The sequence below is a fragment of the Rhododendron vialii genome, chromosome 4a, assembly GCF_030253575.1.
Source record: "Rhododendron vialii isolate Sample 1 chromosome 4a, ASM3025357v1".
Lineage (NCBI taxonomy): Eukaryota > Viridiplantae > Streptophyta > Magnoliopsida > Ericales > Ericaceae > Rhododendron > Rhododendron vialii.
The window spans coordinates 34,229,463-34,359,463 of record NC_080560.1 but is presented as its reverse complement, the minus strand read 5'-3'; the positions used below and the strand labels follow the sequence as shown (position 1 = coordinate 34,359,463).

The following is a 130,001-nucleotide window of genomic DNA, read 5'->3' as shown; positions in this document are numbered from 1 at the left end:
AAGCAACCAACTGTAATTTTTCGTGGCCAAGAGCCTTGCTATTTACGAAAGAATCATTTTCGGTGATCACGCTTTTAATATTCCGTAGCCATATGCAATTCCAAGTAGCCAAGTGTAATTTGTTGCAACCAACTGTAATTCTGTGCGTCCAAGAGTAAAATACGAAAGAATCGTGCATAGTGATCACGTGTTTAGTAAGTAAGAACAAAACGTGTGTTCCGTAACCACGCCTATTTACTGGTGTTGGGGTTGGGGAAACACAACCGTATTTCTGTTTCTCCACAAAAAGTGTAAAACCAAATCGGCTAGGAGTTGCGGGCGTGCCAGGACTGGATTGCGGTCCAAATTCGTATCAAGGCTTGGATGCCTCAATCTGACTTCTGTAAGACGATTGTGTACGACCTAAGGGGTGAGGCCATATGTGGTTCGTGGTTTGCCTTAATGAAAAGGACTTAAAAATTTCATAATCGTTGTTAGAAAATGGAAAGAAAAAGTAGAACAAGACCTAAAACAGAATTAAAGGGACTTCATTAACGGTTTAACAAAGTCTGGCTATAAGAAAATAAAATCTAGGCTGGGCTAGATTGGACAGAAAAGTAAAGACGTTTGCTGGAATGTAAAGATAATTGACATGTAATTTGAATAAGCCTTGGGCTTGTTTGGTCGTGGACCCAAAGATAAAAATAGTTGAAAGATAATTGAAATGTAATTTAGATAAGCCGTGGGCTTGATGGTCGTGCACCTTTGCCAAGGCCTTCAAATATGTAATTTATAGGGGCTTCAGGCCTTCAGCTGCTTCAAATGCTTCAATGCATGGCTGCCATGTGGCCTTCTAACAGAGGCTTAGGCTTGAGCAACTTCGAAATGCTCCAATGAGGGGCTGCTCCCTGACCAAAACATTCCTTTTACTCCAAGAAAACGGCAAAGGCTTAAGAAATCCTTCTTCCTTGTATAAAACTTTGTAAAATGGTAAAAAGAATTTCAGCTCCTGCAGCATCCAGGCCATTTGAGCTGCTTCAATACTCAAGCTATTACTTGAATGGACTCCTTCTGGGCCCACCACTGCTGAAGACCAATACTTCTCCAGGCCTTCCTACCATTTTATTGGTCTTCTATCTCTTGTGGGCCCTCAATTCCTCTAAACTTGATTCCTTATGAAAGAAGAATCGAGAAACAAAGGATTAACCAGACCTGAGTGAGCTGCTTGTTTGCAGTTTGCTTAGGTCTGCATGAGCCATTCTCCAACAGCTCCAAGGGCTGCATGTACACCACCTATTCTTGGCCTTGCTTCATGTTGAAAGGTGGGGTCCACTCAGACCTTGAGCTGCTAGTGAACAGCTTACCCAGGTCTGTCAAACAAGAACATTCTAAGCCTTTGAGCTGCTTGTGAGCAGCTTGAGGCCTTTGAGCTGCTTGTGAGCATAGATGTTTATAAAAAAGAGATATTTGGGCCCACCAAGGCCAAAACGCAGGCCTGGTTGAGCTGCTTATGAGCAGCTTGTGTGATGTTAAATAGAACCTTCTAGGCCTTTGAGCTGTTTGTGCAGGCCTAAGCTGCTTGTGAGCTGCTTAGGATGTCTTCATGCATGGCTGCCATGTGTCCTAAGCCTTGCTTCGTGCTGAAGGAGAGTATAGACTCAGACTTTGAGCTGCTTGTAAGCAGCTTGCCTAGATTTGCCCAACAAGAACATTCTAGGCCTTTGAGCTGCTTGTGAGCAGCTTGAAGCCTTTTCCCTGCCAACTGAAGGCCATAGGTGACGTTTTCTTTAAGAAGTAGGCCCATATGTTATTTGGACCCGAACTCAATGTGAATCATGGGCCTTCGTCCATTGTAAGCCTTCTGAGCCCAAGCCTGGTGAGAAAACCCAAGCTTTAACTGTTTGGACCTATTTGTAGGCCTTATTACTTCTAAGAACTGGGCTAGGCCTGGATAAAATGCTCAGGTTTAGTGGGTCAATTCAAGTGTATGGCCAAGCTTGGGCTTGGGCTTGTGATAACGAAATTTTAGACATCAATTTGACCCAAGCCTTTGCAAAATTTCATTCAGTCAATGGCTTCCAAACTGGCCCAATTTCGTGGGCCACTAATTGTAAGGCCTTTCAAGGCCAGAGATTGACCTTCAAGGCCACCTTTAAACCCATAAATTCATTTTCTGATTTTTGGCCAAAAATGGGTATAAACAATTTCACAAAATTTTGTGCCAATTTCTCCTTACATCGACTTCACAGCAGCTCAAGGTTCGTCTCTCAATTTCTCCTTACATCGACTTCACAGCAGCTCAAGGTTCGTCTCTCTCTCTCTCTCTCTCTCTCTCTCTCTCTCTCTCTCTCTCACGATTCTTAGGGGGTGTTTGGCAAGTAAATTTTTGGATTCTCATTTTCAGATTTTGAGTGTTTGGCAACTGAAGTTGAGAATGGATTTTAGGAGAATAGGTTTTCGGATTTTGGGTTTAGGAGCCAAAAACCAAAATTTGGGTTTGAGGAGTTTTTTGGATTCTCATTTTCGGATTTTGGGTTTCTATTACCAATATACCCATAATACTCCCTCATTTTACCAGATTTGCCCCTCCCTCCTTATCCACTCCCTTCTCATCTGCTCACCACACAACTGACACCTAGAGAAGAGAGAGAAGGGGGAGAGAGACCAGAGAGAGAAGATCAGAGAGGAGAAACGAGAAGCACAGTCGTCATCGTACACAGTGTGTTGCCGGAGCAGATCTACACCACCTCTCATCAACTTTCTGTACCCAATCTTCAGGTATTCTTCTTGTTCTTCGGCTTAGGATTGTTCTTCGGCTTGAGGTTAGGGTTTCTGTGTGTAGGTTGTTATAGATTTGTAAGATTAGAGCAAGTGAGAGAGAGATTTGACAAGGGTTTTATTTTTCCGACTTACTACAGAGTATTTTTTTCCTCTGTGTGCTCTTTAATGGCGATTGGGACACCAAAGAAGCAGAGGCGAGAAGGGGATGGTGACACATATAGGGAGTAAAGTAGGAGATGTGTCACACTCACACCATGGGTCCTCTCTCTCTCCTGTTCTTTGTCCTAGTAATATAATCCCTCCACAAACACAGGATCCTACACTGCATTTAGCCCTCGGACTACCAATCCCTCGACCACGACCCACCTAATCTTAAACCCCCAATCAAACAGGCCGAAAAAGAAAAAAAATACAAATAGGAATGATCTTTGAGGTTGGGTTATGTCCACTACGACGAATCCTTCCAAACCCACTCTCAATGCCTGCAGTTGGAATTTGATTCCAACTGTTGGAGCAGCAAATTTTATATTTGAGTTCCAGTCTCAGCAGCAAAGTAAATTACAGTTTTAGTTACCAAAGCATCCCCAGTTTCTTCTTCAGGGGAAGAAGAATATCCTACTGTTTTAGTTCTTCATCAACATTTAGGGTTTACGATACTGGTTAATGTTTGTAGATTTTGTTGAAAAAATTCTACCCTGCGTTCAGTTCTTAAAAAAGAAAATCTATAGTAATTATTTTGTACTAATCTGTAGTAATATACCTGTTTGTTAAAGGCAAATGTCATCGAGCAGTAGTTATTATCGAGCGGAGAGTGAGACCAAGAAAGGGGTTACCAACACCCCCAAACTTCTGTATAAGCCAAGAAATTGTTATTGTGGGACAATGGCTGAAATTAAGGTTGTTGAAAAGAATGAGAAGTCGAAAGGAGAATTGTATTTTATATGTCGTAAGGAGAGGGCAGCTCGGTGTGGGTTCTTTGACTGGTGCCTCCCTGTGGAATGGACAAGCAGTAGTCAAATTGGCGGTTGGGGATCGACTGAATATATCAATGTCTGTGCTTCCAATGTCTGTGCTACCAAGGTCATTGATGATGTTGTAGCACTTGAGAAAGAGGTTATGATCATTCGACAACAATTTGAGTATTCAAAGATGTTGACAAAGTTTTTGGCCATATGCCTCATTATCACGATGGGGGTCATCGTGTTGAAATGAAGATGGGAGATGTCGTTAAATTCAGATTCTAGTATGGCTATGTGTTAGCCAAGTACTGATGCCCATGTTATTTTGTAATTTCCCAACTTTTTGTCATTATTATGTTGTATTGAGAATTGGCAAGATGTAGCAGAAACTTATTGTAGTTTTAATTTAATTCGGAGTATAAATGTTGGGTTGTTTAGTCGTACTTATGACCTATGTGTTGAACCTGAGTACCATTTTCCTTACCTGGAATCGTGTTAAGGCAATTATTTGCGATGATAGTATATGAAAGTTGTCTACCAACAATACTATGATGAAATAGTAGAAGATAGAAGTAATACACGTGTATAGATATGTAATATTCGCATAGGTTGCTTCCAATAGAACTTTCTTTTGTCATTAGTGGTCATTGAAGGAATCATTTGGTTGGACGTTTTGATTCGTGGACAGTTGTGCTTTCCTTTTATTCAGAACGTATAATTGTGTTTTTCCACTACTGTAGACATGTCTTCCACTCAAACAACATCTTCAAGAAGGGAAAAAATGGCAACTGCAGCTACTAAAGCAATTTGGCATGCACAGTCCAAAGAGTGCTTCATCCAAGCATGTGTGGAAGAGTTGGGAGGTGCTGGGTACAAAGAAGGAACCCAACTTACCAAGATTGGGTGGGCCAATGTTCTGAAGAAATTTAATGAACGAAGGGGAAAGGATTATACTAGAAGCCAACTGAAGAATCAATGGGGTGTTTTGAAAAAGAAGTGGCAGCTATGGCAACACTTGGTTTTAGGTGAAACCGAACTAGGTAGGGATCCAGACACAGGTGCTATTACAGCATCAGAGGAGTGGTGGGATCTCAAGCTGATGGTATTCCTTCCTCCCAATTTCTTTCAAGCACTGTATTGTGCCTTCTGAATTTGTTTTTCTTTCGCCAAAATACATAGGTTATTTTTAAATCATTTCCCTAAATGATATGTTTATTTGCAGCGCCATCCCGAGTGCATCAAGTTCAAGGAAAAGCCTTTGCCACTTGAGGAGGAAATGCGCATCCTTTTTGGTAGCAACACAGCTACTGGTGAGCATATGCACACACCTAGTTCAGGCTCAATTCCAGCTACCCCGGAAGAGTGTACTATAAATTTGGAGATGGATGACATTGATGCATTGTTGGATAATGATGCTGAGGTTCAAGAATTGGTGCACCCACTGGAAGATGTCTCCAAGAAGAGGCGTGCTGATGGATTGGCCACGAAGAAAGGCAAAGGCAAAAAGGGTACCATGGGCTCAAGACTTGAAGCTTGCATGCAACAAATCTGTGACTCAACTAATAGTGCAAGTTCTCCCTCCTCCGTCCACCGTGCTGCCTCTGACATTCCAACGATAAAAGAATGCAGTGATAAGCTATTGCTACTCCCTGAGTTTGACACAGATCCAACGTTGTGGGCAAAAGTCCATAACCTTTTCAGAGATGCGAGGGCCCGAACGCTTTTCATGACTTGCCCGGACGAAATTAGGAGGTACTACTTCATCACCCAAGAATTGCAAAGGGTGGAAGCAGCTGAGTTGCAGAAAATGGGTGGTGGCAATTGGTTCAACAATCGGTAAGTTTATGGCTGGCGACCTCAGTTCATGTCTTGCCCTCTTTCAAGTGGTGTTTACTAGACTTTCATGTTTTAAATTTGTGTGGTTTTCGATGAGACTTTAACTAGACTTGTATGACTGAGTTTGCAACACCTTTTCCAGTTTTTCTGCACTTTAATTTGGTGGTGAAGTTTCTGTTTCAGTAGTGAATAATTTTGTTGGTGTTACTGATTGTAGTACTTTGAGACTGATGGTTCCTGGTGTCTGGTGGAGTACTGACTAATGATAGTATTTGGAGTTAATGGTAGTATTTGGAGTTATTGATGCTTGTTTTTGGAGTTAAAAGGTTAATTTTTATTGGTCCACGCATAATAGAAAAAATGTTGCCATGAGTTTAAGGGTGTTTAAGCAAGCTTGACAGAAGTTGAATGATTTGTGGCTCAGATAAGTTGCTGGACTGGAAGTCGAATTGATTCGAAGTTTGCTATGCCATATGAACAAAAACAATGGCTTTTTTGTCTGTTTAGGCAGTTTCTTAGAACTTGTATTGTCATTGCCTGTGTTGATTCTTTTTTCATTTACCAAATTTTGCTTTTCTGTGTTGTGTCATATGAATGACTAACTCATATAAATATGTATGTGTAGACTCTGCAAATATTATGTTGTTGAAATCAATGAGAATTGTTTCTGTGTAATTTGGTTATATAACTGGGTGGGTATCTCACTAAAATAATGAAGTCAGCTATTTTTTTCCCAGCTAAAGTCCACAAGTCTAATTTGTTGCACCACTTCATAAACAGAAAAAATTGGTTAAAGCAGGGTCATTGGATGAAATGCGCCCCCATTTATTGTTTTAGTGACCCCTTTCATTTTGTCAACCAAATAAAATTGTTCTCCCTTTGATTACACTCTGATACATATATTGGTAAATATATTCTTCGATGTGAAATTCTGTTTATCCACTACTGTATAGTGCATTTGGTTGTTTAAACATGAGGTTCCTTGTTTTTTCATTCTTTAGAGAGTAAGGTTTATGGGTAGTTCCCTGCCCGAATCTGCATCTATGGGATGTGTTCATACATGATTGGGTTTTTTCAGCAATCAGAGGGAGCACAATAATTCAAAGCTTTCTTGCTTTCAAGAGGCCAATAATGCACTTCACGAGTCCTTGCAGATTCTGAATTCCCAGCTTTCTTGACACTTTGGCTGTATATTTGGTGTTTGGCAAATGGGGGAGGACAATAATGCATGAAGGACAAGTTACATTTATGGAAAAAGTCCAATAATGCATGAAATAGCTCCAAATATGAATAGTGATTTTAACTTCCCAAAAAAATTTGAATAGTGCCAATACTTTTGAAAATCTGTCGGCAACTTGGCTAGGGGGGTTTGCTTTACAAAACAATAACCAAGAATGTGTATAAATACCCATACACTTGGCTGTGTTTTTTAAAACATGAAACAAAGCTCCATTTGCAATAAAATAGCCCATATTCTACCACTGTGCATGTTTACCCCTACAAATCTGTATGGCAAATTATGCAAATCCGGATGATTACGATCATGATCTTTACGATGAAGAAAATTGGAACAATGACGATCCATATGGCGGAGATCCATACGATGGAGATCCGAACGATACCGGGGAAGGGTCGAGTCATCCTACGCCTAGTCGGGCAAATGCAAGAATAAGATGAGCTGCTATTGGGATATGTAACATCCACCATGATACGTACATGTGCAAGGGACCGTGCCGCACCTCCGCCTTAACTGGTTGAGCTTGGGTCACCGAGCTGGAAGAGGGAAACCCAAAGCGTATGTATCAATCATTTCGTATGAGTAAGATGAATTTCTTTTCACTTGTTTACCAACTTGAGCATAATTATGGGTTGCAAGTATCCGAGCGAATCTTAGTTGCTGAGCAAGTAACTATCTTTCTCTGGATAATGGGCCAACGAGCTAATAATAGAAATGCCCAAGAACATTTTCAACATTCAGGGGAGACTATATCAAGGCAGTTCCATAATGTGCTAAACGCCCTCAATGCCATGGCTATCGATTGGGTTAGACCATGGCCTCAACAAGGAGTGCATAGCAAAATAGCTAACAATCCAAGATATTATCCACATTTCAAGGTATTTTTTGTAATTGATTTATTCGTTTTATGAGTATCCAGCCAATTCGTAGCCTTGGGGCTTTTAACCATTCAATTTTCTATATGTAGGAGTGCATTGGGGCTATTGATGGCACTCACATAAAAGCCCACCCACCTACGGACGACCCCATACAGAAATGGATTGGTTGTAAAGGATATCCAACACAAAACATTATGGCCGCATGTGACTTTGATATGTGCTTCACGTTCGTGTTATCGGGATGGGAAGGAAGTGCGCACGACACAAGAATTTTTTATGATTGTATAAGGAATCCTACGTTAAAGTTTCCAACACCACAAGGAGGTTAGTCCTGTGATTTCTCCTTTACTTATATTACACCGTAATTGTACTAAAATTTTTACAACTAACGTATTTCACAATCACTATAGATCAATTTTATTTGGTAGATGCCGGGTACCCAAACACTCGTGGTTATCTAGCACCATACAAAGGTTGTAGATGTCACCCTCCTGAATGGCGTGACGGAGGTGCACCAAGGACCAACTTTGAAAGGTTTAACAAAATACACTCCTCTCTTCCATGCACCATTGAAAGGACATATGGCATTTGGAAAGCTCATTGGCCTCTGATTTGTGACATGCCTGTTGGCTTCACAATGACAACACAAGTAGCTCTTGTGTCCGCAACGATGGCGATTCATAATTTTATAAGAAGGAACAACTTTCCCGACATTCCTTTTGGTTTCTATGATAGGCGACCAAATTTCTTGCCTTCAGATCGAGGAGTAGAAACTACAGCACCTAACTGCAACCATGGAAGTAGGGTCCAACATGATGATCGTAACATGGACACTGTAAGGGCATCTATGCGAGATTTCATTATGGAAAACAATATACGTTAGGTTACCTCGACACTTTGGAGGTTGTGTAATATTGTTGAACCTGTGTGTTTGGTTTTTTTGCTGTGCTTTTTTTTTCATTCTGCTTGTAGGCGTGGTTTGTGTGTGTGTGTGTGTGTGTGTGTTTTTTTGGCTTCGGACTTGTAATATTAATAAAGTGTTTGTGTTTGTTTAATTGTTCTTTATATTTATGTTATGTGTTTGTCGTTAAATTAAAGTGTTACTTGTAACATTGGTCTTATTTTTTTATATCTAAAATACCAAATAAAAATACCGAATGTCTTCCTTAAATTAAAAAAAGGAAAAAAATTACATATCAAAAACAATTATTTTACCACAACAATATAACGGCCAAAGGCAAACAGCAGATCTGGAAAAAAGAAGAAGAAGCAAACACAAAACATTACTTTAAAATAACAGACTTCAATAAACAGCCCATAAAAAATATTCAATAATAAAGTAAAAAAAAAAATTTAACAAAAAAACGGAAGTGACCTGTTATAAGAAGACAAAGGGCAATATGGTAAAAATACAACCCATAATTCATTCTCAACAATCATTTACCAAACACTACTACAATTTCAAAATACATTCTGTACAAATCTTCCCAAACACTCTTCATACCCAAAATACATTCTGGCCATAATCCAAAAAGCCAAAAAACTGAAAATGAAAAGCCAAAAAGTAGGTTCCCAAACACCCCGTTAAGGAGTGAAGAAGTTGGGCAAGAGAAGGTGATGGACATCAGTTTGAAGGAGTTCTCTAGGAAACTTGAGGAATTTGCCAAGGCTAGAGACTGGGAAAAGTACCACAGGCCTAGGAACTTACTTCTTGCTATGGTATGAACTTGAACTCAGTGGTTAGCCACAGCACGAAGAATGTTTGGCACGAAACTAAACAAGCTGGACCGGCACGGCACGACCCGTATTCGACACCTATAGCAAAAACTCTAGCTTTACCTAAACTTCACATGCTTCATGATTTCACTCCAGTAGGTATTAATCTTAATCAATATACAAAATAAATCTTCGGGTAGATGGGTGGAGTATTATACCCAAATGCTCAAGTTTTAATCTCAAGAGACTCTTCCATAGAAAACTTCCTTAATTTCCAGCACACGAATATATTCTCGTACAACTATAGATTGAACTTTGGCATCTTCCACATCCAATGGGTACATTTTGTTGTTCTTGTCCTAATTGCCCATCAAGTACCAGCTATCTCTATTATAAAACAGAAGGGTGTGAGGACAAGTTGTTGGAACGGCTTAGATTTATTTAATCTAAAGGTTGAAGTGCATCCTCTCATTTCCCGGTTAAGTGCCCATGGTTTCCACCTAAATCACACAACTGCCATCCCTTTTCAACCGAGATTCGTAGTGCCGTAGGCACGGGCTAGCACTAGTATATATATATATAATATGACAGGGAGGTTTTTGAATCCCTAAAATTCCTCCTATATTTTTGACCCTACGATCGGTACACATTTTTTCTACGGCTGAGATCTATGGGTAAAAGGGCTAACGATATATATAGAAAGGATGGTACAAATATTTATGGTTCTTTTAATTACCCGAAATCACAGGAGGATTGAAATAATATATTTGGAAAGTATGTTGACATTTATAGTACAAATAAGATCAAACGTTTTTTTTTTTTTAATCAGTAAGATCAATTAGTGCAATCATACCATCTTATACCTTCTATAATACCTTCTCAGGAAGCCGAAAATTTGGAAATTTATATAATATGACCCTAAATTTCCTCCTATATTTTGGACCCTAGGATTGGTATACATTTTTGAATTTCCTATATTTGGTATATCCTTGGATATGTACATATTTTGAGCAGTAGGTCTAAAAATAAATTTGGAAAGAATGAAGGATGAAAGGAAAGAATGAATAATGAAATATACCTTTTATACAGCAACCTAAAATTGTACAAATCTTTGGCTGAGATTGATTATTGATTATCTAAAAGAAATCTTCGGCTGAGAATAAAGTAACCTACCTTATATACCTTTTTTGGGTATGCCTTTTTATATGTAAATGTATACACCAACATATATAAGGCAACCTACCTTTTATTGATTTGTAAGCAAAAACATTCCTTCTTCTTCTATACTTTCTTAGTTAGTTTCACCCTTCCATACGGCCTAAAGGCTAAAGATTCTTGATTTCACTTAAATTCCTTCTTCTCTGTCGAAATCACCTAAATTCTACAACAAATAATAAGGAGGAACGGTTTTTGAATCTTATATTTAACCAACGGTCTAAATTTATCACATAAATTCTACAACTGAATGAGTCCTAGGTTGAAAAATTGCATAAATCTAGACCATAAATCCAGATTTGGAAAACTTTCAAATTTGCCATGAATTGAAGGAAAATGTTTGGAATCAATGCCATCCCAAATTGGTAACATTCAAATATTGTCCATCTCAAACTCAAAATTTTGAAATTCTCATTATTATTTTTTTGTTTGGAATGCATCCCCACTTATCTATTATTAATTGGTTTAATGATTTCCGAAAGGAGAGTTTCCTACCATATGTACTCACAAGCTCTCCTAAAATAAACGTAACACACCCCCAGCCAAAATACTTATAACTATGATATTCTTACACAATTGAGGATACCACCCATTTTCTTCTTCTCCTTTCTCATTTGATGTATAATCAGGATATGTTTTTTTTTTTTTTTTTGGTTTTCTCGGCAAAGGAAAAGCACCAACTATTTATATACCTCTTCCCAAGGATCAATATCAGGTTTGTTATTTGATACTTTGTTAAATTTTACGACATTGATACCATACTCCTACCTTTGTAGAAACTTATGACGGGGGAGAAAACATGAAAATTTTACCTACGAAGATATATGTATAAGTCTCTTTGTCTATTTTCTTTGAGTTCTCCTATTATCAACCAAATCGACATCCACAGCAGCAAAAAAAAAAAAACATCCATGAAAGTAACAGAATTTTTTTTAATAGTGGAACTTGAAGGGGAGTTGAAAATGAAGGGAGAATATCTATGATGCTATTTACCCCTTATGTTAACATATCTAAGTTTATAGTATTAACAACCTTTCAATATTATGAGTTAATGAAATTTTTTTTTTGTCGATTAAAAAGAAAAACAACCTTTCAATATTATTGTAGGAATGATTGTAGCTAGCCAAAAACCACAAGGGTGCAAAGCTTAAGGATTTGTTTGTTGGAGCGAAGTAACAAGTGGAAATGATCGAGACCCGTAGAAGTACTGCAAGGTCATGTTCAGAGGTACTAATTTGTTGCGGGATGGACAGACGTTAGCCACTGCATGGTAAGATTTACTTTTATATTGTTGGTTGAACATCTTTACCTCTTGCAGAAAAAAGTGAAGCTCTTAATTTTGCTATGGTTCGTTCATAAAAATAACAAGACATACCAAATAAGCACATGTAAATAATAATGTTTTGCTATAAAAAAGACAAATGCTTGCGCTCTCTCATTTTTCTTATTTTAGATGTTTTTATCCTTCAAAAAATCTTTCAATCATGCTTTCCAAATACTGCAAATAATGTCCTCGAAATCCTCGAAATGTTGAAATTAATCAGCCGTAAAACCTTGCAGAGTTAGTGAAGTTATGGGGGAAAAAAAGAATTTAAAGGACCAATCAATAGTTTAACCTTGCAGAGCTCATTAAGCTAGAGTAATCTTATAAGTGAACGGAATAAATAATGTGCGACCGAAGTACTATATAATGGGTTTAATAATGCATATCTGATACATGCCATGCTATAATGGATGTGTTGTGCTAAATTCCACACTGTGTACTTTATGTTCATGCCTATAGATATAGTATAACTTCTTTAATAAGTTTACAGAGGTCCAATCTTGCACGTCGAAAAGTGTTTTGAAATGTTTGGATTGAAATAGACAGTTGCAATTGCACGGAGCCCTGAATAATTGTGATTAAGTTTCTCTCCTATAGATATTAGAAAAAAAAATATACGAAAATAAAAATGTAGTTTGACATATATCAAACCGCTCTTCCTTAGGTTAGGTTACTACGGCACCCTTCTAACTAATTTGAACCCATCTTTGAGATGACTTTTGGTATTTTGAATCAATAATTTAATATTTTTGCCCACTTTGGCTGTATTTGTATTGTCTTTAAAACACTCGCATTTGAGAACTATTTACCAACTCAAATTTTCTCTATTGGATTTTCTTTTTACGGATTAGTTTACTGCAGCTTTATGATGGAGAGTCATCACATGTACTTCAGAACTTCATTGAGACAACAATGAGACCATGAAGGTCACCGATTTTGAACCCATCTTGATCTTCTGTTTTGATAGTTTGATTCACTTTTTTACCTATTAATAGTTGTTTCGGGTAATCTAATTTGGCTTCTTTTTTCATTGATAATAGGAATGAGAGCTATGTTTGTGGAAGACCATATTACATTTGACGTTAGTTGTGTTTGTGGACAGACTTTTCTAGGGAGACTCTTAGTGTTCTCTTTTTTATATTCCAGCTTTTTGTGTGTGTTCTTTTTATCCATTTACTAAAAAATATGCATTTTTGGCGTTATGTATGATTTTTTTTTCATTGGTGTTTGTAGGATGTTTTTTGTTTAATCAAAGTTTTGTGGATTTGAGTTTGTGCATGCGAAAGTTTGGGATTGAATTGTTTGTTCTTTATTTGTTGATTCAAGTTAAATAGGTCAATAACTATGCTTGGGTAATTGTTGTTTAGGGGAAATTTTTAAAAATGGTCCCTCTAGTTTGCACGAGTTCTCATTTTCGTCCCTCTACTATTAATTGTATCAATTTTAACCCTGTAGTTTTCATTCCATCTCAATTTCGTCATTCTCCCTGACGCCGTCCATGAAACAAATGGAGTTGAAGGGTAAAATTGTCATTTTCTCTCACAGAGGGACCAAATTGAAATTTTATGCAAACCAGAGGGATTATTTTTAAAATTTTACATTTTACTTTCGTTTTTTGCAAATAAAATAAAAAAGACCATAAGTAATGTATTTGACAACTGAATTATTTTTTATTGGGTAATCAAACTATATTGAAAAATTTATATTTCATTACACATTACAAAAATATTAGAAAATGCACAAATCAACCCCTTAGCTAATGTCTTTGTATCATGTTCTTATAATCTTCTTATTTTTTCACCCAATAAAAAAATGTTTAAAATCCGTGTTTATTTGTTATATGAGTGATCTTATGAGTAAGTCCCAAAATAAATACACTTATACCCATATTTTAATGTATTTGATCTCTTAATATTTAATAGTGTTTCATTGCTTAATTAAACACAATTACAAGATTTCTAAATACTACTGAACAACTTTTTCTTTTTAATCATGTGACAAAAAAATAACGATAGTGAAAATTCAATTGGAAAAAAAAATACAAGACTAAGACAATTATCATAAGGGTTGTTTTTCAAGTTTTCTCATATTTTTTGTGATGTATATAATAAAAACTTTACAAAATTTCAACATATTTTTTATTATTCAATATAAAATGAGATGAGAAATATATTATATATGATGTATTTTAAATTTATTAACAAAAACAAAAGTAAAAAACAAAATTATAGAAATAGTCCCTCTAGTTTACATGAAATCTCAATTTAGTCCATCTGTGAGGAGAAATGACAATTTTGTCCTCCAATTCCGTTTGTTTCATTAACGCCGTAAACGAGAGGGACGAAATTGAGACAGAATGCAAATTATAGGACTAAAAGTAACACAATTGATACTTGAGGGACGAAAATGAAAATTCATGCAAACTAGAGGGACCATTTATAAAAATTTTCCGTCCGCAAAGTTGAATTTATTTGTTGTTAATCGTTCGAGCCATGCCTTTAGGTACGGGCATTCGCTAGTGTATATATATATATAGGGGCGGTTCCGGGGACACTTAAAAAAACCCTCCAAATCTTAATCTCATAGTTCCCGATCAAATTTTGATGATCCAAGCCGCTCAACGTGTTCAGAACGTGATTTTAAGGGTGCCCGCGAGAAACTTGCAAAAAAACTAACTGGGAAGGGCTTGATTTGAGCAGTTTTTTATTGAACCGTTCAATAAAGTTCAATAAAAAACTGTTCGGATGAAGCCCTTCTCGGTCATTTTTTTTGCTGATTTCTCGCGGACCCTCTTAAAATCACGTTCTGATTACATTGAGCGGCTCGGATTATCAAAATTCGATCGGAAACTTGGGAGGGTTTTTTAAGAGTTTTTTTAAGTGTCTTCGGAACCGCTCCGTATATATATATCTTGGTTTCTACCGGCACGGTATGCACCCATGACAATGCCAAGTTATCTTGATAACTAGCTAGTTAACTACTAACGGTTCTGGATTCATTGGATTAGTTGCAACAAAATAGACGATTTAGCTAGAGTAAATCGATTATATATTCTCGTCTTTTTTTCTGCAGGCTACATCTAAATACTCGTAATCTCGAGAGAGACATTTCAATGGAAGGTAGAGGTGGATAAAGGCTTGCCAGATTGGGTGGAATCAGAGAAGGAGCATTTGGGGGAAGAGTTATCAGATGTTTTGTTATAGTATCTCATTAGATAAGCTGATATGTGTGGCGTTGATCTTAGTGATGCCGCTTCCAAGAAAATTGCCAAGAATGGAATCAAATACCCACCCAAAAACCTCCTCTAATTGCTACATGTTGCATCAGCAAATCTTGTTTGCCCGAAAAATGAAATAAGCATTGTTTCCCCAGTTTTTTTTTTGAGCAACCAAGGCTTCTTTTGATTTTGCGTAATTCAATTCTGTCAACAATTTTTCCACCTATATGTGCGGATGCGCATGTGATTTCATAATGTGGTAAATTTGCTGTTTTTATTCATACATCTACGGCTGTGCGTGGATCGTAAATTTACGGGGTGATTCTGAGGAAAAAGGGGAATACAAACATGATAAGGTTAATTTTCTTTTCCTTCGATAAATTTCACTATAAACCCATGATTCAAAGCCAAACTAATTTAAGAATGAAAATCTGTGTAATGAAACTATAAAAGGCGTCTTCTGAATCACTTCATAGTTTATACCCCCTGAATAGAGCTTCGTACTGTTACTAAAAGCAAATTTCTATATTGGCCTCCAAACAAGTAATCTAAGACTGATTCCGGATAGTAAGCAAAAATCACTTTCTCATTTCTAGGTGACCTAATGTCGATTCATAGAAACCTGAAATCACATTTCCATTCTGCCTAAAAAGGTTTTTGCCATCCAAATAGAGAGAGAGAGAGAGAGAGAGAGAGAGACAGATCAGTCCAAGGCATATTTGCATTTGGTCTGCTTTTTCTTTCTTTTTATCTGGAAGAAAGATACAAAATAAGTAGGACTCTATGAAGTACGGGTACTTCGAAAATGTCGCCGTACTCGTACCCGTACCCGTACCGGGTACTGGTACGGCAAGGGTACGGCACGTGTACGTTTTAGCCCAAAATGAAAATTTTTCAAAATTTTTGGGATTTTTTTGTAAATAATTATAAAATGTGGGCTTATTGTGTAATTTATTTGTCATTTATAAACACCCCTATCTCTCTTTGTCCATCTCTCTTCGTCTCTCTCTATATATTTTTTTTATCGATCGGAATAGTCTCTCTCTTTGTATATATGTACAAATGTATGCATGTGTAATGTATATGTATATATGTATCTGAAATTCTGAATACTAATAGATATGCAGTAGATATGCATATTTGTACTGATTTTGCTTTTTGTTGGTAAAATGGGTTTATATTTCATTTTATGCAATAAAAAATAGAAAAACATTTTATATATATATATATATATATATATATATATATATATATATATATATATGCCGTACCCCGCCGTACCCGTACCCTACTTTTTTGGGGTTTTGCCGTTTTCCGTACCCGTACCCGTACCGTACCCGTACCGCGTATCGGTACCCGTGCTCCATAGGTAGGACTACACATACTGCAATATAAATGCAGAGTGTCATCTCAAGTACCAAGGTCCATTAGTTCAACATAATTAGTGCACTATACAACTAAGTAGGGTTACTTGTATGCCCACTGAACAAAACAAATCGTGCTCCATCTCCCTCCCTGCAAAAACTACCACAATAGTCAACTGAACATGTACCCAAATCTTTCTCCTTATACAGAAGGTTCAGATGAAGAAAAGGCCCTCCTCCGTACATGAATTATATGTGCAAAGTGGTGATGAAAATAACAATCACAACAACCTCCTTAGCACCCATGTAAGCATCCAAACTCTAGGGAAACTCAAGACCTCAACAGCCAAGTTATTACAAGAGCAATTGGAATGAACACAAGTATTGAACCGTGTTAAGAGTAGCATGTATCACTAGAGCAATAAACACCAGATTTGAAATATGTGTCTAATATAAGTTCGATAATGCCGTTGGCCCTGGGTCACTGACTGTATCCCATGGTCTCTCCCTTTCCCCAAAATCCGTCACAATTCACTATTTTGTTAAAGCATGGGGTTTATAAGTCCAACTAAACTACTTATCCAACAAAACAATGGATAAGTTGATAACCACAACCACCATCCTCAGGATGAACTGCTTATTCCACAGGACTGTGGTGGATAACTAATAGGCATAGCACCACCCTCCGGAGGAATAAAACCAGCTAGATTATCCGTCTCTCCATATCATTCGTAAATAACCCTCCAAATCTTTTTTCATCCATTATCCCACTCCTAACGACACTTGGTACAACAATCTCATTGTTTACATAAGCCCATGCAATGTCCGATGATGATATGCCAACCCTTTGCCTGTGTCTAAAGTATAATTTTTTCCTTTTACCTCTTCCTTTCAAACAAGCGTGACCTTACAATTTCTGAATCCTCGCCACAAGGATAAATAGAGCAATATCCTGGGGAGATTTGTCAATCAGCTAAGTTCTCATTAAGGGACTTGTCAAATTGTTAGTATGAATATTTTCTATTACTGATGTCTAGAAAACAAAGGAAAGAAAATGCAAGATCATGTTGGAGCTGCTTTGAAACTAATCCCATACAACTACGAAACAGATGGTCGGAAACTATATAGAAATGCTGATTTTGGTGAAATATTCAGCTGATAGTTTTGCCAAACCTGAACTACTGAAGCATGCTTGAAGCTCTTCCAAGCTACCATCGCTGTCCCCTTCTTGGTAACAAAATCAACCACGCAAACGAGCAAACCATGCTGTAAAAGGAGAGTCCATCGATTATTACTTCAGTCACCAAATTTTCTGATTATCGTCTCTTATCATAGCATTCAAGTACCAAGGCTGTATTTGGATCAAGAATATTGGCGGAGCCATGGAGAGCAAGGGAACGAGAAAAGAAAAGATCAAAACATTAAATCCAACCACCAACCCATGATTCACACCCAGCCTAATGGTAGTCGAGTTTGGTATAAATGGTGGAGGCAGTGAGCCCGGAAACTGGCCAAAAAACCAGAGCCGACTCTACTACATATAGCCAAATTAGCACCTTGCCTACGGCCCACCAGAAAAGTACAAAGTACAAACATTTCCAAAGACTCACAGAGAATGGAATCTTTTTTAACATGGTAGGAACCCAAATCTCGATCGTCCTCCAGTAGTTTTCCAGCCAACACAAGACAAATGTCTCTAACTGGAAAGCCTTTCTCATCAGAAATCTTTTTCTTCACATCCAAGACCCTGTCCTCTTTGCACACTTTAAGAACTAGAGTTTTGCCACTCAAGCCCTTCAAGAAAATCTTAAAGTTCAAAGGGAACATCTCCAGAAGGGAGTTCTCCTTGATGTTATAACAAGCTAAAGTCTTGGAATCCTCAAGTAGCTTGCCTGCAAAAGTTAGATCCTCCGCGTCAGCCCAATAACCGACCATACTCTGAACTATTGCCTTGAGGTCCTGAATAGTATGCCAGACCTTAACTTAAGTTTCAAGATCTCTCCGCTTTGCATTTTCACAGAAACTGACACCAAATCTCTTTGGTTGAGAACCAAATAAAGCATTGATTCTGACTGGATACCAAAAGAGGCCAAAGTTCAGTTATTATCCAGCAGCTCTCCACCGTATAAAAGAGTGAATTTTTCTGATAGGATGCCTTCTTTTGTCTGAATCAAAAATTTAACGTTCTCCACAGTATCATGAGTCTTTGCTTCAAGTTCAAGTGTTTTCTTATTTGATGGTATGTAGACAAGAAGCTTTATCCTGTCTATAGCTTGGAGGTAAAGGTGGAGAGTGGAGTTCGTCCGAATACCATAGTCAACCAGCTTGTGGTCATCCTGGAGTTGCTTACCAGTGAAGAAGAGCTCCTAACGATTTTCTGGAGAAATAAGAAGCTGTGGTAAACACACCGACACAACTTCCGTTATGCAAAAATCAGAAGTTGTATTGCAAAAGCTTTCACAAACATGCCCTCATACAAATAAGATCAACAAGAAAACACATTTCTCATATATATCATCCCCATGTTCATTGCTATACGAAGAAGCTACCTATGTTTCTCAAAACAACACAAACATAACTTCTGCATGAAAACAATAATGGAAATGTTGTAATCTTAACAACCTTCCCACGAGCAAAGTAGAATAATTTGTTTCCATCAGGCAGCACATCATCATGAAACACCAACTTGTGCATTGGCAGATCGCTAAAGAAATCACCCAAAAAAAGGTCATTAAATAACCAAATTACATTAACACGCCAAATATGTTGACAAATATACCTGTCGCTTATCCCAATCCCTTCCAACCCGGCCGGTTGGCTAGGGATTGGAAAGAGGCTCGGAGAGTATTGGAACACCCCGAATGTGCTGGGAAGCGCGCCTTCTATCGAGAAGGATGCCGTTTTATGGGGACCGAAGAAGCCGATTAGCCCGCCTACCATTTCCATTACTAGGCCGCCATGCATGGAGCATCTAAGCAGGTCGACAACCAGTCGAATACCATTCACTATCTTACGTTCAAAAATATGCTCATCGGACAAAAGCCACACATTGAAAAGCCAAATGGCGGCGTAACCTTCCTAACGGACACCTTACCGACCACGGCCAACCGATTGTTAAAGTTCAACAGACGAGGGTTTCAAATTGGTTCAGGAAATAAGACGTGCCCAAAGGTTTCTTCCTGTACGTTAAACCAAACAACACTCCCGTTCATCAGGGAATGGCCAATCCAATAGGGTTTGCCAACCACGATGGCTTGGCATGGACCGGCCTTAATAGAGAAAGGGAGGCCGAAAATCCTGATCTCTCGCCACGAATCTTGCGACAAAGAATAGAGCTCCACCGCGGGCGATTTGACGTTGTGATTTTTAAAAATTGAAACACGAAGGATTAGGAAATCGTTCGTGTCTCAGTCATAGTTGTTAAAAATCTACGAGATACACGATATGTATCCTACGATTTGTATCGTCTCCTTCGAAGAACGATACGCATCCTATTATGTATCCTTGTGTGGGCACACGCCCCAAAATTTTAAATTTTGCATTTAAAATCGGGTGCGCCCTTTTGGAAAGCGCGGCGAAACGCTAACAATTTAGAGTCGCCACTCGGGTTTTGCAGAAAACACCCAAGGAACCGAACTTGAAAAACGTTTGCTACGTTGTTTGATTTGAAAAAGGCTTGTAGATTGGACCGTCGTCACCTTCGACATCTGAGGTTTGGGAGCCATGTTACGAGAGGGGAATGATTTTATGGCACCCCTCTCGCCCAATTCGAAGGTCGGTCTCTATTCGGGCATTTTGTAAAATATTTTCATTTTTCTCTCATTGATCATTTTTAGCTAGTCAGGGCAGGGGAACAATTAAAGGGGATTAAAACTATAACAAGTTGCATTTGATATGAGTAAATGATATGGATGATTTATTTAAACAATATAGATTGAGAAAAAGCACCTCTGTGAGCATTTTAAACAGACTGGAACAAGCTGACCTGTAACAACCCTGATTTTCAGTAAATAAAAATTTCGTTAAATATTTGAATTTTATTTTAATTTACTTGGTAATACTTTCAAAAGTCCGTTTTAATTTTTAATAATCCGTCATAATTAGATTTAAGTCCTTAAAAATATTTTTCTTGACTAGAAATCCTACTTGGCAAATAGAGTTAGTTTCCAACCGATTAGTTGGAGGAACCGGACCACCGATTCACCTAGTTATATTACCCTAACCCTAATTGGACCTTTTAGACCATCTTTGAGCCTTATGAACCCCTCCAAACCCTATAGGACCATTAGACCATAGGAGTAATCATTTTTACTCCCATAACAAGTCATTTCAAACCCTAATTATTACCAATATTCCTTTACCCTTTGGTCCATAATTGTTAGGGAAATTTTTGTCCCTTGGTTAATTGACTTTTGACTTGCCAATAAGCATGACAAGACAAGTCATACAAAGAATCCCATCATTTTGCTTCCAAAGGAAGTAAGGCTAGCTTTGTCATGCATGCACACCTATGTTCTAGTCTTAAACCTAATAATCCTAGACTTACTTTCCTAGATTTTCTTAGATGAATATAGACACGAGAGAGAGAGAGAGAGAGAGAGAGAGAGAAAGAGAGAGGCCGAATGGGAGAGGGAGGTGGAGTGTGTGATTGTGTTTTGGACACTTACACAAGCAACCTTAATAGCCCTAAGCCTATTTACTACATGCCAACCCATTCTAGTCTTCCAAAGTACAAAGTTAGCCAATGATTTTATTCTTTCTTGCAAGCAACCTCCCCATAGACTTGACAAGTCAAAAACCCTTCATGATGGCCTAAGATTTGGCCTAGGATGGAAATGACAAGTGAAGGAAGGTTAGGATTTGATTTAAGACTTGAAATGACCACTCAATGGAACAAATCCATATGGAGGGAGAGAGAGCCAAGACTTTTGCCTATAAATAGCAAGCTCACCTCAAGTTTCAACTCACACCTTCACTTCTTGCTCTCACTTCTCTCTAGAAACCATTTCTGTTTTTCCAGGCAGCCTGCTGCCCTTTGAAAATCCTCAGTTTTCTCCCTTTTAGGTTAGTTTTTAGAGCTAACTTCCTTCGGAAAAGTTGTAGAGCACTTCGAGACCTTCAAGTTAGACCCAAGAACCACCCTAATCGGTGAAGAAATGACAAAGATATTGGCATCCGAAGTTCAGTAAAAATCTCGGATTTCCATTTCCAGACAGCATACTGTCTCTTCCTTTATCACCATTTTTCTCCTACATAAAGTAGTTTCTAGGATCAACTTCCTTCAAGAAAGTTGTAGAGCACTTCGAGAGCTTCGATTTCGACCCAAGAACGATCATATTCGGCCAAATATTGACCGAGTTACTGCCATCCAAAGTTTGGTCCAGATTTGCGAGTTTCACCGCCCGTAGAAAACTTCCAACTAGCTTATTCGGCCCCGACTAGTTTTGGATCAAGGTAGATTATTCTTACCCCTAACTCTAAGTTTATCCTTACTCACTTACTTACTTATTCCAAGTAAAACGTATGTTGTTTGATCTTTAAGAAAGAACGGTTTTCGAAAGTTAAAACGTTACCATGTGAATCGAAGTATTCGTATTTTGATATTCCAAGGAGTATGAGCTTGCATACATAAATCGAATGTGTTACTTGTGGTATATTATAGAATTGGATGATCTTGTTAGAATGTTTCATGCTTACTTTTGTCCTACCGCGGAGTCTTTGCATGTAAACGAGACACGAGAACCGAGAAAGTAGAAACATGGCACCTAGGGTGTGATTAATGAAAGAAAATGTTTTCCGAGGAAGGAAATATTTTTGAAACTACATTATGACCGGTTTTGGTGGCATAATGTGAGTTGGGTGTGTGTGTTCCAATGGGAATCCGGAAAAAGCGGAACCATTGTGAAGTTGTGTGTGTTCCAATGAGAATCCGGAAAAAGCGGAACCATTGTGAGGTTGTGTGTGTTCCAATGGAGATCCGGAATAGCGGAACCATTGTGAGGTTGTGTGCGTTTCCGTGGGAACCCAGACCGGCGGAACCATGGTGAGGTATGGCTTGGTTATCCGCGGAGAGGAGCCAATGCAAGATTTTGTGTGCCAATGGGAACCCGGTGCGGCGGAACTATTGTGAGGATACTCGGGAACCCGGAACGGCGGAACCGAGGTTGGGTGTGTTAAACAAATGGTTTTTGAAAGATTGATTTGTAAATGAAAATATTGACACGGTCTACGACGAGTCGCGTAGGAGAAACACAGAAATCTTGGACACCAACGATAGATGATTAACGAGTATGGATGTGTCATTATTAGCTGTATATACATGTATCATGTGAAAATCGATAATTGTATAACTTGTTGTTTGTAAGTTATGGATTAGCGGGTATGGGTTTGTTCTATGAGCTTTTGTAGCTCATGGTGTTACCTTTGGTGACCCTGACGTATTATATCGGTGGCGACGCTGGTATAATGTGTCAGACTTTGTAGATGATCAAGGTGAGCAGTACACCTTGGAGGCCTTTGGAGCTGAAGAGCTGGCTCAGATGGAGGAGCAGGCGGAGCTGTAGTTAGGAACCTTAGTTCCCTTCCCTTGTGTAATAAAAGTACTCTCATGAGAGTTATGTTGTAATAATGAGCCAGACTCACCTTGTTTTTGTAATTAAATGTTTTCTTTAACGTACCCAAAAATTGGGGGCGTTACATGACCCAAGTGGATGTGCGCAGGAAGAAAGCCAGCATGCACTGACTAAGTCACTGCATGCAGGCCTGGCCTCCGCACGCCACACTTGAACTAGCGTACTCCAGTAAGCTCAAACCCACAGCTTTTATTCCAAACCCTCTGGGTTCTGGAAAGGATCAGTGCACACCCAGGACAAACCACGCAGTCAATGTAACAAGCTATACACAGTTACAGACATCATAAATGGCCTTAGGCCCAAAACAGAAACAAAGTGCCCCATAAACAAAGTGGGGAACAAGAAGGAGGCCTAGGCTTTAACTGCCCTACAAGAGCCAGCCACTGGACCCTGACATAACTGTCGTACGCTAATAATCAAGACCGTACGCCAGTTACTTCACTGATCCAGTGCTTGGCTTTGCAGCATTTAGGCTCTAGAATATGACCAGAAGGATCCCAGAGGCCCTCTAAAGCAGAAATAACAAATGATCAGCTACATAGTTCTAAATACAGAAAAGTACAGAAAGCAGTAAACTGGTTGTTAACATGCTATAAGGTGTCAAAATGACAAGGAAAGCAAAAAAAAGGATGATCAATGATCCCCACACCAGTATTGCTCGCACTACCACAACTGGCGTATGGCTTAGTCCACTGGCATGCGCCACTGATTATCACACACGATCCTTGAATCTTTGCCAGCTTTAGGGCCAGGACTGGTATTGCTTACCAGCCTTGACCCTGCAAGCCCCCCTCAGGGGTTAGAACAGAAAGCCTTACAAAGGTGGTATATCTTTGGTTTTGAGGTTGATGGGGTGTTTTGAGCTTGAGCTTGGAGTTTGAGGGATGTATGATGAGTAGATGGGTGTTATGGTCTTTGGAATGGTGTCCTCTTTGCTTACTCTTTCAATGGATGAAAGGAAAGCAAAGAAAATAAGAGAGAGAGAGAGAGAGAGAGAGAGAGAGAGAGAGAGAGAGAGAGAACTTGGGAGCTTTTATGGTGGTAACCTCTTGCATATAAATGCAAAGGGTATATTTATAGGCCAAGAGTGGACTGAAGAGAGGGTCATCAGTTGGGTTGGGGGGTTGGTTAGGTTAAGAGAGAAGTCTCCATGCATTAAATGCATGGGACTTGGGTTGAAAGGTGGTGCAGGAGAGAGGGGGAGCCGGCTACACGATTGTAATTGTCAGGGAACTGTAGATTACGTCGGGGTGGCCACAAAAGTCTCGAGGACGTGGTTGAACAGGGATGATTTGACTGGGTTCGATTGGCGTACGTAAGCTTGTTACCTGCATGCGCCAGTGGGAACTGGGTCAACGGCCGATGACTGACACGTGGCAACTTACCAGCGTACGCTAGCATAGTACCAACGTATGCAAGTAGGGTTTTGTTGAGGCCATTTAGTTCTGGCTTGAACGGTTTGAAAGGGAGTTCGAAAGGGTTTGAATGAGGTTTGGAACGCTCAAAGCTCAAACACGCCAACATTCTCGAGTTCTTGACCATATTCATCATTGGGGAATCAAAGACCGTAAGTAAACTAATCTGGAAAGTTCAAAATAGAGTGTCTACACCTTGTTGTATAGAAATTCTACGATACGACCGTGTATCCTACGATTTATACGCGTATCCTAATCCTGTGCATATCCTACGATTACTTATTCGAAAAAAGTCGGACCTTATTTCAAAAAGCAGAACCCAAATGCATGCATTAATCTAAGCTGTTTGATCTAATTATGTCATCTTTCAAACCATTTGATAGAAATTCAACCTCAATATAAGGTGCCCACGAGATTTCGCTCCCCCGTAAACCTCTGTCCCTTGTCTCTCTCCCATGCCACAAAATTGAGGGACCTAGGAATGCTGCAAAGCAGGTGGAGCATCCTGTAGGTCCTGCAGAGTGCATGCGGACAGTTCATCTCGTTAATCAATGGTTTGAATTGAAAACAAATACTTCCAGGAAAAAACTAACATTTTTTCTAGAAGAGTTCGTTTGTAATTTGGACCGTACGTTGAAAACACTTTTGGAGGATCTAGATGCAACTGCAACGCTCTAGAAGTAGTTGCTTTGCAGCATCCCCGGATTCAAAATGGAGACCGAAGTCTCTATTTTCATCTTCATTTAATCAAAAATGCATAGAGTTTTTCACTATTCAATCCCACTCCAATCACAAATTTCTACATTTTTATCTCTAAAACTTTTCTCCAAAATCTCTCTCCATAATTATAAGTACATCTCCCTCCCAATTTTTTTTCAAGTCTAGGCATAACATTAATAACTTTTACCAAGAATTGAATATGTGAAGTTTAGTGACTATTACTATCACTATTTTGTGACAATATTCAAATATAGTCACAAAATGCAATTATAGTCAATATTAGACTCATTGTGAAGATACGATTGATATCTTTGAAATGGTATCAGTTTTAGACAATTTGGGGAAATAATGTAAAAATTATACTTATTTTTTAAAACATAAACAAAATGTACAAAGGATATGGTTGGTATTACAAATTAACATCGAAAAGATAACAAGGTTAAAATTGGGATTTTAGAAGTGCAAAAAGTGAAAGTACAAATAGAGATGATCCTTTAAAATAGAGAAAAGGTCTCCAAACATAGAGACTCAAAATTGGCTCTCTAAAATAGACCTGAATTTTTTCATGGGCTAGGGGCCACAATAGACATTGGTGATCATTCAAGTAAGTGTGGTGTCAATCCTTCCCTCTTCCTTTTTTTTCTCTTGTTATTCCTTTTTTTCGCCTTTTTTGCGTTGAATCTGTATATATTTGAGAGCACAAAAGTGATATATAAATTATAAGCAAAAAGAAAAGGTGTATATATAGTTGCTGTTTGCAGAATCTCAAGACTTTCCTTCTTTATTTGTTTGAAGATATTGATGATGTTTTTCTCTTAAAATTTTGAGCTAGGGTTATTGCATTGTTTGTTTGTTTATCTTCGTGGTTTTTGGAAAGATTTCTTGAATGGATACACTCGTAACGCCATGCATGAAAGAACACTTTGCGTTGAATGAACTCCATCAGATCAGGACTTTTGCGAATGATATGGTGTTTGGATCATGGATTTGTGCACGAATTTATCGACCGGAAGAACAAGATAAAAGAAGAGGTAATAAGAGAATGAACGGAAACCAAATTAAAACAGAGCTATTAGGTAAATTGCTTCACAACTTTCTGATCCAAAAAGAGCTGTTGTCTTGCTCCTATGTGATTGGAAGTTGTTGTTCACAATGTAGCCTGGATTCATTTTAACTTGGGAAAGGAAAAAATTGACTCATTGTGAAGGTGGGGTTAGTGCTTCATTGTCTAATATGAGTATACACTCTCCTTGGGGTTGCCTCTTTATAAGCTACCTAGCGGGCGCCCCTTCCCCTTCAAAGTAGACTAGAAATTATAAACTCGTGTTTGATGTTTTTACAAAAAAGCGGATATAGAACACAGATCATCAATAGATTACGAAATGATCGCTTTGATCTTGCTTGCTACAATATATCTCATTAGTCATGGAAGGGTTTTAGCCTAGGTATTAAGTTTAGCATATAGTTCAATCACAAATAAGGCAATAACGTATCCATGAAGTTCGTGTTTTGTGTGCTCCATAATACTGCGATTCAATGATTCATTGTTACTGAAAATAGTATTAGAAAAGACACTAACTACAACTAACAATGCTGACTTTCGCTGAGGGAAAAAAAAAACATTACTCCAGAAAAGATAGATTTAGAAGTTTGATTTGTATATTAATTTTTCTACATCTTGTTCTTCATCTTCTTTTCTTTTCTTCTCAAACTCAGGATGCTAAATAACAGCTTATTCCATTTCCCATTCACATAGTTCTTGCTAGAGATAGCCATGGCCATTTAGTAAAATAAGGTTTTCCTTGGTAATTTTTTTTCTGCCATTTGGTAAACCTAATCTATGCTATCCTAAGGGACTTGGGGGAGGGGAATGAGGTTTACAGAAATCAAACCTTGCCCAAATGCATAAGGCCTCACCACTAAGGCAGCCAACCACTTGCTTTCCTTGGTAAATATTTGAAGTGCTAAAATTGCTGGTCTGTCTAATTTTTTTCCACTAGGGTACCAAACTGCTTTAAGTATTGCATGTAAAAAGTTTTGACAATTGTATGTCCTGTTTGGCGTTGGGAAGTGAATCACTAAGAAGGGAGATTAATATTGGACTGCCTTTCCTCAAGTCTCTTGGGGGACTGCAAACTTGGCACTATTTCAGGGCTCTTCTCGAGCACGCAAAGATGATCTGAACCGTTCATTTTTTAATAGATGGTGTCAAATTATGTTGATTGGGTATCGATATATATGATTTTAAGGTCCATTTATCTTCAAACAAATGGAATAAATGGGTTCGGGTTCAGTGAGTCAAAGTGAATTTTTTTCCAAGATAAATGGACCCCGAAATTATATCTACCAATAATCGAACGATATGATTTTTTGTACGACTGTTGTTCTTGACACGGCCAAAAACGTGAAGGATTTCGATCATCTTTGTGTGCTCAAGAATAGCCCGGAAATGGGGCCAACCTAAGGGTGCAAAAATTTTAATTCAAGGACGCGGCATCACCAATCCATGCATCCAGTAATTGTATGGATCCGAGGTCCCTAATAATGTTATGTCACCGCCCTAGAGTGAATTGTTACAAGCAATGCTAGGGATACAGATGTGCCTAGAGTTTTTCAATGCACGTGAATTTCACAAATGCAATATAAGACCGACAGACAGAGAACTGTTCTGGAGACATTTGTGCTCGATTTTGTGCCCGCCCGGATGTCTATATCCGAAGCATTAGTAAATTGCCATTTACTTGTAACTTGGTAATGGTATATCCAGTTTACTTTGGTTCGAACGGTTTCTATAAAAGCTTTTGGTCTTGGCTTTTTAGAGTTTTGGTTTTAATTCTTTGTACTGTCTTATGTGAACTAAAATTTAGAACTAGGGGTAAAACTATAGAAGTACTCCATAAGAAAAGCTTCTCCAACAACTAGGTTCTTCTGCCAATACAGGACTTACCCACGAAAGGAAAACATAAATTGGAAGGAGGTGGCTTTGGGGCTATAATAGTCCAATTGACAAGGATGGCAACACAAGAGAGGTTTGGCAGTTCGAGACAGAATGCTTCAAACTTCAAAGGCAAACGAGGCTATATAAAAAAATAATAATAATAATACAAACTAAAACTAAAACTAAAAATACTGCTTTCCGTTCTAGCAATTCAATTTCATATAATGTATGAATTTATTTCATTGTGTTGAGCCGCAACAATGGCAGAGTTAGAAATTGAAATCGGAGGGGCCCGAACTATGAAAGAACTTTTGTTATGTTGATTTTTATGAGATTAAATCCGGATGTTTGAGTTTTTATGGAACAATTGTGTGTTAACTTAAATAATTAATCTTGAGTATTTCTTTCGCCATATCATTTAACGACACGCGGTATTCTTATCGCATGGTAATTTAGGGTGCATTTCCGCTGTACTTTTTTTGCTACTGGCTAACGATAATAGTCAAGTTGTTTTCACTAAAAAGTATTTTAGTTGATGTACGTGAAGAGAATGACTTACCTAAAAATTCATGAAACATGGATTTTAATCCATTTAGTTTAGTGAAAACATTATTAATCATAACTTAACGTGCTATAAATGAAAAGTGTTCTTATGTGTTTAATTACGGTTGAAATTTCATAATTTTTTACGAATACCAACAAAAAAAATTAATGAAAATTATACTAATATATATAATTAAAACAAATGGCCGGGCCGCTCCGTAATAGCTCTACTTCCAGTAAGTCTAGAACCACAAACTCATCACGCAAACAAACACACAAACACTCACTCACAAAACATGTGAGCCCACACATACTGGAATGTACAATGCGTGCCGAACCCACATGTATTGCAAGTGTTTATGTGTTTGTCTGCGTAAACGTGTTAAGTTGGCTCCGCCTCTGGTCTCAAGACACCTCTACCAACACTAGGAATAATCACTTTGTGAAGTGCTTTACCCGGTACTGGAGGTGAAGAAGACAGAATGATGGACCAAATCCTTACATTTCAGCTGTCTAATGATGGGGAATATCCCCAACCCTATCAACAGTTGGGAAAATTAAAATTACTCACGTTAGCTAGTCTTTTTTTTTTTTCCTTTCCTTGTCATGATAACTGAGTGTTTGGGCTAGTATGTGTGTAATTCGACTAATTTCGGAACCATGAAATTAACGACTGGACAAACCCTCCAGTTTGCCGCAAGTAGAGATGTTTGGCTGAATTGAACGATATTCGATATGTACGTTAGTCTTTTGTCTTCGTTTTATCAGTCTTTCATTTATTACTACAAAGTGCATGGGAATAGAAGTTTCACTTGTTTTTAAATTCAATTCAGACTGTTGAAATTCAAATCAAATCTCGAGTATGTGATCAGCTTGAATACATGGTATGATTCAATGTCTTCTTTCTTTATAAAATCTCAAGGCGTCCGAACCAACTTAATATCGTATCTCAATTAAGTTTTTTAAGGGACCAACTCTATTATTCCACTAGCAGAAATTATACAAGTCAAATGTTTATTTTCCTATAAAATAAACGTGCCCTATAAGTAAATGCCCATTTAGACAAAAATGACAAAGGGCGGAACTGAAAACTTCATGATTTCCTTCGCGTCGATAGAATCATGTAGTATGAATGATGATGAATGAAGAGAAAGATCACGAGATGATGAAGCTAGAACGTACTCGAATGACTATAGGGCATTCTCAGCACTTATATCAAATCAATTTAAATCCCAGGCAAAAAAGGGATTCCAATAAAGACAGGAACAACCTTTTGTGATCTTTACTAGCACGCTAGGCATAACAGGCAATCATTAATTCGAGTGTTGTTTTTCATCGGAGCACTTGACTAGGTACCATTGAAGGTAGTTCGTCAAATAATTACTTATTTCTCTTTAGTGGAACGATTCATGGGCCAGTAGTGAGATAGTGTTAGGCCGAGTTTCCTACGGGGCTGAACTGGCTTATTTCTCTTTATATTTTGTGAAGAAAAAAATGAGTCATTTTAGCCCCCGTAAAGAGACTTGGCCTTAATTTTCTAGGGACTACAATGAATTTGACGAGAAACTTGGAATCGGAGTTCTGGGGATGGAATCAAGATTTTAAATTAGCGGTGGTGGCGAACGTACGCATAAAAACAAAATGGAAAGATGGTCGTGACGAATAGTTATCGGCATAAATAACGCACACTAGAACTTAAGTAATACACATGATTTCTCATGTGCAATGAAGTACCAAAAAGTAGTACACTAGTAATTTAACTAACAAAAATTCTAACAGCAGAGACGATTTGCAAAGAACCACGCAGAGAAAAACGCGTTTGGCCCCATCTTGGGTCCCGAAAAAAATCTAGAAAAATATTCATAAATTTTTGAATATTATTTTATGGGGCCCTGTAAAAAAATCAACTCCAGCGGATATCGGTAAGTATTACTTTTGGATTCTTAGGGGCAAAAGTAATACTTACCGATATCCGCTGGAGCTGATTTTTTTACAAGGCCCCATAAAATAATATTCAAAAATTTATGGTTATTTTTCTAGATTTTTTCGGGACCCGAGATGGAGCTAAACGCATTTTTCTCTGCGTGATTCTCTGCAAATCGTCTCTGCAGATAGCAGGGCTCATTTAACTAAATGCATTTAAAAGTGAGACATTTTGAATTGTATTTAACGCTCTTTTAACGCCATTGCATTTATCTCTCTAGAAACCAAACTAAATCACCGGTTCGGACGCGGGGGCTCTGCTGTGCCTGAGGCACAGCACCCGCTACCCACACCCAAAAAGGCCCAAAAATGGTACCGTTTTCTAAGGAAAAAAATTTTAAGTTTTCTATTTTCAATCCTATGAAGTAGAAACGTGATTATAAGAGTCTTAGAGATAAAATTTAATTATGTCTCTTTAGAATAATTTGATCAGAATAATAAGATCTTCACACTGGTTCAAACGGATTAAAAATTGGAGCAGATAATTTTTTAACTGTATTTTTAATGTATAAACAATCTAAAAAAATTAAGTACTCCAATTTTTAATCCGTTTGAATATGTGCGAAGATCTTATTATTCTGAACATATTATTCTAAAAATACATAATTAACTTTTGTCTTTAAGGCTCTAATAATCATGTTTTTGCTCCACATGATCCTAAATAAAGAGCAAATACTTAATTATGAGAGTCCTAGAGACAAAAGTTAATTATGATCCTTTAGAATAATATGTTCAGAATAATAAGATATTCACAATTATTCAAACAGATTAAAAATTGAAATACGTAATTTTTTAGAATGTTTATATATTAAAAATACAGTTAAAAATTTATCTGCTCCAATTTTCAATCCGTTTGAACCAATGTGAAGATCTTAATATTTTGATCAAATTATTCTAAAGAGACATAATTAAACTTTATCTCTAAGACTCTTATAATCACGTTTCTACTCCATAGGATTGCAAATAGGAAATTTAAAATTTTTTTCCTTAGAAAACGTTACTGTTTTTGGGCCTTTTTGGGCGTAGATAGGAGGTGCTGTGCCTCAGGCACAGCAGAGCTCCGCGTCCCACCGGTTCAATCCGGTTTGGGTTCGATTTACCGGTTTTTATTTCCACCCCTAGCAAAAAAGTGGTAGAAGGTGCGTGTGTTTAGCATACTCGTTTGGCTGAGCTGTCTCGGACTATGGTACTAGTAGAGTCCCACAAAACAAAGGTTGCGTCTCCCAAGGAGAGTGGTCCCCAATATTACCCTGTCAGCCGCGTACATTGCCGGCCCACCTGGCGATGTTACGCCCACGAGATTTCGCTCCCCCGTAAACCTGCGTCGCCTTGTCTCTCTCCCATGCCATAAAATAGAGGGACCCTAATTTCCGTTTGACCGAAAAAAATAAAAAAAATAGAGGGAACCGAATGCTGCAAAGCAGGTAGAGCGTCATGCAGGGTGTATCTGGATCGATTATCTCAATAATTAATGGTTTGAATTGAAAATAAATTCTTTTGGAAAAGAGTTAACATTTTTTTTGGAAGATTTTTTTGTAATTAATTTGGACCGTATGTTGAAAACACTTTTGAAGGATCTGGATGCGACCGCAACGATCTACAAGCAGTTGCTTTGCAGCATCCCCGGATTCAAAATGGAGACCGAAGTCTATATTTTCATCTTTATTTAATCAAAAAAATGCATAGAGTCTTTCACTATTCATTCCCACTACAGTCACAAATTTCTATTTTTATCTCTAAAACTTTCCTCCAAAATCTCTCTCCATAATTATACATACATCTCCCTCCCAATTTTTTTTTCAATTCTACGCATAACATTAATAACTTTTACCAAGAATTGAATATGTGAAGTTTAGTAACTATTACTATCACTATTTTGTGACAATATTCAATATTAGACTCATTGTGAAGATATATGCAAATGGTATCAGTTTTAGACAATTTGGGGAAATAATGTAAAAATCATACTTATTTTTTAAAACATAAACAAAATGTACAAAGGATATGGTTGGTATTACAAATTAACATCAAAAAGATAACAAGGTTAAAATTGGGATTTTAGAAGTGCAAAAAGTGAAAGTACAAATAGAGACCATCCTTTAAAATAGAGAAAAGGTATCCAAATAAAGAGACTCAAAATTGGCTCTCTAAAATAGACCTGAATTTTTTCATGGATTGCGTACTCGATGAGACGAACAAAATGAACGATTCAGATCAAATTTTGGGACCCGGAATGCCTGTACATGCATTGTGCACTGCACACACCATGTTCCTGGATACGAACCCATAGTGTACAAATTACATACAAAAAGGCGTGGGCCCATTAAAAGGTCCCACACAGACAATTCACATTGATCAATAATTTTAAAATATTTTTTTCGTAACCCCATAAAAAAATAAGGTTATTTGGATATCTGTTAGTACTTGATCCAATTTTCCAATTTTCCTTCAAAATTCAGGATTCTAACTTGTGAATGACAATTGAAATGTTGTATGAATAACTTAATCATATTTCATTTTAATTGAGCTAATTTTTTACAAACTATTTGAAAAAAATATTTTAAAATTATTCAACAGTTCGAATCATTTGTGTAAAACCTTTTAATGGCCCCACACACACTTGTACATCCTAAAAGGAGTAACACCCGACCCTACCTTTTTCGAATACTTGATGACCATAATTACTACTTGATGTACAAATATTATTAACTTAAAAAAGGCATACATATAAACTCCTTCTCTTTTGCAAATTGGGAGATTTTGTCAAGTGGGGGTGCTTAGCAGTAGTGCCGAGCGGTCGATCCGTCCATTCATCTCGGCATGGACGGCTCAGACCTAATTCGAGTGCATAAAAATCTGAACCTCCGGTTGTTCGGATTAAGATTTGAGCCGTCAATTGCCGAGATGAACGGCCGAATCAGTCGTACATACTACAGAAATACGCATATATAGTTTTTGGTTTTAAATTTCTTCACACAAATTGGAAATATTAATTAGTTTTCGTAATTGGTCTAAGAAAACGTTGACAATCATGTACGGAAATGTTTTATTTTGTTAGTAAAAAATTACATATCGCTTCAAAATAGACGGATTTTGCGGGACGAAAGGAGTGTATTTTTTCATTTTTCCTGCTAGTATGTTATAAACCTTTTTTCCGGTAGGCCCATATGCCATTGTTGAGCCAGATGTTCAGGTCTGTACTTTCCAAAACAAGGGATTGTGTTGTTTGTCCTCTAAATGTTAGACATCAAAATAAAAAGGAAAAGAGGAAGTATAGATTTCTAAACTTTTGCTAGTAGAAAGACTCACTTTAGACTTTAAACCTTTGCCTTAATTTATGCTAAAGCTAGGACAACTAAGCTTGAATTAAAGGTTATGATGATATCCTTCACCAATTGACTAAGCTAGTTTAGTAAGTCTTTTGGTTTCTAGGGCTTTAGGCCAGGAGAAAGTGTCTTAAGCTATACTATATATCCATAGTATCTTGCAGGGGTGAACAAAAAATCCGTCAAACCGCGAATCCAGTCCAAACCAATCCAAACCGGAAGGTTTGGTTTGGGTTTTTAATAGTATAGTTTGGTCATGGTTTAAAAAAATTAGAAACCACGTTATATGGTTTGGTTTGTGGATTTACATTTACGGTTATGGTTCCAAACCGATCCGAACCGTATAATACATACATACATATATATATATATATATATATATATATATAAATTAATTATGATTCACCCAATAAATATGGGAGCTTTTAGTCAACTACTTTCTTAATTTATTGATCACATTAAATCCACTACAATATTTAATTTTCCTTCACTGCCAAAATAATGATATGAACCTTGATGTAGAGTGATATCACAAGTGGGTTTCTACCATGCTACTACTATTGCTCTTTCGCTACCTCATTTCAATTCAATAGTTTTAGAAATTATTTTTGGTCTTTTATTTGGTTAGACTATATTAAAATGTTTAGTAGTTGGTATTCTTAGTAGGTTCATTTTAGTGACTTACCAGCATTTTATTTTCTTAGTTTAAGACTTGAGGCAATTTTTGGTATCCTACTCTTAATTAGTTGGTTGATATTAGTGTGTTTTAATAATTTGAATGGAATTGGTTTAAATATATGTATTTTTTTAATTTATCTTCATAATGTTAAGTACTTTAAATATTTTTTGAAGGCAATAGCTTAGTTCAAAGCAAACCGTGATTTAAAACCGAAACCGAACCGTATGTAAATGGTTTGGATTGGTTTGGTTTTATGCCTTTTGTAGGTTGGTTTGGTTCACCAAATTTATAATCCGTAAGTATTAGTTTGGTTCTTGGTTTAGTATGAAACCGAACCAATTCGGAGCATGCTCACCCCTAGTATCTTGTACATATACACAAACTAGTCTTGTGCTTTTTACATATCTCACGAAAAACGTTTCACTTTTACATCGACTACTGCAATAATGATAAAAGATACTAGATTTTACCTGTAATCTTGAGATAAAAGTATTATTTTTAGCATTTTTTAATCGATTAATCGGCGGCCATTTTCGAAATCATGTTACTAGAAATTCACGAAATTCTTCGAAAAATCTAAAATATACTCCCTCCATTCCATTTTTATAGTCCATTTTCGTTTTTCGTGCCGTTCTTTCAACACTTATATCTTCCAATATGAATCTCAAAAATTATGCAATATGGATCTTGTTTGATAGTTCTCAATTAGATCTATAATACAAAGTTTTCAAAATTATGAAAAACATTGTAGATTGGGAGATTTAAGCGTTGACAGAACGATTCGAAAAACGAAAATGGACAATAAAAATAGGACGGAGGGAGTACTAAAGTGTCGCAACACAAAACCCAATAACAATGAAAAAATATGTACGTACGGATTAGTTCAAGACCTCAATAGCCGAGAACTAACAGATATTGTCAGCTAAATGTCTCTGAAGTTCTAAACACCATAAAATGTTAGAAAATTTGAAGCAAGAAGATGCTTTATTCGAGAAGGAATAAGATAATAATAACTTTGATAGTGGATTATCTTTTGAACCATTTGATTGTCTCAGACTTAGTACTAGTGCCATGATTAAAGGGATTGCACTGGTAAATTGTCCAATATTTTGTAGGGCTCGAAAGAGATTCTCTGTCATCCTTGCTATAGCAATACCAAGATAAAGTAGGTATTTGATTAAGAATAATCAATATCCAAATACTTTTTCTCCTAGTGCACTAGTCTTTGTCGGGGAACATACTAATTCATTGCCAGTTATTTGTCCTAATAGTAATACTTTTCACATAATTATCTTTTTTTTTCTTTTTCACATGTTGGAAAGATGACTAAAGGATTATGACCGCTTTCGTGTCTTGAGCGCAAGCCGGCTCCGGACATTCGGTTCTAAAAAAAAAAAGAAAAAATGACGGCCCAGGACGTGTTTTGATAATAAGTACCCGCCAAGAATATGCTAAGGACATTTGTTAATACTGAAAATACCCTTGGCAGATATTAATTATCAAAACACGTCATTGGCCGTCATTTTCCAAAAAAAAAAAAAAAAGGGATACGACCCATTTATCTTGTGATTTTGACTTGGAAAATTGGTCCGATTTGTGTAGCGGTATTTTACGCCCTAAGTTCGGATGGATAACCATATCGTCACACTTACAAATTCATACATTGTACGAACATCGTATTTCAGACCGAGAAAGGTCCTAATAGATCTGTTTTCTTTAGCAACCGAAAAATATAATATGTACATACATACATACATTTATTAATTTATACATTTGTGAAATAAAACATAGAAACGTGTATTAGGGCATTGATCAAGTATCACAATTAGTTTTTATATTTGTTTTACAAGTTTACACAACGTTAATTATTAGAGGAAGCTCTTTCAGATCACTAATTGACCAAGCCAAATTCCACAACTTTGAACACGGAGAACGTACGATTTATCATTCTACGATTTCCAGTTGAACTCTTCAGCTTTTCGTTCCATGCTTAGAGTTTGCTCCACCATAAAGTCATTATGGAACTATTTTGTTTCTCAAATACTTGAAGGTTGAAAATGCCGAAAACTTCATCATCATTAAGATAAAAACGAAAACCGGTAATACCTCACCTATCACTACACTTTACCTCACTTTTTTTTTTAAAAAAACATCCAAAGTTGGTAAGACACTAATAAACACCCAAAAAGAGCCCGGCCCAAACAACTGGGCCAAACAGAAAAACCTAGGAAGGAAAAGCCCAAAAAATTGAACAAAAAAAAAAAAAACATACGTTCTACGCTCTCACATACTTCTTTACATTTTTCACACATTTCAACACACGAGTGGAGTGGAGTGCAATTAATGTCTCCATTATATTCTCATGCACATAGACGAAATTCGATTTCCGTAAGCATCTAAATTTAACGAATGAAGAAAAATACTCCGTACATTATATTCTCATGCACATAGACGAAATTCGGTTTCCGTAAGCATCTAAATTTAACGAATGAAGAAAAATACTTCGTACTTTTTAAACCTTAACGACGGCCACCGGACTGGCTTTAGCATTTTCCTAGATATTTTTGATGCGTGAGTCGCTCTTCCTTGCCAGGAAGGATTTAACCTGAGAGAGAGAGAGAGAGAATAAAGCTAACAACGGTCTAGGAAAACAGGAATTTTTGCTCTTTTTGATGGACATGGGCAATCCAAAAAAGTAGGAAAACAAGAGAGCCGTAGTGGTAGGCGCACTACCAGACACGTGGGCCCCCACCACCATCACTCCCTCCACCTTCTACACTTTGTACTCCTAGTAACACCTACTACTCCTCTCCCCTGCCTTCCACTTCTTCACAAACCATCCCCTCTCTCTCTCTCTCTCTCTCTCTCTCGCTCTAACCTCTGAAACTCACCATCTTTTGCCCTCATGGAAGGTCCAAGTTTAGGGTTGTCATCAGGAACCGCTGAAAACGAAGGCGAGCTGGAGCTGGGTCTTGGTCTGAGCCTCGGTGGTGGTTCGGTGAAGGCGGCCGCCAAGGGTTCTCAGTGGGGTGATTATGGGAGGATATTGACGGCCAAAGATTTCCCAAATGGGTTTTGTAATAGAGCTGCTAATACTAACACTGCTGCTGCTGCTGCTGGCGTTGGTACAAAAAGGGCTGCTGCTGACTCTGTTTCTCCTGCTCGGCAGGTTGGATCCCCTGCTGCTGCTGCTACTCCTGGTGTCAGGTTTGTTTTTCCATACTACGTGTGAGTGTTTCTGTATGCTAGAAAAAAAAACATATACCGGCTCTACTTTGCATTGTTTGTCCTGTCCGCAAAACGAGAATTTTACAAAAAAATGTTATTTGTCAAAATAAATTCAAATTATATGCCGTTGGTTACTTGATTTCGATGATTTCTTCTTAATTTATCAAAAGAAGTTGAAATTTTTATTGACAAAGCTGCGTTTTTTAATTTCTCGTTTTGCAGAAGCAATATGGTACGGAGGGAGTAGATGTATGTGTCGTGTGTGTGTGTGTGTCTTGGATTGTTTGTTTGCATCCTCTTAGTTTAGATTGTGCTCTGGTTGTAGTTCTGCTACTCTGGTTTTTCCTGCTTGTAGCTCTGCTTACTTTTTCAACCACTTTCTGAATGGGCTTTGTTGAACTTGGGGGAGGTTTCCATTTTTTGCACAAGGGATATTTCTGTTTTGGGTTTCTTGCTATTTTGTTGTCTTTGTAAGAAGTTCTAAGTTCTAACAATAGAGCATCTCCAAGGAGGTAGCGAATCCAAAACCGAAAACTGTATTCGTAGAGCCAGTAAAAGGCACTCCAATTTGGTGTAACACTCTCTTTTCAAGTTCGAAGAGTTTTTTTTGGAGGAAGAGTAAGAAATTCATTGATAATAAGGATCAAGTACTAGAAACACAAACCTTGTAGGGAGACGGCCAGCGCAAAACAAAAGCAAGAAAAAACCTACTCCCAAGTTTGAAGAGTTAGGAGTGGGTATTCAAACTGATAACTCTTCAACTCTAGTATAATGATTGGTGAATGAAGTAATTTTTTTTGGCAAAGTGAATCCCTTGGAATCAAAGAAGTAGAAATAGATATGCTTGAAATTTTGAAGAATCCCTTGGAGTGCAGTTGCTGCTGCTGCAAGCGGCACTTCAACTTGCCACATGTGTAGCCGAAGCTGAATTTGCTGCCTCCTTCGGAGATGCTCTTGGGGCTATCTTCAAGAAGCACGAAGGATTTCAAATTTCGGAGGGCGAATTAATGTAAAGAAACATGTAAATATAGGACTGGAAGTTTGTAATTTTCAAAATACTTGGAACTAATCTTAGTATGATTAGAAAGGTCACCTCAATCATCCCCGGATAGCCCAGTGGTCATGCCCTATGAGTCTTCTGAAACCATCGCATACTGCTCAGCGTATTGGTATGAGCAGTTTGCATGGTACTTCTATATGTGTTCCAGCTTCCAGGTACACGATACACATTAAAAAAAAATTCCGAGTTTTTGCCGAACTCCAATAGGCCAAACCAAGCTGTATTCCCCCAATAACAGTGATTTATTTTGTGCAGGGAAAAGCTAACTCGATTAGACTTCTTTACTATGCTTAACATGCTTGTAAATTTGAGACTTTGGTCTATAGGTTCTTTAGTGTGGGCATTCAATGATGGCTTGTGCCTTCGGTTGGGCATTAAACTGTGGTTCTTATGTTGGATTCTTAACCACCTAAAGTCGGTCACTATTATATTTGATCCATGTGCAATTATTACAGTTAATACATTCAACTGTCAAGTACTTCAGCCCCGAACTAGATTTGTATCCTTTTTTCTTTTTTTTTTAAGTTTTCCGTATTTGCGTACCTACATCGCACCCATGCCCATACACGTATGACATATCCGCACCGGTACATGTGCTTTGTAGCTTCTCTTTAAGAGTTTAATTGGGTTTTGTTTGACGGAGTACATTTTCTAACTACCTTGCTACTTCGAAGCAGCCAGGTTGTTGGATGGCCACCCATAAAGGCTTATAGGATGAACAGTTTGGTTAACCAAGCAAAGTCTCCAAATCCTGAAGAAGATAAGGGGGTTGGTGGCGATGATTTAATGAAGGATGTTGCCAAGAAGAAAGTTAGCTATGGAAGCAAAAATACCAACTCTGGTGGTAAGGAAATCAAAGGGCATATTGGGTTCGTGAAAGTGAATATGGACGGATTGGCTATCGGAAGGAAGGTGGATTTGAATTCTCATGCTTCATATGACACTCTAGCTCAAGGACTGGAGGAAATGTTCTTCAAGCCAAATATAACCGTCGGTCCTATCCGTAAGTTTTCCTCACTGGTGTTATTTCTGGACAAAACGCCCATCATTGTGGCTCTTGTTTTCGCAAATGTACACAATATTGTGTTCGGATTTTCTGTATCAAATTTTCTGCTTGTGGATCCTTTTAATTGTGTGTTTTTCCCATTCAACTTTAAGACCATATAAGTTGTCAATGTCGCAGCCCAAAGGCCTGTCTTGATGACTTTTTCTCTCTGTTTCTATCCATGAAGGGTTTTGCACAGTGTCTTGAAATCAACCATTTCAGTATGTGTGTCTTTGATCATATGCAAGCTTATATGTCTTGGGTTTCGACTATGATGACCGTTGTCCACTAAATGTGATTGGATAACTAGAAAGCTTGCTCAAGTGACTAACCAAGTTGTTTGATTTTGATCGAGAAAAATGGTCGCTTTTGGGCATGATGCGGGATGCACATGAATATTGAGATACTGGTTGTTTTTACTACTGTTGTGGTTTTCTTTACATCATACTGAATGCGTGGTATTATCATCAGGTGGAGAGAAGGAACAAGCAACGAAGCCGTCTAAGCTTCTGGATGGATCATCTGACTTTGTGCTCACTTATGAAGATAAAGAGGGAGACTGGATGCTTGTGGGAGACGTTCCTTGGGGGTATGCATCTTTGGTTCACTACTAGATAATCATACGGAGGAGACCTTTAGTCAAGCGGCTATTCTTATGTTATCTCCTAATGTAGCCTTTGGTTCACTACTAGATAATCACGTGTCCCTTTTTTCTTTTTCTTTTTTTTTTCATATTTTTGCTGGTCGAACATTCTTGGGGACGAGCTATGACACATTAGGAGTTCGTAATGCAATTTTTTTTTGAAATTACCCAAGTCAAAATTGCCATGGATACTGTTGATCAATATCTCCATCATATCAATATTAGTTCTATTTTTTTCCATATATTAACAGAAACAATGTTTTTTTACTTGAACATGAGTTCATAGACCCCACCTAAGAACATATTATACCCAGTGTTTTTGTATCAAGTTTTTTGGGAAAAAATGACGTGTGTTTTTTCGTGTTGTGTCCATGTCTTGTGTCCGTGCTCCTTAGATTGACAGCAATTAACATCCTGCATAATTGCAAACCTCCGAAGTGACATATGCAACTAAGTGTAAGAAAGAGAAAAACTGCCCCATTACTAGATTTCTCGCTCAAGAATGGAGAAAAGATGAGATGTGGAGAATAACTTCAGAGTCGTCTCCACCGTCCGTTGTTGACAACTTAGCAGTTGATTCTGTTCTATGCTCACATGCCTTGTGTTTCTTATTGTACAGGATGTTTTTGAGCACCGTAAAGAGGCTTCGAATCATGAGGACCTCAGAAGCAAACGGCCTTGGTATAGCACATCAGTTGCATTTCAGTTTATATCTGGCTTTTCATCCTTTCCTTCTTTTTCGCTTAATTTCTTTTCCCTTCTAAAAGTTTCTTGATCTCATTCACAGCTCCAAGATTCCAAGAGAGGAATGACAGACAAAGAAGCAGGCCTGTTTAGCTTCACTGCAGCAGAAAGGAACCACCACAGATTGAAAATGACAATCAAAGAAATTAGAGAAGTTGAATAGTCATCATTTTGCCAAGGTCATTACCTTTTTTTTGACATTTCTACCCTTTTGGTCTCTCTTGTAGGCCTTATCAATCTAGTTTTTGTTTATTTTATTTTACAACCTCATACTTCACTGCCAGTTTATTAATTTTGTAAATATCGAAATGCTTCATTTTGTAGTGTCTTGAGTTTGTTGCAGTGGAGTGGGGTTTTTTTTTGCTGTTATTTTGTTTAGTTTGGAAATGAAATGGTTGTTGTTTCTAATTCAGTTTCATTCATTTATGTAGTAGTTGATCACACGGTTTACTTTCATTATGTACATTCTTTAAAGCTTTCGAAGTTGATATTTAGGTTTGTTCTTGGCATGATTTGTAAAATGGTGCTGCATTCGACAAACATCGTCTATTTTGGGACTTGATAAACAAAGAATTCCAAACTTCAGAGACTAAATTTCTACAATGGCTCATTTAGGGACCAAAATGGACTCACCTTATGTACTGGGGACAACAAAGGTGAATAAAGTCATTCTTGAATGAGTTAGGTATGGTACAATACCCTAAAATGTCATTCATGACGGACAAAGCAAATGGCGGGTTTTGGGACCTATTAAACACAAATACCGAACATCAGGGACTAAATGTTTAAAATTGGTATATTAGTGATCAGAAAAATGCTCGCCCAATACATTGAGGACTAAAAAGGTGAATAAATGATTACTCAGTGATTAGTTGTCTAAACAGGTATCTGACATTGGAAACTTGAACTAGTCACATAATTCGTGTGTGCCCGTGCGGAAGCGTGAGCGTGAAACCGTCTTCGATACACATCCCGAACTATTGTTCTTCTAATTTTGAACCCCATTTCTATTTGTCAGCTTGAAGCCAAAAGTTGGAGAGCTAAATATGCCTATGTTACCCCTAGCAAGTAGTACCAAGTGGTGTTGGTATCTTTTCTAGCCAAGTAGTAGTACCAAGCTAATATGCTGGAGTCGTATTCGGCACGTGAAGATCATTTCGATATCTTTTCTAGGCAGAGGCAGACTGAGTAAGGGGCACGTGAACATGGGGTCGCGTGCCTCCACGCTAGGTATGCTGTTTTTTCTTTGTTTCTAGGTAACATAAATCAAACTTGATCAATTCTAAATGTCGTTAAAGTTTTCGAACGAATCTAATAATGTACAGGTACTCGTTCACTAATTCCAACGAAAATGTATCTAATTCTTGGTAAACTTCCTAAATGTATCTCTAATTCTAGGAACCTTAAATGGTGTGGTAGTTGATGAGTCATGGTTTTGTTTTGATTCATTCTCCTTGAAATCAAAAAGCGGTTTCTCAAAACTTAAGCGAATAACTAAGGGAGTGTTTGGTAACCTTTTTTTTTTTCAATTTTTGGTTTTTATTTTTACTTTTTTGAAAACTAATGAAGAAAACTTGTTTGGTAACATATTTCTAATTTTTTGTTTTTCATAAACATTTTTAGAGTTTTTGTAAATTATGAAAACTACAAAAAAATGTTTTCCCCATATTTTTTTTGAAGGAGCACAAACATATCACTCCCTCCTCCTCTTGTAAGAGCATCCATAGTGGAATAAGCAAAACAAAAAATTGTTAAAATTAGCAATGTTGGATCAAAAAAGTGCTCACATTGAAATAACCCAACCTAGCAACCTCTTAATAACTCATCAAATTTTGGCTTTTCAATAATCAAAGCTAGCAATATTTTGTCAATAACCAAATTTTATCTCTCAATCAAGTACACCAACATTACACAAAAACCTTCTCTCTCTCTCTCTCTCTCTCTCTCTCTCTCTCTCTCTCTCTCTCTCTCTCTCTCTCAACAATGTTTTCAAAAAATAATTTTAAAAAACTGTAACTTTCAGATTTTTTTTTCTGTTTTTTCAGAAACTTTTTTTTTTACAAAAAACAATTTTTTCAAAATTTTTAAAAACTATAAGTAAATAAAGTGTGTTTTTCAAAAATCTGTTAGAACTCTTTTATAGAAAACTTTTTTTTTATACAAAATCTGTTTTTAAAAAACTGTATTTATAGTTTTTAAAATTTTAAAACTATTTGTGTAAATATAATTCTTCCAAAATTTCTCAAAATTGTATTTACAGTTTTTAAGTGAACAAAGTGTGTTTTTTGAAAAACTGTTTTTTGTTTCGAAAAACTTTTTTTTTTAACTGTTTCTAACATAAATTGTTTTTTGTTTCCTTCAAAAACCGCTTTTTCAAAAAATATGCGTGAAATGAAGGGAAAAAGTTTGGAGGGCCTATTGGTTTTGATTATGGGCAAAAAATAACTAATGTAAGATTTGACATTACTAACTTTAGCAACTTCTAAACGGATAATCAAAATCTGATATGACATGTTTTGATTATTTACATTTGCTTATTCCAGTGCTGATGCTCTAACTGATTTTTCTCCCTCCCCTATCAATAATTGTTCTGCCAAAACAAACTTCAAATTCTATCAATTTACGTTAATTCACACTATTCTTTCAATTTCTCGTCTCGAAATCGCACCGATCCAAATAGCCTCAGATATTTGTATATACATGTGCGTAGATAATGCGCAGGGTTCTAAAATTTCACCTTCCAAAACAAGCATCTCGATTATGTCTTCTGTTTGTGATAATCTTATGGCTTAATATACACATTTACCAAATCAATGAATGGCGTAGCTCCTTTTTCATCTTTACAGCTTTTCGCTTCTCTTTTTTCCCCTTACCCTGATTATTCTCCTACTTCAACAACAACAACAAAAAAAAAAAATTACTGTTTAGAAAAAAACATATTACCAAACATGTTTCTTGTTTTCGTTTGGCTGCTGATTTTGCCATTCCCTTTTTTGTTAACGCCACTCCCCTGCAAATATATTTTTGGTACAAAAATATACTTGTAGGATAGTGGTGTTAACAAAAAAGGGAGTGGCAAAATCATTTCTCTTTTGTTTTTATAAAAACACAAACCTGATTCTACTTCTAGTTTTTTAAAAAAACAAAAAACAAAAAATTGAAAAGGTTACCAAATGCACCCTAAAAAACAACTTTTTTAATTTATAAAAAAAATTTATAAAAAAATAATAAAAACTCGAGCTGGACTTGAGATTGACACGAATGACAACCAACCCAATCGAAAACACAATTTTTTAAGCTTGTTAAAATTTCGAAACTTACTACTATAGAAATAATTGCTAGGCAACAAATGAGTTCTCAACATGAGCGATCCTAGCACACCGAATGTTGTTCTGTTATTGGCTCACAGCTCAGCCACAATGATTCCAGCAAGGGTCATAATGTTTCGACAGTAACAATCAAATATAAACCATTAGTTTGGCCAACTAGGCATGAAAAAGCAATTAGCGTTTGCCATCTAAGAAGTCGCAAGTTTTAATCCTTCAAAGGCGAAACATTTCAAATCTCGAAGTGCCACTGGAGGTTTGCTTAGTCGATAACTTCAAGGTCCCGGATTAAGTCGAGATGCGCGTAAACTGACCCAAACATCCAATTATAATAATAAAAAAAGAACATTCAAAGATAACAATCCTCCTCCAACCACCGGAAGGGGCCTTTTCTCATAATACCACAACAAAAAGATTGTAGTACCATCACATCCTGTTTTTCTCCCATGTAACCAACAATTTGCCAACTTAGAAGTTTTCTAGTTCCTAGTTTGAGATCTCTATTCTGTTTATCTCCTTATTTCCACTTGGTTTTCCAACTCCCTTTTCTTTCATCTGTTCTTTCCACTCTTTTTTTTTTTTCTCTTTCGTTGCAAATCACATTTTGTTTTATTTTTTTGTTTTCTCGGAAACATATGGTAATATACAGCTACTTAACAAGCAGATTTATAATCAGATGTAACAACCAACGGCCCACAAAAATTTATTAAATAAGCCTTTTCTCTCAAATATACTACAGCAGAGAGTTGCAGCAGCACGGTATGTTACATACTAGCATCTCTACACAATCACAACATATGGAGACATTTTTATTGTATCAGTACTGAACCTCATAGTTTGCTGCCATTCGGACAGAAGTTCAAACGGTACAAGATCAATCACACGTAATGGACTACTGCAAAAACTCCCTTGGATCAGTGACAAAGCCGGTCAAAGCAGAAGCTGCTGCTGTGTATGGAGAAGCTAGATAGATTTGACCTTCTTTGTGCCCCATTCGACCTGGGAAGTTTCTGTTTGTTGTTGACACACAGACCTACAATGACAAGCCATTGTCCAGAATTATAAAAGGTGTCTATTTGGCTGCAAGTAAATAACGAAGTCGGGGGGAAAAGGGAGGAGAATAGTAAGATAATTAGTTTCTTTAAAAACTGAAGCTTCATAAAACGAAACATAATGGACCAGCCAAAACAGACACCACCAAAAAGATAATACCCATAGATGTTTTGACCCCTTCACAAATGCTTTATTAATACCAACTCTGAGAAATATAAAGAACATGAGTCCTACAAGGATTAACTTGAGTTGCTTCTTGCTCACCGTCGATTCCTCCCCCGTTGTCTTCTCGGATTCCGGTTCACACATCCCCAAGCGAAGGTGAAAGAGAGCAAAAATGACCATGCTTCAATGTGGAGGAAAATCATGTTTCCTTGCCCATTTGCCAAACCAATATCACAACTAAAATGTATTGTCATCAGTCAATACATGAAAGAGATCGACAGCAATACATTTTAGTTGTGATATTGGTTTGCCAAATGGGCAAGGAAACATGATTTTCCCCCACATTGAAGCATGGTCATTTTTGCTCTCTTTCACCTTCGCTTGGGGACATGTGAACTGGAATCGGAGAAGACAACGGAGGAGGAATCGACGGCGAGCAACAAGCAACTCAAGTTAATCCTTATTAGGACTTATGTTCTCTACATTTCTCAGAGTTAGTAATTTACAGTTTTTTTAATTAAACTCAAGTTAATCCTTATTAGGACTAGGAAAAATGGTTTTCTTTCTTTTGCCCCATCCCTGTTCTCTATATTTCTCAGAGTTAGCTTTAAATCCAATTGAAGATTCTGCAACCAAGGAAGTTCTCAATATGAGCGATCCTAGCACACCGAATGGACAAGCCAAAATAGACACCACCAAAAAGATAATACCAATAGATGTTGTTTTGACCCTTTCGCAAATGCTTTATTAATACCAAATTGAGACACTTGCATTTTCCAATATCTTATCAAGTTTTAGTTGATGCTTAGTGAAATTCTTCAAAGCAAACAAAGTAGACAAGATGGTTTAACCCTTATGAGTAAATCATAAACCTCGAGGCAAAAGGCACAAGCCTTTCATTGTTCATTTTAATGAAAATACCTCTTCCTATGAATAAAGAAACCTATTTCCTTTTCTTTCCATTTTTTTCAAATTTTCAACACTTCTTCAAACTCCATTTGATATACCTCATTATTTTAAAAAGGGTTATTTCCAAGGACACCCCTTCAACTATCACGTTTTGTCAACATGGCCCCTTCATGTTTAAAACTCAGCAACCTCACCCCCTCATCTATCAAAACTCATCAACTACACCCCCTCCCCTTATTCCATTAAAAACTTGGACGGAAACACACGAAAAGATCAAGCTACCCTTTTCTTTGGTCTGTGAAAGAAATAGGGTTTGGGACTTCGAAAAAAACACACGCCTCCCTCTCTCCTCTGTCTCTCTTCTCGCCTGACATGGATGAAACCCAGAAAATCGAAACCCAAAAAGCTAACTGAGGACGTCAAACCCATCAAGTTCGAAACCCTAAATCACAGTACAAATTTTTTCAATTTTGGGTTCTTTCACAATCTGGGTTTTGTTTGAAAATTTGGGTTTTTGAATTTCAAATTCAGGGTTTGGGTGGGGTTGGAAAGAAGAATAAGATGGGGATGGGAGAGAGAACTAGAGGTGGCTGGTTTAGAGGGGTTTGGTGGGTTTTCATTTTTCTGGGTGGGGAAATGGGGAGATGGAGATGAAGATGGGAGAGAATAGTAGAGAGAGGGAGAGGGCAATAGAGATGGATGAGAGAGGGAGAGAGCAATATATGTTTTGAGTGTTGAGTGAGTATAAATAACCCAAGGATATATTTCCTGCCCAAGGCAAGGGCATTTTAGGCTCAAAATTTGTTTTTCCATCCAACTTAGGCTAAAAAGTTTACATTTCTTAACAGAATTGGACGGAAGGGGTGTAGTTGATGAGTTTTGATAGATGAGGGGGTGAGGTTGATGAATTTTAAATGTGATGGGGTCATGTTGAAAAAACGTGATAGTTAAAGGGGTGTCCTTGGAAATAAACCTTAAAAAAATGACATTCTAATATGCGTGATTAACTGACATATCAGGAAACAAGGTATAAAGGTCAGTACTTTCACAGGTATGGAGGCAATGTCTGTTAGGGTGAGAACTGCAGGCAAGGCATATATTGTGCACAAAAAACAACAATACTTCCCAGAGAGTCGCTTCTAAACAAAAATAGTAAAACTTGCCTGAGGTTCATTCAAGCGCGCATAAGTGTCTTTGGGACCACCCAAGCAAGCACCACAACTAGGACTTGCAGGTGTATCACAACCAGCTTCTTCAAATATCTGGGAGCAGGTCTTGCCACCAGATCCTGGAACAGGCAGACTATATACGTCCATCCACACCTGAAAATTGATCATATAAGAGAAGATGCATGGTTTTTGGAACAAATTAAATAACCATTCAGCGCCATAAGGCCTAATAAAGCTAATATACCAACCTTCTGGGTAGCTGGAACAAGGAAAGTGGGAACTTTGACCTTCTTTCCCTGCACAAAATACATTTAGTGTTCTCGAACCTGAAAAATAAGAACGCCAAACGCAAGCATGTACTTATGGTGTCTAATTGTGTTTAGGTTACCAGAACACTAGTACCCTAGCAACTTACATATTGGGACGCATGTTCGGGAACATGGTACAGTTATGTATATCACCAGAGAGAAGACGTACAATTATGTTTCCCCAGAGAGTCTTTTCCAAAGACAGATTGTCATCTTATCCAACTTACAGCCGCTTCATTCTAGTTGTTCGTATGATGTTCACATAATTCCCAGTCTCAACGTATTTATACAATCGTACACATAAAACACAGCAGACTTCTCCATATACCCCAAAATGGAAAATGGTACTAAGAAACATAAAAATATATGATATATGCCACCATAGATCACATCAATCCAGGGTGCTGGAGGTTAGGATTCTTTCTAGACAACTCCCGCAAAATAGCACAATGCAACAAGACACCGAAGTTACAAAAAGGGCATATGGTGCATACAAATGCATGTCATACACTGCCACACTGGTTTGCTAGATGTTCTTCCTAAATCCCAATTGGCTTAGAAGAAACTATTCTGCTTAGAATTGTCACACACACACACAGAGTCAGACAAATCAAGACTGTCTGTTGCCTTCTCCAAAACAGTTTTCCAAAATACTTTTCAGACGCTGTTTTGTGAAAATGAAAGGACAAAATCATCTGATTCGTTCACGTTATCAGCAGATATAGTTTTACAAATCCAATCAAAAAAAAGAAAGGGATTGTTTTTTAAGGAGGAAATCAGCAGAAAACAAGCTCCAAAAACTGATCACAAAACAAGTCTCTGTCTCAATAAGAGTACAGTGATTATTGGAGAAGTGAAGAAACATCGAGATGCTTGGTTCAGCATAGAACAAGGAAAACTCTGAAGACAATGACAAAAAGGAACATGTAGATATGTGATGTCTTACTGAAGCCAGGAAAACTTTGGCTGCAGCAAGAAAATCTTCAGTTTTTCCTCCAGTACAGGATCCAATGTAGACTCTATCGATTTTCACATCCTTGCACTCCCTTGCTAAAGCTCGATTATCAGGAGAATGAGGCTGCAAAAGTTTCCAAATGTATTACTTGCCAGATGTGGAACCAATTTTAAACTGCAATTCCATACAATAGAAACCAATCTATATCCCAAGGTTTTGCAGCTTTCGCTTGCTTCAAATAGATGTAAAGGAAAGGCAAAGGGAACGCTTAATGGCTTCTTTCCTTCCTCCCTTATTTTCTCTTAGAAACTAGAGGTCAAATTCTCATTCTTACTCACCTTAGCAACTAGAGGCTCCAGTTTTGAGACGTCAAATCTGTACTGTGAAAGAAATCTAGAAGCCAAAAAAATATTCACCCATCAGTATATGTCACCTTCCAAAGCAAAACAACAAGAAAAGTAACATAACAAAAGTCTTGAAAAGGCAGAGCATAATAGCATGGTTGGCATTTTTTATTTGAATCTTTAGTTAAACACACTTGACAGATGCTTTTACGATCAGACGCATTTTTCTTGGACTGTGTTATTAAGCTAAGGTTTAAGAGCAAGGGAATTTGATGGAGGTTGCTACCGTCAATAAGCTTACTGGGTTGCAAAGAAATTTGGAAAGGAACCACTGTCGTAATCACTGATTCAGAACTAGATGTTCTTCATGGTATGATGAAGCACAAGAAAGTCTCTTGAAGAAGTGGCAATGATACAACAAAACTCATCCAATCGACATTAGTATTAAGAGCCACCTAGCAACTAATAACCAGAATAGAATGAATTCCGTCTAGATTGTCCCCATTCCCCAAATTTGTAAGACATCAGGGTTAAACTGAACTTTGCCACAAGCACAGAGGCAGAACTAAATTGAATGGAAACAGAAATCACTTCAGCAGCCACAACTGATGCGAAACTGGCAGTTGGCTTAGCCAGATCTTCTCCCTATAGGTTTGAGAAAAATTCCATCAATTTGTACTTTTCCAGTTCTTAAAAATTCACCAAGTAACTGTGAATATATATTCTGTATCTAGAATATATATTCTGTAATATGCTATTTTAGGACATGTATCGTAATCAAATCATAGCATAATCATAGGGTAATCATATCGTAATCATATCATAGCGTAATCATAGGGTAATCATATCGTAATCATAGGGTAATCATATCGTAATCAAATCTTGTAATCTTCCTTTCTTAGGCATAGCTTTACTCTATTTAAAGATGTACTCACCTCATTGTAATTCATTCAGAAATAATATCAGTATTTTCCGTCTCTGTTTCTCTGTTTTCTAACATGGTATCAGAGCCGATTCCGAAACCCTAACCTGTTTTCCAATCAGTCTTCTATCCTCAAATCTCTTTCCCTCTGTCAGCTACTATCGTTCCCTATCTCTCTGTTTTTCAGCAACTCAAATCACAAGAAATACCCACAGCAGCCGACACCCATCCCTCTCCAACCGCCGGTGACCTACCCACACTCCGACAACCTCCAGCAGCATTTGCAGGCACTGCAGTAGCTCCGGCAACCTCTGTTACAACTCCGACGAACCAGTCTAAGGCAGATTGGTACTCTGGTATTCTGTTTTCTTTTTTGACTGCGTTTCTCTGTTAGCATCATGTCTGGCGATAAAAATCAGGCTATTAGTGTTCGTTTGACCGGTAACAACTACTCCTATTGGGCTCATGTGATGAAAAATTTTGTTGTTGGTAAAGAAATGTGGGGATATGTAGACGGTTCTACGCTACCTCCTTCTGATCCAAAAGACCCAGGGTATGCCACTGCCTTGGGAAAATGGAACACAGGGAATGCACAGATTTTGACTTGGTTTCACAACTCCGTAGAACCAAGTATTGGCATGAATTTTTCGAAATATAACACAGCAAAGAAAGTTTGGGATTATCTACAAGCTCTGTATCTTGAATCAAATTTTGCTAAACGATATGAGCTTGAAATGTCTATCCGAAACACCACCCAAAACAATAAATCGATTCAAGAATTTTACAACGAAATGACTACTTATTGGGATCAGTTAGCTCTCATGGAACCTTCAGATTTGCAGCTACTTGATAGTTATGTCAGATTTCGTGAGGAACTACGACTTGCTCAGTTTCTCATGGCCCTTCGGCCTCAGTTTGAGCCTCTTCGTGGGGCTATCTTGCATCGGTCTCCATTGCCCTCAGTAGATGGTGCTGTTCATGAGCTTATCGCTGAGGAAACGCGGTTCAAAGTGGCTAATCTTGCACCTCCCTCACAGTCTGTCTTTGCTGCTCCATTTGCTCCATCTGGCCAATATCCGACACATCACTCGCCCACTCCAGCATCTCATCCTGTCCAATTTGCGGCCAAGCCAAGGCCTCAAATTCCTGAAGATGAGTGTAACTATTGCCATCAGAAGGGTCATTGGAAGCATCAATGCCCTAACCGTCCCAAGCCAAAGGGACGAAATGTTACTCAGTCAACTGGTCCTCATGCCCCGCATCAGTCTCAGGCACCACAACAGCATTCTCGCCCTCCTGCAGCCTTGGCAGCACCGGCCTCCAGTAGTGCACCTCCAGAGTTTGATTATGAGCAATTTCAACAGTTTCAGGCTTACATGGAAGCCATTCGAGGGGGTTCCCCCCAAGCTTCTGCCATGACTACCACTCACTCAGGTTTGCGTGGTTCTCCCACCTCAGGTATCCAACCCACCACTTGGATCTTTGATTCTGGCTCTTCTCATCATATGACTCCTGATATGTCTCTTCTTAGTAATTGTGTGCCACCTGCTTTTCCTATTAGTATTGCCACAGCCAATGGTTCTCCCATGCATGTTGCTTCTATTGGCTCCATTCTATCTTCTACTGCACCTTCACTATCTATTCCTAATGTCTTTTATGTTCCTCAGTTGTCTTTGAGCCTACTTTCAATCAGCCAATTATCCGACTCTGGTTTTGATGTTGTTTTCTCTTCCTCTGGTTGTGTTGTGCAGGATCGGGATTCCAAGAAGCAGATTGGGGCAGGCCGTAGAGTTGGTGATCTCTATCTTTTGGAGCACTTGCATCTCCCAATAAAACCTTCTTCCACTGCTGCGTCATCTTTTTGTTTAGATCATAAGTCATCTCCATTTTATCTTTGGCATTCTAGATTAGGACATCTGTCTAGTGAACGTCTAAAACTTTTAGTTAAGTCAGGTCATTTGGGTCATATTTCAGTCAGTAATATTTCAGAATGCAGTGGTTGTAAGTTTGCAAAAATGTCAGCTTTACCTTTTAATAAAAGTACCTCTATTTCTACTTCACCTTTTCAGCTTGTTCACACTGATTTATGGGGCCCTTCTCCGGTTGCTACTAAAGGTGGTTTTGTCTATTATGTCTCTTTTGTGGATGATTTTAGTCGGTATACTTGGGTTTACTTAATGACACACAAATCTGAGTTCTTTACGATTTATAAGAATTTCCATGCCATGGTTCAAAATCAGTTTTCTACATCGGTTAAAATTCTTCGGTCTGACTTGGGTGGGGAATATTCACTTTCAGAGTTTCATAAATTCCTAGATTCGCTTGGGACTATCCACCAATCGTCTTGCACTGACACTCCTGCCCAAAATGGTAGAGCTGAAAGAAAACATCGTCACCTTCTTAATACTGCTCGGTCTCTACTCCTATCTTCCTCCGTCCCGTCCTGTTACTGGGGAGAAGCTGTTCTCACTGCAGCCTATCTCCTGAATCGGATGCCCACCCCTCTTCTTTCTGGTAGCTCTCCTTATGAGCGGCTTTATGGTCAGGTTCCTAATTACTCTCTTCTTCGAGTGTTTGGTTCTACCTGTTTTGTTCTCCTCCCCAAGAAAGACCGCACTAAGCTCAGCACCCGCTGTGTCTTAGGTGTTTTTTTAGGGTATGGCATTAATCAAAAAGGGTATCGGTGTTATGATCCTGTGACCAAAAAGCTTTATGTTTCAAGGCACGTTGTCTTCTTAGAGCGTCTTCCCTATTTTACTCTTCCACCTCGCACTGCTCCAGTAGCCAAAGAAGACTTGATCCATATTGACCCATTTCCTATGGATCTGGATGTGCCTCCCGAAGAGTACACCTCCACTCTTCAGGTATCTGATATTTCTACAGCCCCCTCAGCATCACCTCGTCGTGCTCCGATCACCCAGGTCTACACCCGTCGTCCAACTTCTACAGCTGCTCCCCAATCTGCCTCTGTGGATCCTGATCCGCCTGCCCGCCGGTATCCCGTCCGCGACAATCGTCAACCTCCGGTAAAATATGGCTTTACTAATACTTGTTTCTCATCCTCTTATCAATCATTCCTTTCCCGCATTCACACTTATTTTGAGCCTAGGTCCTATAAAGAAGCTTGCAATGATCCCAATTGGATGGATGCCATGCAAGCTGAACTTACTGCTCTTGCTCACAATCAAACTTGGGAGTTGGTTTCACTTCCGGATGGTAAGAATCTAATCGGTTGCAAATGGGTCTACAAGGTTAAGACTCATTCTGATGGTTCTTTAGAACGGTATAAAGCCCGCTTAGTTGCTAAAGGGTTTTCTCAGGAGTATGGGATTGATTATGAGGAAACTTTTGCCCCCGTTGCCAAAATGACCACTGTTCACACCTTGATCTCAGTGGCCGCAGTGCACCAGTGGCCTCTTTCTCAGTTGGATGTAAAGAATGCTTTTCTCAATGGCAATCTCTCTGAAGAGGTTTATATGCGGCCTCCTCCTGGCTTCTCTCATCCTTCCGGTATGGTTTGTCGCTTGCGTCGTGCTCTCTATGGCTTGAAACAGTCCCCTCGCGCTTGGTATTCACGCTTCCAGGATGTTGTTCTTCAGATTGGCTTCACGCCCAGCATGCATGACTCTGCTCTATTTCTCCGTCGCACCTCTCATGGCCTGGTACTTCTCTTACTTTATGTTGATGACATGATCATCACTGGTTCTGATTCTACTGCTATTGCTGAAGTCAAAAGTCATCTCTTCCGTGAGTTCGAAATGAAAGACTTGGGCCCGCTACGTTATTTCCTTGGTATTGAAGTTGCTTCCTCTCCTCAGGGGTATCTTTTGAGACAGTCCAAGTATGTTACTGATATTCTTCACCGTGCTCGTCTCACGGATACGAGGACTGTTGATACTCCCCTTGAACTCCATGCCAAGTTCTCTGCCTCTGATGGTGTCCCCCTTGAGGATCCTACAGAATATCGCGAATTGGTGGGCTGCTTAGTTTATCTTACTGTTACTCGGTCAGATATTTCTTATGCAGTTCACATTGTTAGTCAGTTTGTCTCTGCCCCCCGGACTAGGCATTGGGCTGCCCTCTTACGTATTCTCCGTTATCTTCGTGGTACCCTTCATCAGTGCCTTCTGATTTCTTCTACATCAAGCTTAACCCTCCATGCTTATGCTGATGCTGACTGGGCAGGTGATGTCAATGACCGCAAATCTACCTCTGGCCTCTGTGTTTTTCTAGGCGATTCTCTTATCTCTTGGAAAAGCAAAAAGCAATCTGTTGTTGCTCGCTCCACCGCGGAAGCTGAATATCGTGCCATGGCCCATGCTACCTCTGAAATCGTCTGGCTTCGCTGGCTTATTTCCGATATGGGGGTCTCTGTTACTACTCCTACGCCTCTTTACTGCGACAATAAGAGTGCTATTCAGCTTGCCCACAACTCGGTCTTCCATGAGCGCACGAAGCACATTGAGATTGATTGTCATTTCATACGTCAGCATCTTCAGTCTGGCACCATTGCTTTACCCTTCGTCTCCTCCACATTGCAGCTGGCTGATTTCTTCACGAAGACCCATACCGCTGCTCGTTTCCGCTTTCTCCTTGACAAACTCTCGATGCTCTCTGCCCTCGCACCTTGAGTTTGAGGGGGGGTGTGAATATATATTCTGTATCTAGAATATATATTCTGTAATATGCTATTTTAGGACATGTATCGTAATCAAATCATAGCATAATCATAGGGTAATCATATCGTAATCATATCATAGTGTAATCATAGGGTAATCATATCGTAATCATAGGGTAATCATATCGTAATCAAATCTTGTAATCTTCCTTTCTTAGGCATAGCTTTACTCTATTTAAAGATGTACTCACCTCATTGTAATTCATTCAGAAATAATATCAGTATTTTCCGTCTCTGTTTCTCTGTTTTCTATCAGTAACAAGCATCCAACTTTCACATGAGCTATATTTCTCTAAAAGGAGGATCAAATCTCACCCTACTAGATTTGTCCCATTATCCTATACATGTACAGCCCCCCACACCAACAACAAAAACCCCCCCCCCCCCCCCCCCCCCCCCCCCCCAACTAAACTGAAGTATTGTTTAGTATCAAATATATATCAAGGAGAAAGGTTACACTAAATGATTAAAAAAGAACAGGTTGCATATGAAGGTTATTTTCATAAAACAAGCACCGGACAACAGGCCATGTACACCTGATTCTCATAAATATTCTGTTTAGTTTGATAAGGTTATAATATCTCATGAGTATTATGATATTAGACATTTCGACCTTCATATTTCATGAGATGTGACCATCAATGGAGCAAGGTCTTGCCAAGAATGGTAGGTCGTTTATTTGCCTTATAATATATGGTATTCCTCCTTCAAAATCAACCATTCAGATGTGTTGAGAATTAACATCGACTTTATCAACATTAATGCTGATGCTTGAGTTCTGAACAGCTTCAAGGCCAAAGACACCCAAATATAAACTGCTTTATATTGTAAGGAGGATCAATGATACAATCAGGCAATGTACTATTGTTGCACAAGTGCAAACATAAAGACAGGAGGCATGGTATTTGGTGAAAAGCACGGTGAGTAGATTTTTAGCACCAGATAAATGGAATAAGGATACTACCTTGCTTGATCATCACTGTAAACTGCTTCATAAGGAGTGCTTGTCTTATCCTGCACAAACCAAAAGACCATAACAATTTAGTCCTGACAATGGAAGCTAGTAAGGTAAAACTATTCCTGCCCAGTAATTAATGCCGACCACCGGAAAAATGCATTTTCCTCATTGGCTTGGAAAATATGAGCCAATATGCAGTCAGTTTTCAATTCTTTTTTCATGAGTGGATATTAAATTACAGTTGCTTGGCCTGCAACTAGACATTTGAATTCTAAAACAAGCCATGCTGAAGTCCGAAATCCAAATACGTGCTCATTGATTTGTGAGAATGCAAAATACCACAACGTTGTACAAAGAAACTTGGTGCCATATTATTGAAAGAACACATACAAAACAAGTTTTTGGAAGACAAGGGAAAGAAACTAAGTTTAGGCAGATATATGTTGTGGCAGAGAGAGAGAGACTCAAAAAATCTGAGGACAGATAATCAACCTCGAGATACTTATATGTAGTACTATCAGCTGGTACAACACCATTCTTTCCCCCAGCTTCAACAACCATGTTGCATAAAGTCATTCGTTCTTCCATCTATGTTGCACAGATCAACGAAGCAGTTGTTACATGATTGAAGTAGTGCGACTGACAAATACTTTCAAGGGAAAATTTAAGTACACTTACAGTTAAACTCTCCACAGTAGAGCCAACAAACTCCATGGCTTTGTAAGTTGCACCAGACACAGAAATCTCACCAATAATCTGCAAAATCAATAACCTTATTTTATCGAAACAAAAATACTAGATGCAGTGGCAATTCATTATGATACAAGATAAACCCAATAAGCCACAAAGCTCATCTCAGAAACACAATGTTTTTAGAACCGGAGAAAATTATGGCCCTGCAAAAGAAACAAACACCATAAGATGCTGCAAAAAGTACCTGCAAAATCAAATCCTTCGCAAGCAGATAATCCGGCATTTCACCATCCATCACAAATCTCAATGTTGGAGGCACCTGAAATATGAAAGATCAGCTGTTGTAAAAGTTATCTGGACTTTCATACAACTGAGGAAAAGGTGGCGAAGGAATTGCAGCAAAATCTGTGTTTATCAGCCCTCTATTTGCTTGCAGATATGATTTCACGGTGGGTTTGTGTGTTAAGACAAAACTGTGGCATCTAAGACAGGCATTTAAGAAACTAGTTTGCAACACACATAATGGAAAAGAAATAATGTGAAGCATGGATTTGACAAGATCTTCAAAATGTGAACAAAGCTGCATTTCAAAATATGACCAGCTTAAGTCCCCACATTGAAAAATCTGCTCGAGGGCATCTCCAATCCACCTCTATTTCTCCAAAATAGAGATGGACACATTGAGGGGAGATTTTGTAATTTATTCCCTTTTTTCTTCACTTTTGTACTTTTTAGGAGAATCTTTGAGGGACCCACTGTCCTTTTTAGAGTTTGGTCCTCCAAAAGTAAATTTGGTTCTCTAAAAATGGAGGACCAAAAGTAAAATTGGAGTACAAAATTCCTCCAAACTCTAAAAAGGACGATGGGTCCCTCAAAGATTCTCCCAAAAAGTACAAAAAGTGAAGAAAAAATGGAATAAATTATAAAATCTCCCATCAATGTGTCACATCCATCCTCTATTTTGGAGGAATAGAGATGGATTGGAGATGCCCTGAGAATTCAATCTCATTTGGAGAACTAACGCCCAAAGAAAGAACTTAAAAATTTTCTATTGTTCCCTACACAAACATAAGGTGAATTAGAAATTAACCAAATGCAACCACCGCATGAAAAGAGAAAGAAATAGTGAAAAGTGTTAAGTTATGGGTTTGTATGTAATTAGTTGTAGTTTACATTTAATCTCAAATGTAAGTAGATTAGGAGATAAGAGTCTAATGTGTAATTACTGTTTTACATTTGTACAAGTATAACGTAATGAGAAAATAACCCTAGTCCTTTGGGTTCCCAATTCTATCTCCAGTTTACATGGTATCAGAGCAATCGATCCCCTTGGGACCCATCTTTCTAACATCATCGGCCCGGTCTACCATCGTCAGCCTCCCATAAAGCTCCAACGAGACCTCTGACTTCTCTTCCTGACATCGCCTGCCTTCAATAAGGCTCCGACGAGTCTCTAACCTTTCTTCTTGGGAAACAGTGTCCTTTTACTCTCCTTCCACTCCATCTCTTCAGGGGGAGCATCGGCAGGAAGAGATGAAAGAGGAAGAGATGTTTACCTCTTTTTATAGTCATGGTGAGGGGGAAAGGAAACAATTTAGAGATGAACCAATATCTGCTGAAAGAGCAACTCATGACATTGGTGACAATATTGAGGAACTACCACAACGGTTGAAAGGGTCTAACTTAAAGACCTACATTAGATAGAAGAAAGGAAAGTCCTCATATGTAATACCACCTTGTCAATTACAATCCCCTGCTCCAGTTCCAGATTTCTCAGCTGACTTATCTGGTAATGAATCTTCTCCTATTGAACCTCTTTTTATTGAGTCTGATAATCTCCCTATTGCTCTTCGGAAAGGTGTTAGGTCATGTACTCAACATCCTATCTCTCAATTTGTCTCTTATGATCGTTTATCTCCTTCGTACCATGCCTTTGTTTCGTCTCTTTCTTCTATATGTATTCCACAGAATTGGCAGGATGCATTCATAACACCTATGTGGAAAGGAGCTATGGTAGAAGAGATGACAACTTTGAAAAAGAATGGTACTTGGGGGCTAGTATCACTTCCAGGAGGAAAGAAATCAGTAGGATGCAAGTGGGTTTTCACTATTAAGCAGAATGCTGATGGTACAGTTGAGAGATACAAGGCAAGACTTGTTGCCAAGGGTTTTACTCAAACCTATGGTATTGACTATGAGGAAGCGTTTGCACAAGTAGCAAAGATGAACACTGTGCGAGCTCTGCTTTCTTGTGCTACCAATTTGAATTGGCCCCTTCACCAGTTTGATGTGAAAAATGCATTCCTCCATGGTGAGTTAGAAGATGAGGTGTATACGGACGTACCACCAGGTTTCTCTTCCTCTGAGGCTGAAGGGAAGGTGTGTAGATTGAAGAAGGCCCTATATGGGCTGAAGCAATCACCTAGAGTGTGGTTTGGCAGATTTTCCAAGGCTATGTTGGGGTTTGGATACAAATAGAGCCATGCAGATCATACTATGTTCATCAAGGGAGGTGCTGGTAAGATTGTTGTCCTTATTGTGTATGTTGATGATATAATAATGACAGACAATGATGTGAATGAAATTCTTAATCTCAAATCAAGTCTAGCTCAAGAATTCGAGATTAAGGATTTAGGATCACTTAGATATTTTCTTGGCATGGAAATGGCAGGATCTGATAGAGGTATTTTTATCTCCCAACGGAAGTATATACTTGATCTTTTGGAAGAAACAGGTATGTTGGGCTGTAGACCTGAAAATTCTCCTATTGAGGCGAATCACCATCTTAGTGGCAATGTGGGGGAGTGCACTGACAAGGAGAGATATCAGCGACTTATGGATCGACTGATATGCTTAGCCCACACTCGACCAAATGTTACTTATGCAGTGAGCGTTGTTAGTTAGTTTATGCATGATCCTCATGCTTCGCATCTGGATGCAGTTTATCGTATCTTGAGGTACCTCAAATCAGCTCCAGGAAAGGGAATTCTGTTCTCTAATCATGATCACCTGCGATTGGAGACATAACCTGATGCTGACTGGGCTGGTTCTGTGGATGATAGATGCTCTACTTCTGGCTATTGTACTTTCATTGGGGGAAATTTGGTTACTTGGCGAAGTAAGAAGCAATCAGTGGTCGCTAGGTCTAGTACAGAAGCTGAGTATAGAGCGATGGCTCATGGCGTTTGTGAGCTCTTGTGGCTCCAAACTATGTTACGTGATTTGGAAATTGCTAATAATGATCCTATGAAACTCTACTGTGACAATAAAGCTGCCATCAACATTGCTCATAATCCTGTTCAATATGACAAAACGAAGCATATAGAAATTGACAGGCACTTCATCAAGGAGAAGCTGAGCGCGGGTTTGATATGTATGCCTTTTGTGAGATCTGACGATCAACTGGCTGACATATTCACAAAAAGGCTTGGTAGCAAAAGTTTCCACCCCACTATGTTCAAGTTGGGCTTGATTGATATCTTCGCACCAACTTGAGGGGGAGTGTTAAGTTATGGGTTTGTATGTAATTAGTTGTAGTTTACATTTAATCTCTTATGTAAGTAGATTAGGAGATAAGGGTCTAATGTGTAATTACTGTTTTACATTTGTATAACGTAATGAGAAAACAACCCTAGTCCTTTGGGTTCCCAATTCTATCTCCAGTTTACAAAATGGTCAAAAGAAATCCCATCAAACAAATGAAATTTTCTGCTTGATTTGAGTTAGCACTTAAGTCTCATTTTAATTCTTGAAGAAAGGGGAGTGAATACCCCCATCCCCAAACCAAATTAGTAAAGAAGCCATATCTCCAACTCCAAGCACCCCCGAGTTCACTCACACGTACATGTGTATGTTCCATCATTGCACGAGTAATAGTTTTATGCACTATTAGTGAATCTATAGAGAACGCTTACATCCAAGTTCCAGATAATAAGGTTCATGTATCACAAAGTACTCACCTACAATTTTTAGCTAAAGAATGTGTAAGACATACACTACTTTACAAGCACCCTAAGAATTACACCATAGGCCATCCGGGAAGAAGTAATAGAGAAATATATGGGAGACAGAGAGAGCAACTGTAAATATTAATCGCAATTTACCTCATCAAGTAGAATTAGCAGAAAAGAAGAGAAATGCCACTCAACTGCTGAAACTTGTTGCACAGAGAAGATCAACTACGTACCTTAAGTAAAAGCTTTCCGGTACCTAACACAAAACCTGCATCAGTATTGCCAATTCCAGTTGCAAACTGGCCAAATGCTCCTGCGGTACATGTGTGAGAGTCTGTTCCTAGCAAGACCTGAAATTGGGGTCCAAAATAAATGTTGACACAAGAATGCCAAACTAGGATTTTTCCAATGATCCAAAATCGAGAGAGAGAGAGAGAGAGAGAGAGAGAGAGAGAGAGAGAGAGAGAGAAGCACCTCTCCAGGCCTGCAATGACCTTCTTGGGCAAGAGCAACATGGCATACACCTTTATAATCAGGGTTAGCCTGTAAAATCATTAAACAAATTTGTTAAATCACTTCTCAAGAAAGAAGCATCATAATATCACAGTAGACCACAAGTTCATCAAGAAAGACCAAAAGTTCAACCTTGAAATTCCCAAGATCCTTGATATCGTAAAAGTACTTAATATTTTGTTCCATGGAAAAATCCCTGCAGATATCAACGTTCCGATTCGCTCGATCATCAGTAGTGAATATATAGTGGTCAGGTATGATCACGATCTTCTCACGGTCCCACACCTTCAATGTTCATAAAGAGGAGCAGCTCCATTAATACAGCCATTATTTGATTTGCTACTATAAATGAAAATGGGGAGAGGAGAAAAAAAAAAGATCCCTCCATAAAATCTAAATTCAAGACAGGGTTGGGATGGATTTAATTAGAAAAGATTTCTACATGAAAATACTATATGTTTTTTCGACCATTAAAATGTCAGTCAGAACTAAAAAAAGGATCACTATAGACCAGAGATGCAACAACACTGTAATTATTCGAGGAACTATTTCCATAAGACTCATAAAATTAATACCAATTTTCAAAGTGACCATAAGTTCAAGACAACACATTGCTTCAATGGATGTCATGAATTCATCTAGTTGTGACTTGTGAGCTCCCATTAAGTACATTCATTGCTTCATCTATATGATAACTTAAGCTCAAACCAATGCGAAAAGTTGAAAACTTTGATTGGCAAGGAATCAGTTTGAAACTAAAGAAAGTATCTCAAACAAATTTATCAACTTCTTCTCTAGACGTACCAATTTATTGACTCCTTACATGGGCACTCTAGGGTTTCACTACCTCAAAATCGTTAAGTTCGGTGATGAACTGTTTCCATACATAACATCTTGGGAATTGATTATACGAATAATACTCGTTCAAATGCCATATAACGGTTGTCAAACAACAAAACAACTAATTGGATCCAAAAATATGGAACTGGAAAGTAATTCATGTTCTGCACCTTAGCATTCTGGCCAAACTCTCTTTTGAAGATTCCAAATGTGCCAGGTCCACAAACATCATGAGTCATCAAGACATCCACATTGACCCAAACATTCTCGCCTGGGCTCAGCATTGGTTTCTCGGAAGCCCTAGCGAAGATCTTCTCGGTCATCGTCATCGCAGTCTTGACCTAATCATTAAGAATAGTCACACCCCTGTGGCAATACAAGACATTTGCAAACCCATACTGAAAATATATTGATTGTACAACAAATCAACAGAACCCAACTGAACCAGAGGTGGCAGGCTTGCGTTCAGTTTGCTGTGGTGCCATGACGCACGTGATTTTCCTGGAATTTCTTTTCTTGGCAGTGTGTAAGGAAAACGAGGGTTGTGAAGAGAAAGTAGAGAGACCCACATCTTTCTGAACCTTAAGATGGGAGGAGAAAAACAAAGGGTGATCAGTTCGGGATTAAAAAAATCCATTCATGACATATTTGGGGCAAAATTAGATAATAGGAGGCAAATTATGTACCTTGTTGATGAAAGGTGAGGAGCTAGATGCAATAGCAGATGAAGCCATTGTGGGTCGTTTTCAGGTCGTGAAATTTGCTGCCAGTATTGTGTGGACCTGAAACAAATTGAGATTCTTATGCTATGGCATCTAGAACATCCTCAACACTAATATACATTTTCCAAGCCAAAAATTCCCCAACCTCAACCCCCCCAAAAAAGTACTCTCTTTAGTTTGCCTAACCATCTTTTCATGTATGTACTCCCATGCTACTCACTATGTTTGATATCCATCCAAACAAACTTTACAGGTTTTAAAAGAAAACTACTTGCTTTGCACACAGTGATGATGTGGCATTAGCCGCATTACTCAACGGTAGTATATCAACCGAAGGTGATAACGGCCCTAAAATCACGATATCTGGTAATTGAGACGTCATTTGCAATAAACCGAGCAAATCATGTTGTCCACAAAACAGTAGGATATTGGGCTAACATCAGCATATGGGCCTGTTTCTAAGGTTCAATTCTATTGTTTTGGCAACAAGGGTAAAATCATACAACACAAGAGTAAGTGTATCTAATCGATTTTCCTGCTTCAATCCAGTTTCAGTTTGTATGAAAGCGTGTGAATACTCATTGTGAGCAAAACGAGGAAAAAATCAATGTTCTAAAAATCGCTAGGTGCTAGTGGGGCGGAAAAAAGGCGCCTAGGGCACTAGGCGAAGACAAGTCGGTTGCCTAATCTAAGCGTTGGACCACCGCCTAGCGTCTAGGCAAGGACTAGTCAGCTTTTAGAACGCTGGAAAGAAATGCCATAGAAAAAGCACAATTATTTTCACCAAAAGGCAGCGTCAATTCCAAACAAAAAATATCATAAACGCGCGAACATTTACATCCTTATGCTGAAAAACTTTTATTGCTGATAATAAAAAAAAAAAAAAAACTCTTTTGCAATTTCAAACGCATCATACACAAGATTTACTATAACCAATTCGCAACTTGTATTTTCGTCGAGCAATTAACGGCCTGTCTGACAATCAAAAATTGGAAACAAAATATATCCTTTTTTCGGTGCTATAATTAAAAGAACGGGAAGGGAAATCAAACGTCCGGGTTGCACAACAGGAAATTGGGGCGGATTGGTAAACATTTTTGTTGGTTAAAAAGCTCATTCAAGATCCAACATTTTTGGAGGCTGGTTAAGCTTTCACACCAAACCAAGCTCGAACCAGCTTGATTAAAATCTCGTTCCAGATTGGTAAACAAGCTAAAACTTTAACAATGTTTTGAAACTCGTTAAGTTTACAAATTAACCATACTTGGACTAGTAACTGTTCGGCTCGTTTATCTAGATGGAAATGGAGGGGAGAAGATGTGGATGCGGCAAGGGTGTGTCGAGGTGTGTTTCGACGGGTGAGATCGGTGAAAGAAGCAATCGGAGAGAGAGAGAGAGAGAGAGAGGTTACCTGGTATAGCTTAGTAAGAATACAGAGCGTGTGTTCAACGATGGGTCTTTGGAGGATGGGGAAAACGGAGGTGATGAGATGGAAATTCCTCCTCCTACACTACTTTTGGAAAGAAGGGCTGTCTGGCGGCTAAGACACTCTCGGAGAAAATTGTCACTTGTCACTCTCGGCTAAACCCTATGATTTTTTTAGAAAGCTCTTATTATTGAAGTGATTTTTTACGTGAACCTTCTAAAAAGTATTTTAGAAGAATAAACGGTTCGGATCATTTTTTTGGATTTGAGATGTGTCCCGCAAAAATATATGTGTGTGATCTGTATGAAATGATTTGTGTTCGGATTACTGCTTTCTTTAACAGAGGTGAAAATCAGTACCAGTGTGTACAAACTATTTTTTGGTCCCATTTTGGAATCTAAAAAAAATGATTGGAACCATTTATTTTATTTAAAATATTTTATTTACGGCTCTTACGGAAAAATAAGCTCAATCCGGTATTGGTTAAGGCGTTTACAAAACGTCCAACTTTGTCACAGGATTCAAGCCTGAATTATGAAACAAAGTTGGATGTTTCATAAATGTTCTTACCGATACCGGATTGAATTTATTTTTTACAAATACAATAAGCAAGGTATTTTAAACAAAATGAGCGACTCCGATTATTTTTTTAGAATCAAAAGGAGCCCAAAAAAAAGTTTGTACACATTGGTACAGGCATAAAATCTGTACCATTAGACTTTCTGTTTCGTTAATGAAAAATTCTAAAATCAGCCCCAATGGGCTGACAATAATAAGTGTGTGAATGTATATTAAAGAATAAAAAAATACACAAAAATACGTGTTTTCCTTATATTCTAAAGTGTTTATCGTCAATTCAATGGGTTGACAATAGCAACACCGTTCTTTAATTAACACATGCCTCGGATCAATCTCCTTTTATGTCCATCTATAGTTTGTTCAATGAAGATTGGGGTGAAGGGAGACTATTTTGAAAAGTTGGCAGGCTACCAAGGTACAAACACTTTTTCAAACCCTAAAAATTACTTAAAATTATGAGATTCTTCCTTTTAGAATATTTGCCCTCAAACGTCTACTTTCAAGGTTTATCTCGAGATCCTCAATCCTACCATTTAGCCTTAGAAACATTTTTCACCATTAGAGAACGATAGAAGCCAAATTGGAGTGTTTTTTTAGATAAATAATTGAGTTCGATCGGTATATATGTGATATGTGATGCTTGTCACTATTCATGTTTGAAGAGCTTAGATATTCTATTTGATCGGTACTTGTGCTTTGTAGTTTACGATTTTATCGAAGATCAAATCAAAGGAGTTTGGAAGGTATAGATCACGAAAATGTTTTGAAGTCTCATGGTCGCCGGAATTCGTTCTAATAGATGGATCGGACATCCAAAATTAAGTCACAAGCTACAAGATTCTTAAGGGCCGGATAGAGGGTTCAATTGCTAGTTCTGGATTGAGCTAGTAGTGCATGTCATCGGCAATTTCCGGTAGCAAAATCTCAATCGTAAATGGAGTGCGATGAAGAGTCGCAAGTCTAGCTGGCAGAGTTTGTTGGTTATTGATCTTCTGGACCTTTGAATGAAGGTAGAAGATGCAAGAAATAGACAAACATTGAGCTACAAGTTTTGTTTGTATTTTGTGAAAGGAAGAAAACTCATTCAGTGATGAAAAAAAGTCATTTTTAGTATTTTTAGTCAATCACAAAAAGCCTCAAGTTTTATTTTTTTTTGTAATATACAATGTCATGTGTTAGTTTGTGCACACTTCGAACTATTCCGTACGTGCAGTGGCGACGCTATGTGGTAAACACTGGCGTCGCATGACCCCACGGCAAAACAAATTTCCCCTATAAATTATCCTGAATTTTTGTCTTAATTAACAAATGAAGCCACTAAAATTTAGTATTGAGCCCACCTTGGAACAACCACACTAGATTATTTCGTCTTAAAAGCTGTAATCCACCACACTAGTTAAAAATTTACCATCCGCTAGCTTTGAATATTGGTTTTTGACCTCAAAACTTTGAATATTGGTTTGTCTTTACTAATTTTGGGCATAATTTGTACAAAAAATTAAGTGTATTTTTAGAGTTTGAAATCTCTAATATAATGTTGTTAGAGTTCGATTACAATATTTAATATATATACACATGGATTATTGGTAAAAAATCCAGATTTTTCAAATTGTATATATTTATGTACCGATAATCCACTTACTAGAGAAGTTACATTACTTTTATTTGTTGCGACCGCAACATTAGAAATGTCTATTTCGGCAATGAAATATGTAAAGAGCAAGCTGTATAACGGAACGAGAGATCGGTGATTGAATGGTCGCTTGAAAAACGTGTTCAATACTATTGACTTTGAGCTATTGTGTAACGATTTCACAACATAAATACTTTGTTCTCTTTGCAACTTAAAAAAAATATATTTAAAAAATTCCTCATAGATTTTTCCTACTTTCAACATTTCTCTCTCTATCTCTCTCCACTTATTACCTCTACTATTTTTCAAAAAAAATTCCAAATTCCAACCAAACAAAACAAAAATCTCATCATCTTCAATTTCAATTACAGAAGCTCGCGAAGTTTCTTTGTTGTCGTGGAGACTGAAAAGAGTACAAACATATGCTTTTTGGTATCTTTTATAATTGAATAGTTCAGTTGAGCTTTGGGTATGATATTTGTTGAAAATAGATTATAAATTAAATTATTTCACTAGCATAAATGTAACTCTTATAGATTATCGCGGACTTTATGTATATGAATATATGACCTCATGTTCATATATTCCAGGAGTCGTCACTATGTACGCGTGAGAGTAATGTGACGCAATATCTGCTGACAAAAGAGAATCGAACCTGAAATCGTAGGAGAAGAAACAAATATTAAAACCACTTGGCCAACCCTTGGCTTCAACAAGTCCCACTTTTAAGTTTTGTTAAAAGGTTTTTTTTTGTACTTATTCAAAAAAAATCGCATTTGTTAGTTTTGCGTCTAATTTTTTTTTCTAACTTTTATTTAAAAGATTATGACTTTTATCTAAATTTTTTTAGATATATACAAGATAAAGCTAAAAAAATTGATTTTTTGAGCTTTATCTAGGATATATCAAAAAAAAAGAAGAAGTAAAAGTCATAATTTTTTACTTTTTAATTCATCTTGACAAGACAAATATATGATCCAAAAAAATTAGGTGCAAAACCAATAAATGCGGATTTTTTTTTAAATAAGAACAAAAAAAAAAAAAAACCCTTAGCGAATCCATCATTATTCTGGCACAATATTCCGAAGTGAAAAATGAAAGTATATTCTGGCACTATATATACGGACATCCCCGGTAACATCCAGTGTGAGAAACTTTTATATCCCAGGTATACAAAGGCTCTTAGTATCTCTTTGCGGTCTGTTTTTAATTTTTAATTCACTTCCCAAGCACATCTTGATAATCGGTTTCGTTCATTTTGTAGAGTTCGACGAGAACATTAATCTTGCAAAAAATTATGATTATCGGACTTTAGTAGATATATGATCGGCACATGTGAAAAATGAAAAAAACAAAAATTGGATCCAAAAACACACTAGATCAGAACCCAATTTTTGTTTATGGCATTTTTCACATTTGCCGATCATATAACTACTAAAGTCCGATAATCATAATTTTTGACAGGATTAATGTTCTCGTCAAGCCCTACAAGATGAACGATGCCGATTATCAAGTTGTGCTCGGGAAGTGATCTAAAAATAAAAAACGGACTGAAAAGATACCAAGGGCCCTTGTATACCTGGGATATAAAAAAGTTTCTCCCAGACAAAATTCACAAGACATAATTGAGCCCTATGTGAAAGGTACTTGCCATTTTTGCTTTGTGGCGGGAAGCAGCAAACCCAGCTCCATAGCCATAGTAGTACTAAAAAAATCCCTAAATCGATTCGTCTTCTCTCTCTCTCTCTCTCTCTCTCTCTCTAGTCTCCCCTCCCATTTAAAATACAGTAAAATCAAACCACGGCACACTACAATACCCACGGCCATGTACTGGTTAACGGCCAAGTCCGTCCTCGTTTCGATCCCACGCTGGCGCGCTCTGTCTCTCCTCCTTCGCCCCCCCATCCCCCGGCGCTCATTTACCTCCTCCCGTCCCCTACAGTAATACCTCTATCTCTCTCTCCATATATACATTTTTGTTTATATGCATGTCTTTTTGCTTCATCACAAACCGGCGACTGCGGCATTTTAGTTTAGTTTAGCGCGGAAAAAATGTATAAATTTTTTTTGGATATGGAACACTGTATAAAATACATATATATTTTTTGATAGAATATTTGTTGGATATTGTTTATTTTATTTTGTTAAGCGGGTGTGTTTCCGGTATATTATTGGACTACGGGCTATTGGCAACAGTCAAGTTATTTGAGCTAAATACGAGTAGTATTTTAGTTGTTGTATGTGAGGAGAATGACCAGCCTAGAAATCCATGAAAACATGTGTTTTAGTCCATTTAGTTCATTTTGTTTAGCGGAAATGCCTCACATAAAATTTAAGTGAACGAACAAAATTTTAGTGCGTTTTAAAAAAAAGGGGTTTTGCTTAAACCCCTGAATCCATGGTGGAGCTGCCGCCCCTCCTCAGACATGGAATTTCACTATCTATACGGAGTCTTTCTTCGTTCATTTCTTATTTATGTAAAAAATCAAGTCTTTTTGTTCATACTGTACTTTTTGTAGTGCAGTAGTAGAGAGCTCAATATCTTTCTGTTTGTGCTGCAAATTTAAGATCTTCTATTGTAATGAAAGTGTTCAATGAATTGGGTCTGGCTTGTTAGGGGCCCTTTGGGCGGCTATATTAATGTTTCTGTATTTATGTTCATCTTTTCTGAATTTTGTTAGACTAATCAAATTTTTTAGATGGATCATTCATCTTGACAGGAGCAGTATAGGAAGTAAAGAATTACGTCTCAAATAAAAAGAAAATTCACTTAAGACAAAAAGTTTGAAACAACTGTTTTTATTGTCTTTAGTGTCGTCTTATGTGATCTTTTTAAAGTATTGGTAAGTGTTTTTATACTTTTCTTATTATTTTCGTCGAGACAAATGGTTGATTCCAAAACTTTGAGAGAAAAACTGAACAAAAGACTCACTAAAAGTTAACAATACTGGCTGTCTTTAAGATAAATTAACTTAGGCACACTAAATTGCAAAAACACTGTACAATTTTATTATTTTTACATGCAGTTGTGCTCAATGTCCCCTTGCATTATATTTTTACCTTATAAATTGGAAAAATGCAAAAAATTACCTCGTACAAGTTATCGGTTTTTGTCCCGTTTGGTGTAAGTTTTTTAGAATATGGCCTCGTTTTAGCCCCTTTAAAATTATTTACTTTTCTATTTTCTTTGATACTTAATATATGCCAATAGGTTGGTTACGTTGGTATATTGGATGCTGAAAGCACCGTAGAACTAACTAATTTCCTCAAATGCCTGATGCTGCATATTGTTACTTCATTGGTGGATTTTTATTGCATCTTTGGTTGTACAGTGGTCCAAAATGGGAGGAGAAGGTCAACTTGGGTTATTATCATGTGTCTTCTTGAAATGAAGAAAATGCTCCTACACATTTATTGTTTAGCACATAAGATTTTTGGTAAAAGAATGTTGTTCATTCATGTTCACCATCGCTTAGTGTGATAGTGTCACAGTTGTTTCCTAATTATCTTTAGCAGACTTGGGAGTAGATTTTGATATTGTTTTTTTTGTTCACTGCAGTAGGAGACAGGGTGAACGACTTCTTTGCTTGAAAGAGCAGAAGAATTTTAAAGGGTTTGCGAAATCAATCAGGAGACCTAAGGAATCGAACAATGTCCTTGATGAGAAGAATTATTCTCACATTCTGTGGTGGAAGGAGGTGCACTAGATGAATGGATCTTTGGTTTTTGTATGAGCTGCATAATTGGAATTCTAGATTATGAGTGAATTTCTTTTCTATATGCACAAATGCGGGTGTGGTTTATTAACTTGTTGATGTTTCTTGCTGTAGAGGATGGAGTCGTGCAGAAAGCCTTCTACTGTCCAACTAATTAAAAGGCTGATGTACTCTAATTTATTAGGGTTGGATATTAACTTGAAAAATGGAAGGTGAGGTACTATATGCGAGCTTAGCGGCAAAACTCTTTTTGAAATGCATTCTTTAGAGTTTTTTTCTTGCTTCTTTCTTTTCTTTTATCTTTGGTTAACGTTTGTTTGCTGCATTCTAAATGAAGGAATTTTGTTCTTTAGAGTTCATTCATGTTTCTTTCTTTTCCTTAATCTTTTCGTTTACTATAGTCTGAAGGAAGGAACGCTTAACCGGGAGATATTGCAGTTCAAGTCAACATTTCCACGGGAAGTTTTGCTCTGTAGGGTATGGTATTACTGTTTCCTATTTCCATCTCCTCGTCCTTGCTTTACATATCTCTTTAGTCTGTCCCTCATGGAAAGTTCTCATGCCTGTAGTTTCTGTTATTCTTGTGATCTTTGAGCAAGTTCGATCAGTAATGGGGCCACTATTTCTTTGTCTTTCCTTTTTCAGGTGGGGGATTTTTACGAAGCTCTTGGGATTGATGCCTGTATTTTAGTGGAGCATGCTGGTTTAAATCCTTTTGGTGGGTTGCGAACAGACAGTATTCCGAGAGCTGGCTGCCCTGTCGTGGTATGAAACGCCATAAGTGTTTTCCCTCGTATAAAAGCCTTCTGTGACATTCGTGTTCTTAGTTATGTCCCAGGGTATGTTCTTTAGTCACAGTTGATGGTTGAAAAATTCTCTCTGGAGCAAAAGTTTTGGAGAAATGTGCTATGCGTTTCTCTTGCCAAGTGCCCTAATTTGACGAGGGGCCCATAGATCAACAAATAGTTATGGCCAATGATGGGTTTCTCTTTCAAGAGTGGGAATCCATCACAAATTCCTTCATTGTGGTCATTCTTTTCGGACTCTGACAGGTTTATAGTTCATTGTCGCAGACAACACCATCCTTCACCCTTTTGATTGCCTTCACCTAGAATTTATGGCCAACTACCCTCCACATTATACTGACATGTTGACTACATTCACGTAGTAGATTGCAATCCACCTTAGATATTCGTATAGTCGATATCCATTTCTATTTCTTTGCTCATGTGGCAAACATTTATGTCATAACAACCTAGAAAGTCGAAAGATATAAATCCTACACATTGAGTATGACTTAGAGTACTGAACCTGAGACTTATCACAATTCAGATCATAGTTGCATGAAGCGGGAGCGCGAGCTGCTGCAGGGAATGAGATGATTGAGAAGAATCTAAGCTTGGGACGTCTGTGGAGCTTATCTATATCTACAAATATCTATAAAAACGAATGTAGATACTCATAAACATAATGTGTATAACTTTGGTCCTAATATACATGTCAATTAGTAGTTGGTGTCAACTGCAAACCTTAACTTTTTCGAAAATATACGGGGATATTATGTTGGTACTAAGTACTTGAGCATATTTCAGTTAACCTTTCTCTAGTATCTTATCATTGCTTCATATTTTCTCTTGCTCCGTAGCAATTATTTGTTCCTTTTGAGATTCATGTGCTTGAAAGGTTGTATCTTGGTTGGGAACGCGCTCCTTTCTCAATGGGAGATTGTGACTTGGGAGCATAGGGGAAAGATTCTAGTCATGAGTTCGATTTCCCATTAGGACAATCCTGCTGCTTAGGACTTCATCCATGCCACCATCTGCTAAGCTACAATTTTTAACTGTTTAAGAACTATTAAGAAGTCCACTAACTGTTCCTAGTATTTGATCTATACAAACCAAATAAAGGAGGACAGCTTGTAGGGTACCTGGCTGTGATCGAATATTTTTTCCAAAACGATTTAGGAGAATGGAACTCGATAACATACATGTAAATGCTAGGGACTCCACTTAAGAGCAGCATTGTGTCTTCCCTCAGGTGTAGTAGTGCAACAAAATAGTGGGCAAGAGGTATGAAATGCCATAAGTGTTTTCCCTCGTATAAAAGCCTTCTGTGACATTCTTGTTCTTAATATGTCCCAGGGTATGTTCTTTGGTCACAGTTGATGGATGAAAAATCCTCTCTGGAGCAAAAGTTTTGGACAAATGTGCTATGCGTTTCTCTTGCCAAGTGCCCTAATTTGACGAGGGGCTCATACTGAGTTTGTGAATGCTACATATTTTTTTTTATACATAGATTCACAAATGGTTTTGGGCCTTTGGCCAATGACGGGTTTCTCTTTCAAGAGCGGGAATCCATCACAAATTCCTTCTTTGTGTTCATTCTTTTTTGACTATAGTTCATTGTCGCAGACAACGCCATCCTTCACCCTTTTGATTGCCTTCACCTAGGATTTATGGCCAACTAACCTCCACATTATACTGACACGTTGACTACATTCACGTAGTAGATTGCAATCCACCTTAGATATTTGTATAGTCGATATCCATTTCTATTTCTTTGCACATGTGGCAAACATTTATGGCATAACAACCTAGAAAGTCGAAAGATGTAAATCCTACGCATTGAGTATGACTTAGAGTACTGAACCTGAGACTTATCACAATTCAGCTCATAGTTGCACGAAGCGGGAGCGAGAGCTGCTGCTGGGAATGAGACAATAGAGAAGAATCTATGCTTGGGATGTTGTGGAGCGTATTTATATACACAAATATCTATAAAAAGGAATGTAGATACTCATAAACATAACGTATATGACTTTGGTCCTAATATACATGTCAATTAGTAGTTGGTGTCAACTGCAAGTCTGCAACCGTTAATTTTTTCAAAAATATAAGTAGATATTATGTTGGTACTAAGTACTTGAGCGTATTTCAGGTAGCCTTTTTCCAGTATCTTATCATTGCTTCATATTTTCTCTTGCTCCGTAGCAATTCTTTTGTTTCTTTTGAGATTCATATGCTTGAAAGGTTGTATCTTGGTTGGGAGCGCGCTCCTTTCTCAATGGGAGATTGTGACTTGGGAGCATAGGGGCAAGATTCTAGTCATGAGTTCGATTTCCCATTAGGAGGATCCTGCTGCTAAGAACTTCAACCATGCCACCATCTGCTAAGCTACAATTTTTAACTGTTAAAGAAATATTAAGTCCACTATCCGTTCCTAGTATTTGATCGATACAGACCAAATAAAGGAGGATAGGTTGTTGGGTACTTGGCTGTGAGCGTATATTTTTCCCAAAAATGATTTATGAGAATGGAACTTGATAACATACACGTAAATGCTAGAGAATCCACTTAAGAGCAGCATTGTGTCTTCCCTCAGGAGAAACTTTTATGTATATTGGGGATACCAACCCCCTTGGTATCCCCTCTGGTCCATTTTGCATTCTCCGATCATATTTGGATGATCGGCTCCATTCATTTTGTAGAGTTTGGCGAGAACCTTAATCATACCAAAAATCGTGTTCAACGAACTTTTATAGGTACATGATCGGCAAATGTGAAAATTGAAGAAAACCAAAACTGGGTCCAAAAACACATTGAATTGAAACCCAGTTTTGTTTTGTTTTGTCCCATTTTCACGTGTGCCGATCATGTATCAAATAAAGTCTGATGAACACGATTTTTGGTATGATTAAAGTTCTCGTCGAACTCAACAAAATGAATGTAGCCGATCATCAAAATGTGATCGGAAAATGGCTGGAAAATGAGAAACGGACTAAAAGGGGATACCAAGAGGGTTGGTATCCCCGAGATACATAAAAGTTTCTCCTTCGTGTAGCAGTGCAACAAAAAAGTGGAGCAAGGGGTAGGGGCGTCTAGGTGTGATCAGAATGTTAAATAGTTTGATATACATTGTGGGGCCCATTTCCTAACAATTCCAGATTTCGGGACTACCGTAACTTCACACGGTATCAGAGCTCTGGTTGGGAGAGGTCTTGGGTTCAAGTCTCTCTGTTTGCATTTGTTGCCCGTTTGCATTCTGCTTCTCTCCTTCGTATATCGTTTTGCTCTATCTATGAAAATTTGCATCTCTACGTGCTAGATGGGGTTGCTTGTGAGGGAGGGTGTTAGATAGCTTGATATACAATGTTGGGCCCATTTTCTAATAGCTTAAGCTTTTAGGACTACTGGTAATGTAACAGATAAATGGATCAGCATCCTATACATCTACGAGTGCAGGTGAATAAGTTAGTCCATGGTAATTGGCTTTTGCTAGCAACTTGGAATCTAGGGCAGCTCAGAGATAAACGGGCAGTAGTGGGTATAGACTTTGCTATACTAGAAAAGCGACATAAATTTTGGTAGGCATACCAGTGGTTATAAAAAGAAGCTATTGTAGTTACTATGGGGAAAGGGGATATAAAAATATTACTAAAGCACCTTGTACAATGACTATTTGTAATTATGACTTACATCGGATTAGATGAAACATTAAATTGCAACTTTTGGAGGATGTGGATGAACTAAAGCAAGGAATGCCTCCACGGAAAAAGTATACGTGGGAGGGGTTTTATGCAGTCTCACTCCTTGCAGCAACCTTGTTTAGTGGAGACCAACACCGGGTAGAGTGGTCCTTTTTTTATCTCAAGTAGGATATTCTCCAGAAGATAAAACAGTAACTTTGTGAAATTAATCTCAATGATCTTGATAGCCTTCAGTTGTGCTGTTACATGGTTTCTTCATATGTTATACACAATGGTTTATTTTTGTTTAGTATGTGCATAATGATGTGTTGTTTCCCTCACATTTCTGTGATAGCATATTTTCTTTTTTAATGCTTCTCATGCAGAATCTACGGCAGACTTTGGATGATCTGACGCGTAATGGCTATTCAGTTGTGAGTATATTCTCCTCATCTCCTGTGATGCTGCTAATTGTCGCTTTTCATCGTTTAGGTGATGTATAAAGTTGGATGTTTAGCTTTGGTAATTCACTTGTAACATCTTCGGTAGTGTGAGAAAAACATATTTCGTTGGCATTCAACTCTGGACTTTGGAGGATGAATTATTCACATTCTATGTGGAGATCAGTGTTGTATCTTTTGGTGAACACGACGAACATATTTGCAGTGTTAGTGAATTCCCTTCTTTGGAGTTTCTTGTGTTCTGATGAATTCTTGCTCTATTATACCAAGATCAATTTATGATGTGTTGTCGGGAGTAGGGGTGGTATTAAGAGGATAGTTTCTACAGCTTTTAGATGTCGTGCGCATTGTCTTATGTAGTGTATTTGGTATTTGAGTAGAGTGCAAATGGATTCTTCTTCCAAAAGAGAAGGGCTCCTATTCATAAGTTGATCATACGATCTAAGACTAGTAACAGCGGAAGAACTGTAAAGCCCCACGTAAACCCCTAGACTAGTAGCTTGTTGGAATGCAACAACATGACCTAAAATGCTTAAGCCCAGGGTACTGGTAGTAGCTTACATGATTCACTATTACCCACTAAACTTACTTCTCGTACTTGATTAATGTGGGGTAGGTTATCGCAAGCGTCTTTTTCTTGTACATATCGCTCCATCAGTTCTTGGATGACTTTGATTCCTAGAATATAAGACCCTGGGTTTTTAGACTTTGATGGATACAAGTTGTTGAAGTTTTTGTTGCTATATGTTGATTTATTGGGTTTATCAAAAGAAGACTTAGTTTGGCGGTCTTTACATCTCTAATTAATAGTAATTCCTAGAAGTGGAGACATGTGAATCATGATCATTACATGTGAATCATGATCATTACACCCGAATCATGATCATTACACTCTTTCCATTGAGCAAGTGGATTACACACATATTTTTCCAGTCACATTACATTTAGGTTGTGAGAGTGGATATTGGGGATACTGAGTATATCTTTGGATTCACTAAAGAAATTTTACTGCAATGTTGTTTTCTGTTAGATGTGTCTGTTCTTTCATGTTAGAAAATGCCGTTAATAAATTATCATTGTAACCATAGTCCATTTTACTGCAATGTTGTATTCTGTTAGATGTGTCTGTTCTTTCTTCATGTTATAAAATGCTGTTAATAAATTAACATTGTAACCATTGGAATTTGTTAAAGGAACCTTATTTTTTTATCACCAGGTCTTTTGTTTGTTCTGGATTTTTGACATTATTTCTTTTACAAGCGGAGTATTTTGAAAGACGCTGAAAGGGGCACAACATTTGAAAAGAAGTATTTGAATTCACTGCTGAACGCAAAATCTAGAATATTTAGTTTACAATAGCAAGAGAGGATTCACAAAGATATCATTCACCCCAATAAAGGAAATTATGGTATCGAGCTTTTGCTCCTCTAGTCTGTGGCTTCAAACTTCCTAATGTTCATTCATCTCCACCATACATTGATGATGACATAGAGGTTACACTTTCCGTTAGTTTGAGTAATTTGTTGAATTGCTTTGTTTTGGTGTTTGTAGTGCATAGTGGAGGAAGTACAGGGTCCAACTCAGGCTCGTTCTCGTAAGGATCGTTTTATATCTGGGTAATGAAGTGCTGATTGCTCAGTAGTTTCAAATTTGCAATCTGGTTGATGCTGTATTCAGTTGTTGCAATGGAATCCCTGAAGTTATCCGTTGAACTTTTTATAATCGTTTTTATATTGGCTATGTGATCGTCTTTTCTTAAAGCTTTAAATAATTAAATTTTATGGCTAACTTAAGTGTCTCAACTGCTTATTAGCTTGGAACCCAATTATGGCCATTAAGTGCCCTGGTTAGTATCGGAACAGAAATTAGGTAGAAGTTCGACAACTGGGAGTTGGTTAAAACTTGGAAGTTAACTGTAAATAATCTTATTGAGATGCAAAAAGGATTTAGATTGTCATCGTATCTGATAATACTTTTGTATGGGACTTCGATATGTAATTATGTGCAGTCAATTTCATCAACATAACCAGGTGTTGTTCTCTGCTTTTTGAGCCATCCAGTGTAGTCTGGGATTCCAATCCTGCACAGGTCATAATGACAATGTAAACTTTCTTTCATACATCTCTTGGGTAGAATTTGGTTTGATTGGAAGAAATTGAGTCAGGAGTGGCATCTCTATTGAATCCTTTAAAGAAAAATGATATGTTTTCTTGGCTTGAAACTTGAAAGAATGGTATTGGTAATTGTATAACTGACTAAGCTATCGTGTTTGACTAACATTTTCATACAAGGTTTGAGGTGATATGCACATGCTCCGTCTAAGCAACAATAGGGAATATGGTGACATATTTAAAGCTAAAAAGTGCAGTTAAGAATTTATACTGAAATTGGAATGGTCAGTACTTATCGAAAACTGAAATTGCAATGGTCAGTGGACTCAAATAGGATGCGTCATTTTTCCTTCATCCTACACCCGACCAACAAATGTGTATCGACGGACACTTAAAAAATGTGGATGTTCATGCATCTTTTTATTTTGTCCAATATGACAAGGTGTCTCTTAGAAGTAAGGGCACCGAGCATACTATTTGATTGCGTTTATGAAGAAGGTTATGTTTTTACTTGTTTATATCTGACCCTTTTATCACAACTAAAAGGTAGATCTTGCTTAAGAAGCACAATCGCTTCTAGAAAGGTGCTGTGTCTGTGCTGGACAAATCCTGAAATGGCGGACAAACATCTAGACATTTCCTATTGTTGTTTTTTTGAAATAAATTTGCCACTACTAGGCACACTTCAGCTGTTCAGCACGAAACTATCACTGGGACACATGTAGCATGCATTAGGGCCTTGGCCCAAAGGTGGGAGAAAAGAACTTGGGCAACGTATTAAAATTAAAACGAAATAGATTTAAACCTATTGGGCTATCCCCTTACCATTTTTCGTTTTAGAATTTCTTTTCCTCATTTTTCCAGAACAAGGGTTCTCAATAGAAAGATATTAAAACTTCAACAACCCATCTCTTCTCCAAGAAGTCAATTTGGGATTAAAATAGTTTTTTCCATGTTGATAGAATACAATGTAAATACAGTTTTGATTTTATTATTTTGGCTTGCACTCGCTGCTGTGCCTGAGTCCATACTTTTTGAAATATGCTGTTGTCTTGTGACCCTTGCAATTTACTAGTATATCCCTGTCCCAAATCATACCTGCCTTAACAGTAGCTTATCCGTGCCATCTATGAAGCACTGACACCTCTAGAGGTTGACGTATTGTAGTGTTGGACACGGGGACACGTTTGGAACAAGCCACGTGGCGTGTCCCATTATTTAAATTAAATTTTTGAGAGGGACACGGTGGCGACACCGATGGGGACACGACGGGAGTCAAAGTGTAATTTTTTTAAATTTTGGGGGCCAAATTGTAATTTTTTTAAAATTTTCAGGGGTCAAACTGTAATTTTTTAATAGGGTTGTATTGAACTTATGGATGTCTTGTTTTGTTTGAATGGTATTGGAATTGGAACTATGGATTTTTTCGTTTTGTCCACATTTTGCCATTTAAACTTGGAAAAAAATTATAAATAAATAAACACGTGGCGTGTCCCCCGCCGTGTCCGTGTCCCCATTTTTTTAGAATTCCCATGTCCCTGTGTCGGTGTCGGTGTCCGTGCATCATAGCGTGGCATTGTTTGTGTCTGCTTTTCAGCATTTCACTCTGACTTATTTGATAAATACAGGCATGCACATCCAGGTAGTCCTTATGTATTTGGACTTGTTGGTGCTGATCATGATCTTGACTTTCCAGAGCCAATGCCTGTCATTGGTATGAATAAATTACACTGCTCTACATCAAATGCTTCTAGTGAATCTTTTTATATCGTAAATTAGTTTTAGTTTTCTTGCTTTTCGTAATATTAAAGGTCATCATTGATGATCTTTTTTCTAGGAATATCTCGTTCTGCAAAGGGCTATTGCATAATCTCAGTTCTAGAGACTATGAAGACGTATTCCACAGATGATGGACTGACAGAAGAAGCTTTAGTAACCAAGCTTCGTACTGGTAGTTACCATCATTTGTTTCTGCATACTTCCTTAAGACACAATTCTTCAGGTACCGATTCCCCCTTTCAGAATCCCACATTATAGTTAAAAAGGACAAACGTTTCTTATTTTTTTGTCTGTTTGAAGATTGTTTCAGATTTCTGATTTGTTATTTGGTTTATTTTGCTTTTCGCTTGTTACAAATGCATCAAACGGTCCTTCACTATGTTAGCAGCTCCTTTACAGGAACTTGTCGCTGGGGAGAGTTTGGTGAAGGGGGGTTATTGTGGGGAGAGTGCCGTGCTAGACACTATGAATGGCTTGATGGCAATCCCATGAATGAACTGCTGTCCAAGGTTAACTGTGCAAATATGACTTTCTCCCTGATCCTAGTTTGCCTTTTACTTTTCTTACCACTACACTTATTGAAGTTATTTATTTCGTACTTGTAGGTAAAGGAGCTCTACGGTCTTGACGATGAAGTCACATTTAGAAATATTACTGTTACTTCAGAAAACAGGCCTCGTCCCATACACCTTGGAACGGCGACACAGATTGGTTAGCTTAATCTTGTACATGTTTCATACTTTGTCACTTTGCATTAGTTTTCTATGTTGAGCGACGAATTTATGTTAGTTGCTTTAATTGTAGGTGCTATACCAACTGAAGGAATACCATCTTTGTTAAAGGTGTTGCTTCCACCCAATTGCACTGGTCTTCCAGTTTTGTAAGTGAGGATTTCTTGTCTATGGGTGGCATCCCCTTAATGCCTTTTTGTCAATAAAATTACTTAACAAAAAAAGAAGTAATTAGGGTTTCTTGTTTCCACTTCTTTTCTTTTCCTCTCATAGCTGAATGTACGGTATTTTCCTTGGACATTTGGGTATTAATGAGCACATTGAGCAGTAAATACAGCCATCACTAGTTGTAGGCTTGCATTTTTTCTCTTTTACTACTTACTAAAATGCTGATGCTGCCAGACATACAAAATAAAGAATTCCACAGCTAGATTCCTGGAAATCCATTATGTTCCAAATGCCATCAGATATCCGATGTAGAGAACTCCCATTGGAAAGTGTGGAGAGGCTTATGTTTGCTGCATTAGTTCGTTGGGTGTATTGTTAAACAAAACTCTCCAACTTCTTGGTTGGTGACGTTGGTCGCATCAATATGTTGCTTTGAGACCGAGCTGAGACTAAGTAGAGCAGACTTCAGAGATGAGGGTTAAAGTGCCTAATGTGGCTCAACTTTTTTTTGAAATTGTAGAGTATTTTTAGTCTTTGACCCACATTGCTTAATCAAACAACATATCTCATAATATAAACAATAGTTTTTTGTGTTAGGATTAATCAACACCCTAAACACTTTTATTACTTTCTCAAACATCATGGTATCAGAGCCCCACCTTAACCCTAACCCACCACAACCCTAATCTGGCCTCCACTGCCTCCACCGTACGTCGTCATCTCTCACGGTCTCACCATCCGATAGGAGATCTACTACAGGATACTGTGTGTTCTTGGTGGAAATCTTGTCAATTGGAAGAGTAAGAAGCAGACAGTGGTTGGCTGGTTGCACGGTCAACTGCGGAAGCTGAATATAGAGCAATGGCTCACACGACATGTCAAATTGTATGGGTGCACTCTTTTCTTGAGGAGATTGGTTTTGGTGTGCAGCCTATGAATCTATATTGTGATAATCAAGCGGCAATTCACATTGCTTGTAGTACAGTATTTCTTGAGAGAACTAAGCATATTGAAGTTGATTGTCATCTGGTGTGTGAGAAGTTAGCTGGAGGTGTGATAGCTACTCCCTTTGTGTCTACAGGAGCTCAATTGGCAGACAAGTTTACTAAGTCATCGTTCAAGCCACGGTTAGAGTTGTTGTGTAACAAGTTGGGACTTTGTGATATCTATTTTCCAGCTTGAGGGGGAGTGGTAGATGATTATTAGTCTTTGTCCCACATTGCTTAGTCAAGTATTGTAACAGCGTATAATATAGATAATAGTTATTTGTGTTAGGGTTAATCAACACCCTAAACACTATTATTACTTTGCCAAACAACAAAAATCAATCTTTTAGAGGAGGGCAGATTTGACCAGAAAAACAAAACTAGAAGAGGTGCTGGTTTTGACATCAGATCTTGGTTGAGGTTATGCCTTCCTGAGGTATTCACACATCAGAATGCCAGGTAGGCACCAATGCCTCATTGTCGTCTGGCCAAACCATGCTAGCATGCTGTTACAACACTTTTATCTTGCTTTTTCTATTTTGGCTGTTTGATATTCTGTAGTGGCTTAGCAAAAATAAGTATGCTTCTCTGTATAGCCAATAATCTCTCTCTCTCTCTCTCCAATTACCTAGCAGTGTGCAATTGTAATGTTTGTGTGCTAAATTTGGTTTTTTCAACTATAAAGAACACCTTTTGTGCTGTGTATTTTTCTTTCACATCATAGAGCTGATCCTAACTCTTTTAGGTTTTCTTTTTGGTTCTCAGATATATAAGGGATCTTCTTCTGAATCCTCCTGCTTATGCCATCGCATCTACGATTCAAGGTGAGTACACTAATTACCTTGGGCAACAAGATGTGTTTAAAATACTGCTTTTAGCTAGCAATGTCCATATATCAGTTCCTAATGAGGTCTGCTATTGATAGAAATTTTCATATTTCCGTTTCTATAAGTTTCATGCCAAGCAAGATGGTTAAAGTAAGTACAAATTTATTCTAGAACAAAAAATAGTAAAAGGTTCCCGAAATTACATCCAAAGCATAATAATACAGACTTTCGATGAATCACTTATTTTGGGCAATGTCGCTCATGTTGCTTATCATCCAATGACAACATATATGGTAGAGACTTTCTTAATTGTAAAACGTTGGAAGCTGTGAAGATAGTTTGTGTCATGAAAGCAGTTGACTTTGTGCACAAGTCATTTTGTCAACCAAACCATAGACTATTTTTTAATTAGGTTGCTACCATATCTTTCGTGAGATAAATGGTTTGGAAACGTGAAATGAAACTTACATTACTTTGGAGCCTTATTCTAGAATGTGGTGGTACGAGGGGAAGACTCATACAGGTCAGTTGATGATTTGAGAGATTTGTACAAGTCACTTCGGTTTTCTCCAAAATAATATGTTAATGAGACCAGTGTTTAGATTCATAAATTGTCTTTTTACTTTTGGAAGTTTGTCGTTTTAGAAATCTCTATTATATAAAAGCGTTTTTTTTATAAAATGTCTAGGCATACAAACAAAGTAACATCCATGACCGTTCGATCTTCTTTTCATTATAAGGTTGTTGCAGTCAGATCATTCCTTTTCTAGGACATATAGAGAATATTCTCCTAATAAATCTACCAAAGTCCATCTCCTCACTTCTTAGGTAATGTATCCCTATTTAAATGCTGCCTTTTATGATCAAATAGGAAAATATCTCGAAATTGTAACTGACGCTATGTGTAGATTACATTTGAGCAGGTAGTTTATTTTGGTTGAGACTAAATTACGTTCCGACGTGCCTTTAGGCATGGGTTTCCGCTAATGATTAGATAAAACGAGCGGCCTCAATCTGCGCTATGTACGTTTTTTCGTTGTTGTTGAGGAAATGAAACATTTATTGAAGTACAATGGAAAAAATGAAACAAATAACAAAATACGAAGATAAAAGCCGCATCTGGGGTAGGAACTCGCCGATCTGTTCGTGGAGGTGGGTGGATAAACCATAATGCACTACGCACATTGAAAGATTAGTGTGGCTTGTCCTTGACACCCTTTCCAAGTGTTATCGGATGTACCCTCAAACAGGTCTAGTTATTTATTTCTGTATTTATTTTAAAAATTTTCATTATGTTTCCAATTCCAATGATATTTAATCCTTGGCATATAGCCATTATATGCTTCAGCTTAAATTTATCCTCTAATGCGAAACAATGGGACGATGGATAGGAAACCAAAGTATTGCCATTTTAGCTGGATAAAGCTGATATGAGGGTGTGGACAGTCGTTCTGCAAAGTATGCTGACAATAGATTGTATCAAAGTACATAATTTTGGCGGTATCGTGAAGAGATATTTTGGCGGTATCCTGAAGAGATGGATTTGTTATTCTCCTAATTGCTTTTGTACCACAATGAAACTGGACCACTTTCAGGATTTCTTTCTTGCTGCACACCCAAAAGAAACTGACTAAAGCAGTGGAACCAGGCCCATCACGAGGCACTGGCAATAGATAAAATTCAGCGAAGAGTAGGACTTGTTTTTTTCCTTGTTTGCAAAATGTATATTGAACTTGACTTGTTTAGAAGAGTCCATATCGCTTCATGAATAGAAAATGTCATCTCACGATGCAGTGCACCTACAGAATTGAGGTTTGTGTGACATGGAGTGTCTATCTTAATCAGTGTTTTGTAATGTTCAAATGCCTTTCTCTACTGCTTGATCATTTTTTTTTTGATATATGACGCCTATTTTTTTTATTCAGCATATGCTTTCACAATTTAATTTGTTGAAGTACGTTTCCGATTTTTCCTTTATGCTTAATGATGTGTGTTGTTTATGTTTATTTTTGCAGAAGTATGCAGACTTATGGGCAATGTACGATGCTCGATTCCCGAGTTTACTTGTGTTTCATCTGCTAAGGTTGGATTCTAATTACCTTGTTACTAGAACCGGTAAATGGTACTATTATGCTATATGATTTTACTCGGGTATTGGTTTTGTATCGGTCTTTTTATTGGATGCCCTGTATGGAACACGTTGCATATAATTTTCTTTTCCGATGTTATGCTATTTTATTCTCTGGAAAAGTAAAGATCCAATTGCCACGTGGAAGTTTATTTGTGTTTCCAATGTTTCCTTTCTTTATTCGCTGGAAAAAGTAAGGATCTAATTACCAGTGGAAGCTCTCTCGAAGTATCTATTCTAATATAGAAATGGGCTATCCACTTTTGGTGTCCTCAAAAATTGAGATTGCGCAGACTTTTTCATTTCTCAAAATTAACCCTATACAGTTTAACGAAAGTACACTTGAAATGAATATCTACACAGGGCAAAATCGACGATCAATCCACTACAACTGCAATCAACGTTCACCCAAACTCTCCCACAACATTCAGTTTCCTCTTTCTCCAATGCTCTGTAACCATCTCTTCGTACAAATCTTCTTGGGTCACAACCATCTGTATATGATCTCCCTTGGTTCCACGGCATCTTCTTCAACTGCATTAGAATTGGCATCCTGCGATAGCGGCATTACGTTGACGAATGTCTGCGAACACTCAACTGGCACACGCGAAGCCCTAGCTCTAGTGATAATAAATAAGCTATGTGTAGTTATTTGCTGGTTGAATTAGGCTCTCCAAAGCATATATGCATTCCTCCGCTGGTAGGAGCAAGCAAGTAATAATTCATTTTCATATCTTGTGGCCGAGCGAGGAATAATGGGGAAAGGATCATGCGAAGTGATGTGAGGCCTTACCCCCAAATTTTTCACTGTCATTAGCTCTGCTTAGTAGGACCACCTGCTCTCTTTTTTTTTAAATATTGTTTTTGAAGCATTTTTCACGTTCCTCCCCCTCGGAATTTACTTTGTTTTTCATAATTGTGACTGATTACTTGTTTTTTTTTCCCTTGCAGCTTGTGAAGCTACTTGAGTTGAGGGAAGCTAATCATATTGAATTTTGCAAAATCAAAAGTGTGCTGGATGAAATATTGCAGATGTATAAAAATCCTGAGCTTTTAGAAATTCTGAAATTATTGATGGATCCTACTTGGGTGGCAACAGGGCTGAAAATTGACTTTGACAAATTAGTAAGTCTAATTGTTTATATTTTTTACCAATACTCCAAATTTATTTTGTGCTAGTTTTGGCTAGTGATGTATGACTGATATTAATGAATGACATAGACCACATGAAAAATTTAAAATGCAAGTGGACTTTGACACAAAATTTAAAACAATAGCAACTTTGTTTTCTTAATGCTTCAAAAATAGAGGTTTTGTTTGGTTGGTTGTTGCATACGTGGGTGACATGAGTCTTGTTATGTGACTAATACCATGTCTCCATCTTATATAAGATCATCTGTGGGCTTAGGTAATAGGCATTGAGGTTTGAAGTAGTTACAAAGTCTCACGCTTTCTATATTTACACAAAGAAACCTTTCTGTGTCACCAACATATTTTGCTATACAATCTTTGTGTTTAGTTTATTAAATATAAGAAATAAAGCAGTAGTAGCAGTTCTGGTTACTGGGATAAGTTAGTGTTTCTAGTTTGTAGGGTAGCAGGGATCGTGGAAGGTTGTCCTTGCTTGAATACAATGTCTGTGTATCAATTAAGGGAGAAGTTGAATGTTATCAAAAGTTTTCATTTTTGTAAGAAAGAGGCCAACTTCTCCTCCTTTGAACCAATTGGAGGCTTTCCACCTCGAAGTGGACCCCTCTCCTCTCCTATTTTTTAGTTTTTTGTTACAAGAAAGTTCACATCATGTAGTATTAGAGTCGTTGAGCTGTTGCTTCACCAAGGGTTAGAAATGGAGGGATGGTTGGAACGCTGGGACCAACAGACTCATTTTCTTCTTATTGGACGACAACTAATCAAAGAAAAAGATCAAGGTGACAACTAAATTGAGAAGTTGTATGAATAGTTGACAACTCAAGTGGCAGGAGGGTGGGTTACTTCACCACGATACTATTCAACAAGATGAGGTTAAAGTAAAATAAAATTCTCTCCATTTGAATTCTTCATAGAGCCTTTGAAAGAAATCAATTCTAATCGGATCTTTAGTGCTCTAGATAAATTGGTGGAAGAAAAGGAAGCAAATGAGGAAGTGAATTTTGGTGCTCGTTCCAATCCAAATCCTTTGCATGAGGGCGACCGTGTATTTGTGCATTTTCTAGTTATTGTAAGTGGGGATCCTTGTGGATAATTTAATTTTTAGCATTGATATGTACCTTGAGGGCAAAGTTGGTCGTAAGAAAGTAAGTTTGGCACGTACAAATATTTTAATAAAAGATTTGTATTTAGTTCATTATATATTAGAAATTAGAAATATAGTTGTAGGTGGTCTTATGGTTAGTGGCATAAATTTTTATTTTTTTTTGCTAAGCTAGTGGCATAAGTTTGTAGAGTAGTAGGATAACGGAAGGTTGTTCCTGTTTGTATGACTTCAGTGTTGTGAATTAGTTAAAGGAGAAGTTGAATGTAATCAAAAGTCTCATCTGTGAAGAAAGAGGCTAGGTTATCCTCCATTTGAGCCAATAGGAGGTCTTCCCCCTCTCGAAGTGGTACCCCTCTCCCTTGAACATGGTCTTGGGTAGAAGTCAACCCTAAAAGCTAGCTGTTTTTTTTGAACGGCAAAAAAAAGCTAGCTGTTGAAGTGAGGGTTTACTCACGCTTGTATACTTTATATTACTTTGGTACTAGACGACGTGGGACTTCGCTTTACACCCTTCCTCACCCGCAACGCGCTCACTCGGCAACGCTTGTCGCGTGCAGGCCAAGCCACCATAGACACTAAGACACGCACCCTACCCATCTTTGGTTCCTAGCTTTGATACCATGTTACATGGTCTTGGGTGAAACTTAACCCCAAAAGCTAGCTGTTAAAGAGAAGGTACCCTCCTCATGCTTGTATGCTTAATGTTACTTCGATACCCAAACGATATGGGACTTCGCTTTACACTTTCCTTTCCCTCTGTTTTATTTTTTATTACAATAATTTTTGTATCATCCTGCCAAAAGCTTTCCTAATTTTAACATTCAGACTTTCTTTTTGATTTTATTACATATGGAGTTTTTTCTAGACATAACGTTTTGATTTTTAAAGAACAAATCAGCTGATTTTACATGTCAGTTCTTGGTGTTGATGGTTATATACTTCATGTTGATCCTTGTAGGGTGAAACTCCATTTATTTATGATAATTGATAAGTTTTTGTTATAGGGTGTTGGATTCATTGGCAATTGACGCGTGCTTTATAAATATGAGGCGGCAGCATGAGAGTTTTTGAGACTGGATAGTAGTTTATGTACAGGGATTGAGCGATGGAGTAGTTAGCATTGATCATTTAAAGTACCACGGTGAGGACATATTATTGCAAGAAAACGATGGGATTACCCGCGTGAAGAAATATGGATATCTTTCTATATCGAAGTATCATTTGAAAAAATCATAGGAAAATTCCTTGATGACCCAATAAAAATATGGAGAAGAACCATAACCACCTATTCAAAACTAAAAGGGGATACTTTCAAATTAATGATGAATCATGTTGCCTATCCTAGGTAGGACTTTGCAAAAGACTTTGTGTGACTGATTTTAATTACGTATTGATCACTTGAATCTACAATGGAATGGTGGCAAACATTGGCAATGCTGTACAAGTATAATGCCCTGAAGTTTATTTCTAAACTTAATTATGCCAAATGATCCTCAAAATTGTAGCCATGCAATTGTACAATTGATCATATTTGAATTAAAAAGTTAGCTATTGCAAGTTTTCTCTTTCAATGTTGAATTGCATTCCTCTAGAATTTCAATTTTTTTTTTCTCCAGCGCAAAACTTTATTTGGTTGGTTCCTTCTCAACATTGGCATATCAAACACAAATTAATAAACTTTTTGTGCTTGAATGGTAATATAGAGGGACCTCTGTATTATTTCACTCTCAAGTTATCTCATCGACTTATTTTTTCTGAAGATCATTCTTATTACAAAATTGTAGTGAAGTATCTTTAGAGCATGAAAATGTTACGATGAGAATGAAAACTTCATTCGAGTACTCCCTCCGGCCTAATCCATCTCTATTGTTGCTTCAAAAGTTCTTCCTGGCATCAAGGCTACTTGTTTGATATTTTTGGTTTCTAATTCTATTTTAGAATTGATGCTCATTTATCTGAGTTCTTGAAAATGTAACTTTAAAATAGGTCATGGGCTATTCTGATATTTTTCTTGTTACTTAACAACCCATTCAGGCTGCAAAATGTATCGTTAGTGTAGAACTTTCATATGATTTTTGTTTCTGTTAAAATCTTAAGTTAAACTAGCTACTACTAACACATCTCTTTTATCTCCATTATCAGACCTAGTCACCAACTCACCATTTGTTGTCACGTTTCTCATAGGTGAGCGAATGTGAATGGACTTCAACTAGAATTGGTGAAATCATTTCTTTAGATGTTGAAAGTGATCAGCCGATAACTTCCTATCCTAACATCCCAAGTGAATTTTTTGAGGACATGGAGTCGTCCTGGAAAGGTCGCGTCAAAAGGATCCATTTGGAAGAAGCATTCGAAGAAGTGGAAAAGGCAGCAGCGGCCTTATCTTTGGCTGTAAGTCTCCAGGACTTCTGCTTTCTTAGAGTATATACAGATATTTGCTCTACTCTGTTGATCATGTGTTCGGACTATTTTATGCCGATTATACATGTTCTTGTGAATGTATTTGCATCTTTTTTTTGCATCTTTTCTTGGTTGGGTGATTTAGTCTTTATGCTTCTTCTGTCTTCGTTTTTCTTCATTTCTTTACTTGATAGTTCCTTGTATCTATGAATATTTGCTTCTTTTGTGTCTCTGTTTAGACAACAATGTCTTATGTATCATTTCACGAGGATACTAGTATTTGGGAGTTCAGGCGGATAGGCTGTGTATGGGCTGATTGTTGACCAACTAAACTGGATTGGCTGTTGATGATGTGAAGTTTGTAATTGGAGGGTACATATAGTTGCTGAATGCTCCTTTTCTTCATGTGCTCATATGCATCCTTAACCCTAATGATATTGTTCGAATTTCCTCCTATCATGTTGACTCTTAAAGAAGTCCTCAAGTAATTTTTTGTACTTCTATAAATGACTAAGCAGTTTGATGATACTAGCTAGGAGATTACTAGCAGGTCAACTATTCTAAAAAGTTGATGATAAGGCCTGTGAATGTTAGAATCTCGCACGAAAAATGAGATAGTAGGTCCCTCTTAAGGGCAATTGTAATGAAGCAGGTGCCATGAATTTCATATCTAAATGTACGTTCAAGCTATTCAGTTTCCTGAGTAGCATATCATGTACCTAAAACTGTTACATGCATAAAACTTTGTTGTATGACATTCTTATAGGTTTCTCAAGATTTCCTCCCTATTATTTCAAGAATAAAAGCTTCCACAGCTCCACTTGGAGGCCCAAAGGGAGAAATATTATATGCTCGGGAGCATGAAGCTGTTTGGTTCAAGGGAAAACGCTTCACTCCAGCTGTTTGGGCTGGTACTCCAGGAGAAGTACAAATTAAACAGCTCAAAGCTGCTGTAGATTCCAAGGGTCGAAAGGTTGGAGAGGAATGGTTTACCACTGTGAAGGTGGAGGATGCACTAACAAGGTTTCATTTCTGTAAATATCTGACTAAGTGTTTAATAACTTCCTATGTATGTGATAATTCCTTTTGTTCTCTGATAATTTGATCATTCGTGTTGATATTGAAGGTACCATGAAGCAGGTGCCGAGGCAACGGCTAGGGTCTTGGAATTGCTGAGGACGCTTTCTGCCGAGTTACAATCTAAAATCAATATCCTTGTCTTTGCTTCCATTTTGCTCGTCATTGCTAAGGCATTATTTGCTCATGTGAGGTGGGATTCTCAAATTAAGTTTCTTTTCAATTGTTCTCTTCCTTAAGTGTCTGGTTCTGTACTCACAATTTTTTTAATCAGATTTTAAACTCATACATAATGTTTCTGTAGCTCTTTGACCATGCATGGCATTGTTCTTGACCATTTTTATTAAAAGCTGTGAAATACGCACTTTAGGATGTTTGTTGCTTTATGAAACCATCTTTATCTATATACTTCTCAAGAAGTGTATGTGTATGTAGTTGGAGATTCTTTTTTTTCCTCATTTCAACCATCAGTTGTCTCAACTTCCAATTTTCCATCAAATTCACTGAATCAGCATATCGTATTCTGGAAAATTAACAAACTTATTCAGTTTGTCTGCTTGAAATCAGAATCTGAAAAGAAACTCAAAATAGAAAATATCATTTTAGTTGCAGTTCTCAGGAAAAAAAATCAGATAGACTATAACTTGATGCAATGTGATTTCCGGCTTCGATCCTGTGAATAGTTGTTTTACTTGCAGCATCTGAGAAAATTAAGAAAGAAAAGTAAAACAAATAGAGGAAAGGATAGCAATATAGATTCTGGACTCTGATAAGTTCTCAAGCCCTTTGTTCACAGTCTACCTGCATACCAAACTGATGAGTATGACTCCTGCCATTTATGCAAGTCGAAAGGTTCTCTAGTGTTATGTTTTGGTCCATTATTATTTTGTTCCATTTTGATAATAAACACGTCGGTTTTAAAAAATCGCTAGAACTTCCTATGATGTCCACAGACCTAACTGTCTTGTGATATGTTCGGGCTTGTCCACTGTGTCTGAAACATCTCAGATGTCAACATCAAAAAGTCGGGCACCTTTTGGTAGTGCATGCTGCGGACATGGCAATCAGGACGTGTCGGACATAGATACGTGAGACCAAATCTAGTTTTGTGCTTCATTGCACCATAGGTGCAACATGCATTGGTTTGGATTCAGTCATGATTTTAATCTACCAAGCCTTTGGTGCGTCAACCTGAACACGAATCAATCAGACTGTATAGCTGACAGAGAGCACTTGGTTTCCTCTCAACCTTCGTTGGCACTCCTGATCGATTCATAGGCAAATGTGTTGGATTGGCAATATTGGGTTCATGTGATATTGCTACTCCACTTGAGATTGGTGACATCCACTATAATATGTAGAAACTTCTTCTATATCTTATCGTCAAAAAATGGAACCTAGGTTTGATCTGGTTGATGAATTGAGCACAAACCCAAAGATGTAAGTATTTGGTGACTGTTTGATCAGTTTTGCTTTTTCTCAATTTGGTGTGTTGATTTTTAATCTTTATTAATAGGCAAAATTTACCATACTTGTTCTTATAAAATAGGATCCCTTTGTTTTCATATTGTCCTAATACTAGTATGTGTTTCTAATCTTTACGTGTTTCGACAAAACCAATAACTTACAGTGAAGGGAGAAGAAGAAAATGGGTTTTCCCTACTCTTACACCACTCCACCCCTCGAAGGTGTGCTCATCTCACCCAATTATTTCAATGTTATATCCTATGTTCTGTTATTTTGTTGCAAAAATTGCTTGTAGGAACTCGTAGTTTAGGGAAGCCTTGTTCCCTTGGTAGTTAGGGTCCTTTTTGTGGATCCAATTGATTGATTTATTTGTCAAAATTTTTATGACTAACGCATAGCAATACATCAACCTGCTTATAAACTAAAGCAAACCAAATCGAGCCTTAAGTTCTAATCATTTGGGTCGGCTGGATGAATTGGCTGTCTTATCCAATAAATGTTTCCAATAAATCTAAGTCCTTTTGAACTACCACCTCTAAATTCAATTTTGATCTACTCCTCTCCTTTAGTGTTACCAGGCGTCTACCATAACCACATCACACTTTCCTAACTACGGCATCGAGCAATTTATGATAGACATGTTCCAACCACCTTAATCTATTATCTCTCATCTTATCTTCTATCAGTGCTACCCCTACCATCCCACAAAGTTTTTCATTCTAATTCTATCTCGCAAGGTTTTACCACACATCCATCTCAGCATTCTCACTTGACATTTCAGCTAAACCCATCTTACTCATATGTTGTTTCTTGGTAGCACAACACTCTGTGCCATATAACATGGCTGGTCTTATAGTGGAATGGTAGAAGTTTTCCTTGATCCTTATGGGTATCTTGCAGTCACACAACACTCCTGAAGCGCTTCGCCACTTGTACTTTATACGTCACATCCGCTGTCATCTCTCAATCCTTGCTAACAATTGAGCCAAGATAGTTAAAACACTCGTTTCTTTGGTAACTTCTGATTTTGGAGGGTCACTCTGTCAGCACTAGCAGTTTGACTACCATCAAACCTACATTCCATGTACTCCGTTTTACTCCTACTGGTCAAATTGTTCTCTCCAAGCTTCTAATTGAGCATTAACACCTCTTGCAGTTTTATCTACTAAGAATGTAATATGCAAAACATACACCATGGGATAGCATCTTGAATATGCCTAGTCAATTCATCCATAACTAAGGTAAAGAGGTAAGGACTAGAAGAGAACCCTTGGTATAATCCTATTGTGATGCGGAATTCATTTGTTTCTCCAATTGGGAATCTAATAGTAGTGACAACACCTTTATATGTGTCCTTCACCACATTAATATATCCTTTTGTCACACCTTTTCTCTCCAAGACCCACTAAGTAACATCTCTAGGCACCTTATCTATTTTTTTCCCAAGTCTATGAAAACCATGTGAAGGTTCTTTTCTATCTTGACTTTTCTAATACTCTACTTAACAAGTAGATTGCTTCCATAGTTGATGTACTAGTCATAAACCCAAACTAATTCTCTGATACCGTTGTCATCATTCTTAGGCGATGCTTAACACCTCTTTCCCACGGCTTCATTGTATGACTCATCAATTTAATACCTCTACAGTTATTGTAACTTGCGATATCCCATTAATTCTTATACATAGGTACTAAGATACTCCTTCGCCACTACTCTCATCTGGCATCTTTTTACTCAGAACTATCTTGTTGAGCAGCTTTGTCAACCACCATTAATCCTCAGTGCCATGGTGGTCAAAAATTGCTCAAACAAAGTGAAGCAGACAACTGTAGTTGCAATTGCTGACTAATTTGGCAATAGCTGCTGATTGGAACTTTTTAGGTGACAACTCTGATTCCATGTTACACAAGAGAGAGAGTAATAAAACCATTACAAAGTTACCACTTGGTTGTATAGCCAAACCCAAATTAGCCCAAAGGAACATGTTAAAGCATCCAACTCAAAACCTATTGCAATGAGTGGAGAGTCCCCCTAGGCTCATATATAAGTTTTGGAGGTTCTCTAACACTTTGCCACACGTTCGACCCCTGACCTACACTTGGATAAGTAGCACAACCAACGGAGCAATCAATCAAGTGAGTCTTGTCCAAAAGCTTAGCTTTGATACCATGTTAAAGCATTCAAAACCTATTGGCAATGAGTGGAGACACTGCCCAAGGTCATATGCTAGTTTTGGGGATTATAATTAACCAATTCGGGATAAGCTCTAACAGAACATAAGCTACCATATCCTTATGGAGCAATACTAATATTAGGCATTCAAAGTGTTAACACTTAATTTTGATATACTGAACGGTATTAAGTTATGAATTGGCCACAAGATTACCAAGACAAGCCCCAATCCAGAGATTTTTGCATCACTCATCGTAATTTTGTATATTATTTAGTATGTCAAGTTAGTTTTTGACTTGTTGCGATGGTGATTCATTATGAAGGTGATATAGGTGATTTTGTATCAGAGACTTGTACATGTGATATCTCCCCATTGAAACATGCTTTCTAGGTGGCCCACGTTGAATCCATACAACATGGGACAGAATTAGAGTGCATTTGGTTTTGGGTCTTATCACCACATTGAAACCTGCTTAGCCTCGATGTAGTTTGGACAAGTGGGAATGTCGTTGCATTTGCCTTCACATGGAAAAATTTGCTAAAAGAGGCAAGAGAAGTTGCTAAAAAGACTTGATGAAAAGATAAAAATGGCAAGCTACGGAGGAACTTTGTTGAAGTTGTTAATAGCTTCCGGAGTTATATATTTCAGTTGAATGGAACTTTCATCTCTTTCTTGTTTGACCGAACAAGAGAAGTTGGTCATTACCCTGTGTTGGTTCATCAATCAATTTTGTACTATGAGGGTTGGGACATATCGCAATTTAACCCAATTCTTTATTTGTATATTGTGGCAGCCTTCATACCCAATCTGGCAGTTCTGGTACCTGACAGTCTGAGCTTTTACGATTCAAAAATCACTACTTGAAACTGAGGACCTTATTGGAGTAACTTTTGTTGAGGTTGAGAAAACGCTGAAGCCATGCATTATTTTGATTGTCTTCCTTTAGGTGTTATGAAATCACAAGATTTAAGCTTCATACCTCAAGAGCCAGCTTGGCCCTGAGATGTCAACTTGGACGACTTTGGTTGGGTGAAAAATTATGATGAACTGAATTGCGTCCATTTCTCTCGTACACTACTGTGTTGGTGAGAAGAGGTACAATTTATGTCCTTGAGGGGCTGAAATTGGAAGTACCATTTGTTACTGGTAGAGAAGTTCCTATGCAATAGGAAGTGCTGAACTTTACTGATTTACAACGATGAAACCTAGAAATTGATCACTTATCCAATTTGAGTACCTCCACAGGATAAACCTCAACAGAAGTTGGTCTTCTGCATCTACTACGCAAGAGGCCAGACATAATTGTAGTTGACACATTTGTGATTGGTTAATGCCTTTCAATTTTAGACCTTAAAAATCTTCGATGCTAAATATTTAGAGATGTATCCGTTTGCGATAGTTGTACTTAATCTGAATTCGTAGTAACAATCTATATCATTCCATATCTTTGATATATAACAAATGCTCATGGATTAACAATTTGTGATGCATGCCGATAAAGAAAAAACATTGTTTGATGCAGGATGTAGAACCTTCAGATGTAGCTGGTGGGATGAAGATAATTGGTTTGTCTCCATATTGGTTTGATGTGGCACAAGGGAGTGCTGTACAGAATACTGTTGATATGCAATCACTAGTTTTGCTGACAGGGCCAAACGGTGGTGGCAAATCAAGCTTGCTTCGATCAATTTGTGCAGCTTCATTACTTGGAATATGTGGATTGATGGTGCCTGCAGAATCGGCCTTCATTCCTCATTTCGACTCGATTATGCTGCACATGAAGTCCTATGACAGTCCTGCTGATGGAAAAAGTTCATTTCAGGTGCATTATTCTTTTCATGGTGCATAGTTTTAATTGCTAATTTTTGTCTTTTCTCTTTCTTTTATTCTATTTTTTTTTTTTTTTGGGGGGGGGGGGGGGGGGGTGGGGGGGGGGGGGGGGGGGGGAAGGGGGGGAAGATGTGAAAGACCATGTGTTTTCTACAACATGGAGGTGGTGGAGTGCAATTGGAGGGAGTAGCAATTTGTGCAACTAAGATTCTAAAACCTTTTTTTTTTTTTACGATTTAGTATTCCCCCATTTATGCAACAGGATATTATATTGTTCGCTTGGGATTAGGATCAGGCCTGTTCCCTTTCACTGGTTGTACTATTCCCACCTATTACCTTATGCAACTGGTTTTGGTCACTTTTATCCAACCTCTGTCAATGCTGTCATAGTGCAACGAAGTTCCAAGATCTTACGTTCCTTTTCCCTAATCATGTTGACTTGACTGTTTATACGAGAAGTGTGAAATACCGAGAATAAACATACTGCGAGGTTATGCACATTCTGTGATAACTAGACAGCCAAAAAAATGTCTATATGTAGGAAGGAAGCAGATTTTACTGTATTTTATAAGTTTCAGAGACGCTTTATTGAGTCCCCATGAAGGTACACCTCGGATTTTTCTTGAAAATAATGATGTGAGTCATGTGACAATCTAGCTGGCGTACCTGCGTCACTTTCAGAGAAATTTCTGATGATTTAGCACAGCCAGAGTCATTGAAGTAATGCTTCGTGGCCCATTAACCTGATTTATTAAAGAGTTGACTGTGTGGAAGGATTTTTTTGTCAAGACATTTCTCGATTTGGCTGAGCAAATATGCATAGTATGTGGATTTCTACTTTTTTTAACATAAAATAATACCCAAATCCATATTTTTGTGTGGTCAGATGGAAATGTCGGAGATTCGTTCTGTAATAAGTGGAGCCACTTCAAGGAGTCTCGTGCTTGTTGACGAAATATGCAGAGGAACGGAAACAGCAAAAGGGACATGTATTGCTGGTAGCATTGTTGAAACTCTGGATGCAATTGGTTGTCTTGGTATTGTATCCACCCACTTGCATGGAATTTTTGATTTACCTTTGACGACAAACCACACTGTGTATAAAGCAATGGCTACGGAAAATGTTGATGGGCTACCTAAACCAACATGGAAGCTGATAGATGGGATCTGCAAAGAAAGCCTTGCATTTGAAACAGCTCAAAGGGAAGGAATTCCTGAAACTATTATCCAAAGAGCAGAAGAGCTTTATTCTTCAGTTTACACTAAAGGTATGCTTTCAGAAAGGAGTGAAGCAAAACTAGAACGTTTTACTCTTAAAACAAACGTCAATGGGTCCAATGAATCCTCTCATCGATTTAATGGTAACTGTAAAAGTGAATTCTATGCCGAGGGCAAGTCAGCAACCCCAATGGAGATTTTGCAGAAGGAAGTTGAGAGTGCAGTCACCATAGTTGTTCAGAAAAAGTTAATTGAGCTCTACAACAAGAAAAATTTATCGGAATTTCCAGAGGTAAAATGTGTTGCTATTGCTGCTAGGGAACAGCCGCCTCCATCGACAATAGGTTCTTCAAGTGTATATGTGATGCTTAGGCCCGACAGAAAACTCTATGTTGGAGAGGTACTCAATTTCATAATTTAATTCCTTTTTGAATGTTGTTAATTAGCATGCTAAAACTGTTGTCTCCTTGGTTCAAAAGCTACTACATCAGGAGACATTGTGATGCTGGGATGTAATAGTTTAAGGGTGAAAAGGCAGGAATAACCAGTTTACTGTCACCTGATGCTTTAGCTTTTTCTGGACACAGGTGGATTTTGAATGGAGGGATTTAATGTGCAATTTCAACAAATTTATAAGAGGTTTAGCTTTATATGACTTTTGAGACTAGGGTAGAAGATAGATTAGAGGTAGACGATATAAATTTTAGGGTATACATATAGTTGGAAACCTTAACATGAAGGACACAGTATCTGCTAGTAGAGTCATTTGAATAATTCATCATGATAAAGCTCTCAATCTCAATGTTGAAATCCATAAGCATACTACCAAATCTAAACATTAGGTATTCTCATTGCACAAAATTGTCAAATCCTTTCATTTGATAGCCAAATATGTAGCCTCAGACTCGGTAAACCCTACTTGTGAGTCTTGCTAAATAACATAGATCTTCTCCTTGCGTGTTTGTACATTTTTTTGAAGTGTATTAAATTTGCCTTCTCTCGTGTTTAACCTTGGTGTAATGCACTACTACTACTACCAGACTGATGATCTTGAGGGCCGAATTCGTGCTCATCGTTCAAAGAAGGGAATGGACAATGCTTCATTCATCTATTTCTTGGTACCTGGTAAGAGCTTGGCTTGCCAACTGGAAACTCTTCTCGTCAACCAACTTCCTAATCAAGGTTTCCAACTCACCAACCAGGCTGATGGTAAGCATCGAAATTTTGGGACTTCTAGTATCTCCTTAGAAAGTGTAAGCGCGCATAGATGAATGACTTCACACTTCTCGATAGCGATTACTTGTGAGGTGGAAATATGGAATACATATCTCTACCCTAATCTTTTGGTTCAGAGATATAATGAAGTAAATTAGGGATAGTGGCGATAAGTTCTGACATTGAGTCAACCGTGGCTGCAGCAATTTTGGGTTTGATGTAAGTTGCTCCACCTTAATAAGCCTTTCAGTCACCCTAGCCAACAGAGGGTTTTTATTTTTTGTTGATTGATTATCTGTACGTTGGTACATGGTAAATTTTATGAAGGAATGTTATTGATTTGTGGCTCAGTTCATGTGCCATTCTTTTTTACCAAATTCTTTCTCGTTTTCTTGTGTACTGTTTTCCAAATGTACAAGTTTTTCTTCTCTTTGCCGTCTTGTACTTAGTCTACCACTCTCCCCGTGGACTAATCAAACCTTTTAACAGGCTTGTTAATTGGCTTACTACACACATTGTTGTATTCCGATGCCTCCAAGAAAGACATAAGTTTCGAAAGGTTTTGGTTTGTTACATGGAGTGAGAACTTAGTTAATGATAAGTCAGTTTCTGGTGCTAGTTTATCCCACACTTCTTCCTTGTTCAAATATTGACATCACTCATAAACTGGAAATGTAAAAGCATGCGTGGTTTTCTCGGTGAAACCCATAGAGAAATAAAGCTTCAGGAAACAATGCAAGTTGAATTGATCTACGTCTGGCAGCAAAAATTATCTTGAACTAAAGAAATTACAAGGGATGCAAGAGAGGTAATTCTGATATGTGTGCGTGTGCGATACAAAGAGAGGGTTTTTTTTTTAAAGAATAGAGAGTGGAATTCATTCACATGCTTTTATGCCAGAAGCCAGAAGTTTTTGTGGGTTTTTGTATTCAGAAGAAATCCTGCATTTTGGCCCTTTTTCTGCACTGCAACACAGGTGCACTTGCTGTTCTCTATCAAGTACTCTGCTGTATCTAGTCCCCTCAAAGATCCATTCTTCCTCTGCCTGTTGAGATTGCATATGCATATAAATTTGTAAGTATGCAAACATGTATACAGAAAGAACTAGTGGAAAACTCTTCTCAAATGAAGTTCATAGTTGCATAAAGGAGCTCAATACTTTTCATTACAAACCAGTTCAGGCGGAAGCCAACCTACACGGGGATGAAACATCTCTCGAAGTAGGTAAATACGTATGCCAGGTTTGGGTCGCGTTTTATCTTGCAAATCATGTTTTTCCAAGTTATATATGTTTACGTTGATGTCTCATGGGCCAGTTACGTGAATCTCGACTAATTCATGAGAGATCGATCTCATCGTCCACTAGCGGGACCTTCAATTAAACCCAAAGTAAAGTTCTTATGAAATGCCCCTGTAAGAGTTGAAAACACCTATGAGGTTTTGCACTTCAAGTTACATATTTTCAACAAGAAAAACATTTTCTCGCTCTTTGGTTTTCATTATGTAGAATATACATTGTTGCCAACCTAATTACGTAACACCCAAAACATAACTCGAAAGTGTGTCAAGGTACTTACCCTAATATTGCGTTTGATAGAGTCCTTTTTTGCCCTATAACAATGATATCAACCGAATGCAAGGTGCTATAGTGAAGGATCACAGCGGCCTTTTCTTTGCCCTCCATCTCCACCTTCTCCACCAGCACTCGCACCTTCGGTTGCGAAATCTCGCTAGCGTGCCTCATTACTTCAAGAAAATCCATGTCTCCTCCACAACTGCCGCTGCTGCCGCCGCCTTCGGTGAAGGAGGACAACGAGAAAAATGCATAGGCAGTGGTAGAGGTGGAAGGCGTTGGCCACTTAAAAAACGAAAACGGATTTTTCCAAGCATTCAGGTTTTCGACATGGAGGAGAATCAATGTGTCATGCTCCACCACTCCATGGGAGAGCGCGTATTGGAGGGCAGCAGCTGATTCGCGAGTAGGATCTGCCACCACCATCACCTTCCGTGGTGGTGTTGGTGTGGCCCCGCCTTCCATGATGGTGGTGTTACAACCATCAAGGTGCTATAACCGCCGTTTCTACCACCACCACCACCACCACCGCCACCAGCAGCATGCAGCAGCAGCTTTTATTGGTAGAAAGATGAATGTATAATGAAGGACAGACAACAAAATAAGAGGTGGTGCTCATTTTGTTTTGTTGTGTATATGAGAAAGGATTGATGATAAACAAACCGTTTAGTTTTGGTTTTTGTGATTCACAAATTGATTGATGCAGTTCTGTTTTTCGCGCGAAATTTAAGGGGAACGTGTCCTTTTAGGATATGGATAAGATGACAAGGTCGATGCGGCAATGCAATCCTGGAATAGCTATTTTGGGAACGAATAGTTTGCTAGGTGAAGATGAATGATGAAAATTTGATAATAGGTACAGATTGGGATATTCCACAGATTATCTTCACTGATAAAATTTGATGACATAGCTTAACTTATGTTTAGAATGGTGTAAGGGGAGTATGAGTTGTATCTTTTGGATGAATTTCATGCTCAGTGGGAAATGGATGACAGAGACCGAGACCACCCAATCGATTGAGTCTGGCTCCGAAAGTATGACGCGGATGATTCCCAGCACTACTTAGACTAACGTCATCATCACGTGCCATTTGTTACTTTTCTAGTTTGGAGTGTTGTGTTCAATAAGTGCGACTCCTCGTCACGTGGTATCCGAAGTGAATGAAAGTTGAAGTAAAGTGGGCAAGAATAATTGTTGCTTTACTTTTACTCATTTCATTTTTGTCTAATGAGGTGTGTCGGTAATGTACAAGAATATATGCATATCCAATGTTATAATATATGCTTGGACAAGGGCCCGGGTTTTGTCAAGTGTCTTTCTTGTTTTCTGGGGTGCCCCTTTGCTAAGGGGAGTATTGGTTTATTTATTTATTTATTTATATATTTTTTTATAATGAATACCCAAAAACAATTTAACAGGACTATTATTATACGTCATGCAAATAGCAGGGCTCTCAAACTATATATGTGTTGCAAAAAACAAGCGTAACATCATATATATGCTTAAAAAGGATTTTATAAGTAGTTGCATGGGTTGGAATGAGTGATGGGAAATTGAAATTAAAGGTAGTAAGGGTACTAATCCGCGTGACTCTCAATCAAAGAATATATAGTATTCGAAAGGAGATTCATGATAGTTCTAAATTCTGGTTTATTATGACTGTTAATTATCTAAAACCATTAGGGAAATTTGCAACCTACATAGCTGCTATTTGGAGCATGCAACTCCAAAGGAGGAAGAGAGCTTTGGTCAAAATCCCATTTTCCTACTTCTCTGGAGATGCTCTTAGTGCGTGAGTTTACAAGCGCGACTCTCAATCAGACTGCCCAATTTTGACATTTTTTTCTAATGATTTCCTGGACTGGACATGGTCTAAGAGCAAAATTTTTTTAGGAGACTGGCCATCGTGAACACCACCTGATAACAAAAAGTTTGGAAATATACAAAACAAGAAACCAGGATAAAAAAAGAAAGAAAATTCTTGGAAGAGAGAAGATCCAAACGTGAATTTTCGCTATATTACAAAGATTACAAGTCTTTTTATTAGCTAATAGCAAGCTCTGTAGCAAGCCAGACATATTGCAAAAATAGTAGCTAGCAACAAATCATATTGCTTGAAAAGTACTTATAGCCACATCGTATCACTTAACGAAGTTCTATCCTGAATTGCTTGGGCTTTGCGCTACAGTAAAGACTTGTCTTTAGCATCCTGGCGGCGCCACTTCAAGTAACAGATTTAGCCTCTGCGAAAATGGGATAAACATCATGCCTTTCCCAAGAGTGCGGCTTCAACCAAATCCACAGAAGAGCCTTAAAACACTCAACGGACAGCATTGATTTGCAGCTAGTTGAGCAAAATACTTGTAGTCAAGCTGGAGGTGGACCAAAAAAACTAATGCATGGTGAAACAATCAACAGTTGGCACACAATTCAGCAAAACAGAAAGAATTACTAGTAACCCTCCTTTGACATTATCAGCTCTTGGCATTTAGTCTCTCCATAGGATCTTGTTCAAAAGCCCTGGGTTTGCCTTACCTTTTGATAGTTTCATTATCTGGGAATTTTTTACCATAGTATTTAGAATCATTCTGTCCACATGAAAGAATCTAAAAAATATAATCAGGAGGGAAAAAATGCTTGTCAAACTATGCAGAGTCTCATACCTGGCCGGCAAAGAAGCCTTGTTACTTAGTTCTGCCTCCACGATACTGTTCCAGCTGCTTTGGATTCTCTGCCAGCACTTAACCACCATTTTCTCTATTTCAACTGGATCTACTATCTAACAGGATTAATAGATGAATGAAGCATCAGCTGGCATGTAATCTATCTTGCCACAAGTCTAGATATTGCTTACATGGAAATCTTACTATTCGGTCTAAAATCTTTCACTGCATGTTTCTAATGTGTTGTCCCCCTTAAAGCTTAGGGATCCATGTGGTATGTTAACAAAAAGGGGCCAGAGGCCCAAAGGGCCTTTGAATTTCTCTCTCAATTGCAGGAAAATACACATATAGGTTTTGATGTTTACACTTGCCAAGAAACTATGTCCAATTCCATAATAAGCACTTACACTTGGGTGACAATTAAAAGTAAAAATTACAGTTCATCAAACCATCATGAAAACATTGTCATTTCATAGCATAGGGGCATCAGTTGAATTCGTACATATTACCAATATTACTAGTTCTCAAGGTAGGGACAAGTTAAAATTACTAATTTATTTAACTTTACAATAAAAAAACCCTCCTTAATGGAAGAACTCCACGTGCAAAGCATGAGCAGCACTGCTAGTACGTACAAATTTCCGATAAATGTAACCTGAACTAAATCCTTTTCTTTTATCAATCCCTTGACGGTTCCACCTTTGGCCATCAGCTCAAACAGTATCTGCAAAACTTGTGAAGGAAATGTTAGAGAATAAATAGAATATTGATCGCATGTGCTCCAAAAAATGTTATGTAGAACTACCTGAACGTCTTTACCAGGTCATTAATGCAACAGATTACACTTCCTCTCCCAGTCCCCACAAGAACAGCTTGAGAACTAGTACTTGTAAAAAATCATCAATTAAACTACCTTTTTTGTCTGAGCTAAGGTTCAATACCGCATACCCAGTTTCATAAGGTCTGATCATTCCCTTAACTCATTCTAATGACAGTGCCTGCTCAGTATGCAGGCATTTATCCTGATACCTCATGTTGCCCCTTGAAATAACTTGTTTATTAAATCAGGGGAAAAGAAAAATTATACTGCAAAACGTTCCAACTGGACTCAACCCTCATGACAATACCAAAACAAGGAACAAAAAAAAATGTACAAGCCTGACCCGTCAAACTCTCCAAATGAGCTCTCTCATCCTCCGACACCAATTACCATTTGCCACCACCAGCTTTACCAAAGCACATGTCTGGGACTTTTGGTGAATATCCTTTAACTGCTTCCTAAACTACAAGATGATCAAAATGAAAAAAGAAAGAAAGAGAGGCATTAATTGGCTTCTTAGTCCTTACTGCATGTAACATCACACCCGTTTTGACCATCGTAATTCACCACAAATTGAATTCTCCCCAGTTCCCTTTCCTTCCCTGCTGAAACCAACCAGCTACCGTTTTCTTCTTAACCTTAAAAGGCTAACACTAGAAATTTGACGGCTAGAACAATCAACCATCTTTCGTTTTCCTTAGTGTCAACATCAGCCAGCTCCTTCATTTTCCTAACCTATTGTTCAATCTTTTCTTGACATGGGTTTCCTCCCTTGTTATTAGATGGAACCTCAAGTTTACAATTGGTTTGTTGACCTTCTTGAGAACTAGGAAACTAAAAACCTCTTACATTCATCGTCAAACAGAATTTATTTTCATGTGAACCCCTTGAAAACAAAAACTTCCCTTAAACCAGACCCTTCAAACCCTTTTGAAGATTATAGCTCAATGCCACAAAGGAGTGAGCAAGGCCGCACGGCCAGAGGAGCCACATCAGACTGCTCTTTCACGTCGTCACTAAGCACAACAGTATAATGCACTAAGAGAAATCTTAGAGATTTTTAGCAAAAGAAAAAATTGCTTGGAGGACGATATGTCAATTAATGTACTAATGGAACAGGAAAACATTGTAGTCAGTTGCATATACAAACCTCTTTACCAATCTTTCCACTAATTGTACCACCTTTTATTGAAGCAATCAGCTCAGCTAGCTCTTGCGGGGTAAGTTTAATCTCATTTATAGTCAATTTTTTCATTTTTCATGTAAGCAGCAACATCCCCCATTATCCAATTGGCAGCAAGCTTTACATCAGCACCCTTGCCAATAGTCTCATCAAAAAAATCTGCAACCTGAAACATTCATACAGCAAGGGTGAAATAACCATCTAAGATCATTCAATACAAGTCTGCATTAACCTCTTTAAAAAGCAATGAGGCAAATTCTAATCAGGAACATGATTTTAGAAAGCTTTTCAATCTTAGGCTTCAAGACTTGACTAGATATGTGTTGAAAAGTAATGCATGATTGGAGCTCACAGTGCATGGCTGGTGACGTAGCAAAAAAGAGGTTTTCAAAGATTGAAGTTCTCTTCTGTATGCTATAAGTAGCTAAGAGAAAGGAATGCCTTCTAGTGATGATTGTCAAGCAGAAACTTAGCACTACAAAGGGGAACTACATAACGGTATGCACAAATGCGGGATGGTTTTGGAATAAGAAGGCTGGGAGTTTTTGATAGAGCTTCATTGGATGTTTTGCTGTGGTCCTGTGGAGGTTTACTTGCCAGAGTGACAAGTTTTCATGGAGGATGATAGTGGCAAAGTACGGTAACAGTTGGAGTGATTGGGTGATCACAGAGGATTGAAGTTCTCCTTGTAAGGGTTTGACGAAGTCACGAAGGGGATTAGTATGGCGAGAAAGGATTGCTTCAAGATGGTGAGTTTTACGGTGGTAATCCAGGATAGGAAAGACTTCTGGAAACACAGGAACTGTGCTGAAGAGCCACCGGCTAGAGATTTTCCCGCTATTTTCCGCTTAGCAGTAGGCAGTGTGGTGAACTAGATGCGGAGGAACGATTATTGAATGTTTATGGACATTGGCCTCAGAAGATCATTCGTGATAGGGAGTTGGATCTGGTTTGCATGTTGCTGGAGTTGCTTTATGGCCAAGTTGGGGTGAGTACAGGAGACGACAATGTTAGATTTGGCAAGGGGAGCATTAGTTTAGTTTCTCTTCCTTATCCTATTTGCTGTTTTGATGCTATAAGAGAACCAAGACTACTAACCTGCAGGGCTTCTTAACTTCCTCAAATGATTGATGAGTGGGAAAAAAGGATCTATCCTCTGCTATAAGTAGCCACTTCCTAGCCCTGACTCACAGCTTCTCGTCTAGTCGTCTTATTCTTCTTATCGGATCCTCCTTTGTCGGGAAAGAATGAACTAGGGTGTAGGATAGGGGGTAGCATACTTCAAAATCTAAGTCTTCTCTTGAAAGTTAGGCATCTGTCTTTAGTTACTTAAGACATTCTGATGTGGGCCCATTCTACTTGCATTTTGAAAGGGATTACTCTTTAAAAAGCATCCCTTGAAGAGAGGCGACAAGAAGCCTTCATAAAGTAGGGCAGGAAAAATATAAATGGTGTTTTTTTATTACTCGGTTTTGAGAGGAGCGACATGGGCAGGGTCTACGTGAAAAATCATTTTGTCGGTGGGGATACCTGCAGGAAAAATTTTGCGTTGGTAGCTGCTCGTGGAAAGATTCTGACAATCGACAACCGCCTCAAGAGATGACAATTTAGGAGAATTTGTGTTGTATGAATTAAAGCGAAACGATCTCCCACCTTCTCACCATTGTACTACAGCTAGAGAGTCGGGGAGCTTTATTTTTGGTTTGTTTGGATAGGGGAGGGTTCATCATGATGAGGTGGCATGGACAATAGCCAGTTGGCGTGGCGGAAGGGTAGGGAGGCAGAGAAGGAACCTTGGTCGTTGGCATCATTGTGCCTTGTCAAGTCGATTTGGCTTAGTGAAATATACGATTTTTCCAAGGCAAGGAAGAACCCATCTCACTGATTAAGATCCGTTTTTGGTTACTTTATATAGTTTGTGTAAGCGTCCATGCCCCTAAGCATTGATTCTTTTCTGAACTTTGTAGATTGGGTGCAATTATAGACTGGAGGGCCATTTTGTCCCAAGTATCTCCTAATGGATAGCTTTAATAGAATATTCTTTTTCTCTAGCACGTGGATCGTATCCCCGTCACGCTTATGCATACTTTTATCTTTACTGATGAAAAATTGGGAATATTTTGGGGGCAAAGTCTAAGACCTTAACTAATCAATCTGCACACACAATGTGGGAGCACTGAGAGGTAGTGCATAAGCTAACTATCAATTTAAGTTCTCTATTTATCTTGAAAACTCAATATAAACCAACAGGGGCAATAACTGCAGTACCAATACTAGAAACAACAATGAACACCACTTACATTTATGTCATTTGCTAGGAAAAGAACGTCTTGCATGCTTAGACCCATTTGCCCGTATCTCTGCCGCTTCATTTCTGGAAGCTCAGGTAAAGAATCACGAATGCCCTCAATGAACTCCTCACTAAGAATAACTTCTGGAAGGTCAGGCTCAGGAAAATAACGATAATCAGCAAGCCCTTCCTTCTTCCTCATTGTAACTGTTTTCCAAAAGCACAATGAGGATTAATCGAACATATAAGTAGTCATGAGAAACTTCCTTCTTCCTCATTGTAACTGTTTTCTAGAAGCACAATGAAGATTAATTGAACATATAAGTAGTCATGAGAAACTTATTTAAGTCCCAGTTACTATGTCCCATGCACTTCTACATTACTAGCATAAAAAAAGATTTAGCATTAACCTGACTGCCCTCATCCCAAAGACGTGTCTCCTGTACAATCTGATCACTCTGGCCTTCATTGTGGAGAAGCACCTGCCTCAGTATCTCAAACTCAATGGCCCTATTTATTGCCGAAAAAGAGTTCAAATTCTTCACCTCAACCTGTCAATCCAGAGTGAGCTTATTCTTAAGAACTGCCAGACACTGTACACTCACTCACACACGACACAAGACCCAAACAGACAAATACATACAGCTAGCAAGAAAGGATCCCTTCTTATAATGGTAAGGAATAATATCCCGTGAAAGAAGCCAGAATGAGATAGCATATGCAGCATAGCACTTGACAGATGACTCAACTGCTCAGTTGCAACCTGAAAGACATAAATTTCTGCATTCTATTCTCTCTCATTTTGGTCAAAAGGACCATAAGTGCATTAGTTTATCAAAAGAAAAAAGAAAATAGTTTCGACCTTCCAAAACTTCTTAAAAGGAGAATCTTTAATAAAAATAGCACTTATCTTTTTAATTCTTAGTAGTGTGCTTTCTTTCTTAGCGTTGCAATAAAATTCTCTTAACCTCTACAGGCTGCCAAGCTCATACCCACCACTTTAGTTGTTTGACCGAGATCCACCATCAATTGCAAAATCCATTGGTGTTAGAGATGGCTTCACTTAAGTCTTTATGGCATTGGACATCGCAAGGGCACTTATATTTTTTGGAGCGGTTGCAGAGAGCCGCATTGTGTTCCCAACAATCCCTCCCTCACGATGACGCTCCTGCTATTAGAACCCATTCCTAGCTCTAATACTAGTTCCCTTGATTGCCTAGGTTATACGATTTGGTATGTTTGATCTCTCAATCAACAGCCCACACATCAACATATCAACCAATCACACAAACGGAAGGCAACCAAACAAAGAACACAATGATATATGTGATAAACTGCTAAATGGGTAAAAACCCTGGGAAGGACTCAACGATTGGTACTCAGAGTGGTTGCATTGAGCGGCATTGGGTTCCCAACAACTTTCATAAGTATGCAAAACCATATTTATTGCCTTTCAGTGGCTCAAATTATGTTGACTGTTGTTTGCATTGGCATTTACTGCTACACTCCACACATATAACTCCCATACTGCCTTACATCATTCTTAAATGAGTCTAATAGTGCTAATGCAGCATTAGTAGTAGCAGCAGCTACTCCAAAACAGCTCCATATAGAATTCTTACTCAAACCCCATTCGACCAAGCTGGTAACAAGATAAAAAACTAAGAGCTGCTCATTTAAAGTAAGAAACGAGAGAAAAACTGGAAAGAAGTTTTAGAACTTTAAGCTGGGTTAAGCTCTAAACTAGGAGAAAGGATTGCCATCATCTTTTACTTCAATGAGAAAACAAGCACTCAGTTACCTTTGTACCAAACTCTAATTGCCCAATGGGTCGTACGGAGACATTGACATCACAACGAAGTGAACCTTCTTGCATATTACCATTGCTCACTCCCAAAAACCGGACCAACCTCTGCAATTCTGAAGCATACTCTGCAGCTTCTATTCCAGTTCTCATATCAGGTTCAGAAACGATCTCAAGCAAAGGCACTCCTGCTCTATTCAAATCAACCTGCACACAGGAATCCCTGAAATTTTTGTTATATTTATCAATGGAAAGCCGACTGGTAAGGAACCTATACAATAGAGTACAGTAACATTAGCACTGAACTTGATGTAGAAATCAAAGCACATCAAAACAAGTATTCTCCTGATTGAAGAAACTTGTATCCAACCAAAAAGCTTTAATTATTAGGTGGAGAGGCCCAACAAATATCTCGAAGCATAAAACATTCCATCCCAAGCAATGTGGGATTCTCAAACATCTCCCCTCTAGTGCAGTTTCGTCTTGGGTTTGTCACGTATATCCTTTTAGGTCTATCATCATAGATTCATAGGGAGTGAACTAATGTGTTTTTTTTTCATATGGGTTGGAATGGGATTGACTCTCATACCAAGTTTCCCATGTATATTAAGTCATTAGCCCATGCCGTACTAATATCAACTTAACCCATAAACCAAACCCATTGCAATTGAGCGAAACGAAATCGTGAATCATCGCAACTCCATTAACTAACAACCAAAACAAAATCATATGTTCAACAAACTTGTCCAAATAAAATGTTCAAGACTAACTAATAACTAAACCTAAAAACAGAAGTACCTCTGAGTAACTCCCATTCCCGGTGTGAAGCAGCTTTCCAGCATCTTCTTCCATATGGACCCTGGTAATGCCAAACTTCCTATGCCCACAACCAAACTCAAGCGGAAGATCCACATCAACAAAACCCACTGTTGCAATTGGGACATCAAACTGAGATATTTGATAGCCTTTGGGAACGTCTGGGTAAAAGTATTGTTTCCTATCAAACTTTGAATGTAACAACAGTTTACAATTAAGCGCAAGGCCCAACTTCACGGCAGACTGTATGACCTTAGAGTTCAAAGCAGGCAATGCACCAGGCAAGCCCATGCAAATGGGGCAAACAGTTGTGTTTGGTTGAGACCCATAGTTGTAAGGGCAACTGCAGAAGGCCTTGGTAAGAGTAGACAGCTGTACATGGGTCTCTATACCAATTATTGCCTCGTAATCTTTCAAAGCACTGTCAAGTCTTTCGGCACGGCTTTGGGTTGAAACTTTCGATTGGGGCTGTTGCCCTTCTTGTGTTGCAGTTTGAGTGTGCTTCTCATTGTGCAATAAAGTAGACCATGTATTCTAGGCAATAACTCAAGTGGGTATAGCAAAAAAGGACGGGTTTGAATACATTTAAAGAATGTCAATGCCATCTTGCTGGTTATTCAGTCCAACTTGAAAATCAAACAATGGAGAGGCTGCAAAAACATTGTAATAAGCAATAAGAGAACATTTACATATGAAACAATCATCAGAAAGAGCATAACCAAACTGAGGATCCGTTTGTTTGAATGCATAACATTTTACAGCAGAAAAAATATTTCCCACATAAATTATTACATGTAAAAAAAACAAAATTTTCAATCAGTTTTTGGTGCTTGATTAGAGCCACAGGCAGAAAACTTTAACCGCTTGGCATAAGGCATTGCCCAGATGCAGAGCCTCTAGTGCAGTAGAAAGGATAGCACCAGACAAAAATAGTAGTAATTGGAGTAAATTTTACCACTATTTAGCAGGGGAAACAAATAAGGATCTATTTCAACATAAAAACTCCACAAAATCGAGTCTTTTTTTTTTTGCCTTTTTTGAAATGGGTGTGAGTTGACACTTTTGAAGTGGGGATGTTGTTTCCATGGCCCTCACAAAGCCGCTGCCTCAGAAACCCAGAAGGAATACCAACAGCAAACAAAGAGAGAGAGAGGTACCTGTTCGCTGTTCGGTTCAAGACTTTGTTTCTGATCGCACAGAAAATTGTTATCTCTGCAGTTTCGTGGGATTTTTCTTGTCTTTCCCTGTTCTTGATAAATTATTACCTTTAGCATTTTTTTTCATCTCTTCTCTAAAATTTCTGTTAGACAATGGGTGGATTTGGGCTAACTTTTTAGTGACTCTTTGGCAATGTACTTTTAGTTGATTTTACTTAATTTTAATTAAATTTTTAGGTCAAATTTTTAATTACATTTTTTGTCTGGTCAATTAAATAAAGAAGGTATGGGTATAAAATTATAGACTAAATTTTAAAAACACTAAAAAAACGTCGCTAAAAAGAACTTTAGTGTTGTCTTACATAATCTCTTTTCAAATTTGGGCTATATTTTTCATTATTTTCTGATTTTTGTCATGTAGACGAACAATATGAATTTAAAACATTTGACCCGAATCTAGTAAAAATTAGAAAAAAAAAAAAAAAAGACAGTGCCAAAACGAAACTAAAAAGTTAGCCCAAATAACTTGTTAGCCATTTTTTAGATTAATTATTCATCACGACAAATGTCTAAAAATAGAAAAAAGTTACTACAACCAAAAGTAAAAAATAAATTCACTAAAAACGAAAAAGTTTAAACCAGGCGGTTTTTTTTTTTTTTTTTGTCTATACTATCAACTTATCTGAACTTTTTTCAACTCTGATTTATGATTTTACAATTTTATGATTTCTCTCAATGAGATGAATAAATCGGTTCTACTTAATTTTTTTTACAAAAAACTAAACAATACATTAATACCAACGGTCTTTCAGAAAAAATAATTTCGGGTGATTGTTAACTTCTCTCGTGAGTATAGTGATAATGCCAAAATTATTTTTGTTGGTGCCAAAACTCCAATGCATAAAAGTATCATGATACAAGCCTTTTGTACATTAGAGTTTTGATACGAACAAAAATAGTTTTAGCATTATCATTTCCCTTCAGGATTATTGGGTATGCAAATTAGTTTGCGAGGGTCGACACAACAAAAGGATTTATACGGCGTAGATAGTTTAAAGACCTTTCAAACCAGTAAAAAGTTGTATTGCCGTTGTAAAATATGGTAGAAATTGGATGAGAATTGCATTCAGTGTTGATTTCCACAAGTGAAAGGGAGAACACAGAAAAAGAAACAACATCAACCAGAATTACTTACCAAAAAAAAAAACATCAATCAGAATTTTCATTGTTTAATCAGTTTTATCAATGTCATATTTATGAACGTAAATAATGGCCTCTCAACACCTCGGGGGATAGTACACTATAAAAAGCTCCTGATAGTAAGAAGCCATTAGTTTTAACTGCTTTTCGTTTCCAAATTTGTGCGGTGATATGATAAGTTGATGTGCTTGCCACTGCCAATGTTTTACCTTGCTGACTTTTAACTTTCTCGTGTGTTTTGACAAACATGTTTTCCAAATTTTCAACTCTTTTTTTCTCTCTCTAGATTTCGTAATGAATAAAAGTAATTAATAATTTATCAAACATGTTCATTGTAAATAAAAAATGTAAAAAAATAAAATAAAATTCTGACCAACTAAATAAGTGGTGTCTTGAAAATACTCCGTATATCCAAAGGACTTACAGTCAAAAAAAAAAAACAAAAAATGCAAATGACTAGAATAGTTTAAAGATAAATTTGATTAGTGCGTAACGTAAGGGCATCAAAGTGGTCGTGCCGGAGTGGTTATCGGGCATGACTAGAAATCATGTGGGCTCTGCCCGCGCAGGTTCGAATCCTGCCGACCACGCTATTTTTCACTTCTTTTCTTCTCTTGTTTTATTTTATGTTGAATTTAAGGTATCCCTAAATAAACGTTTTCTCTAAGTGCTCATCAGATGATTAGGGTAAAATAAAGGGAAATGATATTGACACTCCAAAAATTGATGCAAGCACTCTAAAATCAGTATAACTCCAAAGCCACTTTCTTTTATTTTTTGGAATGTCTGCATTAATTTTTGGAGTATCAATACCATTTCCCAAAGTAAACTATGCTGTTTTGTTTTTCTTCCAAATTTCAATTATGGAGTGGCTAACAAGATTTGTCGGAATTTATTGTTATTAGTGGTTAAAAACGTGTAAAGCCAAATGAATATTGTTTGTCATATAAAGTGGTTAATTGGTTGTTAATATGTCCAAAAGGCACCCCATTTGACGGTGATTTTTAATTAAGCCAGGAAGCAGAGTCACACCAAAACTTGGAGTTTGCAAGCTTATAACTCTAGAATCTCACAAACCAACACGACAATTCATTGATCATCTGCCCAGCTTCTGACAACCGAATCCCTTGATTTAAGGAGATAAATAAACACAATTTCGGGACTTTCTATTTGATAGTTTTTTTAGCCTCTTTCAAATTGTTTGATCCGAGCGCGATTTCATAAGTTCCTACTGGAAATGGATTTTCAATGCCTTTCAAGTTTGTATTCTTTCTCGATCTAACTTTGCTCTTTGCCAAAATTTAAGTTTTTATTTTTATTTTTAATAACTCTTAGTACTTGCTAGACCTATGTGTCCTTTGTGAATGGGGGATGTTACTTGTGAAATAATATTTGGAACTCGTGTTTTTTCCAGCAATGGAATCTTTACAAGTACTATTTTCCAGTTGAAGCCGGCCTGTTGCAATTTTGTATCCAGTTGTACTTTTGGATGTTCCTTCAAAGTCTAAAATTGAGCAATAGACTAGCACCTCGCGGTAGTTTTATTTTTATTTGAGTATAGTGTTTATACCAGTACTCTATTTAAGGTACATTATATTAATCTGGCTAATATTACCTTAGAGATTAAATTCTATATAAACACGCATGAAGCGTAAACATATGGGTTTTTTGTGTGTATCCAATCAATAATTGACACGTCATTAGATCATTAAAGACGTTAATAAAGCTTCTTCTATTGGGGAAAAAAAAAAAAACAAAGAAAGAAAAAGAAGAAAGGAAAGAGGGAACCCGTTTAGAAAAATGTTTTGGCCTTTGGGAAAGAGAAATAGCCGTCCTAAAGATTTGAAACAAGCTAGGAGCTAACTTAAGATGTTGCGCAGTGCACAACGTTTCACACGGGTTTGCCTCCCCTCCACTTTTCTCCCATCCAGTCTACTGTCCAGTTTACAATTTGTGGGCTCATTTCAGGTCCACGTCGATAATCGGAACCGTTCATCATGTAGAGTTCGTTGAAACAAGCCACCATACCAAAAATTACGTTGATTGGATTTGTATTGATACCTGTTCGAAACACATTTATTTAATAAAAATGGTGTTGGGCGGGTTCCTATCCAGTGTGCCCAACACTTTTTTTATCAAATAAATGTGTTTCGAACAGGTATCAATACAAATCCGATGGACGTGATTTTTGGTACGGTGGCTCGTCTCAACGAGTTCTACATGATGAACGGTTCCGATTATCGACGTGGGCCCGAAATGGGCCCACAAATTGCAAATTGGACAATAGACTGGATGGAAGACACCGGAGGGGAGGCGAACCTGTTTCATATATCTGTGTCGTTTCTCATTCTCTGATACATTAGTTATAGAGAACTAGAGGTCTCCTTTATATAGCCAGAAGAGAAGAGATAGACCACCTTCCACCAGTGCCACAAAAGTACTCTCTTCATCCATTTACTCCAATAGAGGATGAAGGGGGCTGTAATGGGAACAACAACAACAACGACGAACAGATCATCATCGAAGCCGCCGCCGCTGCACCAGTAGTACTTTGCAATGCCCCGGTGTTCGAGGTACTGGGGGAACCAAAAGTTGTTGGGGTGGCAGGTTTTCATTGTATTATTCGTCATATTACTGATCAGTTTGGACCCCGTGGCGACGAGTGAGGATGGCATTGGCAAAGACACCCCGAATAGTCCTTCGTCAGGCAAGGGACATAAACGGATTGGCATAGCGATCGCCATTTTGGTGGTAGTTGCTATTGTTATAGGCGCTGGACTTGGTTATTTGGTATATAGATGTCTGGTACCCGGAGCGAGAATCCTGGATCCATCAGTAGTAAAATCATTTCCGATGCTTATGTTCCCCACCCCGAATGATGTTGGTTTTGGTGCTACGGAATGTAGCATCTGTCTCGAAGAGTTCACCGATGGAGCTTGGGTGAAAGTACTCCCCAGTTGCCAACACATCTATCACCCTCTCTGCATCCAGAAATGGATGACTACAAGAAAGGCATTGTGCCCTAATTGTCGCCATGACTACTATCGACGGGGCGTGCTAGTTGATTATCTACCTTGATTGAGTTTTGGCAACCACAAGTGCGTGGCACCCGACCAATAGAAGAATAAATAATCAAGTACAAATACTAAAACACTAGTCCATTCATTTGTTTTTGACGTTTTTCATTATTCTTCATTTGAGTATTTTTCACAACATAAAATTAGCTAAAATAAACAAGACAAATATATGTTGTCTATGTAAATTTTCACTCATTCTTTTTTTTTTATTTTCACTCGATAAAATTAGCAAGAATTTTTGTTGACTTTATGCTCGAGAGGTGATCTCTCTGTACAAAATTCCTGGATCCACCATTGGTCAGGTGCCACACGCGTGTGGTTGCCAAAATTCAATCAAGGTAGATAATCAGCTGGCATGCCCCGTCGATAGTAGTCTTGGCGACAATTAGGGCACAATGCCTTTCTTATAGTCATCTATTTCTCGTAGCATTGCAGAATGCCTTTCTTGTAGTCATCCATTGACGGTTTAACGAAGTAAATTAGTACAATGACTAGAAATGGAAACTAGGCTAGGCTAAAAAGGAAACTCAATGGATTGAGTGATAAAAGATAAAGTACTTTGCTGGAAAGTAAAGACAAATGAAAGATAATTTGAGTAAGCGTAGGGCTTTGGTTGGTGCTGAACTCTTTTCTAAGTCTTCATTTCTAATATTTATAGGCAGAAATTTCAGGCCTTAAGTTGCTTGAACTATTTTCCCGCAAGATTGCCAAGTGTCCAAGCTTTGAGCTGCTTCCTTGCATGGGTACTTGCCCAAAAATAAATCTTGAGCCCACCAAATTTAAAGGCAAAAATGCTCTGCAAGCAATCAGGACTAGAAGCCATTTTTGTTAGACTTTAGAGTCCTCTTTTGTTAGCCATTTAATATTTGTAAACAGTTCTATATATAAAGATTTATAGCAAAAGAATTTATTGGGACTTGGAATTCCCTCTTCTTCTTTCACTCTTCACGCGCCTACCAAAAAGGCAGCTTCTTGCCTTCTTCAGACCTGACCGAGCCGCTTCTTCTTAATGGCTTAAATGCCCTTCCAAGGGAGGCAATCAGTTGAAGATCTTCTTTGTTGACTTTCCATCCTAAAGGTAGTGGGGCCCCCAAATCTGAGATAGTTTATTCCCTACCATTCATCACACCGAATTCATTTGGATCTCTTTCATATTGGGCCAAATAGGTTCAGACCCGAAAGATGATTGCCGAATAAACCTAAGAATGAAGCCCAAACCTGAAAAACTAATCTGGACTAGAAATTGTTTTCCCCGGACTGGGCCTTTAAGTTTAGTTTACACATATTGGGCCTTTATAAAAATTTGGAAAAATGACGGTCAAAGACGTGTTTTGATAATTAATACCCGTCAATGACATTTTTAGCATTAACGAATGTTATTAGCTTGTCATTGATGGGTATTAATTATTAAAACAGTCTTGGACAGTCATTTTCCCTAAAATTTTTGTTTTTACTAACTTTTTGGGTTGCCCTAGCCCAAGGGAGTCGGGCTTTGGCCGACCCTAAGTGGGATGCTGATGCCAACCTAGTTTGGATGGCCACTCTTCATTCATTTCTAGTTCTAGTCTCTTTTCTTTGTACTCTGTGATTACGTCATTTTTCTTCATACTCATAGTAAGAAGTTCATTCACAAAATTAGGGAAGTAAGAAGTTGAAAGAATATGAAGATGCAGAATTTTTTTATAGTCAAACGAAAATTCATAAAACACTACGTAAAGGAGTTTCACATCACGCGAGAGTACGTAGTAGCATATATATATTAGCATACATACAAACCACACGAAATAGTAGCAAAAGCTAGACCCATCTTAACTAACAAACTCCTTAATTGAAATAGGCAGCCGAGTCTCCACTACCAAATCCTCATTTTGTTCAGCCCCAACTCGAGCAAGGCCGGTGATCCTCTACGAAATAGTACCACTGGTCGGGTTCCGTCCAAAAGCTGTTCGGATTGGATTGGTCGCGTCGGATGGTCTGGCCTTGGCCTTTATTTTGGGCTGCATTCACTTATCTGGGCTGTTATTTTTGAACTGCTTTAATTATATCGGCTGTTATTTTTCCAACCCAAAATGTAATAACTAAATTACTACTAGTTCCTAATAACAATACATTATTACCAACAAAAAGAAGAAGAAGAGCAACTGACTAACTGAGCAACACATACAAGTTTATCAAAAAAATAAATAAAAATTGAGACCACATTTGGCACATTTTCATAAATTTCACTGAGCAGTGGTTATGCATGGCACAATAAGTAAGTCCATAACCAGGTCAAATTACCGTGTCAATAACCTTAAGTCATATGAGCTCACTTGAATTAACTTAAGCTCTAATTTAGTCTTATTAACTTTAATCTATGTGATTAACCAATTAGATTACGGGCTATTTGATAGAAAAGATATTATTTTATATTCAAAAAAACTAGTGTCGTTACCAAACCTCTCATTAAAATACAAAAAAAAAAAAAAGATTTTGGCATCCACAAAATATGTCATTGTAATTTTAGATTTGTATTGCCGATTAAAAAAAATTCAGATTCGTATTAATTACTCACGATCGAATTATGTAATACTTCCTTCAGTCATGGGTTATAGCTAGTGTTATCCCACAATTTGTGTTTCAATGTGAACCCGTCTTGGACAAAACTTTGGTAGTCTACCAAGACTTTTGTAATCTATATCTAGATTTCCTTTGAATGCATCCTATATATATATACACAATTTCATTCTAGTACATATGATCAGATCTTTCAAATCCATATAGATTTTCTTTTAAATCATCAAATACTATTTTATTACATTGTATTCATGAAAGCCATACGGCACTTACAGAGATTTTCATCCGAGTACAATGATAAAGAACTACAAACCAAACCCAAATCTAATGATACACACAAAGAGCAGAATCAAATGTCTAGATCTAGTCTAAGCCAAGCCAAAGCTCTTGCGGAGCTAGCAACCTAAACACTGAGTGGTCTCGGGACGGTGGAATTCCATATCACAGGCAGCAACAAGCACATGCAGATGGGAAATCGGACAGTGAACCGAGCTAGCAAAAGGCACTGAATTAATAATCCATTAGTCTGGCTAAATTACCTTTGTAATCTGCATAGATTTCCTTACGATCGAACGTCTTTATTACGGCTAGTTGTGTTCCCTTGCGTGCACGTACTGGTCTGAATCAAACAACCAAAATATTTTCAACGCTACTTTAAAAGACATGCATATTTAATTTGGTTTTGCTGCATGCATAAATAAACCTTTAAAAGGTGGGATTGGAGTCCACACATATCCTTAATTAATTTTCTCCTAAACCATTCTTTTTTTTGTCACAACTCCACTACATATATAATAGGTAAATATTGTTCATAATCCAAAGCCAGTGCATCGATCGTTAATTTATCCTTTTGTCTTGGTAATTTGCTTAATTAATTTTCATGAAAAATTGCACTACAACTTTGTTCGTGTGCAGAGATATATTGTTGAATGTGAATTCCGAACTGCATGTCCAAAATGCTCTTAATTTGCTCTACATATGTCTTTTACAGTAGTTTTACTTGCCAGGATAGTCATACTGTGTACAAATATGTTTGTGTCCGAACGTCTTTTTAATCAAATCAGAGAACGCTATTTTTCCGAATCACTTTACAAGAGGTTCGAACTCAAGCCTCCACTGGGGAAGCAGATGAGAAAGAACTTAACCAGATTTCATTGAGCATGCATGCATGCATCACCCCATTCGCTGAGGGTAACACCGTCATTATATTTTGTGTTCCTGCTGGTATAGAAACATCCAATAATTGTAATTTGAGTCCTGATCAGATCCCTATTTAAGTCCTCATGTACTTTCAATTTTTGCAGATCAACCCATGGATATGAATGTTGTTCTACTACTTGTGTTCGTGTCCTCCCTTCTTTTGGGCCAGCATAGAGTCGAAGGAGGCAGGAGTTTATCCAAACAAGAAGATTGGGAGTTGGAAATGCAATTGAAGCTTCTGAACAAGCCAACAGTCAAGACGATACACGTAAACTCAAAATGTTTAAACGTTTAATAACACCTTTGTCTGTATTTGTTTGTCTACTTTCACTATTTTCACACATCTTAAAAAAATCGTACATATCTTTCAATATATAGGAATCTCTAAAAATATGTAATATGAATATTATTTGATACTCTAGATCGATCGCAATTAGTTCTATTACACGAAATTTTCAAAATCATGAAACCCATTATAAATTGAAATGTATAAACAATTTAAAACATGACACGAATGCTGAAACTTGACCAACAAACACGAACGGAGGAAGTAATTAATAAATAATCACTTTCCTTTCATTAGTGTATCGAAATTGACCAAAGGATTACGATGTTTGCAGACCGAGAATGGAGATATAATTGATTGCGTGGATTTCTACAAACAACCCGCATTCGATCATCCTTTATTGAAAAACCACACTTTCCATTATGGGGTTGGTTCTCTCCACATTTGATCGCGGGTCAATAAATATATGACTACTAGATTACTACAGTAATTTTTTACAATGATTTGTAGATGAAACCTAGTACTCCATTACATGTGGGAGCAAGAGATCAGGATTCCTCAAATTTTACCAAACCCGTAAGTATAGGGCTAAAGGGCGGAGGCTGCCCTATTGGAACGGTCCCTATTAGAAGAATCACCAAGGAAGATCTAATTAGAGAGAGACTTTCATCAAGAACAATGTATTCGGATGACAACACTACCCCTGGTGTTCATGTAAGTTATTCTTACTCATTCCGCATGTTTTTTTTTTTTTCCTTCTCCCTCGGCTAAATGTAATTAATGAAGATATTGTAATGTAAATGGTCACTTAATGTTTTTCCTGATCCTTCCTTATTCATTGGAGATTTATTTTTCGACACTTATAACGTGTTTTATCCTTTGTTAATAAGTGTCATTGAGAATCGAAATGTAGAAATAAAAATTACTCATAAACTGGAAGGCTTCTATTTGGTAAAATTGTCAATTTTTTGTTTTTTCGTTAATGAAAAATAAGAAATGAGTTTTTGTTTATTTATTAAAAAATAAAAATGGTGACCATAATAGGTTTTTATTTATTTGCTTTTTGGGCTGCCGAAAGTGTTCAAAATAGATGAAAACGCAATTTTTGTGTGTCTAGAATTTTCGTAAACTAGTGAAATTGGTTATGTAGTTTGTAAACAAAAACAGTAAGACAAACATGTTTTATGGTGCCTGTTTTAAAAAATACCGAAAACAAAAACAAAAAAAATTAGAAATAAAAGCTTTTTCAAACAGAGCCTTAAATTCTCCCCAACATGTGGAGAATCGGTCCCAAGAGAGTGCCCGTAGCTCGAATTTTCATTGCCCAAATCCAGAGAGGGTGAATTATGTGACCTGCTTAGATTAGGGATTTACCATAATTTTCATTGCTCGATCAGTATGCCGTAGCCCGAACAAGAAGTGGTTCAAACAAGTTCGTTGGAGCTGGAGCACAAGAAATAAGTCTTCACAATCCACATGCTTCTGGTAGCCAATATAGCGCAGCAAAAATCAAGATTCAAAATGGTCCTGACAGTATACAAGTTGGGTGGAGGGTAAAAGTCTTTCTTTCCTTTATTTAACTAATTTGTGCAATCTTCGTTTATTTGCACGGAAAGGATGGGAACAGAGCCGGCTCTAATTTTGGGGGTCGAAAGGCTTTCTTTGAATGTGACCAATTCTATATTTTTTGTACAAAGGTCGAGCGAGAAAGAGTTTCATAAAAAAACGAAATACAAAAGATTTACCATTACAGAATTGTATTGGGCACATTTATTGTCGAAAAGGCTTAAATTAAATATATTTGAGCTTAATATATGTAGGGGTCCTAAGAATTTGGAGGCCCCATTTTAAATATTTTTTTGGAGGCCCAAAGCTTAAGCTTCCTTGACTTCTCTCAAAGTCGGTTGGATGAGAAATCAACTTTCCTGTAACTTTCTGTGTACTTAGTTATTAGGAAAGTTGCTTTCTCATTGGAAAACACTTTTATGCAAAATAGGACTTACCAAAATAAGAGGAAATTCTTGTTTTCCTACAAGATTTCGATCTTGTCAAGAGAACATACAAAAAAAAAAAAAAAACTGTTTTCCTTTAATTTACTTCAAATCACTTCACTTTCCTACGAACCAATTTCTCAAACAAAACAACTAAGGCTCCATTCAGTTGCGCAGAAAATTAACTTTTCTGTAACTTTCTGTGTGTTCAGCTTTTCCATGTGAGAAACATTTTCCTGCAAAATAGGTCTTGTCAAAAGTAAAGATTTTTTTTCCTGCAAGATTCTTTTCAAGAGAACACAGAAAAATAAATTTTTTTTTCTTCACCTCACTTCACTTTTTTTGAAAATCTATTTTCCACACAACATTTTTGAGAAATGAACGGAGCCAAGGGAATGGACGGTCCTATCCAGTCATTTTCGAGCCTTTCCCGGGTCCATTTTGATGATAGGAACGAGTGATATTTTGGACCTCATTGACAACATTAGGCACGTCAAAATCCATGTTAATTGGATGTCGTTAAATATATTTTTCAACCACATTTATCTGGAGAAAAATGGGTTTGAGGAAAATACTGCAACAACGGTTAAAAATACATTAAAATGCGGATCTCATAATTCGAAGCTCTCCGGATTATATTTTGATGATTCAAATCATTCAACTTGTTTAAAACATGTTTTTAATAATACTCGCGAGAAATCGGCTCAAAATATAATTGGAAAGTGCTTGATCCAAATATTTTTTTACATAGAACAGTTTCTGTCAAGCTTTATGAAAAATTGTTTGGATTAAGCATTTTCCGGTCATATTTTGAGCTGATTTCTCGCTAGTAGCATTAAAAATACGTTCTAAACAAGTTGAACGATTTAGATCATGAAAATATAGCTCGAAAATAGGAGGTCAGCATTTTAGCAAAATGAAAGATCCCTCATTAAAGAGGTAAGTGGTAATGGTTCCAAATTAAATAAGTATTTTTTATTTTATCATTAGAATCATAATCATGGTTAAAATAAAGTTGCGTCCATTTGTTGGGATCAACCGCTAAAGAGGTGGATAATATTTACTCACTTTTTAAGTAGGCGAACAAAATTGAACTTGTGCAAAAGTGTTATTCTAGAAACTTGCTCCATCTCAATCCTATATGCAAATTTGATGAATCTTGCTGCAAATCTGTCAGCTGGGGATCTTAATATAATGGGATCCCTTTGCTACACTTGTTGCTGATAGAAATGAGCTAGCTGGATGAGGAACTGATCTCTACTATATAAGTTTTTGGAAGATAATCTGACTAGTGAATACCATTCAATTTCCATTGAATTTTTTTTTCTTTTCTTTTTCTTTAAGGCTTATACAGTACTTCTTTCTCAATGGTTTGTATTTGATCTCTCCTCGATATATCCCTTGTCGAGTTCTTAAATTTTTTTTGTTGCCTATCAAAAAATAAAAAATAAAAAAATCTATTTTTTGCCCAATTGTTTGTTTGTCTCAGGTTGATCCATCTCTATATGGTGACAGTCAAACTCGGCTATTTATACGTTTGGATGTAAGTTTCTCTTTTTCGAATGCATTTTAATCTAACTTAATGTGCTACACACTTTTAATGCTTAGTACTTATCTGTTTCTATATGTATTTTAACAGACTGGACAATCTCATTGTTTCAATACTAGATGTCTTGGATTTATTATTGTTAGATCAGATATACCGCTGGACTGGGCATTTCACCGTATCTCCCAACCTTTTGGAGATATATTCTTTATAACAGCCTACATCGTTAAGGTAAAGTGTTTTTATCTTTTGAGAATATTTCCCATGCTTTCCGTGCTTAGTTTTTTTTTTTTTTCAATAATGTATACACCAGCGGGGTGTTAGTACTTAGTAAGTTAGTGCACAAGGACTATTTAATTATTTATAGCTTTGAATCCCAAAAGCCCACGATGGGACTTGAACCCTGGCCTCCCACATTGGGAGGGTTAGGAGATGCCAAATTGCTAACCGTGCTTAGTTTACTACGGAAAGTTCGATCTATTTTTCTCATCATAATATTACTTTTTATTTTAGAACATACAAGAAGTGTTAGTTTTTTTTTATTGACAAAAACGATTTTATAAATCTTAGAAAAGGGTTATAAAGATTCAACGGATCACGGGCACACCTGCATTACGCCACCCGAGAAGGAGGCGGTTTAGTAAAGCTGTATTTTTTAACGGAACGTGTAATTATAAAGTTTTGTACCAATACATTTCATTTGTATATTAAAATGATTATTGCCTAATGCGGTTAAAGTATATCAATCATTTTGTGCTTTTCTTTTAGATTACTTCAACTATCACATGTTTATTTTTTATTTCTGAAAGAAATTGAGAAATGAGAATGTAAAATAGCCGATTTTTTATCAAATCAAACCAAAATTATTAAGATTATAAGTAACTATACATGAATAATAAGCAATAATATTCAAAATTAGGTATATACAAAATAAAAAATTTAAAACTCAGGAGCTCAGGGTGCTGGGGCTGGAGAGGGCCGGGCCCCCCGAGCCCCAACATAGCTCCACCCTTGCCGAGAACTAACCCAAATTAGGAAGTCAAGAATCCAACCAAAACACCACAAACAAATCAATGAAACCTCACACCTGCTAAAACACCCCAAAAAATCTACAACCAAAACAATCTAAAGTCGAAAGAACTAACCAAAACTTAAAAGAACAAACCGAAAACCAAGAGAGATGAACCAAAGACGCCAAGCCTCAGAGTTAAAATTCCAGAGAAAGAGCTCCACCTTCCTCGAAATCATGATCATTGGGGTTACGTTTATGGTGCCTACCAACTTGACTAACACCCCACTTGGTATCCATTCTACTTCTACATATAGATGCAGGGCCAGAGTCCCATTTCTGATACAGCTAACGTGTGAACTATGTGGGTGAGGAATGAGGATGCTGTGTTCATCCTGGATTACGAGAAATTTTTCAGTGCTGAGCGAGTACCACGTGATGCCCGCTCAGTTGGTAGCCGTCTATTTTGGTTTTGGACGGCTCGGATTTGGAAAGAGAAAAATGAGAGAGAAAGAGGAGAGAGAGTGTGAGGGTAAGAGGAGAGAGAGTATTTCAATCTGGACCGTCCAATACACTTTTGGATGGCTCGGATGTGCCCGCTCGGACACCACGTCAGTCGGGTGGCATGCTACCCACCCGGCACTGAAAAATTTCTCATGGATTACAGTCATGAATTTGAAAGTACGCGCGTACAGAAGCTAGATAGATTTTATGAAAATATTCTTAACCAATTCAAGGACTGTGGATTTGTACGTACCTTAGCAAGTTGGAACCACGATTCACCACCCCCATTGGATCGGTGTCAAATTGAGTCCTGTTCATACACTGATGCGACCATGCGACCGCGGAAACAGTATCTTTGCTTGCAGGAATAAGACTGCGTATATTAACCCTTTCCCTAACCCCGCAATAGCGGAAGCCTTGTGCACTGGGTTTGCCTTTTTTTTTATTTTCCATTAAAACCTAAAAATTTATATTTCAAGTAATTTTTTTTTTTTTTTTTCGGCATAGAAAATTTCTCAATCGTAGAGTTGAAATAGACGGTACTCACCAAGTGCTGCTAGTCGCAAATCCTAAAACTAGTGCTCGGCCTCTCTAACTTTTTTACTTCCTCCTTTTGAAGTGTTGCATATATATATATATATATATATATGTGCTTGCCTAGCAGATAGGCTATCCCTAATCATAAATTCTCTAATCGAGATATGGGATTTTAATTCGACAATGGAAGAGGTCCTCCTCCTGCTAGATTTTTGTTAGATCTCGCATTAGAAGAAATCCAGTCATTAAAATCATCCGAAATCCCCCTGCTTAATTATCAGATGGTTTAAGGTAATGCAATTCCAGATCTCTTTTGCCTTGATGCATTCAAAAAATTGAGCCAAATAGGACTTTTTCCTGATAATCCATGATGAAATATTTCCTGTTTGATTTAAATTCCTTATCCCTCCACCATTTATATTAGGACAAAGTGAATGGAAACTGGTGGCTCTTGTTTGAAGAGGAACATATTGCGGTTGGATTTTGGCCGAAGAGAATATTTACTGGACTAGGAGACCTGGCTAATTTTGCTGAATGGGGAGGAGAGGTATTCAGTCCACCGGGCACCCCTAAACCACCAATGGGCGCGGGACACTTAGCAATAGGGTCCCGCCAAGTTGATTCATTCTTTGGGCCAATTGTAGTTCTTAATGAATATGGTCAAACCGTGGATCCTGATAATGTAGAAGAGTTTGCAGACAACAAAAAATTGTACAATGTCAGGAATAAATTAAGGAATCGAGAAGGACTTTGGTCGTGTGATCCTATATGGGGGTCGTGGTGGGAGCACTGACGTTTGATCCTTCCAATTTTTAGCTGCAAAAACTTATGTAATTTCATCTTGCTATTTGTTCGAAAAAAATATGTTTACTTTCTGTGATAAAAACCAATAATATCAATGTAATAAAATTGGAATTCAAAACCTGAAAATTGATGCAACAAAATTGTGATCAAGGCGAGTGTGTCACTTTGTACATAAGACAAATTCGTCCCCTCAACGGTACGTGATTACGATTTGCATAGATGTTTATCTCCCAGAACTACTTGATCGAACTCCCCACAGAAGCGGCATTTCAATCGGTGAGTGTGTTAAACTTCCTCGTGTTTTGTACATACTCTCTCAAATCAAACAACTCTGACTTGATGAAAGTATGGACAAAATAACTTTTCGAATCCCCCTTGGAATGAAGAGGGACAAGATATATATAGGCCAACTGGTGACTATTACGAATAGTCACTAAGAGCATCCACAGTGGAATAACCAAAACTATAGAATTGCTAAGTTAATAATGTTTTTTCAAAAAAGTGCTCACAGTGGCATAATCAAATTTGACAACATCCTAGCAACTCATCAAATTTTGGCCCTTGAATAATCAAAACTAGCAACTTTTTACCAATAACCAAAAACCTTCTCTCTTCTCTCTCTCTCTCTCCAATGTTTTTAAGAAGAATATTTTAAAAGAAGTTTTTGTGTTTTTTGCAAAACAGTAAAATTGTTTTTCAAAAACTATTTTTTTTAAAAATTGTTATTTTAAAAAAATTGTCTTTTTTTTAGAAACTTTTTCCAAAAAGTGTTTTTTTTTTCAAAATAAAAGTTTTCAAAAAATTATTTTGAAATTCTAATAACTTTTTCCAAAAAGTGGTATAAGGAAGGGTGTATGATGTAAAAAGCTATTAAATGACTAATTTACTCTTATGCAGTATGAAATTAGGTTATTCATTATATAATAACAAAATTCAATAAAATTAATTACTTTTCACAATTTAAGGAACAATAATTTAGTTTACAAATAAAAATAATTAATTTAATATTTATAAATAATAAAAAATCAATTTCAATCATATTTAATTCAATTTGTGGTTTGTTTAATATGAAAATGTACAAATGTTAAGTTGAATTAATTTTTTGTTATAAGTTATTTTATTTGTCAATTATTAGTATTATTTTTTCATAATTAAGCAATACTCCCACATGCACCAAATCATTTTTCTCTTCTTTGTTTTTATACATGGTCACAAGACTCACACATACACCGAATCATTTTTTCTTCTCTTCTTTGTTTTTATGGCCTTTTAAAAGAGAGAGAGGAAGTCATCTTCTTTTGAGAGAGAGAGAGAGAGAGAGAGAGAGAGAAGAAGAAGAAGAAGAAGAAGCTACTGTTGCTGCTGCTCTCCGATCATGGTGACCCCTCCCTCCCCCCCCCCCTTCTTGCTCTCTCTCTCTCCGATCTGTTGTTGATGTTCATCTTCTTGTTGTTGTTTCTGTTCACTGTTCATCTCTTTGAAATTTACGGTTTGAAATTCGAAATTGGGGGTTTGTGGTGGTGGCAGTTTGTGGTGGTTCTGATGGTTTGTGTGTGTGTTTTTGTGTAGGTGTTGTGGTGATCTCCTCTTCTTTCTTCTTCTTTTTTTTTTTTTTTTGATCAGCTTCTTCTTCTTCTTCTTCTTCTTCTTCTCTGTCAACAGAGAAAGAGAGCCGTTGGGGAGGGGGATGAGGAGGGGTGTTTTGGTCAAAAAGCAAGTGCATTAGGCCGGCTAAATTATGGAGAGCTCAAGGGGTGACAATAATTTAGCACCCCATACACCGGATTGAGGTGTATACGCGAAGAAGGGGAAGAGTCCAATACAAGTAGAAATTGGGTTGCCAAAGCAAGCTAAATCAGTTCCATCATCCCTTATCCGGATGTATTGTGGAATACACCCATTTAAAACAGCATCCAATCGGGCCCTAAGTGTTAAACAGCGGCCAGCATAAAATACAGTAACAGCAGTAGCATTAATAGAACAGCAGCATTAGAGAACCATCATTTTGGAGCTTGATTAATTGATGAATTAACCAGCAGCAGCATAGGTACAAGTACAACATTTCCTTAGACAAAATCCAATCATAACTTCCATACATCTCACTTCCGTAGGCAAAGTTGATAAGACATGTTCTCGAATTGCAGCAACAGATACCATCAGCAAGTATATATCCAGTGGAAAACAGCAGAATTCATAATTAGAGCCCAACACCTGAATGGTAGAACTGATCACCGTTGACAAGAAGCAACAGTTTTTTATTCCAGAAAAAAAGCAACAAGCATCCAATGGTATTATAAATTTTCAGAATAAGCAACAAGCACGCAAATAATTCCAAGGTTTTTTTTTAATTTTTTATTTCAAGATCACTCACCAAATACATAACTATAGAGGCCTGGTGATCAGATAATGTGACTCATGCATAATCTTTTTATAATGGACATTGAATTAGGTACTGTTAACAATTGAATATTGTGGGAAACGTTGCCATTAATAAGGTAAACATCTACAGTTGACAAATCTAAAATGTTTCTTTTTGCTACTTAGGGAGTCGTCATGATTTTTCCCAATCATTGACAAATCTTTAAAAAAATCAAAAACTCGAAAATTCATTCAAATACGTTATCTATACATGTTTTGGAAGCTAATTTGTTACTTAATTATTATTAAAATAAAATGAATTACAAAAATCGTGTAGTTTGCACTATAAAAAAAAAAAAAACTAAGGTTGTAAGTGGGTACGTACGATTGAACTTGCTTCTTCCCGGACTGCTTGAATATGTGGTGGTAAAGATTTCTAGAGTATTACGTGATTGTGCTCCAAGATCAACTAATAATTTTTTCCGCATTGACGTATGATTAAATTTTTGGGGCAAAAAAGAGTCATTAGGCCTTGTTCTGTTGCACGAAATGATGAAAAGATAAGGAAAGAAATCAAAATTTCTAAAACTTCCTTAGTATTGAGTTACCAATAACATTGTGAAGTTATAGTTTTAACTTTTCCATTGGGACGCTTTATTAAAAAATAGATCCTGTATCTTTTTCGTGCACACAATTAATTCCAAGGTTTTTTTTTTTTTTTTGAAGACCACTCACAAAACACATAACCTATAGATCGGTCAGGTGGGATATATGACTCACGCATAGTATTTTTATATTTGACATTGAATTAGGTATTGTTAACAATCGAATATTGTGGGAAACGTTATCATTGAATAAGGTAAATATCGAATCTAAAATGCTTCTTTTTGCTACTCATGGAGTCGTCCTGATTTTATTCAATATGACAAATCTTGTAAAAAATTACAATTTCAAAAAATCATTGTAAGGAGGTACGATTGGACTCGCTTCTTCCTGGGACGCTTGAATGTAATACGCCGATATTTTTTTTTCTAGGAATTACTAGTTTAATTGATCTTGCTACTTAGTAAATTTATGGGTTTTTTTCACCGGATTGGTGAGAATCTTGGAGTATAGAAATACATGTAGGTGAGAGTCCTAGTAATTAATGGGCGGAGTAAGAGAAGAAGGGAAAAAAATATGAGTTTCGGCATGAGATATGTAGATAGGCAGGTTAGTCGGGGAGAGATGGAGTTCAACGGTGGGACTGTATCCTATCATAATGGAATTTTAGGAGATTATTCATGGTGTTGAGATGCATATATTCAACGGTAATATATTAATATATATATGGGGAGTATATGATATGCTTTATACTTTCGAAATCCTTTTAAATTCTCGTTTCGTACGTACTCCGGCCTCTTGATTATCTCGTGATATTTGTTCAATCCTTTAGATTATTGTTGAAAAGTGAAATAATTGTTATTGATTATGATCGATATTGTTGGTTGGATGCTATAGAATTGTTTAGTATAGAGATCGAATGACCTTACCAATAGCCTGTCCAATATCCTGAATAGGTCCAGTTGTGGCTCGGTGAGGAAGGTATTGGCAATGGCAGATCCAGAATTTGCACCAAGTGGGGGCACATATATAACATTAACAACCTTAACAAAAAATCAAAATGAAGCAAAATTGTGTAAAATGGAATGTAAATATCCATGATAGAGTAAAAAAACAACCAAACAAACTAAGGACTAATTTTTCCAAACAATCAAAAAATATATTCCGAACTCTAACGAAAAAATGAATGAGAAGTCCTTATTTATTTAGATCTAATTTAACTGTTCTGATAAAACATGACAATATGGTTTTTTTTTTATCAACAAAGAAAGGTTTTCATATCATTAAAAAATGATACAAAACAGAAATTCTACAGTGATACAATAGAGAACATCATGCACAAACGATAGTACTTCACCTATTAATACATCTCACCTCACAATTTAGTTTTAAAAACCCCGAAAAGAGGGGGGACCACCCAAATATATATTGGTAAGACGCCAACAATTTTCCGAAAGGAGCCCGGCCCAAACATGACAATCATGGTTAGAGCCCATGATCATTAACGTTTTTTTTTGTAATAGTGAACATACTTCATCTTGCAGAGATAAAGCAACAAAATTGGTCTATTCAGTTTTGTTGGATCAATGGACAAATCCTTTTAAACAAAAACTGAACAGTAAAACAGAGTGTTATTTAGGAATGCAAACTGGAAAAGACCGATCGAAGCAATTTAACAGAACCTACCGAAACAAAAACGGTTCAGTTTGGTTTAGACAGTTGATTCGTTTTTAAGATTTTTGTGCATAATATGAATACACAAAACATGGAGTAATTATTCAATCGTCTTGGGGTAAACGGGATTTATGTGGGGGCCAAACCACTATATTTCTACTATGAGAGATAACAAACTTATATTTTATGTTCATATTTGTTACTTGGTAGATCTAAGTTTGTGTATATATAATACATACCTAAATCATCCTTTGATAACATAGCATTACAAGGATTTTTTTTTTTGCCACATATATCTTTTAATTTGAAGAATTTTATTTTTCAATCCAAGGGACCTGGAGGGGACCAATCTTGTAGAACTTTTTTAAGTTAAGCTGAAAAAATTAGTACTACCTTTGTCCCAACTTGTCTGTCCACTTTTTGACTTTTACTTGTTCCAAAATATTTGTCCACTTTAGAAGACCAAAGGATCAAAAGCTACAAAATTACTTTTTTGTCCCTTACCATTTGAACTAAAGGACTCTTTTTCAAAAAGTTAGGAGGGAAATTTTTGAAAAGTGAGCATTTGTAAGTGCAATGATTGTGTTCCTTAAAAAAGTTATATTTTCCAAATTGGACAAACAAATTGGAACAGAGAGAGTATATATAATTGAAGATAATATTTTGAGTTGTGCAGCGGCAGCACCTCCTTCTGCCCGCCCCTGACCTCAATGTGATGCCCCAACATCTTTGTCC

At 37.5% G+C, this 130,001-nt stretch overlaps 6 protein-coding genes, 1 non-coding gene and 1 pseudogene across 9 annotated transcripts; 5 read left to right on the top strand and 3 right to left on the bottom strand.

The window, feature by feature from the left end:
- Positions 1 to 4,500: 4,500 nt before the first annotated feature.
- Positions 4,501 to 6,733, top strand: LOC131323932 (uncharacterized). The gene is made up of 3 exons (XM_058355768.1): positions 4,501 to 4,821; positions 4,942 to 5,555; positions 6,634 to 6,733. Exons 1-3 carry the CDS (start codon positions 4,501 to 4,503, stop codon positions 6,731 to 6,733), a joined length of 1,035 nt encoding a protein of 344 aa, XP_058211751.1.
- Positions 6,734 to 7,342: 609 nt separating this feature from the next.
- Positions 7,343 to 8,007, top strand: LOC131323549 (uncharacterized). Its single transcript, XM_058355398.1, has 2 exons — positions 7,343 to 7,670; positions 7,760 to 8,007. The coding sequence occupies exons 1-2, from the start codon at positions 7,353 to 7,355 to the stop codon at positions 7,997 to 7,999; spliced, it is 558 nt and encodes a 185-aa protein (XP_058211381.1). The 5' UTR covers positions 7,343 to 7,352; the 3' UTR covers positions 8,000 to 8,007.
- A 29,397-nt stretch (positions 8,008 to 37,404) lies between these two features.
- On the top strand, positions 37,405 to 41,870 carry LOC131323182 (auxin-responsive protein IAA13). Its single transcript, XM_058354866.1, has 5 exons — positions 37,405 to 37,949; positions 39,708 to 40,033; positions 40,547 to 40,664; positions 41,338 to 41,399; positions 41,506 to 41,870. The coding sequence occupies exons 1-5, from the start codon at positions 37,648 to 37,650 to the stop codon at positions 41,553 to 41,555; spliced, it is 858 nt and encodes a 285-aa protein (XP_058210849.1). The 5' UTR covers positions 37,405 to 37,647; the 3' UTR covers positions 41,556 to 41,870.
- Positions 41,871 to 45,467: 3,597 nt separating this feature from the next.
- LOC131321995 (3-isopropylmalate dehydratase large subunit, chloroplastic-like) lies at positions 45,468 to 64,555 on the bottom strand. Of its 2 annotated transcripts, none has more exons than XM_058353065.1 (16): positions 64,382 to 64,555; positions 62,935 to 63,030; positions 62,689 to 62,829; positions 62,419 to 62,589; positions 61,541 to 61,693; positions 61,370 to 61,438; positions 61,129 to 61,245; positions 57,187 to 57,261; positions 56,928 to 57,005; positions 56,742 to 56,837; positions 56,256 to 56,305; positions 49,686 to 49,740; positions 49,339 to 49,470; positions 48,333 to 48,380; positions 48,079 to 48,237; positions 45,468 to 45,821 (listed from the first exon to the last, which is right to left on the bottom strand). In XM_058353065.1, exons 2-16 carry the CDS (start codon positions 62,980 to 62,982, stop codon positions 45,681 to 45,683), a joined length of 1,533 nt encoding a protein of 510 aa, XP_058209048.1. In that variant the 5' UTR covers positions 62,983 to 63,030; positions 64,382 to 64,555; the 3' UTR covers positions 45,468 to 45,680. The 2 variants fall into 2 exon arrangements, with proteins under 2 accessions (XP_058209048.1, XP_058209049.1); XM_058353066.1 differs by lacking the exon at positions 64,382 to 64,555 and adding an exon at positions 64,235 to 64,373.
- Positions 64,556 to 68,236: 3,681 nt separating this feature from the next.
- On the top strand, positions 68,237 to 97,991 carry LOC131322674 (DNA mismatch repair protein MSH1, mitochondrial). 2 transcript variants are annotated; one of them, XM_058354084.1, is made up of 22 exons: positions 68,237 to 68,549; positions 70,168 to 70,306; positions 70,439 to 70,536; positions 70,726 to 70,801; positions 70,970 to 71,089; positions 75,176 to 75,223; positions 76,802 to 76,866; positions 78,990 to 79,075; positions 79,199 to 79,363; positions 79,540 to 79,649; positions 79,746 to 79,851; positions 79,945 to 80,020; positions 81,791 to 81,849; positions 83,868 to 83,935; positions 84,932 to 85,105; positions 88,419 to 88,625; positions 89,401 to 89,657; positions 89,761 to 89,904; positions 91,342 to 91,399; positions 94,874 to 95,173; positions 96,068 to 96,799; positions 97,440 to 97,991. In XM_058354084.1, the coding sequence occupies exons 1-22, from the start codon at positions 68,434 to 68,436 to the stop codon at positions 97,668 to 97,670; spliced, it is 3,435 nt and encodes a 1,144-aa protein (XP_058210067.1). In that variant the 5' UTR covers positions 68,237 to 68,433; the 3' UTR covers positions 97,671 to 97,991. The 2 variants fall into 2 exon arrangements, with proteins under 2 accessions (XP_058210067.1, XP_058210068.1); XM_058354085.1 differs by lacking the exon at positions 68,237 to 68,549 and having other exon boundaries at positions 70,202 to 70,336.
- A 345-nt stretch (positions 97,992 to 98,336) lies between these two features.
- LOC131322675 (uncharacterized) lies at positions 98,337 to 99,810 on the bottom strand. Its single transcript, XM_058354087.1, has 2 exons — positions 99,192 to 99,810; positions 98,337 to 98,659 (listed from the first exon to the last, which is right to left on the bottom strand). Exons 1-2 carry the CDS (start codon positions 99,650 to 99,652, stop codon positions 98,506 to 98,508), a joined length of 615 nt encoding a protein of 204 aa, XP_058210070.1. The 5' UTR covers positions 99,653 to 99,810; the 3' UTR covers positions 98,337 to 98,505.
- Positions 99,811 to 101,149: 1,339 nt separating this feature from the next.
- Positions 101,150 to 110,045, bottom strand: LOC131322781 (glutamyl-tRNA(Gln) amidotransferase subunit B, chloroplastic/mitochondrial-like; annotated as a pseudogene).
- A 1,584-nt stretch (positions 110,046 to 111,629) lies between these two features.
- Positions 111,630 to 111,711, top strand: TRNAS-AGA (transfer RNA serine (anticodon AGA)). The gene has a single exon. It is a non-coding gene; the product is annotated as a tRNA-Ser (tRNA).
- Positions 111,712 to 130,001: the final 18,290 nt, after the last annotated feature.

What these genes read in the sequence shown, in the direction of transcription:
- LOC131323932 (XM_058355768.1), top strand. Translation starts at nt 4,501, where the DNA reads ATGGCAACTGCAGCTACTAAAGCAATTTGGCATGCACAGTCCAAAGAG. An exon ending in GGTGGGATCTCAAGCTGATG is followed by an intron (nt 4,822 to 4,941) that starts GTATTCCTTCCT and finishes GTTTATTTGCAG; the next exon opens with CGCCATCCCGAGTGCATCAA. An exon ending in GGCAATTGGTTCAACAATCG is followed by an intron (nt 5,556 to 6,633) that starts GTAAGTTTATGG and finishes GGGTTTTTTCAG; the next exon opens with CAATCAGAGGGAGCACAATA.
- LOC131323549 (XM_058355398.1), top strand. Translation starts at nt 7,353, where the DNA reads ATGTATCAATCATTTCGTATGAGTAAGATGAATTTCTTTTCACTTGTT. An exon ending in GATATTATCCACATTTCAAG is followed by an intron (nt 7,671 to 7,759) that starts GTATTTTTTGTA and finishes TTCTATATGTAG; the next exon opens with GAGTGCATTGGGGCTATTGA.
- LOC131323182 (XM_058354866.1), top strand. Translation starts at nt 37,648, where the DNA reads ATGGAAGGTCCAAGTTTAGGGTTGTCATCAGGAACCGCTGAAAACGAA. An exon ending in GTGGGAGACGTTCCTTGGGG is followed by an intron (nt 40,665 to 41,337) that starts GTATGCATCTTT and finishes CTTATTGTACAG; the next exon opens with GATGTTTTTGAGCACCGTAA. An exon ending in CTCAGAAGCAAACGGCCTTG is followed by an intron (nt 41,400 to 41,505) that starts GTATAGCACATC and finishes TCTCATTCACAG; the next exon opens with CTCCAAGATTCCAAGAGAGG.
- LOC131321995 (XM_058353065.1), bottom strand. Translation starts at nt 62,982, where the DNA reads ATGGCTTCATCTGCTATTGCATCTAGCTCCTCACCTTTCATCAACAAG. An exon ending in CTACATATAAGTATCTCGAG is followed by an intron (nt 56,306 to 56,741) that starts GTTGATTATCTG and finishes TGGTTTGTGCAG; the next exon opens with GATAAGACAAGCACTCCTTA. An exon ending in TGGAGCCTCTAGTTGCTAAG is followed by an intron (nt 49,471 to 49,685) that starts GTGAGTAAGAAT and finishes AAACTTTTGCAG; the next exon opens with CCTCATTCTCCTGATAATCG.
- LOC131322674 (XM_058354084.1), top strand. Translation starts at nt 68,434, where the DNA reads ATGTACTGGTTAACGGCCAAGTCCGTCCTCGTTTCGATCCCACGCTGG. An exon ending in AAATTGACTTTGACAAATTA is followed by an intron (nt 85,106 to 88,418) that starts GTAAGTCTAATT and finishes CGTTTCTCATAG; the next exon opens with GTGAGCGAATGTGAATGGAC. An exon ending in GCATTATTTGCTCATGTGAG is followed by an intron (nt 89,905 to 91,341) that starts GTGGGATTCTCA and finishes AATAACTTACAG; the next exon opens with TGAAGGGAGAAGAAGAAAAT.
- LOC131322675 (XM_058354087.1), bottom strand. Translation starts at nt 99,652, where the DNA reads ATGGAAGGCGGGGCCACACCAACACCACCACGGAAGGTGATGGTGGTG. An exon ending in CTATCAAACGCAATATTAGG is followed by an intron (nt 98,660 to 99,191) that starts GTAAGTACCTTG and finishes CAATCTCAACAG; the next exon opens with GCAGAGGAAGAATGGATCTT.